The 144,179-nt window shown below is 40.5% G+C and overlaps 4 protein-coding genes across 4 annotated transcripts; 2 read left to right on the forward strand and 2 right to left on the reverse strand.

Moving 5' to 3' along the window:
- Window positions 1-6,044: 6,044 nt before the first annotated feature.
- dctn2 (dynactin 2 (p50)) lies at window positions 6,045-21,960 on the reverse strand. The gene is made up of 14 exons (XM_073468733.1): window positions 21,766-21,960; window positions 21,380-21,448; window positions 17,600-17,696; window positions 17,101-17,162; window positions 16,756-16,854; window positions 14,325-14,485; window positions 13,581-13,734; window positions 13,299-13,364; window positions 12,965-13,003; window positions 12,649-12,726; window positions 11,765-11,836; window positions 9,740-9,842; window positions 8,573-8,664; window positions 6,045-6,889 (listed from the first exon to the last, which is right to left on the reverse strand). Exons 1-14 carry the CDS (start codon window positions 21,799-21,801, stop codon window positions 6,803-6,805), a joined length of 1,215 nt encoding a protein of 404 aa, XP_073324834.1. The 5' UTR covers window positions 21,802-21,960; the 3' UTR covers window positions 6,045-6,802.
- A 2,304-nt stretch (window positions 21,961-24,264) lies between these two features.
- kif5ab (kinesin family member 5A, b) lies at window positions 24,265-90,387 on the forward strand. The gene is made up of 25 exons (XM_073468639.1): window positions 24,265-24,393; window positions 44,904-44,991; window positions 48,467-48,540; window positions 48,879-48,983; window positions 49,328-49,376; window positions 51,287-51,342; window positions 51,872-51,959; window positions 52,167-52,291; window positions 53,831-53,935; window positions 55,905-56,053; window positions 57,451-57,599; window positions 62,119-62,327; window positions 64,402-64,470; window positions 65,623-65,829; window positions 70,712-70,858; window positions 73,102-73,290; window positions 73,834-73,951; window positions 75,906-75,970; window positions 77,620-77,729; window positions 80,064-80,165; window positions 80,709-80,769; window positions 80,891-80,962; window positions 82,278-82,382; window positions 85,907-86,123; window positions 90,068-90,387. Exons 1-25 carry the CDS (start codon window positions 24,265-24,267, stop codon window positions 90,385-90,387), a joined length of 3,108 nt encoding a protein of 1,035 aa, XP_073324740.1.
- A 14,575-nt stretch (window positions 90,388-104,962) lies between these two features.
- Window positions 104,963-122,577, forward strand: soat2 (sterol O-acyltransferase 2). Its single transcript, XM_073468804.1, has 16 exons — window positions 104,963-105,086; window positions 108,108-108,227; window positions 108,696-108,754; window positions 109,035-109,171; window positions 109,289-109,342; window positions 110,035-110,142; window positions 110,940-111,222; window positions 113,473-113,548; window positions 114,759-114,843; window positions 115,141-115,186; window positions 115,499-115,628; window positions 116,069-116,166; window positions 118,193-118,291; window positions 118,492-118,627; window positions 119,106-119,251; window positions 122,223-122,577. Exons 2-16 carry the CDS (start codon window positions 108,149-108,151, stop codon window positions 122,268-122,270), a joined length of 1,584 nt encoding a protein of 527 aa, XP_073324905.1. The 5' UTR covers window positions 104,963-105,086; window positions 108,108-108,148; the 3' UTR covers window positions 122,271-122,577.
- A 4,094-nt stretch (window positions 122,578-126,671) lies between these two features.
- Window positions 126,672-143,402, reverse strand: igsf8 (immunoglobulin superfamily, member 8). Its single transcript, XM_073468747.1, has 8 exons — window positions 143,297-143,402; window positions 142,933-143,095; window positions 137,203-137,583; window positions 135,379-135,840; window positions 133,216-133,394; window positions 132,604-132,856; window positions 131,146-131,598; window positions 126,672-129,314 (listed from the first exon to the last, which is right to left on the reverse strand). The coding sequence occupies exons 2-8, from the start codon at window positions 142,985-142,987 to the stop codon at window positions 129,187-129,189; spliced, it is 1,911 nt and encodes a 636-aa protein (XP_073324848.1). The 5' UTR covers window positions 142,988-143,095; window positions 143,297-143,402; the 3' UTR covers window positions 126,672-129,186.
- Between the last annotated feature and the right edge of the window lie 777 nt (window positions 143,403-144,179).

The following is a 144,179-nucleotide window of genomic DNA, read 5'->3' on the forward strand; positions in this document are numbered from 1 at the left end:
TGATGCAATAGGCTACAGACACGCTATAAATATGGTGTTTATGACATATATATAGATATTAAAAAATGTAGGTCCCCATTGAGATGATTTTCCCGCACTAATAGGCAAACTTTAGTCTATTATTCATAGTCTTTAATAGCTATTTTGTCAAAATGTTTTCATCATTTTGAAGGTGTTTGAATGTGACGCCACCTAATCTATATAGCCAGTACCATTGTGTTTTTGTTTATAAGAAATATTTAAGATCATCACTGATGAAATGCTACCATAGAAGAAGTCACACCTATAGACTCACTGTAGTTCCTTCAGTGTCACATTTACACATATTAATATGATATTAGCCTGTTGTCAGGTTCACACGAGCCATAAAGTGAAAATAAACTTACATTGAGGACCATACACACAATAAAACAGTAAAATTAGATTAAAAACACAGGTTCAACAAGGTCACTATCTCAGACACACAATGAGCCATAAGGTACACGTTACAGTGCTACACGATGAGCTTTAATAAGGTAAACAACAGCGACAAAAACAACAACAACAAAAGTGACAATGAAGTAAAAGCATGTTTCATCATGTTGCGGGCTCCTCACCCCGCTCCTGACACTTTCTGCCCTAATCCCAAACTCAGCACACACAAACTGTTTTCCATGCACGGCGCAACGTGCACGGGCTCAACATGCACAGCCCCATAGCAACAGCGCCAAGCAGCGAATAGAAAGCTCAAATACTGTCTCTAGGACCCGGGTTAAAGCGCTGCAGGAAGCACCGTGAACACGTCACGACTTGAGTGGCTGTTGCTGAGTAGTTCAGCATACTTTCTCTACACCCCTCCCTCCCCTCCCCCTCCCCTCCATCCATCCCTCCCCTCTCCACCCGTGCCGTCTGTTTATTTTGTCAGTCCCGTCGTCTGTGTTGTATTCATTATAAAACACTGTTTACAACCCCAGATCTGGGTTGCTTTTTTTTTTTTTTTTTTGTCAGTGTTTCAAAATAGTCTGGCCATGATGGTGCCTGTTTTCTCATTTGTTTGTCCTTTCAGCTGATAAAAAAAAAGTAAATAAAATAAATGATGTTATTGATAAGATATATATTTATCCTCTATACTCTTATTGTCTTGTTTTCTTTTGTTATTTTGTATGACATTGAGTGTAAACAAGCACTCAAACTGATGATGGTCTGTTCATGTGGATCGGCTTTTACATAAGATTTAGTCAATACTGATGGTTGTGTTTAGAGATATCGGTTGCTATGGTGTCGCTGTAATGTTTTACCTGCTGTAGCGCAATCTAAATAAATATCTATTTGTCTGCCGTGTCATAAATAACTGGATATAATTCTTTTTTATTGATATTTTTTAGCATAATTCCTACACTGCTGTCACATCATGTATTTTTAAACAAACACAAACTCAATTTATGCTCACATAACTTTACCAGAGTGTAAAACATGACAAACAAGTAAAACCAACCCACATTTAAAATGATTATGACTGAGAAAATGTGACTTTAATTCTAAAAAATGTGAGTGTGGACAGGAATTTATTTCTCTCATTGGCTTGATCTTTGTCGTGCTGCCACATTGCTTCAGAACAAAATGCTGTTGTGTGAAATGTATCCAACATTCAACAATGGTGGGGGGGGGGAAAACGACGATGATGTTGTTGTTAATGTTTTGAGTTATCTTCTCCCCAAAAATCAGATTTTGTTTTCTTTTGTTTTACAGGCAGAAAGAGTCTGGGGAATTTCCAGCCACCACACTGCCTTTTTTCTGTCCTGTGCCCTTGGTCAAAGCTCCACACCCAGTTCCCCCTGTCTCTCTCACACACACACACACACACACACACACACACACACACACACACACACACACACACACACACACACACACACACACACACACACACACACACACACACCAGCTGTCGGAATCCTTCCCTTCTCTGAACTGAGACCAACTGATACAGCTGTTAACATGTACTGGTGATAAATCCTTTTCTCTCTCTCTCTCCCTCTCTTGGCATGTCCTTTCTCTTTGTTTGTTTGTTTTAACTCTTTTTCTGTCTCCCGGACAACCAGCAGAAAGACCTCCTCACCTTATTAGAAATTCGGTCCAAATGATGACAACTGGGAGAAATATTCCCAAAAAATCTCTTGTTTTGTGTGTGAAATTAATGTAATTTTTAAACTGTGGCGGTGACTCACGGGTGAGATTCTCACAAGATATTTTGGCAACAGTTATCACCAACAGTGCTTTTTCTTTCACCTTTAGGTCCCCGTTGATGCTACATTCATCTCTTTTGCCGATCGCCGTCTCAGCTGAGGAATCTCGCAATTCTCTATTGTCTGATGACGCCCATTGATAAACTCATTTGCATTTTATTTCCTCAGAAGGTCCCCCATCTATCATCTCCTTTTACAGAATTCACACGCAGAAGAACAATATCTTAAATACCATAAAGTTAGAAATCATTTAAGAGTCATCCACTCAATAACCTCTCTCCCCGTCCAGATTTAACGGCTAAATGTCACATCCACTTGTTGAGATTTCTGTGTTTGGAGCTTTAGGACGACTTTACAGTCAATCTTGTTACTTAGTAAGTCAGTTAAAACCCTGTTTACCTCTGAGCCTCACCTCTCTGTACTCCGTCTCCATCTTCTTCTCTTTTTTTGTTCCCCCATTCGCTACAAGCCTCACTCTGCCCCACAACAGTATCCATCCTATTTTACTCTGCTTATCTCCACCCGCTTCGTCTGTCCTTCTCTCTGCTTCACTACAGGCTCCTCACCTGTCTAGACCCATTGAGGAAAATTTGATAAACTGATGCAGAGGCCCTTGTGTGATTAGCTTTCTCTTCTCTGCAGCATTTTTTTTTTGCTTTTCTTTCTCTGATTCTACTTTTAGCTGCCTCCATTTTATTTTATTTATTTCATTTCATTTGTTACAAAAAAGGGGAAAAAAATTGTTAGCTCTATATTAAAGGCAAAAACACTGACATTTCCACAACCTTTAAATTGCTCAAATAGTCAAACTCGGTGCCTTTAGTTATTTTCTTGATTTTGTTTACATTGTCTCAAAAATCTCAGTATTAGTGCAATAAAGACAGCTGCGATTTCTCCATTTTACTTGGCACCAACATATGTGTCAAAGATGAGACATAAAAGTCAAAGGCATATAAACAAGCACAAGCAAGAGACTGTGAGGCATTAAACTTTAAAAAGCCTGTCTGAACAGGTGGGTATACTGGCAGCAAGACACACACTCCAGGCTCTCACTCCATCCTTTTTTCTTCCTCTCCTCTTAGTTTCCCCTCATATCAGCACCAGAAACTGAGATTTTGGAGCAATTGGTGCTCCCTACGGCCTCCTCCGCGTTCAGCTGCTCTGTGCTGCTGAGGACTTCAATATTTACTTTGGCCAGTGGAGTGCAGGTTGGTGTGGGCTCCATATATAAATAAGTAGCTGCAATTTCACTGTAGAGTTAAGAATGATTGAAGCTAAAGTGTCATTCATGTTACTAAAAGCTTTGTTTGGATACGTACCCTTCTGCTTCTGAGTGGAGGGGGTTCAGTATTATCATTCACTCACTGTCCTCCTGTCCTCGATCATAGTCAGGGCCGCATAGAGGGCTTCAGTCTGAAACAAAATGTTGTTAATAACAACATTTTGGGCTGACCTCTTGGTAATCTTCAGTTTGTAATTGAGCATAAATGCGTCTTAACAGAAGGGCCTTCATGGGCTGCCCCAATCTAGCACACCCAAAATAGAAGGACAAATGCGGTATAACATGATATACTGTACATGGTATGTCTCTGTGCTCATCTGGGGCATTCCCTTCTAAGTTGGAGCTCTGGATCTAATTCCCTGCAAGTCACACTTGATATGTCCTGACCAAGCAGGCCAGTGGTGAAGTCCACCCACATTTAGGGGAAACACAAAGCTGCTCAGCACTTTGTGTAATCTTTTACAGATAAGTTACAAATAAAAGCAGATATAGGCAATAAGAGGCAGCTATAAAACTCTGCTAAAGTAAAGGAGAAATCCACAGTAATCATATATTATGTCTAATTCAGAGCCAAATTAACCAGAAGCACACATGTCCGAAAAAAGGTTTTTATCCAGCTGAAGAGGACTGTAAAGGAAAATGCTATCATGAAACTGACCTCTGGACTACAGCGGGCTGTGTCCGGATGACTCATCAGAAACACCTGATCCTTAACCTACTCTGTGCTAACCTGTCTGGCTTTGTCACTAATACCATCACCTGACATCTAACATGAGCCAGCTTTTCGTTTTAATGCTCATTATAAACCGACTAATGCCAAATGGATTTGAGGCTGACCTCACACAGAAATTCAGTAGGTGCCTTGTGTTAATTTACTTAGTGAATGGTGGAAGTATTGGACTAGTTTTACTCTGCTGTATGTCTTCATTTGCTGTTATGTATCACTCTGGTTGTGTTTGCAATGAGAAAAGAACATTTGCTGTGTAATATGTAAGGACAATGGTCTTATTGAGTATCAATAGCTAATAGTGTAGAGTTATGAGAGGAATGAGGAGAGAGAGATGGGGAATGATGGGTAATAAAGGTCCTTAGCCGGACATAAACCAGGGAGGTGTCCTCATTTAAGCTGTTGACCACCAGGCAACCTCAAGTATTCAAATAATTCCTGAATGTAATTTTTACATAGCAGGCGGTGTCTGAATTTAGCTCCTCCCAACCATTTAAAATCCAGTTGGTCAAGAATGTCAAGATACTCTTTCAAGGAAATGTTACTAACGATTGTTAGTACGTGAAGTGAGAAAGTGCTTTTAAAAGTTTTTGCACCCTCATCTTGGCTGTGATGGAATGTAACTTAATTAAAATCTTTAAGTACTTGTACTTTACTTGTGTATTTCTATTTTCTGCTACTTTACACTTCCACTCAACTACATGTTGGAGGCAAATATTGTACTTTTTACTTGATTACATTTATTTGATGTCTTTATTCAATATGCAGATTGTGTGCTGCATCAGAGCTAAAGTAGCACATCTTTAAATTTATTCTATCGGCAATCAGATTAAAAAAAAAACTCACTCCGATGATCTGAAAAATAACGGATATCTGTACTGTACAAGTACCATTTGTATGGGTGACTTCCACTTAGAGTATTACTTTCACAGAGGAATATTTCAACACGATATCTTAACTTTTAATCAGGTATTAGTTTTGGGTTCTTTTTTACAACACTGCATTATGGTGTGAGCTGCAGAGACACCTTAAACTTGATTATTTGATAAGTATGGAAAAGTATAAGAATTGGATTAAGGACTATTTGATCACCGAATGCATGTGTCCTGGTAAATCCATTGCTTTGATGCAATTGTTGCTTGTTTGGAGTCTGTCGCTTGTTTCTTTTATGTGAAATATTAAGTTGTTTAAGTTTGTTGTTTGTTCTTTTATGTGTAACTTTTTATGCTGCTGATTTTAAATCTAAATGAGAACATTCCTGGTAAAATAAAATTATTTCAAAAATGTATTTATTAGAAATATCTGAAAGTATGGCAAAATAACTTCTAATTGGCACTATCTCTTAAAGCTGAACGCCAGTTTGACCTTTTTTTTTATTAGATGCTGTGCTCCCACCTAGTGTTCATAAATGGGCATAACAGTTCCTTACAAGACTTAAAACACAGGATTTTGCTGCTTATTAGGGATTAAGATTTTAAAATGCGTTTCATAAGCAACATGTAACTCTCTGTAAAACATAATTTTACATGACAAAGGTTTGTGGTTATGTTTGCACATACCAACAGTTGATGACTCATCACCTTCCATGTAATCTTTCATCATCCCTACATTCATCTGACGTCTCCAAACTGTTTAGGTATCTGCCCAGACATGTCCGCATAACCGACAAACAAACGTGCCATTTAGGAATGTGGTAAGATGGTAAAATTAATAGTTTCTTGATTTTTGTTATGAAGTGGGCATCTCTGTCAACTATTAAGTAATCATTATAAAAGGGATCTTCATCTCATGAAACAAAAAAGAGCCAAGCTCATCGCACTTTGTTTATTGATCAGTTTCCATGACCACAGATGAACAATACAGTTGACTTGTAGGCAATGACAAAGCAGATTAAAAGTTTGTCTGTGGTGTCCGGTCTCAGTCATAATAATATAGTTACAAGCGACTGAGCGTGAAGAAACAATAAGGTACACAGGCATATTTACAAGCTTTCCTTCTGTGACTTGGCCCTGGCACTCGCACACACGTGCGCTCCTGCTACAACACTAGAAGACAATAGATCTTGATTTTGATTTTTATACAGTCGACAACAGTTTTTAATGTGTCATCCAACAACCCGACATAGCTGTGATCCATTTAATTTTACCAGAATATACAGTACAAATCCAGTATTAGTGTGAGGTTCCAAAAGGAATGGAGGAATTTCTTATATTTCATACTAATAATTATAAAAACAATCCAGTCTAAAACTCAATAAGCTTAACAGGGGACTGCGATCAGGGGCATGTAGAGTTGACAAATGTGTTTTAAGTGGATATCAATTTGATGAAAGAGAAAGGAAGAGGAAAGGAGGGTGAACAAGAACATTTGGTCTCCTTTTTTTTTTTTTTTTGTAATTCCATCATTTCCAACTTTCTAAACATTCCACTTAGTGAAAAAAAGGCAGAGGCAAAGTAGAGAGCAAGAGAAGGATGGCCAGACAGGACAGAGTGCTCTCTGTGCTCTCTAGCCAACTCTTTTGTGTCCATGTTCTACACTCTCCTGGACCGGTTCAAACTCTGCCACCGTTTATTTGGAGAGCTTCTTAATCCTCTGATCTAGCGCTGCAAAGTTCTCTTCTACAGCCACCAGGTTTTCCTTCATTGTCTGTTGGACCTGGGGGCAAGAGGGGGAGAAAAAAAGCTCAATTAGGTTACAAGAGAGACATATTGAAGAGGCAGAGGAGAGAGAAGTGGCGGGAAAGAAGCTGTGGTGGAGAGAATGAGTTGAGGGGAGGCAGGAAAATATGCAGATATAGAGAATATGTAGAGAGGGAAAGAGGATATGGAGTCAGCAAACTGGTTTAGAAAAGTTGGCTGGACAAAACAAGATATATGAGCTCTGGGAATTAAAATAAAGAAAAAACAGGGTTAGGGTTAGTTTAAAAACATCATTTTAGGAAGTGGTTTCATTCTTTTAACATTCCATGCAATAAATGATTGGTAAAAAATAATTATTAGGTTGATTAGTTAAAGAAAAAGTACATACTAATAAGCTTGTGACAACATCGGTGTTACCTGGTACACCAGGCTTTTTAGAAGAAAAGACGCTCACTATCTGCCAAGCGCTGTGTTAATTTGTTTATTTAAAACAGCAACTGTGTGCAAATAAGTATTACACCACTTACAGCACAATGCTTATTTCCATCTGTTTTCCCTGGGCGGGTATGCTAATGCAAACAAAACATTTCTTCTGCTGCAGCTTTACATTAAAAGCATTTAAGTGGCGAAACACAAGTTGACTTTTATCTTGAAGTCAGTTAACTCTCCTTACTACCGTCACGTTATTAGTGAAATGTGACTCCTGCTACTCCGTGCTGGAGCTGTGTGTAGCAGATGAGTTTGTGACTGTAGCGTCCTACGTCTGACTCAAGACATTTAATCGGTGTATGCCTGAACACCGGGTAACACCAACTACTGTAGCAATCCTAAGCCCATTACATTATATTTACATAAATCTGTCATGGATGTGTGAGGTTAAGTTCACAGGGAATTAAACCATACAAAGAAATACTGAAAATGCTATTAAAAGCTGGCACTATTGAGCAATGTTGATCCAGGAGGTGACAGAAAAACTGTGCTTGCAACAAAAGAAATGACATTTTCTGTGAAACCATTTGAACATCAGATTCAGTGATCTTCTAAAGCCTCACGATACCACTGCAGAATACAGTGTAAGTCTATGAAGAAATGAGACCAGAACTTTTATGATTTCATATTAGCAGTTTCAACAAACACTAAAAAGAAACTTTTCTTATCAAGGTACTGCTTTTTCCATGTAGCTATAAGCCTTGACCTGTGAAAGCAGAGGTTGAGTATTGACTGAGCCCAAAGGAGGCTTTAGACAGCCTCAGTCCTTCTGATGGGCCGCTGCACTTTGTTACATTATTACTTTTTGCCTTACAGAACACACTTCAAATTGTGTTAGGACACCAATAATTTATTCCCTACACAAAGAGGTTATTGCCACGTGGTTGGGTTTGTGAAGTTTCTTTTCTTTTTTTCTAAGCTAATCCAACATTTTCAATCTTGCTGTTAAAAAACATCTGGAGTGAAGAAGCTACAGCAGGTGTTCACTGGGTTTCTAAATTTTTAAAATAATGCCTTTCAGTCTCTGACTATAGAAAAGATTTATTTCCTGTAATAAGATTGGTTCATTCATTCACCACACATGCATATCCACTGGCCTCATCCCAATGGTCCTATGATTGCAGTAGATCGCACACGACGTGGACATTTAAGTGGCCAAATTTGTTCCACACTCCAGGAGTGTTAAAAAGATTTATCTTGAACTTCCTACCTGTGTTAGCAGGGTGTTATTGTCCTTCAGAGAGTTGTTGATCATCTGCTGAGTGGTGTCCAGGTGGGTCAGCAGCTGGCCAAACTGCATGGCTACAAGTTGATGGGGTTGGATGAAGTGAAACCCAGAGGCAAGAGCATAGAGAGAATAGTATTAGTTCTCAAATTTGCAGTTAAAAACTTGCTTTAAAAAATGTAATGTTGTCTTTGCTCTCAGCCAAAGTGAGGGGATAAGAGATAAATAATCTGAAACGGATGTATGACTGCTTGACAGATTAAACTTTTTTCTTTCACTTTGCCTTCATCTGTACAGAAAGATCAGTGGAGAAAAATTAAGTGAATGCAGCTAAACCCCATTGAACACTTTAGCTGCAGACTGTGACAGATTGGTGCGAACACAGTCAGGATGATAAATGACCTCTTTCAGCTCTCAGGAATGAATTATCAATACAATCTATTAATGCCAAGGTTCTGCTTTCATGTGCTAAATAATAAAAAGATGATAATGTGCATCTCTTTCTCCCTGAGGGGGTGTTTAACAGTATTGCCAGATTTAGTCTAATTCTATTACCATTCTCAGGCTCCCTTTCAGTGATTTTTTGCCCTTTGTTATAATAGAATGGCATGGTTTTGGCTAAATCTATTATCCGTTTGAATCCAATTTTCGCTTAGTTTTCATCTTTTGTCTCACACGCGTTCCCATTGCAAATGCAAATCTTTCAGACCAAGTATTACTTCCCAGCACAGACGCTGCCTGACACATGATCCGGGGTTCACACCCTATTATGTTCTGTGGCTACATCCTACATATTTTGAATCTTTAATGCCACTCCCCACCCCCCGCTAACCTACATACATCCTCTCCTTGAACTCTCATGGGTGTCATTTCAAGGTTCTTCTCCCACATAAAAGAACATAAATTATACAAGTTTTCATTGTTATCATCACTACTGGGGTGAAATGTGCCCCTAGAGCAATATTATTACAATATTTGAACCAATTACTCAACACCAGAACATTCATGTATTGTTATGGGGCAAAGTGATATCATAGTAAACTCCTCTCACTCAACAGCTCATATTGTCTTGTGGTTTAGAGATTTATGTGAGGAAACATAACAAGTCTCAGGCTGCAGCACTGTAAAACAGTTTCCATTCCTGTGTGTTACCTTGCTCGTGCAACTCCTTGACAGCGACAAGCCTCTGCACCACCTGAGGTATAGAAGTGGACATGGCATCCCACTTCTGCACCACGTCATAAAGCTGCGACACCTGACAGGTGAGCACATACAGGCACATTTAATACCAACATTAAGCCTTCCAGATAAAAAAAACAAAACATGTTAATTTTGTCCAAGGTCACAGTTTTGTCCTTTGTTGCCTGATGCAATAGTTATTATTGTATTGTAAAAATTACTAATGCATACTGATAAACAAATTCAGACAACCCTGTCTATGGTTAATACTGTTACTGTGACAATCTGGCTGTGCAGTCTACATTTGAACAATGTGGGGACTTTCTTGTTTCTGTGTACATACCTGCACTTATTGTTACAATACACAGGATCACCTCAATTTAAACTTCATAATACTGTGCTATTAAATGTAGGGTTATACCAGTTCTGAGGTATAATGTGGAATATAAAATGATCATTTTGATTGATCATACTGTGTTTATTTGCTTATGCACGGTATGGAACTCTACTTTATTAGTGTTTCTGAAAAATATACATATTTGAACTTTTTTGTGAAATTACAGTAAGCATTTGTTGAACCAAAAGATAAACCTTCCCTTTTCATTCCTCTAAGGGTCATTAACTGACAATAACAATTATTGTGATATACCATGTAACATGAAACAGTGATATCTTCTGAGGTTATCGTACTGTAAAAATCTCATACTGTTGCAACCCTTATCGAATGCTACAAATATTGCCTGCATTGCTTGATATTTGCACTTTTCATTTTCAGCTGTTTATCTTTATCTCTAAAGATATAGGCTTGGTTATTGTGAGTGTAATAACAATGAAGTTAGGTACTTCAAGAACAGTGATGCAGTCACACACCTTATTTAGTAAGTCACAAGCACAGTACATCATAGACTCCTAAAGAGTCAGACAGCAATGTACACCCCCGTCTCATACCCACTGGAAAAGAGACATCTTTTATTTTCTTAGAGTGGAAAACAAAAATATCAGACGTCTGTTGAGTGGCACCTTCAGTTAATTTGGGGAAATATGGGGTCAATTTTTCCAATTTGTCAGGAAAATACACTTCCACTCATTCCTGATTGAAGCAACTTCTGCAGTTTGGAATAGTGTCTATATTATTTTGTTGTGGTGTGGGTGATATGCTGCTGTCCTGACTATTAGAATCTATTATGGATAGTTTATTATTGACAGTAACAATGGTTTGTTTTGTTTTAATTGTTTGACTATAGTTCTGTTACTTTATTTTTCTCAGTCTTTGTATGCTGTTTGGCAATATGTGAATTATTACACTAATGTGTTTCTATGAAGTGAATCTCATCCTTTTTACATTGTAAGTGCTCTGATAACATAATTGTTTGTTCTTGCAAAATCCAATAAACAAAGTTTAAAAAAAGCAATGTACAATAACCTTATTTATCCAAAGTAAACCACATTGTCTGACTTTATCCTTCACCTTAATGATATAATTAACATGTCCTGCCCCCTTCTGGGCTTTTAAGAGTACAGCACTTTAGAGCAATTGATGTCTGAAGCACACAAGTACTTTGTATGTAGATCATGCAGATCTCACAGATAAATCTAACATGAAAAACCTGAAAAAAGTTTGATTCATTACTAACTCAAAATTCCCAGAATACCAAAAGCTGTTTGTTAAGGACAGCACTAAATTAAAAATTTAACTTATGATGCTGCTGCTCTCCACTGTTTAGTCCAGCTGTCAGAGCCGTCAAGTATTAGTGAACATCTTCTAAATTGATATCTTGTCACCCAGACTGAACTATCAAGATTATCTTCTGTGACGCTACATGATTATTGGACATATTAAACAACTTCCTGTCTCTTAGGATCAAAGGAAATCTTCCATCTTTAAGTCTTTTGTAACGGAGGATTCACAGGTGGACTTTTAAGATGCCATTCTGTATGAGAGCATCTGAGCTGGTTACTCGATTAGTGTGCACTGATGAATGTACAGGGATTACAAACCTTGTTTTGTGTATCAGCGTCTTCAATCGCCGCCTTGTGTTTAGCAATCTCATTCATCTTCCCGAGGACACTCTGAATGGGAGGGGTAAAAAGTTAATTATTTATCTTAGTGTGAAAGGTATTCAGAGGACATTCAGATACATAACAGGAAAAAAGACAAGCATGGATTAGGTTAATATCAATACTGCGGTATATTGACAGTTTCTTGCAGCAGGCTACTACAAGTAAGCAAAATGTATGGAAAACTGGCAGATTTTAAAAGTTAAGAAGATACAACACAAGTGTTAATCAGCACTTTGCCACAAAGCAACTGAACTATTCCTTTCACTGAGTTTCAATAACCATCCAGTGCTAGGGGATGTTTCAAAAAGACTGAGAAAGCTACAGTAAATACCATTATATACCAGAGTCAGAGGAAGGGCTGACATCTTGTGTTTTGTGTTGTTTCTTTTTAGTTTAGTATATTTAATAAGGGACAGTCAAGGAAAAAGGAGTCAAAAAGGCTTCCGAAAATACGACAAAGCAAAAGAGAAAAAAAAAACGAAGATGGAAAATAAAAAGTTTTTATATGTTTACATTTGTTATATACAAAAGACAATGTGAGAAGTTTAGTAATCTTTTTGATTTGCTCTGATCTTTGTAACGAACACATATAGATAATATATTGAGCTTGTCATTGAACTCCCCGTAACACAGCAAACGCACATTTCAGCATTCTTTTTTAAAAACTACGGTTTCTCTGGGAAACATGCTGTACAAATAAATGTAATGATAATACATAGAATAATCAGTTGTAATCAAATCACAACTGATTGTTTTATTTATACCAAAAGCCTACATTTCCCCACTAACACCATTCTGTATGCTGAACATGGATGAGTTACCTGCAGTCTAGCCTCCACTTGGTCCAGAGTAGCAGAGTCCAGTGCGCTGACCCTCGCCTGCAGGAGCTCTATGGTGTCCTGAAACAAACAAGCAAAAAAACACACACACACGCGCAAGTTATATATAAGTTTGCAGACAGAACTTTGTGTCCTTGCTCTTACCACTGGCACAGTAGCAATAAACAAACTTGGAGGAACTGATGTCATCTTTGAAGTATGACCCAGTTCTCTGGCTGCACATCAGATACACAGTGTTATGAATACAGACACAAACTCCATACAGTGTGTTCCCACAAGAAAGTAGCTGACTTCTTACCATCAAACTGACTCCTTGTACGCCAGCACTAAGAGGTCCCTGCAACATCAACACAAAGAGGGAGAAGTACATTTTAACAAGAAGCAATGAAGCCTCCCCCATAATTTACATAAATCAAGTGGAAGATTTTATTTCAATTTCACTTTGTGGATGGTTACACAGCAACAGGAGCATGAAAATTCTGCTGGTGTGAGAGTGAAAGAGATAAACAGAATTAGTGTGAATGAAAGAGAAAGGCTTGAGAGAGGATGTGTGTGTGTGTGTGTGTGTGTGTGTGTGTGTATATGTGTGTGTGCGTGCGTGCGTGCATGCGTGCATGTTTGTTGGTGTGTACCTGCTTGTCTGATCCTGAGCCAACAGCGATCTCCAGCTCAGCAAGACGCTTCTCCAATTCTGCCATCTACAGGGACAGAACAAGGCAACACATGGCTGGCAGTGACAACAGCATCCCACAAGACACACATAAAACGCCCACGCACACACCTTCTTGCCTTTTGTCCTGTTTATTGCCATCAAATATTCTGACATTTATCTCATGAGAATGAAAACAAAAACACGTCTAGCTGATCATACCGCTAAAACACGCGTTCACATCCGAGACATTCTTCCACTTTACCTTGGCAGACTCATTGAATTTTTCCTGCTCTGGTCTGCTGTGCAGCTCGTAGAGTACGACTCCATCTGGGCCCTTAGCTGAAGCCGTCGGCTTGCTGTCTCCTGTAGCGCTGCCACGGCTGCCCTTGGCCGCTTCCAGCTGGGTGAGCAGACGTCTGCGGGAAAGGAAGGAAAGGGAGACACAAAAGGATTATATGCTCAATATTGTTATCTGCCCCCATGTGCTGCTGTGCCCTCTTTCTCTCTTGGTACCAATCTTTTCAGGCTTTGTTGTAAACTGTAAAGTTCAAGGTGAGCTTGGATCTTTTTAGAACAGTTTTCATTACTTTTTATTCCCATTCTCTCACTTGTGTCACCATCTTTCTCTATCTTCCTCATGTTTGGGTCTGACATGTTGCAGCAGTATGTTTTCATTCTCTCTGCGCCTTCTCTCACCTTCTCCAGTTTTATTTCCCTTCCTCTATCATCTGTCCATCCGTTCTCCCTAGGTAGTTCACTGAGATCAGCAGGATTTATGTGAGCAATTGATACCAGCTGTACTGCCTTGCCCTTATTACTCGCTCCCTCCTTATGTCTGGGTTTTAGTCAGAGGCTCAGGAAAATGAATTCCCCTGCCCTTGCCTCCGACCATCTATTGCGGACTACCTCCATTTCCTCAATCTACTTTTTCCATCACTCTATCAGGGGCTGATAGTTTTAGGCTTCAGGTTTCAGTTTCCAGATGCTTGTCATCTTCTCAGCTCACCTGGCCAGCGCTCCATCTGGGTCAGCCAGGTTGATGTGTGCCTGTGGTCCCAGCAGTGAGTCGAGATGGGCAGAAACCAGCTGCTGTTTGAGCTGGGCTGCCTGCTGGGCAAGCACCACCGGGGTCAGGCGCTCCTCTGCATTGCTTTCCTTTGTGGCAGTCTACAAACAGAGGAAACACCGGGATCATTGAGTAACTGAGTTCTATGCAGAAGTAAACAGCAATGCGGTGGTTGAGGAAATCGAGGACTAGAAGTCTGTTTTCTGAGAACATGCGTCCCATGACAAATCAATGGAAATTAAGGAAAATGTTCTGAATCCATAAACATGCACACTTAAACTAGACATGTAAATTGTATTTGTTCTAACATTGTGTTTCAGATAGAAGAGAATTAAGCGGTGTAATTAAACCTGGGATTGGATTAGACGTTGCAGCTAACCACGGGGATCTACTTAAGGGTAACAAAATTAAATAACAAAATAAAACTAATTTGAAAATGATTTGGTAAGTTTATGCAGAAAGCTTTAGGAGGCTTGAGCTGCTGTCTCTGATATGCTTTCTTAAACTGGAGTGTTTTTTTGGCGTTTATTTTTCCCAATTCTCTGCAACAGAGGTGGTAAGGGGAAAATTATTTTGACTAATAGTGGGGCTGGGCAATTAATACAATTTATGATTTTGGCTTCGAACGTTCGAGACAGCAAGGTTATTGAGATAAAACGATCTCTGATGCTCCTGTTTTGTGCCATGTTATATATCAAGCGCGTCCCTTTCTTTTACAGTAATGCACTTTCGTTCCTTCCTAAAAGCCCAGAGTCATTCTCAGCCAGGCTGTGACACGTTTAGTTCAGCTCACTGCAGTCGAGTGAGCAGTCGTTTGTGAAAACCACATCAGGACAGCCGTCACTTTTGATGCACATCTCTCCTTGCTGTTACAGTACTAGCTTGGAGCATCCAAAGAGGATGAGAGAGCGCATTTCAGTAATCCTTTCTCACATTTCGTACACCAAATCAAAATGATATTATAATACACATCATATATTAAATAGGTCTCAATATTTATATTATAAGTGCAAGATGTATATATAAATCCAAAGTCAAAAAGTTATTGTGTTATATTGACTGATATGGTTTTATCGGGGCAGATACCAATACTGATTATTAGTAATCAAGGACACAGATAACTGATGTGTGTAACCATTGTATGTTTACGACAAATTTTAGAATAACCAGGGATTGACTGTAATAATTTATGACAAGTACAGTATATTTACTTAAGTACAATTGAGGTACTCAGTATTGTCTATTGAGTATTTACATTATCTGCTACTTTACACTTTCACTAGTTACTTTGCAGATTCAGATTATTTAGTGTTGACAGGCAATTTCTTATGAATTGGAACCAGTCAGATAGTGCTGTGGGCGGGACACTGAGTGAGATCACAGAGTGGTGAATACAGACAGAGACAGAACAATGCATCAGAGCCGAAGCAGCATATTTTTTAATTAATCTATTGCATCAGCAATCTCACACAAAAGACACGGCTACCAATAAGTCGGAAAAATGCTGAATATCCACCCTGATAATCGGCCAGGCTGATAATCAGCCCATCCCTAATCCTGATCTCAATATTGACCAAAATAATGGTGGTTATGATTTTTTTCCATAAGCCAGCAGTCATGACCCATAGCCAAAACAACAACTTTGGACACACAGTTAGATTTCTGGTGTTCTCCCTGGTCTATCTCAGTGGATAACAATATGTTCTCACTGAAGCATGCAGCATTTGACTTTTTCATTCACTGCTTTCAGCCTGATGAATAGACACACATTACCATGAGAAAGTCAATTGCTCCACAGAGTAGCAACTTGTTCCATAAAGTCAGGCTGAATATTCTGCCATTATGACCTGCATGAGCTGAAACCCATGGATACTGTCACAAAAACTGCCAATTCACATGTTCAATTAGAATTCGGGTTTGGACTCTTAGGGGAGCATGCCCTGCTCTTTTTCTATCCAAGGTAGTGACACCCAAGTTTTAATTAGTTTCTGGGCTGCGGGGTCTACATAAGTCTTGAAAAGCAATTACCTACACTGGTTTTAATCAAAACTCATTTTCAGGGTGAATTGAAGCTAAGCTTTGGATTGGATATTCAGGTCTGTAGTGCAACAACAAGAACTAGACATAAACATACCACCACCCAAGATGTTCTAGCTACAAGGTTGCACTCCGCTGAATGAATACATGATGATGTGGTCGAGGGACAGAGTGAAGGAGAGTCTGGCTCTGTGAAAGGCAACTGAATTTGTGTGCAGACAGGAAGATAAAGGCGGGATAATCACAGAGTACCATCCCTTGCCAAGTCCTTTGGGCAAGGGGAGAAGTGTGCTTGGGTGCATGTGTGTATGTGTGTGTGTTGCTATTAGCTCACCTGGATGGCATCCACCTCCTGAGTGAGTTCCTGGATCTCATTCACCAGGCGCTGGTACTTCTGCTGGGGCGTCTCCTTCACTCCGCAGCCCTCTCCGAGCTGAACAAAGATGAGAGAGAGTGGAGAAATTGTATGAATAGAACACAAGACCAAAATGAGTCTAATCCAGAGAGAATGGCCTCGAGTCCAACAATCACACAAACACATCATCGCAGCCTCTCAACTCACTATCGGAAAATAGCGAGTGAAATAAAAATGTAAACATGGCAGTTACCCTCAGCTTGGAACATCTTGTAAGAGAATGAAAAGTTAAAACTGAATTTCTGCTGAACAGAAAGTACTCACAATTTCAAATTCTCCAGACTCATAGCCCACTCTTCTGCTTTTACTGATTCTGTCTGAGAAGTCTGAAAAAGAGACAAATGGGTTGTAAGACAAATAATCAAAAGGATCTGTTTAATTACATCTGTAAAAAAGCAGCACCTGTTAACTTTGTCTGCCAGTCTTGCATTTTGCAAAGAACATTTCGAAAATGTCCTTTAATGTTGTATGTTTTGATAACTACGTAGAGTAAATATTGTATTCTATAAAAGCTATTGTAAATATTACAGTAATGTTGTTTTATATACTGAGTATTGACAGTAATTTGTAGTACAAGACTAATTGAAGTACCACTCAGTTGCCAGTTTATTAGGTACACCTAGCCTAAACTAATGCAGTTTGATACAACAATGCCGCAATAAATCTAATATTAATGTTTTTTGCAGCACAACATAGTAGTTATTACTAGTAAATAAGTTAGGGTAAAAAAAAAAAGTAATGTTATCATCCACTACCAACTGACCAAGTCCTTTGGTGGTGACGTGCTTGTCTTTGAACTTGTCATAGGCTGCGTTAGGGTTGACCACAATCCTCTCCACGCTGTCACTGCAGAGCTCCTCCTGTCATTAAAACACCATGAAACAAAGTCAGATTAACATAAAATCATAAAAGGCATGTAAGACTAAACAGATAGCCAAGACTTCAAAATGAGCCTTGGCTTACTGAGCCAGTTAGCCAAAGGTCTCAAAGCCCAAGGTAGACTTGAAATATGTTGACAGGTTGGTTAGATCCAAGAGGAAATTCTACGCTTGATCATTGCCACAAATTTGATTTAAAATGATTATGAATTATGTGATTAAATCAACAAATGTAATACTGCTCACCAAGGTCAGTTACCCTCAGAAATTAAAAGCCATTGTAGCCATTAATCATGGAAAATTCACAAGAGCTTCAGAGCCATTATTTTGGCCAGATTATTTCAATATGATTTAGAGTACCGGCAGGCAAGAGACAAATGTGCAAAATTAAATATATCACAGCCATAGTTTTACCATGGCCTGATTCTAGACTCGTAAGACCATCTTTCAAAAATATGTCATCCATGTGTTATAAGTCTACTATGGTAAAAATGAATGTTGCATGAATCTAAAAAGGCAGAACCGAAGCTCAAAGACACTAACACTTTCTTCTCTAAATGACGTTTTTTTGATTAGTGATTCTAATCACAAAAAAACGTTTAATCAAAACTTCCTAGTGATTGATTATGATGAGCTAGAAGCTATGGGTAGGATTAAAACACCACTGACACATACAGATAGATGGCATGAGTCCAGGGCTCACACAGAGACTCAGATTAAAACACAGATCGAGAACACACAGAACACAAGACGGTTACACAAATGCAGGGAGGAGGAGTGAGGAGGAGGAGGAGGAGGAGGAGTGAGGAGGATGGTTAGTCAGGCTCTTACCAGCTCCTTGGGTTTCCAAAGAGAGTTAGAGAAAGTAACGGAAGAGCAGAGGGAGAGAAAAAAGTAGGGGGAGAGAGAGAGAGAGAGAGAGAGAGAGAGAGAGAGAGAGACAACACAGATTAATGTGGTTATCACATGCCATGCACACAGCAGGAACAGTTGGTCAGGGGAAAGATAAGAAAGAAAGCAGTGTTCTGAGAGTTGCTGCTAAAACCCTGGAGACACACTGTTCACACTGTCTCCAGTTCTTTCTCTCTTCCCCGACTCAGGGTGGTAAGATGGTCCATTAACACCAACAAGTTACTTTCTCCTTTGATACCGTACTGTAAATTATAATGCAGTGCGACTATATGCTCCCATGGACAGCATTATAGGTCTCACAACATTAATGCTATGGATGGGGGGGATTAGTGGTTTAAAGGCAATCCGTGAGTAAGAATGAAGGGTACACGGTGGTTTAAGAAGTCAAGAAACTTAAAAGGCTGGGAAACCCTAAAATGCATTCCGTTACAGAAATTGAAATCTATTATACAATTTAGATTTTTAACATGCAGTTCATCTAAAATTAATCTGCTAGACTAAACCAAAGTAGTTAATCAAGTTCATCCAAGTCAAGGTCCATATACACTGTGTGATTTGGTGCTGTGCCAGACACACTAATGATATCTTTGGTCATCAATTCAAGATGGTCTCAGATCACCCTGCGAGTCACATCCACTGATGGCTGATTAAGAGAACTGATGACCTGCTAATGTCCGTGTCAAAGGTCTGACAGTGTCGGAAATTCAGGACCAAATTGTCACTGTGACTTCAACAACAACTGACATCTAAAAACAAAACTAAATGTGACATGAAACCAGGGATACGCTGAGCCATGTGGTTTTTTTTATGTCCAGGGATTGCTGTGGCGCTAAAAACACCCACATTTTTAATGTCAGAAGATGTCATCTAAATCTGGATCAGTCATGTCTGGCCAATGTGTGATCCACTTATAAAAGGTCAGTTATGGTGCAGATACCAATTTGATGCACCCCAACATGTACTGACATAGCACACACTGTCCAACACAACATTGTAAGCACAATTTCTGAATGCAGTCGGTATTTGGAGGCAAAACAAAAAGAATATTTTAGAAATCTGGCAAAGAAGAAAATGTTTGAACATTGACGTGCCAGCGCCAAAACCAAAGCTTGTTATTTATTTGGCTCCATTTTCAAAACACAACAGCGGTGCAGATGGATTGCGGGAGTAGATGACGTGTTTCTGCTTGCCTTTATTTGCCCTATTTACATCATCAATGCTATGATTCAGCAGTGATTCACTGAAAAGCCTGACGTGTCCCAAAACTGACAACATACAGTCAGCAAAGATTCTGTACACATCAGGCAAAGAGTGACAATGCAATGAACCTGCAGGATGTTATCACACAGTGTATAGGAGCCTAAACAGTCCAGTTAGCCAGAATAGTGATGTTAGGCAAGAAGAACATGATGACAGGTTAAAAAGGGAAATATCTTAAACAAGTAAACAAACACTTTCCCCTATATGCGCTTCACACTCACACAGACAAACACACGAGCCTTCACTGCTTAGTCAAAAGCATGACCCAGTGAAAGAGCAAATTAAAATGCTTCTGAAGAGCCATCAATCATTATTCCCTTAAAATAGTTTAAATGAGCAACACAAATAGGAGGAAAAGAATCAATTCCTTGCACTTCAAAACAATCAAAAATTGATGAATTACAGAGCACAACAAGGGTCACTCCGTCGATCCATTTTTCATTTCATCAGCCCAATCAATAGAGATAGGAAAAGTGGATATGAGATTTAAAAAACGTGCATAAAAAAAGCATGGCATTAAGCTCACTGAGAGTAAAACGGAGCCAGTCTTACTTGTACAAACTATGGTCCCAGGAGGGGTTGGGAAGAGTCAAAACAAGGGCAAGGGTTTGGGAAGAACGAATGTGGAAACATGGAAGGGAAAACGCCAATTAGAATTCACTCAGCTGGTCATGTTTAAAAGCAGTGTCAGACCAGCATCCCTCAATTGTTCACCAAGTGCTTACCAATATCACAGTTAAAAAAAACACTCTACTCTAGCAATACAACCACCATCTCTAAATGACTGCTTAACATTGCCCTTAGGTAACAGTGAGATAAGAGTCACAAGACCTTCATCACGACAGATTATAAACATCCACAGCACATCTTGTTCCTTGACATTTTAATAAAAAAAATGGTGCTTGGGTGACATTTGGGAGACAGTTCTTCATTTATTTTACTTCTACACTTCTCTACAGGAATATGTAGGCAGATATATTAGTATGCATAGTTTATAGAAGATGAGTTAAGCAGTAACCTAAAAGGGCATCTTGGCCTTTTGAATAATATATATTGACAAAATATACATAATCTTTGGAGACATATGCTTTTAAGTTAATAGGTGGTTATAAACAAATCTTGCAACTTTAGGTGGATAACAGGGGAGATCACAATTTACCTTGCAGAGTTAGTAAGGACAGCACAAATACAGTGACCGATTAATATAAACTTCATAAATAACAGCTCATTAAGTTCATCAAATCACATTCTCGATGATGACATTGGTGCATTGATACAGTACTGCTGAGCTGCAATCAGTGCCTTGCCATGTGAGTAATAATATTAAGCCAAGTAATCGTGGCAGGGATAATGCATACGGATTACAATGAAGAAATCACTACCGTTATCTCAAGTGCACACACTTGTTAGGTAGCTACGTTAGCTACATATGCAGCGACCGAGCTAGCAGTCTGCAAACGGACAAATCCAGTGGCTTCAAAACGTCCACTTACCGACTCAAACTGAGCCTGGTCATCTTCTGGGAGGTCACCGGTCTCGTACACGTCCGGCTCGTTAAAGGCCTGTTGAAACAATAAGGAAAACAATATAGCACAGGATCAGTTATCCAGTTTATTGTCATTAGCCTGGCCAACGCCCCGGCCCATTCAACATAAACGTAACACTTGCTCTCTGGTGGTTTGCATCACGGGACACAACATTAGCTGAAAAACTTAATCAAGAAACTACAATTAACAACGCTAGCTGTTTAGTAACTGCAAACAATACGCAGACAACACAGTAAACAGCAGAGACGTTAGCTAACCTAGCTGTCACAGCCTGGAGCTAACATTGCCATATAGCAATCTAGCTAATCTGTCTGCTAGCGTTAGCCACTTACAATTCCTGGCAAGTTTGCGTATTTAGGATCAGCCATTGTCTGCGGGAAGCAAAGAGTAGACCAACAAATCGCGATAGAATAAAATAGCAGTTCTTAAAACGTGTAAATGATCGATGAACCGAATCAAACTGTAACAAAAGCTAACGATAGATGAGCCAGCAGTCTCTCAGCCGGCGGACGTTTCCAGGCTGATGTGGTCACTAGCTTGATTTGACAGCGTGTACGTTGGGTTTGTTGCGAGCGAGGGCGGGTGGGCGGTGATGTGCTCGCTACATCAACGGGAAAACGCGAAACGGCCTGCCAATACCGACGAAACAAACACACCCGAGAAAGTGGAGCGTCGTTACGCATGCGCACCATTTGACCAATACGATCTAACGGCCCGATTTATGTTGTTTAGTATCTTTTAATGTGATTTTCACAGCAAACACACTGTTTCATTTTGCACTCGTGATGCATTTCACACCTCGTATGCTTCAACAGTAACATTTCCTGTCGTTACTTTCCAAAAGTATGTGGCTGAAGTGTAGCAGACGCGTCACACGGTGGCGCTAAAGGTACAGGAAAATAACCCCATCAATGGGCCGAAGGTGGTCGACTGAGGTGATGATTCACTCTGTTGGAAAAAATGATCACCGGCAAGTAAAGTGTTGTTTTTATTCCAGTAAATGCTGAAATGAGTGCAACTGTGTGTTCCTTCACTCGCTTAAAACTCATCAGTGTTTAGCTAGAGTTGCCGAAAAGTCTAATAATTACATAACATGAGATAATGTGCTAGTAATGCACGTTTGTTTGCATCACATACTAGATATATAACATACTACACGTGATCTATTAAGACATTTAAAACAGATACAATGAAAGCCTCATTAACTGGTAACCTGGTGGCAGTTTTTTATACAATTTTGGGAAACATGTCACAGAGAAGCTGTCATGATGAAATGAAGCTGTGTATTGAGACATCAGCTGCACTTCTTTACATTGTCATCGTGATTATTTTTTTTACATAACTACTAGCTGATAACTGCTTCTGCTAGGTAATCACATGATTTGATAAAGCATCGTCAAATTTGTACCTTTAGGCTACTTAAACGGTGGTCAAAAGAAAAATATAAGAGCGGTGGCAATAAAAGCTTGTATACAGAACAAGACACACCAGCGCACTATGGCTCAACACAAACATTGTCGTCTGTTTCTTGGGGTAAAGCCTGTCACATTAATTGCTTGCCTTTGATTATTTCACAATCCTCGTTAAAATGTGAATGCATTCATTTTAAATGAAAGCCTATTCTAAGTACCATGCTATAGCTTTATCCATTCTTACTGTAGTGCTTTAGAGAAACATCTGGCAGATGTGTTATTAAAGGGGCACTTCAGTGATTTTACACATGAAACTCTTTATTCACATGAGGAGTAATTAGCCCTTGAAAACAGTTGTATAATGTAGGCCTGTTCTGCAGCTCTTGTGCTTTCTAAAGTCTGAAAAAGACTCACTTCATGAATTATGAACTGGGGTTGTTGGTGTTTACAAGTAAGTAAGGGTCTAGGGACACTTTAGTAGCATTTTGGGACATGTAGCTAGAAACCCTGAAAGTACAAGTCAGGGATGGATATCTTAGCTGCGTCAGTTTCTAGCATTCTGCCTCCAAACCTGTCCTTTAACCTGTGATGAAAGTGCAGTGCTGGAGTGCCCCTTTAAATCTCAAGGCCAAAAAAAAAAAAAAAAAAATGATGGAGCCTCTGGTTCCCACATGACTACCCATCTTGTCATGCAAAACAGCATTGCCATGACGACCACTGCCAGTCTGGTGCAGACCATAAAAAAAAAAAAAAAAAAAAGAATGAGATGCTCTCCTCAAAAAACCCCTGGCCACAGCAAACATCCCACCAGATGCTCTAAGCAGGCTACCTGTAGCTACCTGTGTGCAAGTTGAAACTTTTCCGTGTGGTTGTGGTCGCGGGGATAAGAAGCAGAGTTGGAGCTCTCCTCCCTGCTCCTCGGCCCCTGTGCTCAGCGGTGCTGATGAGAGGATACACACGCCCCGCCCCCAGTGAGAGAGCACGGCTGACAGTGATGCAAGGCATGCCTGTGAGGAGGCAGCAGCCCATCCAGACACTACCGAGCGGACCAGTTTGGACTATATACTCTCCACCTTCTTCTTCTTCTTCTTCTTCTCCAGCGCTTCAAGTTTGCTCTGAGGGCTTCCTGAAACAAGAAAACGCTCTCAAACGGCTTCTTTTTCTTTCTTTTTGTTTGACATTTCTTGAATGAATGTGGCTGTGTAGTCTCTCCCCAAAAACTCGTAGTTGCCCATTCTCCCAAATGCTTCGCGTGCCAGTCTCGCTTTGCATGTGGACATAGAAGCGGCTGCGTGCAGGTGGCCTACGGGAAAAAAGGTTACACAGGGAATTTTTTATTTTTATTTTTTCCATTAGCTAAAGAAAAACCCCTTTTTCTATCTTTTTGGACGCGCGTCCACTTACTATTTATCCCCCACAATGGCTGATGGTAATGCGGAATGCAATATCAAGGTGTTGTGTCGATTTCGTCCACTGAACAAGTCCGAAATTAGCCGAGGAGATAAGTTCATCCCTGTATTTCAAAGAGAGGACACTGTCATCTTCGGGGTAAGTTATTCCTAACGAGCCCTCTCTCTCTCTCTCTCTCTCTCTCTCTTTTTTTTGTCAACCTTTTCCATGCAGTCCATGAGCACTGACGATAGGGGTTACACTTTTCATCTGGCACACACATCAGATACTGGCCAGACCAGACTGAGGGCTTAAAGGCTTGTGATAGGGATCAAACTGAGTGTAGCCTCTATCAATACTCTGATCAGCATGCTGCACCATCCAGGTGTGTGTGTGTGTGTGTAGAGCTACGAGGCTTCCTGATACCTGTCATTTTGTGGCTGGAGAAAAAAGGGGCTAGATCTAACTGATGAATGATTTGCCACACATGTCATGTTTTGGGATGATTTGCCAGAATCGTCCCTTTCATTTTGAAATTCAGCCCGGAGATGAGTGAGCCCTACAATCCTGAGAACTTGGATCTCGACCCCACCTTTGTGATCCCACGCCGTGCCTCATCATTTCCTGCCTCTATGGTATCGATCTGCTGGATTTCGGTGTGTTTCCTGACTCCGAAAATTATGCAGGATTGATTGATTGCTGAAGATGTTTGTTGTGTAGTCCAGTCAGCCTTTAATGCACCGCTGATTTATCTGGTGCTGCAAATCTACTGAGAGTCATGATGATGGTGCTCTGTGGGCTTGTTTCTGTCCGGTGAATGGATTTTTGGCTGATTATCAGCTGATGATTACTGTCACTGTTGTGCAGCAGCGATGAAAATGAACCAAGCTGTAAAATGTTGATCAATCTGATGGCTGTGGTCAACATGCCGTGGACGATTAGAGTGCTCTAAATGCAAATTGTCCTTGTTGGGGCAAGGCTAACACACACACACATGCACAAGTACATACACAAGCACATACACAAGCAGGTGCTGCAAAATGCACATGTGCTGTACAGTATACATCCATGCATTTCACTCCTAAGACACAGTTCTCTCCAGCAGTAACAAAAGGAGAGAGGGAGTGAGAGAGATCCACACCCATTTGGCCTGAGGCTTGACTTGAAGTGATGATCAAGACAGCAGAAAATCCCTATCGGCTTACTGTCGTCACACACATGCACAAACACACACTCACAATCATTAAAATGCAAGACAGCATTGTTGGGGCAGATACCCCTGCGTGGCTGTCTTGTATACCCTGGTTGTACCAGCGGGATGTCTTCCCCAAGCAGAGCGAACGCTCATTATCACATTATTTTGATGCTATTTGTGAATGGCAGGTTTGGCATTACAACAGCTTGTAATCATTCAATCCTGCGTCAGCCTCGACTGCTGTATTTAAATGTGTTCTGGGTGTGTTTGAAGGCGGCAGAAGAATGAAACATTGATTCAGATGTTCACTCTTGTAGATGATGAGGTTATCTTAAACAGCTGTATCTCAGTATGAAAGTCAGATCTTCTTGAATTACTGTCTTGAAAGATTTATTTGATGTGAGTGTGTCTGTTCCATCAGGCTTGTGTTAGCCAGAAGGAATGCATGCTTCATATTAGTCTCCAGATGATGACAGTTAGAAACAGCGTGTGAAGAAATAAAGTAAAATCATCTAACCTATGAAAAGCCGACATACACTCTACACTGCTGTCTTTCCCTACCTACACTCCTGTATCGCAGCAGGAGCCTTCAAAGCTGATAATGCCTGGAAGCAGAAGCAGCCCTCTACTCATATTCCCATTCATTTCATGTACTGACCGCCCCTCTCTTTGCCTCCGTTCAGATGGCTGTAATCACAGAAGTGTGTGTACAGTATTCATCTTTGTGAACGTAATTACTTTGGAGGCTTGCAGGAGGGTTTTCAAGGTGTGCAAATGTATTCAGAGTGTGTCTTTTACCGTCTTTTACCGTCTGTAGCGTTTCTCTCGTAGCTCAGGAAAACTCTCAGACGAAGTTATAAGAAAAAAAACAAAACAAAAAAAAAACAAGTCTCCTGAGAGTTTAAATGCTGCGCGCGTCAGATTGGATCAGGATTTAAAATATCAGGCCGACAGACAGGCAGGCACACTGCAGGGACCCCGTAGCGACAACTAAGCGCTCACATTCTGACGGTAGATAAAAAACAATCCGAGTCTGGGCAGCACTGATGGCCCCACATTTGTCTGATCTTTCCAGAACTTGTTAACTGACAGAGGCAATGATTTGAGTTGTTGAGTGATGGTTCGGCTGCAACCGGGTGGCAGACAGGATGGGACTTGGAGAGATTAAAGATCTTGGAAGATGGTGTGCTGGTGTGCCAGCACCTGAATTGATGAAGGAACATCTCTGGGGCCTCAAAACATTGGGAATCTCTGACTGTCTGTTAAGATGTTGAGTGTTTTCATACCGGAGCAAAAAGACGTAGACTCCTGATCAAATTTCAAGTGAATCTTTAATGAGTCGGACTTGGATTTGCATCTGAATATGACACATCCACCTAAACAACAAGCAATGCATCTTTTCAAGCCTCCCCCTAAATATTCATGAGTTTCTACTGTTAGAGCTGCAACATGGCAAAAAGAATGAACAAAATACAAAATATTATTTATACATTATATTATTCTAACAGGGATTACTTAAAGCAAGACTATGTAGCTTTTTCTCAAGTCTGTTGAGTTGGTTACAAAGACATTTTCATTATTTGTTTGTGACAGGCTAAACACAGTGTAAGAGCAGCACAATTAGAGCAAACTGAAGTATTAGTTACACAATATCTGTCTAAAGATTTCTAATGTAAGCCTCCATAAGATACTAATCAGAGCAGCCAAAGGGTTGTAGCTGAAAAATCCTGGAGTTTTAAAATCGACTAACGATGCATTTAATGGCTTGCAAATTGTGCTTTTAATTTGTAAGAGAAAAGTTGTATTCTTCAAAAGTTATTTAATGCGTCTTAAAAGCAGCAATAATTGATTTCTGCGGTTACAACACTGATATTCTATCACCTCGTAAAATTGTTGCTACATCCAGCAGACATGGAGGAACATTCACGTCCGTTGGGAGTTGTGCTTCTGGCGACCTGATGAATGTATGTAAGTCCAATAAACTTTTGGTGCCCAACAACTCCCGAGGGAAATATGTGGCTCTTCAGCTCCTAAATGCTTCGCTATGTTCACCAGCTAGTCGCCTACAGTGAGTTTATGAGAGTTTTTTTTTTCTTTTTAGAATATTTTATTTTTCCTTTCTAAAACAGGCAACATACAACCAGAAAATGGCGGTACAAAATCAACAAGGCAACAGACAATAAGCAAATCAAGTGAATAAACAAAACATTGAGAGACTTGGTGCAACATCTCATCTCAAGGATCATATAGTCAAGCACATCCACATATGTGAAGGTTTTCCATATAATCCAAAAAAGCTTGCTATATCTTGTGAGATGTTTTACTCTTGTTCCTCAATCAATAAATGATATTCTCTTGGGGTATGCAGCTATGCCAGCAAACTTTTTGTGAGCCTTATAGTGTGGCTACTCTTCTCTACTCAGTACACAAATCTCCAGATCCAATGGAAAGACAACTCTGTGAATGTTGGACAGGATGTCACATACCCTCTGCCATTACATTTAAGTGCAGTGATCTATATCTGGAGTTTAAAGTAGAGGCAACACCATCTTTGCACAAGTCACCCCACAGTTCCCTATCCAGATTTATTCCCAGGTTTGGAGCTTTCCTTATCGAGTATTATTAATCTTGACATAAGAGCTTAATACACTCTAGAGATAGTTTTAAACCGTGGTTGGTCAGCATGGCACAAGTGCTCCACAGGTGTCACAGTATGTAAATCCCACCGGTCTTTGAGATCGACGCTAATGAAGTCAGGTAATTGCAGGTAGCTGAAGGAATCTCTCTTTATCAAGTCGTATTTCTGTTTAAACTGTTCAGCAGACACAAAGACTCCCTCCTCAGAGCAGTGCTCTGAGTGACTAATACCTTTCTCAGACCATAATCTGAAGCTAATATTCTGAGAGATCTTTGGTAGCAGTCTATTTCTCCATAAAGGAGTCCTTCTTCTTAGAACAGCTCATTATGAGAGCCTTTTGACTGAAAACAGCTGCTCTCTGTGGCCAAGATATAGGTTGATAAGAGTGGTGAGATTGAATCAAAACAGTGAAGTTGCATATTGAGCCGAGAGATGCTAAAATGCTCCAAGAAACTGTGCAAAACTGCAGAGTCCAGTGATAGTTATCAATGGTTCTGTCTACGATTAACCCATTTATACAGTCCTTACACGGTCCTTCGATCCATCGCTAATACAAAAATGTGATTAGTGCAGCTTTAAACTTAAGGTGATTACTCAGCCACGGACCTGAGTACTAAGACGTGTTTGTCTAGACTCAACTCAGACGTCACCTTGAGCACTCGGGAACTGATGGTGACTTCACTACCATCACGGACAGTGTCCACTGCTGCATCCACTTGACATCAGTAGTGAGTCAGTGCGATGGAAGAAGTGTGGAGCAGCGGTGCAAAACTCATCAGCAGCACAGACACAAGAGTCCATCATTCGGCCCTGAAATGTTGGATCATAAAAGAAGTGGGTTACATTTTTAACAGGTGAGTTAGACTGTCATGTTTCCCAACAGAAGCACTCTCAGACGTTGCAACACAATTTTTCCCATGAGTAATTTTAATGACAACAGCAATATGTCACATCCCACATTAGTATTCCTTTTTCATTTCACGAGCGTGGCCACCTGTGGAGTGTCTGTGCAACAGTAATAGCCATACTCAGTCCGTACTGCCCCAGGGCTTGGTCTTTGTGTTCGCCCCACAGTGGAGTGACACAGCTGTCTCCAGTATTTCACTGTCTGCAGTAATGCAGCATCACAAGGGCCAGATTGTCCCTCCTAATCTTCTGGCAGGCGAGAACGATTGCCACGATGAATCAAGCCTTGGATTCAGTTCTATGAATAAATAAACGATCATGGCCGTCTCTGAGGCAGCAAGATATGGAATTTTCCTTTTTTTCTTGCTCGCAGGCGGTGACATATAGATATTACATGCCACTGCCATACGTTCTCTGTGTAGGCTAGGCTTATTAAAAATGGACTGAATGCATATATGCATCATACCAGTGACAGTTTATGATGATTAGGTATGAGTTAGGAGTCTAAAAAGAAATAACTGCAGTTTCAGACCTGTGCTATTCACTTCATAATCGTTTGTTGTCTTATCCACTTAAGCTGCAAGAGCTTTAGGAGCCTCACGAGTACTGAAGAGGATAAGAAGCATCTCTTTTATCCCCTTTGTCCGAAGTGAAATAACTGTATGATTGACTTGGCTGCTGTTGTTGCAAATCCTTGTGATTATTTCTGGCTGGACACTGAGTTTAAGGGGGAATGGTAGTTTGACATATCTTGTTAACACATATTTTTCGACACCTCTCCATTTTGCATGGGCTCTATTTAACAATTGTTTGAAATGTACATGTATTAATCACTTTTGTGTCGGCCACATGTGAGCAGATCTTAATGTAATGTAAAAAATTCAACCTTGTCCTTGTTTGTCTCTCTCGGTTGCTGACACAAGCCTGTGGTCAATTTGTTTAAAGGGGCACTGGGGAAGAAATTCAAACTCGGAATTTTAATATTAAATATATTAAATATTTCTGAGGTAATAATACAAACTCAGAAATATTTAATTTTTTTCCTTAACTGATTAAACAAGCTGTTCTGAGAGGAAAACAAGGTCCCCAGAACACTGTTTGAAGCTAGAAAGGTGGCAGGGTCCGCCACATATAAACAAAGTGAAACAGTATGAAATTGTGTTGTCCTTTAAGGTCAGTTTATTTATTCAGTCATGAAAACAAAGAGAGTTTCTTTATTTAGCTAGGGTTAGGGTTAGACATAAAAAAATATCAGTCAAAAAAGATCTTTATCTGCTAATTAAAATGTCTTCGCCAAAACTACATAGTGCTCCTTTAAATTGTTTAATGCTGCTGGACTGTGGATTTCAGGTCAGGTTTTCTGCGACAGTCCAGAGGATGTGACTTTACTTTATGCATGTTTTCGAGTGCCTCGTCAACGTTAGCTAACGTCTAACATGAATCAACGACGGGCTTCCAGCACAACACAAACGCTTCCACAGAGCCATTTTAAATGATGAAAATCTCCAAATTGGATTTTACCTCTGCGGCGTCTTCAACTACAGGTCTTACTCGTTATCATGAGCCACCACTTCCAAGATTAGAGGTACAATTTTAATGAGCTTGCATCAGAGGGAAAGACCAGACTGACTCAGTTTTGAACCAAAATACAAAAACAACAAGAAAGGTCTTCATGTTTGTTACCCGAACTGTCAGCCATTATCCTGTCAGACTCAACCTCGGGCTGTTAATGTGTGTTCGTTCGTGTGTGTTTACACGCTGAGAGGTTGTGTTGACTATAGTTTAAAACATCCTTTATATCAAGTCCCTTACTTCCTCACTGACCTCCCTGTCACTGCCACATGAAGCTGTTTGATTTTTGGGGTTGGGCTGGCCTTGATAGATGGCAGGAGGTGAACTTATTTGCGGTGAAATGGATCCATCCACCTGAGTCCAAATGAAATGTGCGCATTAAAGAACTATTGATTCTCTATTTTCTGCACACCATTTATAATCCTATGGATTACCTTTCCTTGGCTGCGCTTCTCTTGTGCGCTTACAGGTCTACTATAGAAACTCAAGGGTGTTAGATGTTGCTGCGAAATACACCTTGTTTACATCTTTTGGAAGAATAGAGGATTATAATAATCTTATCAGAAGGTTCAGAGTATACTGCAGTAAAGCTCACAATTTTCATTTGGGCTTTGCACTTTCCACAAGAAGGAACTTATTTTTTCTCCTGAAAGCATTTTCTGGGATTCATGAAAATGAATTAGGATCATATGCTGTGCTACTGTTGCAGAAAATAGGCATGTAATGCTGTTAAATATTAACCAATTATTCATCAGTGGCCACTTAGTTTCTAGGATATCTGGTTTCTGATGGAGCTGCGTGCTCGCCTGAGAGCTGATTTTCTTTTTTCTCATCTCGCTTTCTTGATTAGGTAGAAAATAGGAGGAGAAAACAGCTGCCGTTGAAACAAACTGTTGACAGTGCATGTCGGGCGCTGGGTAAAGCCGTCTACCTGTCTCATACCTTTTGTTATTTATAGTTCCACTGGAGCTGTTTCTCCTCAAGGATATTACTTTGCCATGGCTTTAACTGTCTACAAACCAAACAGAATCTGAGATGGAGGTCCAAAGGGCTCGCCTCATGCTTGCGCCGGTGCACGCTTTAGTGCTCTAATTCTATCACTGCTCTGCACACACCCTATCCAATTAGGCAGCGTAATGGGATTGCTGCGTAGGGTCAAGATCTGCTCTCATTTTTTCCTGTTGGACGCCACCATCACAGCAGCTACCACATGGGATAAGGACCTCATCTCCCCTCCTCTCTCTCTCTCTCTCTCTCTCTTTCTCAATGCTCGCTTCACACTATTTTTTTTTCTCCGTCTAGCTGTATTTCATGGTGTAATGATCTTGCTGCTCATTTCCCCATGACTCAGCAGCAGTTTTGGGAAGATGTGAGAGAGTAAGCTCAGCTAAGGCTGTTGTCTCATTAAGTTAGGTATAGAGGCTGCTCACAGGTTTTAATGGCGTCAAGGGAAAAGCTGCTGTCGATCAGGAGCCTAAATGCAAGGGGATCAAGTGACTGTATTGAGGTTTACTTCAAATGAAAAACAGGCTGAGATTAATTTTGCTGTATTTCAAGAGCAAAATCAATATTCTTATCGACACTACTGTACCCTTATGAATTTAATCTATCTACCCACAACCCATACCTATAAGGGCTGCCAGCTCTCCCTCCCATCTTCTCCCTTGTATTAACATTAAACTGACACCAATTTAGTCAGCAGTCACACTCAGCAGCATATTAGCTGCCAGCTCCTTCCGCCGTCTTTATTTTTACTCAGCGTGCACTCATGCCAGGGTTAGATAAGCTTGTGCCAGTTCGTCAACACTTTTCCTGCCCATTTCTGTCCCTTTATGACAGAAGTGGGCTGTGACGACCGGGCTCTCAGCTCCGGGGAGCGTTAATGGAGCATCCTCTGCTCATTAGCCACGGCCCTGCCCCGGATGCCGCCTGGTCCCTTCATTTGCCCTCGGCGTCTGTGGGCAGTACATCGTATCCGACTGCACATGTTCGCACACGTGTGTGCACACGCCAAGACCCCAAGCAGTCGGTGCTATATTAGCATGGTAATAGGCCAGCGAGGAGGAGATCCCAAGGAGACCAAAGCAGCATCTCTGCCCTCTGGATGCGCAGGACTTCTGTTTCCTTTAATTAATCACAGTTCGGTTTATTGATGTGTCACTTGAGAACATTGACGTCCTTCTCTAGGTCACTTCTTCCTTTCTCAGGGGAGACTTGCTTTCAAGCACACTTTCCTTTACGGTTTTGTTCTAGGTTAATCAAATTTTGCATTGTATTCAGAAAGAGTTGAAAAATGTTGGCAAACATGAATTTCAGGCTTATTTTAATCTTCACATGGCCCCAGACTGTTCCCTGCCAAGGCTTTCAGAAACACTTCTCCAGGCTACAGCACCATGAAACTGTTTCTTTGTGGCTCCCAGTGGGAATGTCGATTATCACAACACAACATTTTTTTTTTGCCCTCTCACTTCACCTCATCTATCTCCCTGTGTTTCTAATTAATTACATTTTAAGCAAACTCTTAAAACCATTCTCGTCTTTATTTTTTTCTGCGGGCCTTTTATTATCTGAATTCTTCCCTGCATGGCTCCGTCATTAGTTGCGGCTGAATTACAAAAGAGAATCCCTATAACCGTGTTGTTGATTTTTACAGCAAATTTAAATCATTGCTCACTACTAGTTCCTGGATTGCTTCATTTTCCACCCAGCTATTCTCTTTGCTTCACTGGGTTTTATAATTGCTGCCAGCGTACACAAGTTGATAGAAATGTGAGCCTATGTTTTCCACATTTCTACATCTTCTTCTGTGTCATTTATTATTCATTCCCTGGCACATGTGGTCATTAATAGGGCTCATACGGATGGTCTGACGCAGCTCGTTAGCGTAGCTGGTGGATTACTGCATGTGTCTTCCTCTGGCACTTGTGCTTTTGAGGATCAGTCACAGTGTCGAGGCTCTGGATTGAGATTTAATTGAAACTGTGGACCAGGACCACACAGAACCTGTATTTCAATTTGGCACAGAGTGAGAGATGTCTGCAGTTGTTGCATTATAAGTTGCCTGCATTATCATTTCATTGGAGCATTACGTCTCGCCAAATTTAGCCAATGCAGTTGGCTCACAGGGTTACGTGCAAATTGAATTACTGGTGGAGAGGGATTGATTGCTCGGTTAAGAGCTTTCTTTCTTAACATGGCTCCACTCTCAAGAAGAGAGCTCCTTTAGTGCAATTTTTTGTGGTTATATCCCCTCACGGATGATACAATAGGCCCCTCTTTTTAATATGAAAAACATTCACATAGAATTATACAGTGATAAATTGATGCACAGTCTATTTCCACAGCGTAAGTAAGTGTTGATTGGTTTGTTTTACACTTTCAGAGCTGCATTAGCACTTAGCAAGGAAGCTTTTAAAGGTAAGCTTGCTGCCTGAAAACCAAGATTTCCTGAGTATTAAATGCTAAATGAGTTTGGCTTTCCTCCCTGTCGTGCTGAAGCAGCACAGGCAGAGACAAAGCCGCTGTCAGGAGCAAGCTTTTATCTCATGTGAATTAATTTTGACTGGATTTAGTTATACGCAGATCAAGCTGTGCGCAGGTGGCTGTTGGCTGAAATGGAGGTGATGACTTCAAGTCCTTAAGGCCATATTTCTTTTGACATCAAATATTCCCTGTGAGAGGGAGGACAGCTAATAGCTGGGCTCTCAGAGCGTATCAGGTTGTAATCGAAACTCATTGCTCAGGCCGAGGTCACTGATCCCAATTTATGTGAGACAACTCATTTCACTCTGAAGGTTTATTTTTGTGGGATTTCTTGAAATTTACAAGGTAAATAACTGGAAGGCATGTGAAGGCTGGTGGCACAATCATACATGACATTTCAAGCAAACACTGGAACAGTGTCATTTAGATAATGAGGCATCTCTGTCATCGCTTTCCTCAGTCTCCTTCTCTTTCAACCTCTTTTGTTCTCTCAGTCTCTGCAGGATCTTTACTGCCAGTCTATTTGAACTAGGTATCTTTGTCTGTGTACTTTGCTGATAGAGGTTCTTTTGGGCTCTCCTGGCTGTACATGTGGACTTGAGCTCTTTTCCACACAATAAAGAAAGGGCTGTATCATTTAAATGTTTAGATTCTTGTTCCGATGTGATCCCTGAGCTTCATTGCTGATACCAAAATAATCCTTCATGCATGCTGTGTACTACCAACTCTGTATAGATGTTTTGTAATGTAATGCTTACTTGTACAGTAAAAATCTTATAAGTTGCATGTTTTTTCTAATAAAAAAATGTGGATCTGTGTAGACTCTTGTACTTGCAGATACCGATCATTTAGGCTGTATTGGAGGCATTTCCGATTCTGATATCAGTGTCAAACCAACCCTAAACAGTCCTGAAATCTTTTATGTATTTTAAACTTAAGCGGGTGTACAAGAAGTTTGCCCAAAATATACAATCGAAAATTGTCAAAATTGAGTTGGCAAAAGAAGTACGGTGGCCCTGAAGTGCAAATCACAACAACTCAATGTTTTCCTATTTGCCATTGTGTTTTGCTATTTGCTGTTGCCCAGGTAGCAAAATTGCTACGCCCAGATCTGGCCTGCATCATGTATGTTCATCCATCCCACATACCGCGTGGCATGATGGCATCTGGCCATGCTACGGCCTGTTTGTGGCTCAGATCTGGCAAACAGGAGCAGACCGCCCAAGTACCATCATTCCAAGCAGTATGTGGGCCGGATGAGGATGTCTGGTACAATTTTGCTATCTGGGCGCGTTTTACTATACGCTGTTGTGTTTTCACTTCAGGGCCACCGTATTGCAGTCTTGTCACATGATCTTCATCAGCAGTTTGCTCAGTTGTCATGAAATTGTAAAAGTTTAAAGGTCCAATTTGTAAGAAAGTTGATTTTTGAGTCTCATTCCCAACTCCCTAAATACTGACACTTTGGGTTTCCCAACTGTTAAATACTGACACTTTGGGATTGTAGGTCAGGTCACCTGACATCCCAAAGAGTCAGTATTTGACAAGCTGGGAATCCTTACTAATTGGACCTTTAAATAACCTCTTTTTTTTTGTACTTTACCAGCTTTTGACACTTCATTAGAATACTTAAATGTAGCAACAGCCGAAAACAGGTGGAAACAGCTAGCCTCCTGCCTCAGTCCAGAGGTGTCAGAATCTGCTTCACCTCTAAAGCTCACTAATTTGCAGTTTCTATCTTGCTGGTTGTCTGGCAACCTCATGACAACAAGACTCAAGGAAGTCACTGCATAACAACCTGCTACAGACATCACGTATTAATCAGTCATCATAAGAGGGCAAGCTGTTGTGCTGTGTTCATAGCCTTTGTTGCTAAACTAAGCTAACCAGCTGCTGTAGATTTAACACAGAGGCATGAGACTGACATCTTATCTTCTCATTTCATCTAACTCGAGACAAGAAAGCAATTAAGTGTGTTTCCCAAAATGCTGGTCCATTCACGGCTATATTCACCATTTTCATACACTGTGGATTTTAAAAGTTGACGTTACTTTAAAAGAGTCAGAGACTACTGTACTTGGTAATTTTGGGGTAATAGGTTTCCCTGATTTCTTTTAAATAAAGTCAATCAGTCAGATTTTACAGTGTAATAATAATGTGCCAAATACAATGTGACAAAGTGAAAGTACTGACTTAGTGATGAACCAGCGGAGAATTATCACCTCAATCTTCAGATTCACAGAGTTTCATAGAGAAAGTGAGTTGAACTTTATAGTTTTGATTCACTCTCTCCGCTCTGTTAGTGTTGTTTTCAACACTGTTTTCAGGGGAAAAAACCTCTAAAAACCCACTTTACAATACCTGCTCATTATCAAACAGCAGACAGACACAGTTAGACACTAGCTGGTGGAGCATAAGCAGCTGAAGAGACAGATAACAGAGCTGAAAAGGAGTGAATATTGGATTTACTGTACATTCGCCAGGTGGCCACAAACATGGCTCTGAATGAATTATAATGGATGGATTAAAATGGATTTAATTCAGGACCTCATCCTTAATAAGTAAACAAGATTATGAACATGACCAGACATTTACTGTCAGCTCTCAGTACAGTTTCTGACTTTGCTACAGACACATATTTTTATCAAAGGCTTTATATCCAGCCCTAAAAGACAGTTGGGTCGTGCAATACTCGGAGTGGATGTGTCATCTTCCAGACACACTGGAAATTCAATCAAAGAAGCTTTGCCAGAATGTGTGTTGCTGTGTTTTCTCTCTCTGTGTCTGCCCGTCCTGTAATTGTCTGGGCTATCATCTCAGTTTATCTGTTTCTCACGATCAGTTTCTCTATCTCCTCAGCTGGATGCCAATGTGGTCCCTTTTTCTCGCTCCACTAATGTCCACTGGGAGGTTGATGTTGTTTCTGTTTTCTCGTGGAAACTCAATGAACAAAGCTCAATCTCCCTTTTCCCGTTTCTCTGCCTCCTGCTTCCCTCACTCATAGTGATAAATTATGCAGAGTATTCCACTTTGATGGAGGACTAATTGCTCCACTTCAGTGCGTGGATCTTCAATAAATAGCTCGACGCAGGAAAATAATGTAATGTTTGGTGGTAAACTTTGCTCCTCTAAGCACGATCTTTAGTAAAACAGCCCAAAAATGTGCTGTGATACGTACAAGATAGCTCCAAGACAACTCAGAAATACAACCAGCACCCCATTCCAGCATTCAGTCTTCACTACTGTATATCTGAGGCACTGCGAGCTGCTTTGCCCTGAAGGCATTGTGCCAGTCGACTCTGCTCAGACTTGGGTGCATTATGAAATACAGTAATGTTCGGTAATAATGCACGACTGGAGCTTTTGCAGTTTTGATGGGTTTTCTGTTGTCGAAGATTCGCTAATGATGCTGTTATCTGGGACTTGAAGCCTGATTAGCTTGACGGATGGAGCAGGCATTGGCAGTCTGAACTGCTCTCTTCTGTCAGTCTCACTGTGTCTGTGCTTGCGTTTGTGTGTGCGAGGAGAGAGAGGAGAGTTGATGAGTTTGTGGGGAGAGACTGACAAAGACAGACACACACAGAGTCTGATAAGGGGAAAATAGGACTCCCTTCTCCTTTTCCTTCTCTGCCCCTAGTCGAGCTTACACACCAACACCAAACCACTGCAAAGGAGCCACGGAGCACAAAATGAGCAGCTGCCTGCCTGTCAGCCCACCAATGTGTAGGAGGAGGAGAAGCACATGCCTAATCTTCTTATCATCTCATCCAGCTCTGCCTTTAAAATGTGTAGCTATATATCTGCTGGTTAGTGGGAGGGATGTTTTGGGGTGATACTGGATGGAGAGGAAGGATGTGACATGAATTAAACCCCCCTGAATGGGAGCTAAATGTGTGTGAGTGTGTTCTTGTGTTGGAGAGTATTGTTCCCTCACAGCAAGTATTGGCAGTCACTGGATATTCAATATATGCAGAGGGAGTTTTCTCTTGTGGATATGATTACGGTGCCTCCACAGAAAAAAATTAAGGAGCTGGTCAATGTTTTCCTGGCAAATGACCTTTTGTGGCCGTGTGAGTAATACCTGTCTGTGGATGTAGCATTAGGTAATTATAGTGAAAAACCTCTGAAGGAAAAGGTTGGGGTAGATGGTGTGTGACGTAGAGTGCTGTTTGCATCTTGTCTCCCATTAATTGGCCATGTTCCGTTTTTTTTGTGTGTTTTTTTTGCTTTAAACATGAACATGATCTCTCCTTAACATTTTCTTTCTCACTGATTCTCACCAAAACATATCAAGAATGTTCATGATGCCTAACATATGAGCAACACTGATTGCGTGTCAATCGTGCACAAGATGCTCATCAAAACAGCGCTCTGTAACGCTACTAGTGGTCAAAAACTTCACAGCTTATGCCTTTAACTAAGTGGTTTTCGTTGCCTGAACCCAGTGTTACCAACTGAGCGTCTTTATCACTAGATTAGCGACTTTTCCGACGCTATTAGTGACTTTATTTCTCTAAAGCGATCAGTGTCAACTTAAGCAACTTATTCAAACCATCAGGGAAAAAGTGAGAAATATATCATACTGAAATTTATTCCTTTGAATGTTGCTCAGAGTTAGCAGAGAGAGAGAGAGAGAGAGCAGTCTACAGCTCCTCTGCTGCACAGCGCTGGGGTTTCATCCTCTCCTCTTGTGCCGTGTGCAGGCTGTGAGCAGGTGTGGCGTGTGGGGCAGGCAGGACGCCGCAGGAGAGGGAACTCAGTTGTAGTCACTTTCCATGGATACGTTGATGCTCTCGCTCTGAAACTTTCTCTGTATTAGAGCTTGTAACATTAAATATGTTAAAGCTGAATTTTAGCTTATTTCTGACTAGATCTAGATCTTCTCCCTCCCTCTGTAGTGAATTTGTGATTGATTATCTGGCTAAAGATTTCTGTATTTAGCCTGTCTTTTGTATGGCTTAAAGTAATCTCTCCGTCACTGCAACCGTCACGAGCTGTATGCAAATGAGTCAGCAATGATGTCACCAAATGAGCAAAGTAAGTGATCTGGTGACTTTAGCGCCTTCTGGACAACGGAAGAGAGTTGGCAACACTGCCTGAATCTGAACAGACCTTTACAGTCTAGTTGGTGTAACATATTAATAACTTTTTTAGCCATGCTAGCAACATGGATGTCAATGTCTGTACCAAGACTGAAATATCTCAGCAAGGCTATTCGATTGATCTAGATGACATTTTTGAAATTTGATCCTAAAGAGAAGTATCCTCCTGACTTTGGTGATAGCCTGACTTTTGTCATATACTGCCACTATGAGGCTGACATTTGATTTTGACTGAAATGTCTACAACTATTTGATGGATTACCAGGAAATGTGGTTCACACATTCATACCCTCCTCAGGATGAACTGTCGTAACTCTGGTGATACCATAACTCTTCTAATACTTTGATTTACGCGCAAAACTTTTTTAATGACATTCCCATTATCCTCGGCTGTAGTTGTGTTAAGAGCTAATTAGCTAATGTTAGCATGCATAAACGCTAAACTACGACATGTTAAAGTGATATTTCTTTTGATGTGGGGTTGTATGCGGTAGTTATTCGAAGTCAGTGTATTTCCTGCAGTAGGTGACTGTCAGCTCTTCCCCTGTGTGGAGAAGCAGCGCGTAGCACCGACAGGGAGGCAGATGTTTGTGTACCATATATTTTGAACATTTTCGGTGCTTTACATTATCAGACAGCCACGTAATACAGTGCAGGGCAGGCACAGCTGCACCTGTGCGTAGGAATATTGACGTTGAGGGAATGTAGTCTCAAAGGAAAGGGCTGTCTGACGGCAATGTAAATCACCAAAAATGTTCAAAATATTGCATACACTGAAAGAGATATATATTTTTTAGGTGTGCCTTCTTTTAGGTGGGTAAAACACATCTTGCTGTCAGTCCTTTTTAGCAATACAATGCTGTGCTTCCCTGTTGGTGCTACGTGCTGCTTCTCCACACAGGGGAGAGCTGGTGGTGATCTACTGCAGGTAATACACTGACTAGGGATAAGAACCTCATATAACCCCACATCAAAAGACCCCAACTATCACTTTAACACTTAGCTCCAAGCCACACGATCGCTACTATGGAAGATTTTAAATGCATAAATGAAAACACATCAAACACAGAATGGAAGTGAAATACAACACACATAGCAATGTGTGTTTGCTAATAGAAATTAGCCACCTGGTAGCTGCTAATTGGCGAAGCCGTCAACGTTTACCAAGGACTCAGCCAAGAAGATTCCTTTTCAGCATGTTTGTGTTTCTTGGTTTCTCTGTTGATTGGTGGCTCGTTATTGTTTGCACACAGACAGAAGGACAAGATTTGAATGTGTCCGTATGCTGCGTGCACGTGTTCTGTGAGACTGTTGCCAAGCCCTCTGGTTGGAGAGGGGCCTCACTAGTCCCATGAGCCTTAAACCCTGTGTACCAGAAGACCTCCATATATATTCAACAGCTTCTGCTGCAACCTTTGATCCCCTTCCTTTTTCCCCTCCTGGCTCGTGTTAACTCATTTTCTTGCCTTCAGTTGATTGTCTCTGTTGTTGTGTTCTCCACCTCCCCCCATTTTCATGTCTGATCTTGAATGTCTCTCAGTCTCGCGTTTCATCGCTGGTTAAGCTGATTATACTATATGTCTTTATTATCTACTTTCATGTCGTGTCTTGGTTCTGTTCAGATCAGACTTGTTGTCGGCTATTCTTTGCCCACTGCCAATGACTCTCACAGTTTCTGTTTATTATTGCAGTTTTTAAATCTCTCTCTCTCTCTCTCTCTGTCTCTCGCTCTGTCTCTCTCTGCCTGAAACCCACCTCCTCTTTGCCTCCTGGCAGTCGGCAGCAGATTGCAGGCTGGACGGGCCATGTGGGTGTTTGACATCACACACAAAGCTGAGGGCCATGAACAATGTCTGCGCGTACTGTACAGGCATAATTAGATATATTATCTGCACACGCACACGCTCGCATATGCACTCATGCACTTTGCTTTCCATTACAGCGTTCTACATCAGCATGCATGTACATAATTGAACAGACATCCGTTAAATTATACAAACAGCCAAACAGGTAGCTGTTTCTCTACCTAGCCGGGCCGAGAGGCTGGGAGATGGACATGCAGATAGACAGCTTACAGAATGTCTAGCAAATGTATGTTATTATCATATTTATGCAGCGCAGGAGCAGATTAGTGCTTCAGCGGTGGAGCCAGCAGAACAAATGATTGGCAAAGGGTTGTTTTTCATCCAGCTTATATAACCGACTCATTTTATTCACCCCAACGAAGACCACATCATGATTCCCCCCTCCCTCTGCATGTGTGTAGCATTAAAAATGGCTCATTGGGAACAGAGTCAGCCCTAATCAGTTGTGATGGGAAGCTTGTTTGTACCTGCAGATGTGATTACAGCACTTGAATACAAAAGCTGTTCATCTTATTAGAAAATGGAGGAGAAATACGTTTGGATTCTGCCAAACTGTCCTCACAAATTCTTTTATGCAGAGCTAGGTCTGTGAAGTGGGAGGTCATTGTGAAAATGTTTCCACTCAGTGCCTTACTCTGCAGTAGCGCTGCCTGATTTTTCAGCCACAGCTCTTGGGAGTGGCACAAATTGAATTTTTTTTCTCCTTTAGTGGCATTTCTTTATAAAATAGGAACAGAACAGAAGCACTGAATGGCAAGAGAAAGAAAACTAGATTCTCCTGACAGACTGAAATAAATCTCGTCTAATCTCAGCATGTCAACTCAAGATACTGGTCAAAATATTTACATAAAAAACATGGAAAAAGATCACAAGGTTGAACTGAAATACTTGTTTACGTGATGCATTTTTTACTGTCCGTCAATCGTATCAACTGATTGAACAGTACCAGGCTGCATGTTAAACCAATGCAACACAGAAAGGGATTATGAGCTGCTTTGTAGGCCAACATTATTTATATGTCATTTTCCTCTTAAAGGCTAAGTTCACCCAAAATGAAAACTCAACCCCATGCCGATGGAAAGTCAGGTGAAGTTTTGTAGTCGACAACACATCCCTTGAGCTTCACAGGAAAACAGCATCGCAGCACTCTCCGAAACAACTGAAGTAGATGGGTACTTGTTTTCAAACGTGAAAAAACAACTGAAACAATAAACAAAAAAGCTCCAAAGAGCTTGTCCTGTGTAATTCAACTCTCTGGAAGACCCCATATTTAAGAGATGTTATTTAGACTCTTTTCTTTAGGTCTAAAGTGGGTGCACAAGCTTGTATGCACGTTGAGGGTGTAATTAACATCTTCTCAAATCATTTTGGGATCTCTGGGCTTTTGGAGACGGATTTTGCTGGACGGCTGTAATGAATTTGACGGCTTTGTCTTCCCTGTTGTTACTGATCCGTAAAATATTGGCGCTTTATAGAATTTTCCATCTTCCATCATCATGACCAATAATTCATTGATCATAGACAAATTCAAATCTTTACTGTGACACATTTGTACTGCCTATGGTGGAAGGTCCTGTGAACAAATTGACTGGTAAATGCAAATTGTTGAAATTGAATGTGACTTGAAATCCACCAAGACAAATGTGCTCGTGAACAGAAAGGGGACATGATGAATTGGGGATTAAACCAAAAGAGAAGTCATCCTTGAAAGCCCGGAACAGAACTTATTATTCAAGCCAGTGACAAATTAGTGTGCATTGGGATTTTGTGTCTGGCTTGTTGTTGAATGTGTCATTTAAAAGGCTGAGAGGCAGCAGGGCCCATATGTAATACTTGGAGGTGCAGGGGATTATTGGTGTTTTTTTTCTTTTTATCCCAGACTGCTAGGGCAGAAATAATCGCCGTTTAGCGTATCCTGCTGAGTTGTATGGCTTTTATGTAAAGGGCATGTGCTGACTAAAATGTCATATTCTTTATAGCAGATTATGTAACTGTAAAAAGCACTAGCGTGGCAATTGATGAGAGTATTAAGACCAATCTAAAATAAAAACATGCAAGATGGTGCAGCTTGTGTGGCAGCAGGCTGGAGCAGCTCTCACTTTCGTCCTCTTTTTTCCTAAACCATTTAAATGGCTTTCTTTTTTTGTTATTCGAAGTTGATTTTTTACCTTAATAATAATAGCAATATAAATGTGGTTCCCCCACAGGAAAATTATCTTCCTCTTTCCTCTTACAGGGGCATGAATAGGACAAGACTCATAGAGCTTGTATGGATTTAATGCCTGGTTTATGTAACATCGCACTCCCACTCTCGATACAACCCTCAGGACAATAAGGACAGAAAGTAGAACTGTTGGTTTGTGGCCTTTATAAATCGTGTCCATTAAACAGAACATCCAGTTTATATAAGAAACCATTATTGTCAGTCGTGGGATGTAATAACTTTTCTACAGGCTTGAAAGAGACGGAAGCTGAGTCACCTTTCTCTGGTTGATTATGGATCGAGAGCCAAGATAAGTCTCCTCCCTCTGCACCTTTAATTACTCTAACTTGAACATAAATATTGTCATTTGAGCAACGCACATTCTGACGATAAAGAAATAAATCATAGTGTCCAGGTGATAATGTGGTTTGAGATGCATTATTCCCTGAGAAGTTTATGAAGAAATGTTGGATCTGCACCAAAAGTTAATGGGGTCTGTTCTGGGCTGAGACCCGTCCCTCCTTCCAAGTTCTGTGGAAATCCTTTCAACTGACTGATCATTGCAGCTCTACTCCTCTGCGTTTCTGCTTCTCCATTACCTAGCCTCATTCTATACACATATGTATGTATATTTGTCCCTACGTCCATCCACCCACACCCACATTAATTCACACACTGTACATAAATTTAGGCTCATTAGCAGTCAGGCATATTTTATTAAGGAGACTAGACTGCTCTCACTCACTATCCTCATCACCACTCCACTTAGCTGATGTGTGACTGTTGAACTGAGTGGTTGACTGAATAACTGGGTGAACTGACTTTTCAGCTGAATGACACTAGCTTGGTAATTAATTGGCTGAGTGGCAATCCAAGTCGATGTGCCGAATCGGCATATCTCTGGTTGGCTTCGTGACTTATTAAACGGCTGATCGCTAGCAGGTTGGCTGACCTGTGTTGTTTCCCGCTAACTGCGAGGCTGGTTAACTGACATGCAACCTACAAAACAGACTCTCCCTTCTTTCCCCCCTTCACTCGTCTGTGTTTTCCTCTCATACTTTGTCTTTTCCACATGCAATCACTTGTTTCGGGTCGTCTGCTTTCTTCTGTCCTCGCTGGATTTCCACTCCTCCACTCTATTTCTCCTCTCCACTCCATCACTTCACTCCACAAGCTCTTGAGCGCTGCCTCTAATGGCCTCACCTCTGACGTGATCTCTCTCTTTGTCTCTCTTGGGGGTCGCACAGACTTAAGCCTGAGGCTTCATGCTGCACTGCACTTACTCAAAACACCCACTGGCTGTCAATAGTGCAGAATACACACAAATAAAATTAGACGCAAAGTTGCACTCAGGATGTCTACCTCTCAAAGGAGACAGATGGGGCTCTAAATGTGATATACTGCGCTGCTGCTCAGGCCTAATAAACACACACACACACAGATGGACATAGTGTCCATAAAGCATGTTCAGTGAGCGTAAAGGAAAATATTGATGTGGTGACAATATGGCTTTACATAATGTTTTAGTGATGAACATGATGCATGAAGTGTCCCTCTCTTTCACACATGCACCCTCCTGCTCTGCCTCACAAACTTCCCAGGCTGGATTTTACAGCAAGTCACAGGGGAGGATGAGGTGTTGACAATAATCTAAAGCACTCTTTAAACTGTGTGTAGCTGACTGTGTTTGTGTCGGCCTTCACAGGGGAAGTCGTACGTGTTCGACCAGGTGTTCCCCACCAACACCACCCAGGAGCAGGTGTACAACGCCTGCGCCAAGCAGATCGTCAAAGGTGAGTCATGTGCACGTCCTACATATGTTTTTGGCCTCTTCATGGCTTTACTGTTTAGGACAGTTGATGAATGCCAGGAAATAGCATAATAGAGAGAGGTTATGAAATGCAGCAAAGGCCCACAGTTTAGACTGGAACCCTGGACAGCTGTAGTGAGGACACAGCCATGGCACACTGGGCGTACGCTCTACCAACTGAGCAACTGGGGCACTGTGCGATTTGTCTTTTTCATCCAAAAGTGCATGAGTGACACAAAAGGAAGAAAGCCAATACAGCTTGAATTACAGAGTCTGTGGGTTTCCCCTAACAGCTTTGTCAGTTTACACTCTATTCACTGACTGCACGCATTAGCATTGAGTAAACCATTTTCCGTGATACGATGCAGCCACAAAGCATATAGCTACGAGAATCGAAATGCTCTGATTAACACGTCGAAACTGGCGTATCCAGACGGCCCTAGATCAAACAAACCTAATACCCTCGGGACTCAGAGCTTCTTTGCTTCCCCCCTCCCTCCGTCTGCTTCTCCCTACATCTGTCCACCTCTTTCTCCCTCTGTTAGGGTCTCTCTTTTTTGCCACCTTCAAAGCGACTGTGAAACTCCATTGAACTAGTTTTAGACGGAGCATGAAAAACAGATTGATTTGGTGAGAAAGATTACTCAGAGCGTGTGAGATTACCTTGGCTGAGGAAAGATGGAAATAAAAAAAAAGGCCAGATTAATCGCAGAGCAGGGATGGAAAAATTCAAGGTTATGGCTTTAGCAAAATTTAGAAATGAGATGAAAAGGGAGATTTGAAATGCGTCAGGGGAAAAAGGGTAACAGAGAGGGCGAGCATGGCCGGAGAAACGTTTGGAGACGCATGTCTGTGTTTACTCTTTCTCTCTTTTTCCAGCTGTCTGATTCTCTCTGTTTTGCTGCCTCTTTCTTTGCCCTTTTAAATGTCCTCCTTTCACACTCATGCTGTCTCTCCTCTGTCTCTTCTCTTTTGTGTTTTTCCTCTGTGGTGGTTTTTGTTGTCCTGGATCTCCAGCTGTCTTTATTTCAACGATGGATTCTGTATTCTTTGCTCTCCAATGTGACACACTCTGTTTGGATCTCACTACACCTGGCATTAACATGCATCTCCACATGCCTCGCGGGCAGAGTTTTTTCTTCTTTTTTTTAAAATCTCCAATTACATTTAAACAGCAATAAAACACATAGGTGCTATGATCCATGATTATTTGTCCTACCTGTCCTCTCAAAAATGGTGCAGAACATTTTGTCTATTCCACGCGCCTTTTCATGCCGGGATGGTGCAGAATCGTGACTTTCCATTTTTGTTCGAGTTCAAAAACAAGGCACAAGAGCAGCACACTAGGCCCACTGTACCACAGGTAAACAATGGTTTTGCTGGAGACACATCTCGGTGTGATCAGCTGCCCAGTTAAACTTCTCCTGCCACTCTGGTTTGAAATATCTTTGGTTCTTTGGCTGTTGTTCTATCTTCCATTTCTTGAGGAGCAGGAGATTGACGCTTTTCTGTGGTCCTGCCTCAGCTGCGGTACTTGCTGCAGCACCACTTATATTTTTATTTATCTTTTATTTACTGGCCCAGGGATATCTGCTTCACCTTCGACATTTTGGACTCATAATCTTGTTTTAACTGCTGTCAAAACCAAACAACAGAACGACTGTTGCAGCAGTATGTGGCTTGTAAATGTCCTGCCCCGCTTAGGGCCTGTTTCTATATTTTTTGGCTTTTTCAGGCAGAAATCACTTGTAGTGCGCTGGGGAGCACTTGGATGAAGCGCTTGTGCAGTGAGAGAAAAAAATGCTTCACTCAGTAAATATCTCAAGGTCTTAAAAGCGGATGCAAAACCAAACTATTTAAGTTTCTTCAGCAGGTCCTTGCTATATGTGTATGGTGATATCAAATACAATGCCAGTAAGAGTGTTGTCTTAAACTGTAGGACTAAAGAGGGCAAATGTCAAAAATTCCCTGACTTCAAATTGTCTGATAATAATATTAAGGTCGCTAATAAGGTTAAATATCTTGGACATTTTATTACAGAACAAATGACAGAGGGTTTTTTTTATCATGCCAGCTAAAGTGAACCCTGGTGAACCCCTCGCTTCCCTGCTCTATTTGCAAATAAACATGGAGACACAGACACTTTTTTTTTTTACAAGAAAGAACAATACCTAATGTCGTTTATTTAATGCCAAATTCACAAGAAGGCAGGAATGATTAAGAATTTGTCATAGCCAATTCACAAAAAAAAATGATTTAGCTTCTCCTTATTCAACAATTCTGTAAATTGCATGATTTTGTAAGGGAGTCTGGGGACTCTCACCACAGGCGACACAAATGTAGCCTATATTGTTAACTGTTTACTATAAAATTGAATAAAATTGAGATTACTTCTTGCATAACTGTAGCATAAATGGTGAAATGAGTTGAAAAAGCGCGTTCAAACAGCTGCTAAACATACTCACTGTAGACAAGGAGTAGCAGACAGGTCGATGCAGCGATGCACCGATCAGTAAGTCCTTTCTTTAGAGGAACGAAAGAACTTAATGTATTGGTCAAATTTACAAAAATGCACAAATGATTAAGACTTTGCTGTACAGTAGCTGTTCAACAAAGTTCATCAAGCTTCGCCTCATTAAACAACTCTCAAAATTGCACAATTTTTTTAAGGGGAGTCTGGGAACATTTTGGCTACCACTTCAATTCACACCAGCACTTAGAGCTGTCCAAATGGGATTGAGTCACCCAGGATGGATGTTGACATGAGGTGTAAACGGCCTCTTTGACAAGCATGAAGACACAGAGGAAGACTTGTTGCTGAGCTGAGAGCTGAAAGGGTGAAAGGCAACACAGGAGAGGGGAGCGAGGGGAGTGAGGCAGGAGGTACTGTATGTTTTCAGCTGAGAGACTTTGTGATTAGTCTGTGGTCAGTTGACCTGTGGCAGCCGGCCTTTCAGGATGATGTGTTTTTCTTCCCCCATGTTTGACTTTTACCACAGGCGTTTATTCGACTGTGTCAGCAATATGACATTCAAGCCATGTGCTGTTTTTATAACCTGGACGTTGTTTTCACTGCAGCTCCTACTGGAGGAATGAAGAGCATAATATATCTATACTTGCTTGGTACTTCACCAAGTGCCTCCTCGTGACTTTAACACTACAGGTAGATGTTGTTTATTGTGTGCAGTCACAGAGGTCGTTCAGCACCTAACCAAGCTTGAATACCATGTGATTCTAAGTGCACACAGGCTCTCTGAGGCGCAGTTTGAACTGTCAGTGGAGCAAAGGTCAAAAATATTTGTCTTTGTCTGCTGTTTTGTTATTTTGTTTACCTACATGTCTGGCAGGAATCTGTTATGCTGTCAGACTTTCAATTTTTCTGCCGTTCTTTATTTCCACATTGTCTCCTTCTTTGCTTTTTTTCTTTCTTTAACACTCTGTTTTTTTTTCCATTATAGATGTACTTGGTGGATACAATGGGACTATCTTTGCCTATGGTCAGACCTCCTCTGGAAAAACACACACCATGGAGGTACAGTACAGCTAAATAATTCAAAAGACTTCTTGCTGTGGCACTCACACATGAACACACACACTTCTTTTTTTATAGAGTATCTCCTCCTGTGCTCGCCCTGACAGTACATCTCCCTCCATCACTGTCATCGCTCACTATCTCGCCTTACCAGCCTTCTGTGGCCACTAACCTCCTTTACAACTCTCTCTGGGAAACAACCTTGTTCCTTTTCAAGTCAAAAGCCTCGCAGCTCTTCTTTCTTTTACTATCCTCTCTGCTTAATTCATCCCAGGGTCAGCATTTATCCCAGTCTGTCTTCATTCTCATGCTCTTATCTCGTCTCTTTCTTCTTGTAGGGGAATCTGCACGATCCCGAGGGAATGGGAATCATCCCCCGGATCTCCGAGGACATTTTCGAACATATATTCGCCATGGATGAGAACCTAGAATTCCACATAAAGGTTGGTGGGAATTTCCTTCCTCAATACACACTCTGATACATTCAGTGGGAATTCAGCTCGGGTGCACTGATGTAATCCTCACGTGGATGGACTGAGTGGAGTCAGCCAAGCATCAATAAATCATGATATACAAACCATGATAATCCTGCAGTATTTGTTGTGCTTTTTTTTGCTTGTACACAGTCTTCTAATAGAGGATAATACCTTGCTAGGCCCAGAGGAGGACAGATTACTGCAGCACCGTTGTGTATATTTGAACAATGAGCATCCCTTGCATCCTCTCTCTTCCTTTATGCTGTGTTTTCCAAAGATCAGCTGCCTCATCTTTGTTTCTTTTGCTGCAGGTCTCCTACTTTGAGATCTACATGGATAAAATCCGGGACCTGCTGGATGGTGTGTTGATGAACTGAACACAAGGCTTGCAAACAGTGAAAACACAACTCACATTTGTGAATACGGCACAGGTTTCTAGCGGCACACAGTTAGAAATTCAAACCCTTATAGCTACACCTAGGTGCAAAGGATTAACTGTATGTTTGCCCGTTTTACATATCTGCTCTCCCAGGGTCTTATGTTCCAAGGTTAGCGTTTAGGCCCTGACTCATCATATCGTCAGCCATTGTTGGGGCTGTCGCTGTCATCCTGTCTGTCTCACCGACTCTTCGTCACACTTTGCCCAAAAAACAGAGTCTGTCCCTGGGGAGAGCCAGGCAGCTCCCGCTGTTTACTGGCGGTGATTGTGTGATGTAATTTATTTTTAAAACTTTAACCCACAAAGTCTTTGTCGCCTTCCACTATTGTGTCATTGTGGTTACTGTCTTTGGCAACTTATATAGAAAACATATCTTTGTCGCTTTCTACCATGCACGGTAGGTCGGGATCTCAACCACAACACTTTATAACATCATCCATATGATTTGCTGAGATATTTACAGGCAGAAACCGGTCGGAAACACGCTAAAAAAAACCCACATATTTTGGCTGATTGAGCATGTAGAATCAGCGGTGACTTGTCGATGACAGAAATCTCTCTGATTTAATGAGAGTGGTTTCAAAAAATGCCATGTAATCATAACAACGATTTGTATATCCCCAGAGAGGTATTTCCTTTTACACAGGCAGAACGTACAAGATTGTTGACTGTGGTCACAATCTTTGCGGTGTGTTTAAGTACAGCTTTTAGGGTTATGGCCTTTAGAGTTATGACCCGAACACAATAGGATGAATAGAGTAGTGTTGCAGTAGTTTATGGGTTTCTTTTGCCCTGTTTTTCACCTCTCAGTCAAGTCCAATCTGCCTTATTAAAGGAGGGTGTTACTGTATGCAGCCTGAGAGGAAGACTGCAAACATAACTCAGGGCTGGAAAAAGTAACGCTTGTTTGCATGTTTTTGGGGTAAGAAATTAAGTCTAAAGATTTTATATAGACACCTTCGAAGCAAAACATATGCTCTTGGTTGTCATGGCAATAATTGAGTTATGAGTACAGTTTTTATTGATGTAGATGAAAAAAACATCCAGGATGCCTTCCTTCATGCTTTTCTGCTTCAGGCAATAAAGCTTTCTGGTTTTGCGCATTAAACAGACAGATGCACCACAACACTGCAGTTCATAGTCTGATCACTGAGATATATAAACTGTGTAAAATCATAGAGAAGCACGGACAAGGAGAGGTAGGCAGCATCCTTGTGATTGCATCTTTAACTGAGCCAGAGACAGTGGTAAAAGCACCCATCTGTATGCAGGGGAGTTCACAGCCGCTGAGGAACACTTAAGCCATGAACAAAAAAAGAGTCGACAACAAGCGAGATGAATCGAGGCAGCTCAGAGAACATCGCCCTGTGGAGGTATTTCCACAGAGAAAAAGTGACTGGAGGGTGCTACAACACACAAACGCAGACACACGCAAGCACACAGTCTTCAAGGAAAAAACAGCCTCCACAATCATGTGAAATTTAATTATCATTGACGAGATTTCAAATGTGAAATGACTAATGCAGGCACTGAGGCCAATTTGTGGCTTTGCCAGAAATTAGTACTTTGTTCGTTGACAAAGCATCTGGTTAACCTCTCTGTGACTTTGGGGAAAAAAATAGTTCAGCTCCATTAAAAACATTCACAGCCAGAGCATCACGTAGTCTGCAGGTCTGACTCACATACATGACATGGTCAGGTCTGATTATAGTTGTGCCAAGAGTAAGAAAACACATTCACGTGCAGCTGCTCATTTGAACACTCACGTCTGAACAGATGATGCTCTGGGTAAGACCATGACCTCTCTCCCTTTTCTCCCCTCACATCCCAGTGACAAAAACCAACCTGTCAGTGCACGAAGACAAATACAGAGTCCCTTATGTGAAGGTGAGTCATCAGCAGTTTGACGTGATTGAGTTTGATTTCTCTGCCTTTATTACGTAGATAGAGTTATGGGTCTGTGTTAAAGGCATAATATGTCAAATTTGGACACTTTTCTTATAAACAGTATTTTGTTGAGTTGTGTAGGCCTAATTACATTGTCCTCAATGTTTCTTAAATCGTTCAATCGAGCCTTAAAGAGACAAGAGCTAAAACAGAAGGTGAATACAGTGCTGCAGTGCTGGGCAGTACAAGAAAACTGAAGCCTTTTTGAGCATTAAAGCATGTAAACCTATTCTAGAAGTAACCCAAAATAAAATGATGAACCTAAAAATGAGCATAATATGTCTCCATTAAGCAAATCTGAAATTTGTGTCATCTTTGTGTGAATTAAAATGTCTTTGCGCAGAAGGGTTGTCCATATGGAAGTTTCATTTGCATAAACAGTATGTTTGTTAGTGAATGGTTGTATAGATGTTTGTTTGTTTTCTTCACTGCACAAATGAATGTTTGCACGTGTCTGTCTTTGACTAAGGGCTGCACGGAGCGATTTGTCACAAGCCCCGAGGAAGTGATGGATGTGATAGATGAAGGGAAGGCCAACCGTCACGTTGCTGTCACCAGTGAGTCACACTGTTGATCCTCATGATGTTCCGACACTCACACTGTCAGACACTTGTCAGAACACTATGTCAGATTTTTTTCACAGTTCGAGTATAACAATGTTAAGGTGCCAAGGTGAGAAATGCACATCTGGAACATCTGGTTTTAAGGACTCCATCTACGAGAGATAATGAGGTTTCATCTCTCCTCTCCACATTGTTCTTTAGACATGAATGAGCACAGTTCCCGCAGCCACAGCATCTTCCTGATAAGCATCAAACAGGAAAACGTGGAGACAGAGCAGAAACTGAGTGGGAAGCTGTACCTGGTCGACCTCGCTGGTAGTGAGAAGGTAGGATGAATGGAGTGTTTTCCACTTAAAACAAAAGAATGCATAAACTCTGGGACCTCTTCTCAATTTGACATCAATGAAACAGATAAACAACGTATAATAGCGCTGAATTTCACCCTCAAAGCATTTTAAAACTCTTACTTTACAGCTCTGCGCTGCATTTTTATAAATTCTATATTATTATAAAGAATCTGCCTTAGAGACTGAGGACTGATTCTTATTTCGAGGGGCTCGGTTTAGTCTGTTGTTGATGCAATATCACGATTAGTGTTTGCTCATTTGGAGAAATCCAATTGTTTCCACTGACAGGGACAAAATACTGTTTTCCAAGAAATAATAAAGTCTCAAAAACTCTTTGAAAGGGGTCTCAGCCAAGACGGGTAAAACTGAGGCGAGCAACAGACAACTTACTGTTCCCTTGTTTCAAAGCCTTTCAGGTGAAATCTGAGTCAGCTCATCTCATCACACCCTCCATGAGACAATTTGTCTCCAGGACATAGGTCATACTCTGGAGAGCAGACAGAAAATACATTAGAGACAGAGCTGAACAGGACCCATGGCCCCCGGGTGAAATATATTGTTGATAGTATTGATGCAAAATATAGAATAGTATGTGCTTAGAGTAGTAGATGGCCATAAAGTCTGGATAGATGCTGACGGCCGTGGTTTGTAGCTATTAAGTGCTGATACTGCAAGTTGTTTTGGTCGTCTCCAGGGGTGAAGAAGGGAATGGTTCTGCTCCAACAACTCCTTCAACGTTGGTATGAAATACTACTGAACGGGAAGCTGGTGCGCGCTCCACAGAAAGCTTTGATAGGAGAACTAACTCTCCTCTGTAATTAAGCTCTGCATTATCTCGCCGTAAATAATTGTGTCCCGTGACGATTATTATGACACAATGTGGAGTGCCTTTCAAGTAAAATGTGCTGCATAAACTGTCTCAAAAGCTGGTTGACACGCAGTGTTTCTCATCATGTTTTACATACTTTAATTGCTTCATTTTACAGGCCGGGAATTTTCTTGGAAGTTTTCTGAAAAAAAGATTTAATTTTTGGTCATTAAAGGAAAAACAAAGACAAATTTCTGAGAGTTATTTGAGTTAACTTGGTTGTGTTGCGTTAAAAGGCAGTTGTTGATTTCCAGAGAATATTCCTTCCGCTCCATTTAACCCAAATAATGTTCATTCATTATTTGTTTATTAACTAATTAAAAGGTGTGTTCACCAGATATGATGAATTGTGTGCTTGCCTGTATACGGGCTTCACATTTTTGCATGTTTAGCTGATCCGCTGTGGACTGATTAAAATACTTTCTTTGTTAAGTTAGTAATTAATTACAATTGATTAATTGTAAGTGTACTAATTGGATACTGCCTGCATTTTCCGTATAATTAGTACCAAATTACACAGCAATTCCCAGGAACCTTCTTTTGAATTTCCAGTTACAAAAGACGAAGCATAACAGCAAAATAAACACTTTTAATGCTGATGATGTACTGTACGTACTGATTCCTCCGATGTGTGTGTGTATCTGTGTCAGGTCAGTAAGACAGGTGCAGAGGGAGCAGTGCTGGATGAGGCCAAGAACATCAACAAGTCTCTGTCGGCCCTGGGGAACGTCATCTCAGCGTTGGCCGAGGGAACGGTAGGTGGAAGAAAAATTATCTACTGTCTTTCTTATCGCTCAGGCCTCTTGCGTATCCTAACTGCGTAATGCTTTTCCTCTTGTTTGTTTTAAACTGGCACCACACACTTGCTGCCAAAGCAATATGCTTTGCAAGATTGAGTCGAAGCTGCAGTGAATTAATTGAGCGTATTAGATTAGAACTGCTTAAATGTCTTCAACGTCTTGGGTTTGTTTTGTGCCAAATGACATCAACAATCACTCGAAGCCAAATCACAGAGTACAATGATTCAGTCCAGTCTCTCTATAAACCTAACTCTACCTTAAAGCATCGGGTGAATGGTGTCTCAGCCACTCCCTCCGCCCCCCATCACATGTTTCTGCACTATGTAACTTTAGTGAGAGGGTAGGATCACAGCGTTACATACATGATTAGTTTTGTTTGTAGTTAGCGCCTACATTACATCTAACAAATTGTTACAGAGCTGAGATTTGTGTATACAACAGTGGTGGTGCAATCAGAAAGCTGACAGGGGCGCCAAATCGCACAAAATGCCACTTTCTACATAATTATTCTTTGAATATATTTTAACTATGCTTTACGATGAGGAAATAATACTGCTCTTTGCTGTCAATAAGCTATCATCAGTTAGCTTACCTTGGCATAAAAGACAGGTCACAGCTAGCCCGACTCCATCCACTGGTACCCCTTCTCTCCGGGAAGGTATTGTTACCTGCTCAGAAATAGTCTTGCACATGATCCCCAGGAAAACATTTTATTAACCATTTTCTGTTTATATTTCTGTTTTGTAGGATTTTTGTATGAAAGTGTTTGGGAGCTATACAGGTGCTGGTAGGCCGATTTTGTTATCTAGCCTGGACACAGACAGGCTATCTGTTTCCCATGGTTGCCAGTCCTTGTGCTAAGCTAAGCTAACAGGCTGCTGATGGTAGTTTAAAGTTCTGACATTGTAGAAAGTGAGATTTTCATGTCTTCTTTAAATACAAAGCAGGTCTAAGTGCTGTATAAATACTGTGAAAGTATAAAAAAAAACGCTCAATCCACAAAGAAATGCACACAGCCTGTATTCAGAAACTGCCTCCAAACAAGCCGTCAGGACTTCTGTAAGGTTGTGATGTCACAACTTTACAGCCACCATGCATGGCTGTGGTTGTAAAAACACGAGCAGTGGTGATGCGGAAATGCAGCGGTCGGTATCTGCTCAAGCCTGTGAGAGCTGACCAATCAGAGCAGACAGGCAGAGCGCTCAGACAGCGGGTGAATAGAGGTGCTGCAGCAGTATGAGAAAAATATTGTGTATATTTTCCCAAATGTTGAACAATTTAACTGAACTTAACCTATTCTTTTCCTTCCTAACCACACACTAGATGATAGTAGATATTTTAGAAAGCAGGAATTTTAAAATCGTTAGCACTAGAGATAAAAACAAAATGTCGCTGACTGTAATCCTGGTTTTACTGCAGTGACATGCTGGCTAGTTTTCTGTCCCCTCACCCACAATGCCCAATGCTGCTACAGCTGGTTACTAATTTCCATATAAGCAACAAGTAAATTCGCTCACTCTACAGTCCTTCCAAGCTTTATCATCGCAATTTAAACACTCACCATCTTTTATTATCATCTTTTTAACTCTCAGGGAACTCCTAATAAAACGGTAAGCCTCACTGGCTGTAAATGCCTCACAAATCTTTCATAAATCTACCAGCATTCATTCTTTATTCACTCAGCAAGGGCAGAGGAAGACATTCCAGTGGTTAAAAGGGTAATACTGTGAATGATGCAGCAAACAGAGAAACCTCTTCTGTCTTTGTTCTGTGCTGATGCTCACAGCACCCCATTTTTCATTTTTAAAAAGAAAGGCATGCGCTTGCTTGGTGGTTCAGCAATTCAGAATGTCTTCCACAATCTTTTAATCCTCTTCCATCTGTCTTTTTTTATGTCTTTGTCTTTTTCTTCATCTTCTTGCAGAAATCCCATGTGCCGTACCGTGACAGCAAAATGACTCGCATCTTACAGGACTCTCTGGGCGGGAACTGTCGCACCACCATGTTCATCTGTTGCTCTCCCTCCAGCTACAATGATGCAGAGACCAAATCTACCTTGATGTTTGGCCAACGGTAACTTGCACCAATGCTAAGTAGGCCTGGGCTGCAACACAACACACATCTCTGTCTCGCATAGCTGCTGCTGTCGGGATGTTTTTCTGCTGAAATCCTCTAAACTTAGATATGCTTTTCACATATTACTGCCTCTTACTTTAATTTTAACGACCCCTCACCGTGCTTAGGCGGCAGGGTCTTGTGTTGCAATTTGATTTCTGATCATGATGGGATTCCTTAAAAAGCATCTTCTCTAATCTTTGATTTCTTTTGGTTTGCTTGGCAGCTTTCCACTCCTATTGCTTTCTGTCAACTCAAGGGAATCCGCAGATGGAAATTAGCTCCCCCAAAAAGCCTCCGTATGCATCTCAAGCCTTTTTTCCCCCACCAATGTGTTCCTCAAATAGAGACTGACATGAGAGATGGCTGAAATAAATAATGTATGACCAAGCAAAGGGAGTGACAGAATCCACAGCAGACACTTGTATGTTACTGAGCAGAAAATTTGGTCTCTTATCTCCCTCTGTCAGGCACTTTAGCTGCTGAACACCACTGTTAACCTCTCTTTTAAAATCAATATAACACCAAAAATACAATGACAGGATATTTAACTAATATTATTTGGATACTTGAGTGTTATCAACATGTCAAGTGATTAAATGGGTTCAGATATAGGAGTTTGAGGGGGAGCTGCAGCATTTTCAGCAGAGATATAGATTCTATGGTTGGTTGGTTTGGGTACATAGTGCATGGATACAGCATATAAATTAGCCATTACGCTCAACATTAACTTTGTTGCCACCTGATGTTCAGTTATCAGCACTATCCAAATATGGTGCTATCTAAATTCTGATGTGATGACACAACCTGAGACAGCTCTGTTTGTATTGGTGATATCAGGGAATAAATGAGTAAGTACACAGTGTTTCTCACTGGAGTGTGAAATTAAGTGATAGCCGCTGATGTGAAATTCACAGCCGGAGCTGAGCACTGCTGTAGCATCATGAATGTTTCAACTCGGCGACGACGCCTATTTGCGTCATAATTGAGCAATAATTTATAGCCGCATACAGTACTCCGTCTTCTTATGAACTGTGTGACTGCTATTTTCTGATGTGAAAATCTTTAAAGAAGGCTAAAGCGCTTTCACATTTTCATTCTCGCCTCCATATACCTCTTTCTCGCTACATGCACCATCAAACACAGTTGGCAGAAACCCAATTTGCATACCAATTAATGAGATGCAAGCCCATTTTCATTGAGCAGCCAGGGCTGAAATACCCTTGTTGACAGTTCCTCTAGTCTCTGCTGTTCTCTCACACTTTCTGTATCGTTTCCTCTCACCCTATCACTGTCTCCCTCCCTTCCTCTCTTTCCTGCTCTTTCTCTGCGTCTCCCTGCATCCCTCCAATTAGAGCCAAGACCATTAGAAATACTGTAACAGTGAACCTGGAGCTCACAGCAGAGCAGTGGAAGAAGAAGTACGAGAAGGAAAAGGAGAAGAACAGGTCAATGAAGGAGACGGTACAAAGACTGGAAGCTGAGCTGAACCGCTGGAGGAATGGTAATACTCACAAAAACACAGAATATCTTCTTCCAGGGAAGAACTGTGAAAATCATCCCTCAGGCATTTTGATAATATCATACATTTCTGTATTTAACATCAGAATAATAAAAGGTTTGTATTTTTAGTTTGCCCACTACTTTGGTTCAGACTGAAAAATCACAGCTACCATGACATTTTGTACAGACTGACTTCGGTGATCCTCTGGCTTTTAATCTAACGTGACCATTCGGATGACATTTAAGATTTTGAGTGAGTTGTCTTGACACCTATTGGGTGGGTTGCCATGAAATTTGGTGCACCCTCAGGATATAGTGTAATACCTGAATTCATCTAGCAAGGCCAGGTGAGGTTTTCAATGCAGTGCTGCAGGAATGAGCCCTGAAACCTGGAAATTAGTTTAAGAGCTTTTCATATATATGTCAATAAATCTTGAAGCTTGTCTTAGAAAAGGTGGACTAAGTGGCTAAATTAGACTAAAGAGGCTGTCAGGGACATTAAACGTCATCACGGTGAGCACAGAAATTCATCTACTAGACCCATGAATGTATTATAGAACTGGATATGAGGGCGCTGCCAAGCCTTGTTTCCAATTTTGCCCGGTGGCCACTCGCGGTATTGCGATGAAATAAGAAACTGGACCAGGAAGTAAACATATTTTGGCATATGCACCTAAGTGAGCAAGTTTTTTTTCTACCTAACCAAACAGCGATAGAAAATCAAAAGAAATAGAAAATAATAAGTCATGCGATCGTGGTGTAGTTTGTTTGTAGCCTAACATTAGCTTTTTACTTCTGGTGGTTGCATTTATGCTTAAAAAATCATAAAAATTGTGTTCTATGAAGATTATCTTGTTGATGAAACGTGTTAACTTTTGTTTGCAACAGAGATTATTTTCTGCAGTGATCCAAAATCCAATTGAAAAACCCCATAGGCTTTTTGTCTGAGATGCCTGGTTTATGCTAATTTCCAGGTTGGCCTTCAAAAATCAATCATCCCTGAAGCACTCTGTCTGACTAATATTTTGGTTTATGATCAAGATATCTGCAAAACAAATAATTTAGCAAATTATTCCAATTTTACCAGCTAAGCATCAGCCTGTTGGTTAAACATGTTAGCATGCTGAGCTCAAAACACAGCAGTGTCTAAGGACAGCCTCACAGAGCTGCTAACAAGGCTGCAGGCTCTGTCTTGTAAAATGACTGTAATAAATGACACTAATGAATGATATTTCATCCAGATAATGATCGTACACCAGGACCATTTTTCAAATTAAGTCATTTTTTCTTCCCACTCTGCAGCAAAAAATAAGAAGCATGGTGTTTTCAGGCAGTAGCTTGAGCTGCAGAGTGCTGAGAGTCAAGTCCAGAGAACACAGCCTTGACATGGTACCCTATAGAAAAATCCTTCTCCCTGTACCAGTCTCTTTTCATGCATGGAGGAGTACCTACTTAGAGGAATGAAAATTTAACATCCTGCTAGCCTGCAGACATTATTTTTCAGTCCACGTAAGTGCAGATTTAACCTCGTTTGATTTTATCTGAATACATGCCAGTGGTGAAGTGAGAGGAATGTAGCCAAACAGACTGGCTGGACTTGGGCCCAAAACACTTAAAAATCTCTTTTTGGCTGTTTTTATTCAGACTTTTACACTTTGTGTAATTTGATTCCCCTCCCCTCTTGCTGAAGGAGAGAACTCCTGGAGGCTTTATGTTTTATGAATCCTTATGTTTTAGTAATCCTCGCAGCGACGAGGGCTAATGCACATCTACAAAAAAGTCATAACTTACACTCTCCCGTGCTCACCTGTGTCAGTACACGCGAAGACACGAGCACAGACACACACATCCTCTCCTGCTGGACTGTAGGTCAAATCAAATGTCAGGGCTCTCAATGGTCATGATCGGCTGACATTCAAGCCATGTAATGAGTCCTGTCCGCTGTTTTTCTTGAAGATCATTCCCTCAGTGCTTGACCTGAATTTCAAAAACGCTCCAACGTGTCTTTATTGAACACCTATCAGTGAAAATGACTTCTTTTATTGCTTCATCCTCTTCTGCTACTCTCATTCCCCTTCACACACAAACAAACACACACACTCACACACAATCTCTCCCTCCACTCTCTTCCTCTGTGTCTCTCTCACAATTTAGTGCTTTTAATTTCCTAATGGATCATTTTGACAACATAGTTGCCCCCATTCCCCCTCTCACTGCTCCCTATATTGTTGCCAACCTCAGGCCAGGAACTCCCTGGGACGAATGCTGTTGACCTCCATCTTGTAACACATTAACCGACTCTTTAGTCAAGGATGGCCCAAAGACAGGACCAGCTGTCCCCTACAGTAAATTTCACCCCGTCTCTTCAGGAGGTGGATCTCCGATACCATGCCTTCACTTGTTTTCAGGTTTTTGTCTCGTTTAACCAGGGAGCTGTTCACCTTCAGCTGGATAAGAAGACTTAATCAGTGAAAGGTGTCAGTTAGGTGTATTGTCTCAACTATTGATTACTTTGACCTTGTTTTAAATGGACAGAGCACTCAATTGATCCCAATTGATCCCTTCCTCTCCTGCTACATTATGTCAATCAAATCAATCACAAGAAACAGTAGAAGAAGGCTACCCAAACGGTGCAGTTGTAATACAAAGAGGGAACGTAGGGGGAGCTCTCGGATGTGGAAAAGTGAGATAATTTAATGTAACAAATATTTGCACCAATACACGCATTAATGCCACGAAGAACACAGAATCGGACCGGCAGTTGTTTCAAGCTCAGCCCTCTTCCTCAGGCAGCATCAAGAGGTTTATGCTGACACAATGGACATTATATTTATATTTATATATGTCATAATATCTGTAAATACAGCACAATAGAGTATCAAATTATGTGCCTATACAACTACTTTGTGAAAGGAAATGTAACACTGACTGCATTATGTTTCCTGTTAATATCTGTCAAACATAGAACAGAACAGAAAAGTCTCTAAAATGTTGATACTTAAAGTTCCATTTCATTTTCATCTTTTTCTTACAATACAATATCCATTGTCGTGACTATGGCACTATTCATCATTTTTATGGCTGTATTCAGACACTTACAGCACTTTGTTAAAGTTAGGGAAAGATTGTGGTCTGGTTTAATACAGAAAAAGTTTACAGTGACTTTAAAGAAAAGACGTTTATTAATATTTAACGGATAGTACAGTCTGTCCTTCACCTTGAGCAGAGACATGACTATATGATGACATAATATATCCTCACAAAAGGACAAAAAAGACAGCTGGATCTCTTCGGTGGTTCATATAATTAAATTGACAATCCCAGTTCATCCCAAAAATATTCAAAATAATAATCCATATTACAGTGATAAAGAATATTTAAATCTTTGTATAGTTCAACTCTTCACTCGAGCATATTTTTTCCAGTTTTATATTGTGTTGTGCTTCTTTGTAAAGGTTTGCAGAAGTTATTTTTCCCAAAAGAAATGTAATGTTTTTAAAATTCAATTTGGTTCTTGTTTGAGCTTTTAATACAAATAGTTTACCTAACTGAATAATTGTATTTAATATCTGAGGACAGTTTTCATCCAGAATCCCCAAAATAATATTTAACGGTGTAAATTTTAAATTAAAGTTTAATGGCTTTAGCCAATGTTGGATGTATCGGTCCACTGACTTGCATGACAATAGAAAAAAAAAAAAATGATGCAGCTGCTCTTCCTCTCTCTCATTACAAAATCTACATGATGGTGATTGTTCAATGTAAAACATGTAAAGTTGTTTTTCAGTAGCAGTGATTTTGTAGAATATCTTTCATTGGAAGATTTTTGAATAGGGCTCAATTGATCTTTTATAGATCGTTCTAATAGTTTGTTAGACAGAACCCCAATCTCTGTTTGTATCCCATTACGCAAAATATTCACTAATGTATAAATGTTCTTCTAGGGAACAGGGTTGGTGTGTTAATCCTTGCGAATAATGTTGTTTATGTCATAAATATGTCACAAATAATTATGTGAGAGGACCATACTCTTTGCTGGTAGTGTAAACATCCTGCTTTTATTGTAAATACAGATTTGTGCCTTGAAGTGTTTATCTAAAGCTTTTGTCTGTAAATTGACTGATGCTGCCTGAGGAAGAGCATCAGACCAGTGTTCTTTGTGGCATTAAGCTCCTGTACTCGTCTTGTGCACAATTAGCATAGTGAATTTTCACACTTTTCTGCATTCAGCTGCATTTGTCTTTGTTAAATAATGGAGGAGTTTGAGCCTAAGCTAGGCACAAGACAACTGACATGTTAATGTTATAAAGGTCTGGTCATTTATACTGCTGCTGAGTCCATAGCGTCAGGAAACTTATTTATAGCACAGAAATATCTCAAACCTGAGATTTAAATGCAAGGAAAGGATATATGCTGAAGATTAACCCTCTGATCCATTTTTTGCACATTAATCCACAGGAGAGGATTTGCAAGAGATAAGCCCAACTCTAAAAATATTAAATCTTTTCCCCCATCTTTAGGTGAGGATATTGTGTTAGAGCGCCTGACTCCAGAATCAGAGGACGTCGTCCCCCTGCAGCCTCACGAGTCCGAGGAGCCGATTCTCGACATCTGCAGCCCCTGCAGCCCTTGCTCACTCGCCTCCTCCATTGTGGTTCACATCTCTGAGGAGGAGCGGCAGAAATATGAGGAGGAGATCCGCAAGCTCTACAAGCAGCTGGACGATAAGGTGATGAACGGAAGGACCATTTGTGTGCATGAATTAAGAGCCGTGTTCACGTGGTGGCTGAGATTTTTGTAATAATATGCACACGTTGATACAATGAGCATATCATACATGTATAATTCATGCTAATAAATTCAAGATCACACAGATACTAGTGAGTAATCTAGCAACTATTAGGAGTAAATGTCACTGGGGAAATAGTAATGTACTACATCGAAAAGCATTAAAGCTGTAATTTATCTAACACGTCATGTATGTACACTGTGCTCCACAATGCTGTAATGTGGAATATTCTTGCTTTTATCAACAAATATTCCATAAAATATGCAGAGCCAGTTGTGCATTAATGCAGTGGCACAGTTGTATTTCCTCTACAATGCATGAGGAAACATAAAATGTATAATTCTTTTGACGTTTTCACACATGCAGGCATATCCAGAAACCATACAGGGAAATCCATATTTGGATTTATGCCTCTGCGCCGGCGACAGCCTTGGCTGGAGGCATTATGTTTTCGGGTTGTCCGTCTGTACGTCCCATACTTGTGAATGCGATCACAAGAACGGATTGAGGGAATTTCTTGACACAAATGTCCACGTCTACTCAACTTGGACACAAACTGATAGGAATTTGGTTCACACAAATGTCTACTTGCATAAAATGATGAAGTGATGACATTTTATATCCAAAAGGTCAAAGGTCAACTTCACTGTTCTGAAAAACTCTTTTCTGATTATTCAGTGCTATAACTCAGGAACAGAAGGGGAGATTGTGATCACATTTCACATTTGGTTGAATACTGAATTAGTGACACTTATCTCGGTTGCCCGCTTGAGACTGTGGTGACTGTAGAGATCTTCTATGCTGCCGGGTTGAAAATGTGTTTGAGGCATTCAGGTTTAAGAACTTGTAGCTTCTTTATGTTCAAGCAGAATGGACATTATTTGCCAAGCATCTTACTAATGGTCCAACGTAAGCTCGATGGTTTTGCATATATTGGACTCTCTGTGATTGTTACACTGAGAGCAGAAAAAGACGGACCCAAATGCAAGAGACGGCAGGCAGGCAGATAATTTGCAGAAGGTGTAGTCAAAATAAACCACAGGATAACTGAACAGCAGGATCAGGAGCTCAACAACAGATGACATGACAAAGACTGGACTTAAATACAAACTAAACTAAGAAGGGGATGAGGTGCAGGTGGAGTGTGGCAGAGAAACACAGGCGAGGATAATGTGTAGGGGATAAAGGAGAGCTGATAGGCTGGGAAGAACAGTAGGAGCAGGGCTGGGCTAACGAGGATGATGCAGTGCAGGTCTACAGGGAAAGCAGACAGGGGAGAAGCACAGGAGGGAACCTGCACACTGGAAACAAGGCAGAGACACCAGGAAAGCATTTCGGAGATATATGAAATCAGCAAACTTGTTTATTTCTGTTTTCATTTGAACTGTAACTTTTAAAGATATACAGCAAAGCAAGCAAACAGCAGTATTTCTAACTTACTGCCGTTTCTGGATGACTCAAGCTGTCACTTCCTTTAAGTCTGTGGCCCAACGGGTAAATTCGTTCTCTAAACTAAAGTTAGTGAATGTATTGTTATTTTTGAGATATGAAAGCATCAAATACGCATTTTAGATTAATGAAATGCATGCACTTGGAAATTACATTAATAAAAAAGACACTTAAATTGTAGGTAAGGTAGTGCGCGATGCAGGGGTTTTCAGTCTATAACAGACGTGACGCAGGATGCTCCGTTTTTACATGTGAGGTGTATTTATAAACAGGATAAACCATATTTTCTCCCACAACCCTGATTTCGAAAAAAGGTTTTGGTTTATCATATCCAAGTAGTTTATTTTATCATATCCATATTAATATACTGTGATTTTGTTTGTGGTTGTACTGTATTGAATAGTATTGAAGCTCCTGCACATCTCTCAAGTGCAAGCTAGAAAATTATCGCTGTGATTGACGATGGAACCTAAAGTAAACAAGTTGTCTGTACTTTACCAGTTTGTGTAATACATAACTGCGTCAATGAACTGTTTCTATTCCATGTGTCTGTTTGTCGCTGAAGGATGATGAGATCAACCACCAGAGCCAGATGGTTGAGAAGCTGAAGGAGCAGATGCTCGACCAGGAGGAGGTAAAAGACCTCGGGTTTACATCCTTTCATCAGTTTGGTTAAACGGCCCACAGTAGGCAGCAGCAGCACCTGTAAATGAGGAAATCAGAGACACACACTTTGAATAGAGCTCAGCCGTGAGAGGTTTATTATCCTGCCCTTGAGATGAACGAGAAGAAGAAGAAAAAAAAACCTCTTCACGTGCCAGTGAGCTTGTGGAAAACAAAGCATCATTGATCACGAGTGTATTTGTGTGTTAACAGCGGTTTAAATAGAAAAGGTTTCAGTGACTGCTCAGACTCAAATGTTTGGAGGGAAAGATCAATACAAAGATTGATGAGGGACTGAAACATGTACACTATCATCGTAACATAGCTGATAAACAAACAAATGCTCTGTAATGATCTGGTATGGGATTGAATATGCTGTGAATGAGCATGACTCCACCATCTTTGTGAATTTAGAGACCGTTTATCTGGAAGAAAATGGTTTACAGCCCTTATCTCACACAAACTACAGTAAACAGTCCTGTCTGCCTCTACAGTATATGTTACTAGTGGGAACGAACAGCAATTAAAAGACTCCATTAAAAGGTAATTTAGACGAGTATTTACAGCATGTATTCATAACAGCAGCTAAACCAGTGGGCTAAACAGCCTGAACCGAGCTTTGGCATGTAGGGCACCGCTAAAGTAAAAGACTCCACATTTGCAAATTAGTTAATTCATATCCCCAAATGGGCCTGCTGTGGGTTGAGCTGACATGATGCTAACTACCCAGCCTTAGCTTGTGTACAGTGATACTGTTTTACATCGATTTGACCAAACAGAATATGTATGCCAAAGTGCAAACATGCAGGAACCCTGCGTAGAGCAACATCTATATTTAATGGCATCCATTCAGTCAGATGACCCACGGTGGGATGCTGCAGTGCCATTGCAGCAGGATAATGTCGGCTCTCACAGTGTGAAGTGATAAGACAAATGTTTAAAATGTGTTTTATCTGCTAAATTACTCCTGTATCTTTCACTAGCAAGACAAACCACACAATTATGTTTTATTAAAATAACATCACAGCAGCTTCGCTTTGTGAATAACAAAGAGGCTGCTGCTTGTTGTACACAACACTCCTATACAGTTGACATTCAGCTGTTAAAACTCTGTGTCCCTCAGCTTCTGGCATCATCCAGGGGTGACAGCGAGAAGGTGCAGTCTGAGCTTGGCAGGCTGCAGACGGAGAATGAATCCGCTAAAGCCGAGGTGAAAGAAGTCCTCCAGGCCCTGGAGGAGCTGGCAGTCAACTACGACCAGAAGAGCCTGGAGGTGGAGGAGAAGAGCGTGCAAAACAAGCTGCTGGCTGAAGAGCTTGCAAAGAAAATGGTAGGTTTGGCTTCCTGGAGGCTCAGTTTTATGCCATAAAGGTGAATATACAGCACATTGCATCAACAAATGGGCGAACAGGGAAAAAGAGAAAGAGTGAAGAAGATAACAAAGAGGCAGATGAGATGATGTGTAAATGATTGTCCTAGGATTAGCAACAACTGAAAAGACATGGACATATACTGTGCTGTGGTAAAGAACATTATAGGAGCATTTCGGTAGGTATGAAATGATCTTTCCATCTTTCCATTTAAGTCCCTGTCTTTCAAGAATATGCTGAACTACTTGTTCAAAATGCAATTAGAGAGATAATGAGTAGAATTAGAGAGCTGCGGGGGAAAAAGAGATTAGAGAGAAAGTTCTGATAAAATGTCATGAACAGATCCATGTCAGAAAAAGTATTAGGAATGTATTTATAAGAAGAGTGAGAAGTGAGAAGGCAATAAAAACAAACCCTATTTGTTTTTTTCATTCTAGATGGTTATCAATAAAACATCACACAAGTATTATTCAAATTACAGCCAGCTCTGGCATTTCTTTAGCTCGACCTTTGAATTCACTCGCTGCTGGTTGTTTTGCACTATGACCACAAATAAACACTAATACATATTAAAAACTGCGGCTACCAGGAGGACAAGTCTGACTTCTCTTGATTAAGGTCAGCCTTCAAAGTGATTTCATGAATTCACTTCAGATGGTGCTCACGGCAGAGCTTGTTTGAGGTTGTTGTTGAGGACAGCCATCAGTATTTGCAAAGTTTATCTGCAAAGCCTGGGAAATCTGACTATTAATGTTGTTCTGCTTTTATTAATAGGTTTCTTTTCAGTGACTGTGTACCTCCTGTAATCAGTATAGACGTATTCATGTTAGTTTTTGAGGAGGCTTTGAAAAGTCTCAAAAGCTCAAATTTCAAATGGTGCTGGTTTCAAAATGTTTTACTGAGTCACGACAACCTAAATGCCCTAAAAACAAATTTTTTCTCAGTCAATTTCTTACTTGTAGAAAGAAATGTTGGAATCCTACATGAACATAGACACACAGAGGCAGACGGGTCCAAAATCCAAAATGCAAGCAACAAACGGCAAGCAAACAAAAGCTGGCAACAAAAAGGCAAACCATAAGCCATGGGGAGCAAATTAGAAACGCAGGGAACAGACACAGGAACGCAGGATGAAAACAGACGAACTGACAATGAGCGAGGGAAAAAGACAGACTTAAATACACAAGGGCTAATGAACAAATGAAACACAGGTGTAAACAGAAAGAACAAAGTCAGGAAGTGGAGAGCAACGCACGACACATGAGGATATAATCTACTGAATAAAACAGGAAATGACGAAACAAAATACCCATGACACATAGTATTTTATGAAGTTTTGGTTATTTCACTTAGAGATTTCTGTATTTACTGTTATTTTCTTTGGTCTGAAATGGGCAGAGCTCAGCTGGAAAAAGTCATGTCATGCCCTACCATGCACCAATCAGATGTTAGCTACATATTAATGAGAATCTGGTGACATTTGGATTGTCTTTCATTCACTGTCAATCTAGTCCTGTGTAGGCAGATCTATGTCCACACTTCGTTTTAGCTTTGGAGAAAGGTCTGACAGAACCCATTCTCATTCTGGTACAGGGGAAAACAAACGCTCTGGCTTTTTTGTGCACATGTTTTGGTGTAACATTTACATATGGTGGGGCGAGCCCTCGCATTGAAACGGCTAAATCCCCACAAAAGAACCAAGCAGGCCTTGATTGATTGTACAACTGAAATCTTTGACAAAAACATCCCATTTTTTGGCGTGTTGCTCGGTGGTTGTTGTTCTTGTTGTTTCCCACTGAGCAAAAACAATATACAAAAGACGTCAAATCAACGCTTTTGACGATGCTGAAAAGACGTCCAGCGGAGAGCGTCTCTTCAATGTTCACTTTTGATGTCTCAGTGATATTTTTTACAGGGTTCAAAATTTGAGCTGAAGCTGAAAAGAAACTAAAAACTTTACTTTGGACCCTGTAAGGATGTCACTTGGACATCAATAGCGAACGTTGACAGGATGTCTAAAAAAGACAACTGGCTCTCGACTGGACGTCTTTTCAACGCTGGCAAAGACGTTGAATTGACATCTTTTGGATATGTTCTTGCTCAGTGGTGACTCTGAATGCTTTGAAAGTAAAGGGGGATGCTGACTGCAATAATTCTCCAATGGCGGGCTTATACCCAAAACCTACTTCCTGAGAGTCAGACTACTTTCAATCAAGCCGCATCAACACAGTCTGCGTGAAGCAGATTGACTGCACTTTTGAGTAGCTGTTAATTAATTAAAACTCTTAATAAATGATCTAAAGATGTATTCTAAATTTGGATTGTTGCTTAATTAGTCTTGAATATTTAATGTTATTGAAAAATAGGCAGACATTTTCAGGGGCTTTGAAATGTGGGATGAGATTGTCAGTGAACAGTACAGCTCTTCTTACAATTCAATTCAAACTTTATTTCAGATTTACAGTAGTAATGAAATAAAACATACAAGATAAAACCACAGCAATTCATCACTCAATTCAAGAAACAGTTCATATGTGGAGCAGCTCTTCCCAGGGTTGGTTAAAGCCTCAGTGGTGCTGTTCATCATCCAAGCGATACATAAAATTATACATTACATGTCTTAAAAGAGCCTTTTTTAAAGCCATTTTAAAAGGATTGTATGTGACTGAATCTTTGTGCACAGGAAAGTCCTTTTGAAAAAGCCAAATAGAGATAAAAGTACAAAAAAGGCCTTTGGCAGATCTGGTCAGTCTTTAATTTAAAGTTACTGTGAGTGGCTATTTGGACCGAGTGAACCATTATTCACCTTCTTAAAACATCTTCAATATTTCATGCACCGTTTTACAATCTGCCACGGTGTCCTCCCCTCCCTCTCTATCTTTCTCACAAGCTGCTGCAGAAATTGATGAAAGGTTTTGACAATGTAACTACTCACTGCACAGTTTAGTCCCCTCAAGTCAGCTGAAACCTCAATCATCTCACTTAGCTCGCCTTCTCTGTGGCTTCTTCAGTTGGACGTGCCCCGACCTCTCACCCGACACGTTATCTTCTCAGGGACGCCGCCTGGCAGTCTGACAGGATGTGAACCTGAATACAATAAACCATACAGGGATGTAAAAAACATCCCATTATTCCAGCTTCTCAGGGTCTTTTTCAGCTTCACCCCTCTGACTCATTGTTACCAATTCTCCACTTGCTGCTTCCCAGCTGTTATGCTAATGTTCAGCGCTGGGATTTTTGAATTTTTCCATATCTACAGTAAAAACGGGGCAGCATTGACCTAGAAAAATGGTGCAATGGAGTACATTCATCACTGTCTTCACCCCACCGTCTCCTCAGCTGTCTTCATCTCTGCTTTCAGTGGAAACCCCTGTCTTCTTCAGCAGGAGGCCAGGCCATCGCTCACTGTCACTGTCACATTCAGCTGCTCCTTTAAACACCCTCTTTTATCCGCCCATCCACTTAAACCGTTTTTTTTATCTTTATGATTAACTCCATTCATCATTCATATTCATCCATCAATTCTCTTCGATATCTCTTCATAAATCTTTCTTCAACCAAATAAAAAAAAACTTTAACCTCCATTCTCTTCTCCTCTTACTTATTCATAAATGAATCGATATCAGTTAATTATTTACAACCGTTTTCTGCTAAGTTAATGTTTTGACGTGGGAAATGACCTGGAAAATGATCACATAGCTGGAAGGTAATGAAGGAGATGAAGATGGAGAGGTTGATAAAGGAGTAAATGCTGCTGTATTTAAAGAAGGTGGTTAATGGTGCTTTCAATTGACTGATGATCCAGCGGGGGCAGTAACTAAAACACGGCATTAAAAAGAGCTCCATTACATTATTTGTGTGACAATAGGCGATCGACTTCGATGCACGTTTAGTGTGTGTAACACCATGATGGGAAAAGACTCATGCTGGAAAAGATTATTTAATATTAATACTTTAGTTGGTGCTCATGGTCACACTGAAGTAAAACAAGAACAAGGCTGTAGCTACAATCGAGGACACCGACATAATTTCTTGATAACTTTTCTTTCTTTTACCTGTTTCCTTACAAAAAAAATAAAATAATAATGTATAAAAAACAAACAAACAGAGGTTTAGCATGTCTCCCTTGAATTTTATCCTTGCATTTGGTAATGAGAAGGTAAAGAAATGAACTTTGTTTTTATGGCTGGCGAAAGTCTTCTCGGGGGGTTTCACTGGGGTAATTTGTTCTCTAAAATCCTGACTAAGGCCCTGACCAACATCAAAGTTTTCAAGGTCTCTCATTCATGTGTTGCTCTTGTTAATCATGTGGAAGAATTGAGGCACAGTTTTGTAAGATCAAAGAATTTTCTTCCGAGGTAGACAGACTGCTCCATCCGACTTTCTCTGTATTTCGTCAGACCTGTAGAGTATCGATCGAAGCCAAATTGTTTAATTGTGTTCCAGCCATCACGGCTACGCTGCCTTCTGTACAAAACAGAGAAGGATAAAGGGAGGTCCATCATTCACTTTCCCAGATGCTTTCATCCAGCGCCAATGCCATCAACCCCTATCTCTGCAGTTTATTGATTTGTAATTTAGCGGCCATTATGTTTTGCTGTTTGGATTTCTTGGATGAGAATGAGGTCACGTGTTGAAATACATCTCGCAGCTGTGTGTGCTCTCAGGTCAAAGGACTCTAAATTCCTCCCTCTTTCAATCCTCTGTTGTACAATTGTCTCTCCCGTGATTACTCCCCTGTTCTTTCCCCTCTCCTGGGATTTCTCTCGCCCTCATCTTTTGTTCCTCATCATTCGTCTTCGTCTGTGTTCACTCCCTTGTCTCCCTCCTCTCCTCCTGCAGGCTCACCTCATGGCTTTGGAGGCAGAGCTGTCCCGTATCCAGGAAGTGAGCAGCCACCAAAGGAAACGCATCGCAGAGATTCTCAACGGGCTGATGAAGGACCTGAGTGAGTTCAGCACCATCGTCGGAAACAGAGACATCAGGCTGGTGAGTCGGGCAGAAAGTTCAATTTGGATATTGTGTCTTTGACCAAAAAACTTGATGTCTGTGATGAAATGTGAGACATTTTTCATATTTCTCAATGTTTCAAACTTCTCTACCTAAATATTTGAATCCCCATATTCCCCTTCAATCCAAATCAGAACTATTTTGGCACAATTTATGCAATTTACATTAAAAAAATCAAATCATCCCATCAAATTTACTTATGACTGAGTTTCCACGTTGCAGATGCTTTAAATAATATTAGGTAACTGCTGACATCACTACAAAATCCATTATTAAAGGCAGACTGTGCAGGATGTGTCAGTTGCTGTTTCTAACACCATTTAAAGCTGGCGCCTCTTCCCCTCTGGGGGGTGAAAGTAACAAAAATCAAATTATACAAATGGAGGGGATAAAAATGTATGTGAAATGAAAAACAGAGGGGTAAAAATGCATTTGAAATGAAAAATTGATTTAAAAATTATCAAGTAATTTAATTTAAAGCCGATGTGATTTAAAAGCCGTGAGTCATGTTCTATCATTTACTGTGTTTGCTACGTTCATCGTTCATCATTCGCAACACAAAAAATGTAATTTGCCATTTAAGGTAATTGTCCTCAAGGGAGAAAGTAGCAAAACATAACTGACAAACATGGACGTGATGAAAATGCAGGTTTCGTGTGAATTCGACCAAAGTGCAGGCTTCATCCTGAGACCAGTCTGCCTCTCTGCTCCGAGTGTATATTTGTCCTTTGCACTTAACTGTCAAACAGACACGCCGCTCTTTATCGCAGACTGAGAGCGCAGGAGACAGATATAGACAGCGACGTATCCTGTTCGCTACATTTTGTTCTAGGCTGACACTCAGAAACATGCCGAACACAGCAAAATACTAAGAAAATAATAAAGGATATAGGCAGAGACGAACCTGTTGGGACCTGTCGGGTTTATACAAAAAATTTGAAATGATTTTCAGGTTCAGGCGGAGTTCAGTCACATCGATTCACCACAGTAGTTACTGCCTGGATGTAACTTCAGTTCTGTATGAGTACGTGCATAACCACAGATATAAAATACATGTATAGAGTTTTTTATTATAAATCTAGAACAAGGCCTTTTCACAGTCATCAAGGCTGTAAATGTCTGCAATCAGGGTAAACTGACAAGCTGTAACCATGGTAACAACTAGGTTACAGGATAACACACACTCATTGCTTCAGCTTACATTAACTGTGTCAGGCTCGAGTCGGGTTCGGACATAAAAACAGAACACTTGTTGTTGAGTTCGGGGTCAGGCTCGATTACCACTCCCTCAAACAGAAAAATGTTGCCCTAGTCACACTCTACTGCAGATACAGACACTGCCACACACTTCTAGTGGGTCGTAAGTGATGTTTGAGAGGTATGACTCTATATATTGTTTGTCTTTTCTTAGGAAAATCCTGCATAGTATAACCTCTGTGAGGCTAATCTTTTGTGTATTTATTGTCACAATAACCTACGCTCAACACTGTGATTGTTTGTGTTGTGATCGAGTGTGTGAAAACTAATTAGAAAGCCAGCAGGGAAGTCACTGAAAGTAATGGATAAAGGATTTACGTGCAAAAAAGCCATCCGGTTTAAAATCCATTCAAAGGAACACATGACAGGTGGTGTTGCTGAGTGTCGAGCTCATCTGATGGAGCTGTGGGTGTGGGTGCACCAAGGAAGCGTCACTAAAGCTTCATCACACTGTGAAATATTAAAACCAAAGACAGAGTGGAACATTTAAAATGTCTTCTGCATCATTTTATACGAGTTTCTGTCTAATTCAGCTTGACATATTTGGCATCTGTGGAAATTTAGGCATCATGATGAGCATATAAAACTGATTTCCCAGCATACATTATATAATATACTGAGAATATGCGTTTGCCTTGACTACCAAGCTTTATGTATAGCATCTGAGGATAGGTTATAGGAACATCTGCTGATATATCTTGCCTGTAATATTTAGCTTAATTTTGATATCCAGACATATAGTTCATCCTCCTCAGTTCATTTCAGGGCATCTGAGTCACCGCGTCCGCTAAGTGATGCTGTTAACTTAATAGATGTGCATACAAAATGGCAGAAATATTTTCCAGGATGGCTCCCTCCCTCTTTACCTTCCCAACGGTCTTTAAATCATCCCCGCTCAATCTTAACCAGACGTCTCTGCTGCTCTCCTGACTATCTCTCCTCCCCTCTGCCTCATTTATCTCCAGCCCATGGAGATCACTGGTGTGATCGAGGAGGAGTTCACAGTGGCTCGCCTCTACATCAGTAAAATAAAGTCAGAGGTGAAGTCCATGGTGAAGCGCTGCCGCCACCTGGAAAGCCTCCAGACGGAGTGTCACCGCAAGATGGAGGAGACGGGCAGAGAGCTGTCTTCATGTCACCTCCTTGTTTCACAGGTATGGAGGAAACATCTGGAAACATCTGGTGTAGGAAACATTTCTGTCAATCTGCTAATCCAGTGGGAAATTTTGAGTATTTTGATGTGGAAAAGTCAGGACAACAGTAACTGAAACCTCCTTGTCCCAAAGTACTATCACAACAAACAACAAGTGAGTGACGTTTCGAGCAGACGCCTCCTCATCAGCGTAATTAACATCACACATACTTGTGCAGCTTTTGTCTGATGTTAATTTACTCTGATGAAGCAGTGTGCTTGAAACGTCAATCAGCTGTTTGTGGCAGTAACACATTTTTTGCATCAGAAGCTTTTAGTGTGTCCTTATGAAATTATGAAAGCACTGTGTGCTTTGTGTTGTGAGTTTTTCTGTCTTTGGTATTTTAATTAAATTCCCTCAAGAGCATAAACATTCAATACAGCCTTTATCAAATCCACTCCACAGTCAGTGCAAAGCACATTTTATTCTTGCTGTTGTCTTTGGTAGAGGTCTTTGCTCATCAATATACTTTCTGCATCTGAGACGCTGTGTTCTGACTTTCAGCATGAGGCAAAGATCCGCTCTCTAACGGACTACATGCAGAATGTGGAGCTGAAGAAGAGACAACTGGAGGACAGCTACGACTCTCTGAGCGAGGAGCTGGCCAAACTCCAAGCTCAAGGTAGACTAATGTACATTTATATCATGATCATCACAATTCAAGTAAGACAGTAGCTTTCTCAAAATAGACTCCAGTTAAACACAAAGAAGAAATAACCTGTTAACAAATAAGGCTAAAAGTCTACAGCCAGTGTAGTGGTTCTGTTGCTGAATGCAGTCCTTTAACGACCTTGTTGATCACTTTGTTAGCAGGCATTCACTAGTTGTGTCTGTTGCTATGCACAAAAATACTCATACTTAATCTAAGCTTTGACCCAGGCTGTTTAAGCAGGGGGAATTTACTATTTATTTAATTTTACGGCCGTTACAGGTCAGACATTATGTGAAATGTAAAAGTCCGGCTCCTTGGCACTTTCTTTTCAAATCTGGCCCTTCTAAAAAAAGTAGTTGAATAAGTCTGCACTAGACGACCGTAGTAACTGATATAATCTCAGCGTGCTGCTGAAAAATACTTTCTGGAAAAAATACTTTCTGGAAATACACCGTCAGGTTGACCAAGCAGCACATTTGTAACAGTACATGAATCAAGTTTTTGGGGTGAAATCTACTGATCTAACACAACCCGAGGTTCAAGGATCAATAATGCATAAACACGGTCAGGGCAGTACATATAAAATGTACAGGTTCTGTATTTGTAATAAAAGTCTTTGCCCCAGGCTCAGGTTGAGATATTTTACCTACGTGATCGAAATGACAAACCAGGAGCAAAGAGTTTAACATTTATGCAATCTCCAAGGTGAAGGAGGGGAAAACATCAATATGGTCAGACGAGCAAAACAACAGATTTATGGTTGATAAATCTGGCATAACACAAGGCTCCAGGAGCAAATCCAATCAACATGTTCAAACAGTCAACAAAAACAGATCTTTGCTCGATAAATACAAAAATCCTGCAGGTTTCAAGCAGAAAATTAGTCCAACTGAAGCACTTTTTTCAGATGGCATTCGGCAGGAGTGACTGAAAAAATAAATAATGATGTTCCGAGTGCTGTGTGACATTTTTACTCAGCGAGCAGTTAAGGACAATAGTTAGATTGATCTGCACCGTAAATCTTGCTTAATTGCAGACTTGAGATGTCAAAGTCAAATATAAGGTTAATGTTCTCACAGTCAAACAAAATCATGACTAGAATAAGTAAAATATATAAAAGAAAAACAGCCTGTCACTGAATTTCACCTCCACCAAACTCAAATTGAGAGGAACAGCCTCCTCGCTTCAAACTATTTTATTGGCTTCAGTGAAAGTTTCAGTCTGTGCCAGAAGCCTTTCTATCCTGTCAAGAAAAAGAAAAACAACAGTAAACACCGATGAACAGCTTGGGCTCCTAAATATTTCACAGCAGCAGCACAAATAGATTAATGGTACTTTTTAAATTTGTGCGAGGTCCAGCTAACTGCAGATACTCCCAGGACACTGACACGATTCACAAATCAGGCCAAAGGCAATGCAAGTCATTCTTCCTGAGGAGTCCCACTGAACTGCATTAAATAAACGGTGGATTTAAAGGTAGGTAAATCAATTGTGGCCATGCTCCACACCCGAGCCAGGCGGTCCTCGAGTCATCACAGAAGTGGATAAATACAAAGTGCTGCGGGTCATGTCGATCACACAGTCTTGTTTGAGGGAGAGAGCTCCGTAATGTCATCATCAGACACGAGGAACAGCAGTGTGTTAAAAACAGATCAGACCAGCTTGACACAATAGCTGCCACTTTCAATAATAGACATTATTACACCCAAGGCACGACTTATATCACGCTGACCTCACTGTCAACATCAAGCGGCGGTGCTGCTGTGCTGTCAAAGTCAGGTCACTGTCACCTCGTTCTACATCAGTGCGTTTTTACTCTTTTGTCTGCCTGATTTTCTTTTTCCGCTCTTCTTTTTCTCTTTCTGTCTTGGATACTGTCACTGTTACTCACTTTCTGTCTTTTCAACAAAATTGTGTGTTTCAGAGAGCATGTCAAAGGTGACCGGAGGGGAGAATCACACATCCGTCCAGGATTCCTGTGATATTAAGGTAAAAATGGCTACAGTGAGAGCAGCTTAGTGTAAGGACCTTTTATCACATGACCTCAGCACTTAGCTGACCTCAGGTTTGTGTGTGTGTGTGTGATATACTTGTAGGTGTGTTAGACTGCAACGAGTGTGCATGCATGAGTCAATATATTGTGTTTGTGCTTGTACAGTACTTTTGATCATGAATGCAAGTCTTTTTGCATGTAAACCAGCGCTGCACCAAACATATTTTTATTTTATTATGATTTTTCGATTTAAGGAATAGATATTTTTGGAAATACCCTCATTCACGTTCTTCTTGAGAGTAAATAAATGTCAGACACCCTCATGTCTGTATGATTTATATGAAGCTGGAGTTAGCAGCAACTTAGCTTAGGTTAGCATAAAGACCTGAAACTGCTAGCCTGACTCTGTCCAAAGGTAACAACAATATAATCTGAAAATAACAGTCTGCTGTTTTACATGGAGTAAATCTGCATGAGGTCAAAATAGTAGAAGTACTTTTGCTTAGTTTCTGCATTGTGTGGCTCACAGAACGTGAACACTAGACTTTCGGTTAAGCCCTCCTCTAACTTGATGGGAATAAAACAGGGGATTAACTTCCTGGAGTTTCCACTAGTTTCCTAGCAACTGGTGCCAGCTCAGAAACTGTTTGACATATAACGACCCTTAAAACGGAATTATACCTTTTTTATGCAATGATCTTTGTATGGATTAAGCAAGCAAGATATGAAGTGTTAATTAGTGAGCTTCAGAGGTGCTGGAAGGCAGTTTTTGACTCTTTCCCTCAGTTTCTAGTCTTTATGCCAAAGTAAACTAATTGGCAGCTGGCTCCTTCTACATATTAGCTCTTGGCAAGAAAGCAAATAAGTATATCTCACAAAACTTTTTTTTTGATCTCTTCAAATAGCTTATGTCAAATACAGATACAAAGATATTCAATTTACATTTAATAAGAAGCAGCAAATCCTCATATTTGAGATTCTGAAAACAGCATTTGGCTTTTTTCTTAGATTAATTACTTTCAAGAAGTTGTTTCAGCACTAACTGCACTCATTTGCTATTAGGCATCTGTTACCTCCAAGTTCCCATCACATACAGTGCACACAGCATACTAAAGACGGCAGCTACATTATAGTTTGCACAGAGATCTGGCAAAAACAAGCATACTGGAATGCTGCCAGGCCTCAGGTCAGCTAGGTTGCGGTTATTAGATGAAACACAACTTTATTCAGGAAAGAATACAGATAAAGCACAAAATGATCAGAAATATTAAAGGTGTTTGAAGTATGTTTTGGAGGTCTGGAGGTCGGGGGGCCCTGAGGATGTTACACTCTTTGCCCAGCTGCAAGTATTTGTTTTTATCTGCCTGTATTTGTTCACATGTTCATAAGTGTATTTTTGCATCTCAGTGAGCGCCACACTCAGCCATGTCTCACTTTGTACTCTTTCAGTCTGCTGTGTCTACTGCATGAGCTCAATGCCCATGAGGCCCTGTATGTCCACATGTGCACTGATGTGTGTAATTGTACTCTCCCTTGTTATTTAGTCATTTTGTTTTCCCTTTGTTGCCCCCTCTTGGTACCTTCTCTCGCCCCTCTCTCATTATACATGTATGTCTGTCACCCCCTCTTGTTGCCCGTACCTCAGAGGGCTCTGGAGCAGCAGATGGAGTCACACCGTGAGGCGCACAGCAAACAGCTTGGCCGCCTGCGAGACGAGATCAATGAGAAGCAGAAGATCATCGACGACTTGACTGAGTCAGTGCTTCATTGCGATTCTTCCCCTTGTCTGACACACTAAGTCAGGGTTTCTTGATTAGGAGTCTACTCTTAACTGATGTAGAAGTACAAACAGAAGGTTACAGGTGTATTTTAAAGCAATGCACCAAAGTATAAAAAAAATGTCATGGAAAAGCTGTCCGTGTGCTCAAATCTGAAATGTAATTCTCCCCTTAGAGGCAGTGTGGAAATGCTAAAATTGGGGATACATGGTCTCAGTCGTTGAGTTCTCTAAAAAGCTTAAGCCCCGCTCTCGCTGGAAGAGGGTCTGAAATCGGTATGTGTGGGTGGCTGACATAGTGAGGGAACTGCAGCGTAGGAGAATTTCAGAGTCAAGATGCTGCTAAACCACAGCATGAGGAGCCACTGGGCTAGTTTGGGCTCCTATAAAAGAAGCGCTCCTCTGGGGGCCTCGTTTTGAAGATTTTCTGTGCCAGGCATGACCATCTTGAAGCAGAGAGCAGCTCGAGGGACTAAAGTACATTTCCCAGCTGGTCTGGGAGTGTCTGGTAACACCCAGGGAGCAGCTGCAGAGAATTATGAATGAAAAGACATTTGGGGCTGCTCTGCTTGTCCTGCTGGCGTAGCCTGATTTGGATAAGGAGCTTTAAAAATGGATGGATGGATGTCAGTGAGGTAGAAAACATCTGAAACAGGAGCACAGTGGCCCTCAAGATTGTTGAAGCGGAGAAGGAAAAGTGGGTGCATGTAATAAGTGTTCTGCCAAGAATCAAGGACATCAAAATCTCTAAAATGGTTCAAATTTAAGGAGCGGGAGCAGAATGTGTGTGAAAAGTGTGCAGCTTTTTGCCAGATTCTGGTTGTATGTGCACCTTAATGGGACACTTTCATGCTTCAGTTTCACCTTGAGCCACTCAACTCCCCCTGTCATCAGCCAAAATACCTGTCTTACTAGTACGGCTCTAAAATAAATCTTTACTCTGCATGAAGAAATGGTGCCTCTTCATCATTTTTGCTGCTGCCGCTTTAAAAATCTGTGCACGCCACTGACTGAGCCGGAGCTTTACACCGCATAGTCAGGGGGAAAAAAATGTATTCTGCTCATGTGACAGTGAGGTGATTCTTGTGCTATTCCAAGGAAAAACAAACCCTGTCAATACAAGCAATTAATCCTGTTAAATGGCATTTTTCTAACCCTGCTGTCCTGTAACATCTCTTGTTCAATCAGGAGAGACAAGTGAATGCAGTGAAGATAATATTTATCCCGCCAGATGATATGTGATAATTGAGTCTTATTAGAAAGTCCCCGGTGCTTAGACTCGTATGCGTCTGCCCAGCAAGGAAAATCAACCTATGGACTCCAGACAGTCATGGTGGCTGATGATTCATCCAAGACTGACAGGCTGATGAAATGATGAATCTGGTGAATCTGAGGCGGAGATGGGGAGGTAGAGGGTGTGTGCAAAACAGCAGCATGAATGATCTTAAGGCACAGAGAGAATCATATTTTTTTTTAAAAAGTCAGCAGAAAGATGATGGCTAACAATGCAGGTGAATTGCTGTGCTATTGGATGTGACAAGCTGATGTGAGTATTAACGACGCAGGCACAGAGGCAGGCACGAAAACATAATAAAAAGTGAGCTTTAATGATTAAGTCCAAAATCCAAAAAGCAAACAACAAAAGGCAGACAAGGGAAGGTCAGGGAAAAAACTAGAGAGAAATACAAAACTGAAGACAAACCAGAAGTCACGGAGAACAAAGCAGGAACACAAAGGACACATGAGGACCGGGGGAACAGGCACAGACAGAGACGCAGACAAACCAACAAAGAGTAAGGGGAAAACACAAGGATATAATCTACTAAATAAAACAGGAAACAAATAACCACAAACCCAAACCTTAACACTTGTTTTGTCTACATGTCAAAAAAAAAATGTGGGAACTGCTTATCTCGATTTTCCAGAGTCCAAAGTCTCCAAATTGCTTTCTTCAGTCCAAAACCCCAAAACTCCTCTTTTACTTTCATAAATGAAAAGGAAAAGCAGCAAATCCTCACATTTAAGAAGCTGGAACGAGCTGTTTGAGACTTTAGCTTGAAAAATGACTGAACCGTTTAACTGATTTTCAAAATTGTCTGCAATTAACTTTCTTTCGATCGACTAATTGATTAATTGACTCTAACGTGCTCTGAGCAATAGAAGTTGAATCAATATTAAGGTCATGAGAGTTTATAAAGTCATATTCAAGCTGGCCAGATTATATTCATTGTATTACATCCATATTTAATTCTTTGACTTCAAAAAACAAGTGTTTATTTCAGTTAGAATATTTTGAACCTATTTTGTTTCAGTTGTAACCAGAAGCAGCAGCTTGAGTTGGAGCAACTCCACTGTGACTATGAGTGTCTCAGGAGCCAAGAGCATCACAAGAGCCGGCAGCTGGAGGAACTGACGTGAGTCTCTGTTTTACTGTCCTGGCCGGCTTTCAAACACTTCACCATATGGAGGCCTGAAGGCGAGCTGCCTCTTTTGATTCACGTCTTCCATTCCTCTCTGTCATTTGTCTTACTTTTGTCTATTTATTTTCCTCTCGCTCTACAGCTCTGACTGTCATCTTATTTACAGTATGTGTGTCTCTCTCTCTGTGGAGTATACACTCATACATGTTGAGGCTAAAATTACCTCAGTGTTAACCCTTTAAACCCCCTCTGTCTCTCCCGGTCTCTTTCTATGTAAATCTTTTTCAATTTGCATGATGGAGTTTTGGGATAAGGTAGCAGCTGTCTGCTAATAGGCTCTTTTTTGGACTGACCTTTGCAGCGAATTGCATCAGATTGGCAGATGGGTAACAGCCCACGAGTGGGACAGTCTGCCCATGCTGCGTTTGTTCTTTTTCATGAATTATTCTTGCATGGATGTGTTATTTATCAGGGGCAAAGAGAATATTCAGTTTAGATTTTATGTCTGCCTGCCTGACTTTATTGATCTATCTGTAGATTTCTCCATGAACGACACGAGCAGTCAAAACAAGACCTCAAAGGGCTGGAGGAGACTGTTGTAAGTCATCATTTTTTTTCGTGATTGAATTGTCTCCCTCAGAGGCCACTGATCCACTAAATACTCTGTAACTGCTGTAACTGCACGGTTTTCTCTCTCCGTCTCTCCTCTCATACCGAAGGCTCGTGAGCTGCATACCCTGCACAACCTCCGCAGGCTTTTTGTTCAAGACCTCACGACTCGAGTTAGAAAAGTAAGATGGACACAAAAGGCACTTTCTTAGCCAGGTTGTATGGAAACAGTGTTTGTGATGGCAGTGTCTTTTAAAATGACAGTTTTGGGTTATGCTTTGTATTCTTGGTTTATCATTGATTAGTTAGGTAATAGGTAATAAGACCCTTATGAGATGTTTATTAACAATGTTATGTGTTAACAAGACTGCAAATGTTGATAATAGCATCATAAACAAGGTTCAAGGTAATTTATTAGTTTATATACAAATGTACATATAAAACTTGTGCATCTTTTGAATCTGCGTTGAGGAGAATGAAAACAGCAGCGAACAAGATGGTGATGATAATATGGTCAACAACTTCACATCCAAAGTGCGACATCTGGGAAACTGTCCATGCACTTTGACTGTGAGCACCAAGCATCAATGTTATAAACACAGAGTCCGCCTCTCCTCGTCCCGCTGTAGTCCTGCGCTCTGTGGCCTCGAACAGCTGCAACAGCTTGATCCGAGATGTTGTGGTCTCTGACAACAGTCTCTGATTTCCCGTTGCTTTGCCAGCCTGAGTCTCAAACATGCTTATAGTTAGACCATAAGGCATGTATAAGCACGTATAATTAAACTTATCCTAAACCTAAAAATAAAAATTCAGTCATTATGTACTCACCCCCATGCTGATGGAAAGTCCATAGTCATAGTCCATAGTTTTATAGTCTCAAAACATTTCTGGAGCTTCACAGCAAAACAGCTACTGAAGTAGCTGGGGACTTGTTTTAAAACATAAAAAAACAACAAAAAAAAAAACAATAAAATGGCTCCATACAGCTTATCTGGTATAATTCAAATCTTTGGAAGCTCCAAGATCCCAAATTGATTTGAAAAGACATACTTACACCCTTTAAACACTGTCGAGGTGCTGCACCCACTTCAGACGGGGTGCACAGTAACGTTTTTAGATTGGCAGCTAAAGTGAAAAATTTGGCTTTAAAAGGGGTATAAATAACGTCTCTTTAAATCTTCTGGAGACTTGGATTACGCTGGAAGAGCTGTATGGAACCATTTCATATTTTATTTTCAGTCGTGTTTTTACGTTTCACGTGTGAAGCTCCTGGACTCCTGGACTCCTTTGGCATGGGTGAGCTTAACCGTTAAGCAGTCTATAAACTATAATCAAGCCCTTATAAATGTCTTACAATCTAACAATAAACATGTTTATGATGTTATTATTAACACTGTATATACTGTATGTAGTCCTAATAACTAATGCTGACTACAAGGACCTTAATATAATGCATTACCAAGTTTTCTAAAAGGTGTCTTCTGTTTCTGTCGACAGCATGCAGGGATGGAGCCTGATGATAGCGGGGGATATATCACCCAGAAGCAGAAGATTTCCTTTCTTGAAAACAACCTGGAGCAGCTTACAAAGGTTCACAAACAGGTAACAATAAGCAGCAGCTGACATAAACAATAAATTATAGAGAGGGAGACAGCATTTCTTTAAAAATTAAGATAAATAATCTGATTTTCTTTGGGTCCTGAAACCTGATTCTCACTGTGTCGTGGCACAGCACGACACAGTGCTGCACCACGAATGAGAGGAGGACAAAGAGAGCAAGCCAAATTAAAATACAGAGCAGCGTGCGCCGTTTGTCACCGCTCTCCTATGGGCAAAAGTAATGCTCGCACCATCAATCATCTCACTAGAGCAACTTCACACGAAATTCTCCTTGAAAACGGAGCAGCGTGAGGTGTTAAACCCCTCTGCCGCCAGGGAAAGGAAGACGCACATAAAACACATTCGATAAACACAAATGAATCCATCATACATGTACGCACAAACACGCTGAGTCTTCCCCCTCTCTCCACTTGACAAACAAGCTCTCAGAAGCGACCTTGTACTCAAAACGACTGGACATAAAACACACACACTCTTCACATCTTTCTTTAATACTCCTAAATGGGCTGAAGCAGTGGACTAAGTGTTGATGTGCTGAATGTTCTGCAGACTGGCACAAATACTCCGGCTGGCAGATTGGTGAGAGCTGCACTGCAGCAGTTTGTCAGGCAGAAAAACCAATCCTAAAGTGGCTGCTGCTGGGATTCTCCATCCCATCCACCACCTGCTGATACTGTGGGAATGGAAGATGAAAGTCATGGTCATAAATCAGCAAACTCCCAGTGGAAAGTGATAAGGCTCCCAAAGATGGGCAGTGGACAGTGCACCGGGACTATGTATGAGTTCCTTAGTCCCTGTATGGATGTCGTAATCGCTTCCTGCCTATCCATCCATCTGCACACGCACGCACACACACACACACAGCTGTCGTGAGTTCTCTTATAACATCACTTACCTCCTTTGGGAAACCCATCGTCTATTTATTGTTTTTCTTTCAGAATTACTCTGCACCAAACAATAAACTAGAGCTGCCAAGCCTCCGATTGTTCTATTGTTATTCCCACAATCCTTTGCCTGCTTTGCTCTGTTAGATAACTTCACCCTGTTTGCTAAACCCTCAGGTCTACTCAGTATCTCTGCAGGGTGTGGATTAGTTTGCATGATCACGTAGCAGCAGAGTCTCAGTGTTTAAGCTGCTCAGTCATTGGATTTTCACATTTACCTTTCCCACTTAGATGAGACATGCTGTGTGCAGCAATTTTCTTTCATCTCTGGGTTGAGTTGGCATGTGTCTGCCTGTGTCCGGGTTCCCTCCGGATGCTCTGGCTTAGTCTCAGGGTCCAACTACATGCAGGTTTGGTTAAATGGCGACTCAAATTGTGTGAATGTGGGCAGAAAGGGTTGACTGTCTCTGTGCTCAGCCTGTGATGAACTGGCGACCTGTCTGTACATCCTGCATCCTGAACACTGTCAGCTAGGATTGGCTCCAGCCCCCTTTGACCCTCAACAGGATAAGCGGTTAAAGATACCAGATGGATGAAAATCTCTACATTGATTTTGCCTCATGAGTATATCCATCAACAAACAAGACTATTATCTAGAAGCAGCTATTGTCGTGATTTACATCATGTGCCATGGGGTTGACGTTTGTCCTAACTGATGTAACTGCACTTAAGCTGCTTTTTAGTCCTTTGCAGAGATCAGACTATTATGTGATCAGTAATAAAACTCAAGCCTTGTAGGAGGTGTTTTGTTGGGTAAAGCTGCTGTAAGTGATATATTTTTATTAATATTAGTGTTAAATAACTCCATATTCCAACAGTAATCGCTGTTACAGTGTTTGGTCAATAACCCGTGTCTCTCCTCCCCCTGCTCATGCAGCAAAAGAGAAAATAAATTTTCTGCCCACCTCTATACAATCAGGACAGTGAGTCCCATAAAGAGGCGGTCCTGTCTGCTCGTGAACGCACAGAGAGCAGGACCCTCCTGTTTGCAGCTTTGTCTGGTGATTACTGCTCTGTGTTCATGTGGTGAAGTAGGGAGGAGGGAGAGGGTTGCCAAGTGCAGAACGGACAGGAAGTCAGCCAAAACAACACTTACAGCAGCTTTTAAATGTCAATAAAGTAACATGTATTAAAAGAAGGGAATCACTTCATTAGTTCAGGTCTTTTTTTGTCTTGGATTAAATGCACCATTCAATTAGTTTTTATGAGGAGAAGATGCAGCACTGAAATTGATAAAAGTGGTTTGTTGGTTTGTTGGTTTGTTATGCTGCGTCTTCACTGACTGGATGGTCCCATAGAGAAACTCAGGAAAACGCTGCTCTTTAATGGAAGCGGGAAAGTTAACCGGACCCGCATTTACCAAACCAATCAGTTAGTCTTCATTCTTAAGGTGTTTCTCTTGCAAAACCTATAAAAAATATTCTCTAAAAACACTTCTGATACAACATAAATTTCACCTTTGTGTAGGTTGTCGTTGTTGTCCCTTGTGGCAATTGGGGGACAAAATTAGGGGACAAAACTCCCTCTACAACTGTGATCCTCACCAACTGTCAAGTACCAGTGTATGTTTTCCACTCTCCGGCGTAAGGGGGCAGTCATGAGCCTATTTTGGCGTCACACTAGAAAACCTTTCAGTTCAATGTTCAGATTTGTGATTACTGACAATTTCCAGCTGAATCTTTTGATTTTAAAAGAGAAAAGACTTCAAGAATGAAGACTAACTTCTAACAAATGCAACTCCAGTACAAGTTTAGAGTCTATGAACAGTTAATCAATAACAGTTACCTTTGTTTGCTTTAGCTCGATAGCTAAAAGCGGAAAACCCACCCAAACCTTGCGAAATGCTGCAGCAACTGTTAGAAGACTTTAGCTTTACATTGTACAGATGTAAGTGGAGGACACAGTATTTGGATGATGAGCATTACTGTGCAGGCACTCACTGGTGTACACTAGTTGTATGAACTACTCTCTGTAGCTTTTTCAGGAGAGTAAATCTTTGAGTATTTAAGGTAGTCAGGCATGTTTCCTGGACACAAAAGGCAGTATAGGTCGTCTTTTCCCATCAGATCACACTTGACTCTTCTCCGTTCCACCTCACTGCACCTATTTGGCTCTAACTGACAGACATGTTCCAGTTCAAACCAACAGGGTTAGTGGCCACTTTCCTACTCCCACTGTTTACTGTACTCAGTATTGTTGTACTTTTCTTGGCAAAAAAAGAAAACACAACGGCAAATAAAACACAACACAGCAGCAAACAACATACCAAGGTCTTAAAAATGGTACCTGTAGCAATATAAAAGGATTTAAGTTACTCATAAATTGTACTGTGATAAGGTTTACCCTGACAGAAATATAATATATATATTATATATGAATGTAACGTTTCTTTAAATACTGCTTCTCATCAATATCCCTTGTATATAAGAGGTTATATCACAAGGTCACTGAATTGTCAGTTAATCCTTGGGTATACTGTGTGTGTGTGTGTGTGTGTGTGTGTGTGTGTGTGTGTGTGTGTGTGTGTGTGTGTGTGTGTGTGTGTGTGTGTGTGTGTGACAGCTGGTACGTGACAATGCAGATCTTCGCTGCGAGCTTCCAAAGCTGGAGAAACGGCTTCGATCTACAGCTGAGCGAGTTAAGGCGCTGGAGGGTGCACTGAAGGAGGCAAAGGAGGGTGCCATGAAGGACCGCCACCGCTACCAGCAGGAAGTGGAGCGCATCAAAGATGTGATGAGGGCTCGCAATCCGTTCCGCCGGCCCCATGCTGCACAGATAGGTAACACATGCACCTCGCTCACACATTCAGCTGTTTCAAAACAAGTGAAGAGCCACCAGCAGCGATCTACAAGCTGCATTACATGGCTGCATGTGTCATTTGAATAAGAGCTGCGTAATCGGATAAAGTGATGAAAACAAAGCAGTGTCCTGTAATCTGTAGGTAGGCAGAGATCCATTGCATCCAACCATTAACATTTGATCTGTGGGTATTAACATGCAATATCCCAGTGCTTTTATTACATTCATGATCAGGACATCGATGCTTTCTCATAATTCAGTGCTTAATCAAATCACATACACAACTGTTGTCTACAAGCCCCTCCCGTCTGATTTTACATAATGGGTTTTTTTAAGTACTTCTCAAAACAGTCCATGCAGTCACTTCAGTAATTTAATGTGCAGCACAACACCTGCAAAAACACCCAACTCATTTTTCCAAATTAGGTAAATTCATGAACCAGTGAATCTCAATTTATCTTCCTCATTTCCTAAACAGAGGCAGTACATGTCTCAGAAAATGTGCTCATATGAGTCCAAAGAAATTCTGTTTATTTTTATTTTTTTGTAAATTTAATTATCACATTTGTCTGTAGTAATGTCTATTTTCCTCTACAGCCAAGTAAAAGATATCCATCAAAATGGGGGTCATTGACCCCAATTTTAAACAAAGTGTATTTCTCCAGAATATAAACAATATAGTAGCAGTAACGTTAAAGGGAAAAGCTTGAATAAAGACAACTGTCTCAACATACTGTTAAGATTCATGTAAAGGCTCTTAGGAATTAACTGATTGTGAAATTCCAGGCTGATACCAAGACTGATGTTTAAAATAACAATCTGTTCCTGATAGCCGATGTCAATACCGATGAAGAAGAATCTTCATTAGAGAAAAACTTCAGACCATCTTGCAATGGGATTATCCCAGTCCATCAAAGTGACTACATTATTACATAAGATCACAGCAATCTCCGAACTTGGCCTTTTTTTTTTTGTCTCAATACTAACTGCACTAAAGTGGACAGGAATGATTTGAACTGGGGTACAATGATCTGCAGCTTTTAAGGGTGCAAATGCCTCTTTTCCTATTTCCTACCTCCTTAGTTACGGCACCTTTCCTTCGACAGCACCCATCTTAGAACTCAGCCTTCATTTTCTATTGCCTAGTTTCGTGACCTCATCTTGCATTCATCAGAAATCTGTGGTCTCAGGACCACATTTTGCCATGATAACACACACAGACACACAAACTGAAAACATCACCAGCCGACGCTGTCACAGCTGCTAATAACTGGTTTCAAAGTCATTCAGCTCTGTACAATTTTGATCATATTTTTTTTTTAAATAACTGCTTCAATAGCCTCTTTTGCCTGCTATACAACTACCTACTTAATTATAAGAATTTTTCAGTACAAAGCCTCGTACAAGCATATGGCAGGGATGATACGAGCCAACAGCCCATAAATGTGACAGCACAAAAATGATATCGCATATCAGATGGAGCACAACGAGGCGAATATACAGCCAATATATTGGTGCATAGGAACTTTGGTAGAAATCAAACCATGTAAAATGTAAATCCTCTCCATCATTTCACAGTTTAGGCTGCACATGTTAACACTCTTGTCTATCTGGCCACACCATTTCATCTGCTTTTTAGCCAACGTTTGTCCTTGCATTTCACCATGAGAAAAATGGTGCAGCCATCTCTTTCTCTTACGTCTCTGCAGTGTGATTTCCTCACAGGAAACATCCATGGTTGAATTTGTTTCCCTCATGCTTCATCATCTGTCATCTCCTTCCCTCCTGTTACCAGAACAGCACATATCCCTACACCTCCTCCTCATGCATGACCGAGCTGTGAGACAGGTTTTTTCAGCCTTAATCTTATTCCTTATTCAAGAGCTAAAAATACCAAAGACTCTGTTTCATCACTGTGGAAAACGTAGACATGTTTGAGGGCAACATATGTTTGATACCATCAACTGTGGCTATATTTACAAGCAGACCAAAATGCTTAACATTATGAAACATATACATTGAATAAATAGCCAACATATATATACTCGTGATGATTGGCATAAATATTTCTCATGTACGGATTTACATAATGAGCTCACTCTTCTGAGGGAAATACAATTTATTAGAAAAGCAGTGTAATCCATTTTCATCACCAAGACTCACTTCATCACTGTGTCAAAAGGAGATAATTGCACTTAGACATTCAAATTCTGTGTGAAAGAAATGGAAGACGCATATGCTGCTGTGAGAAAATGAGCTATTGATTCAGAAGTGCCTCTAGAATAATGATTTTCATTTGAGGATCAAATCAAAGCACCAGAGAATAACTGGGATATTGTGGTGTATATTAAAGTCCAACAGATATCACATTCAGTCGTCTCTTTTTGTAATTAAAATAACATGTTCGTAATTGTATTGTTAATAGCTTTTATCATTTAAAGTAAGAAAAAATGTCTTTGGGGAAGTAACGGAAATGTTCCTTGTCGTCTCAGCCGTCTGGAGAGGTGTGCCTGAGTCTGTGTTTTGATTGACAGCAGCTGACAGGCTGCCAGAGTACCAGTGTTATGCTGCAGGGAACGAGACACAAAGTAAACAAACATACATTGTAGCCTGCGTGTTATAGTCAGACAGTGTGTTGCGAGTCACGAGCATATTAATCATAGTTTCTCAAAGTGCAGCTCTGTGGGCCAGTGGCAGCCCTCAGGAACATTTTCTCGACATGAAATGCCTGCGTTAGTATTAACTTTCAGTCTTCAGTATACAAGCATCCCTACAAACATCTGTCTACCGGTTGCATGGCAACTAGTGGCACCGTAGTAGTGTTGTTGGAATTACGTTCTGTCATGAGTGCTAGTGCTGTTAGCTAAACTTAGTGTTTTCTGTGTACAACTTGGCAGCCTAATGTGGAAATGAAATGGAAAAGCCACCATGAAACAAACAATGTATTGTTAAAGAGGCTCTCTCGAACTTCTGTGTTGTGCTGGAGGCCGGTCGTTATTTTATTTTAGCAGACTCCATTTCTTAACTAACGATAGATACTGTTGCACTGACACAAGCTACACGAAAACGGGCATTAAGGCACACATGCTTTGGACTGTCCCGAGTCCTTCGCGTCTTATTTTTCACGTCATGTTATAATCCGCTCACATATGGCCAACAAAAAGGAGATAAACGCGTGTAAATCGCTACAAATTGTGACATAGAGCCTTTTTAAGGAGAAAAGGAGCTTTCAAGAAAAACGGATAAACTCTTAAAGGAATTTAATGTAAAACAATCAATCGAAAATCCTACGTCAAGTTCAGTATCCTGAGCAGCCCATAATCATATGCTGGCTTCCTAAATTGTCATTTTGTCATCAGGACTTATAAAGCCCCTGATCCAAAAGGGTGTTCTCAGCGCACTTTTCGCTGAGTCTTTGTTTGGTTGGTCAACAAGCTATAGTGCAGGACAAGATGTGTGTTTATGTTAGTAAGTTAATCCACATTTCGACTGCAGGAACTTTCCCCAGGGATGAGGAACCTTCGGAGGAACTCTGTGTGTTTCCACCACAGGGACTAAGTTCTCAAATAAAGCTGGGGTTTGTAAGACTGGAGAAACCAGCAGGAGCAAGCTCAAAGTATCCAACCGAAAAATCCCAGCCCCTCCCTTCAGGCCTCCCTTCAGAGGCACTGCTCTGAAACACATGAATGCGCACTGCCTGACTGCACTGATACCAACTATAAAAATATGGTTTCTGATTTTTCCTTCAGGAGAACAGAGGACAAGTCATTTACAGAGCAGATGTGTGTGTTATAGTCGAGTTAAATTGTATTATTTTGTACTAAAGTCAGTTTAGCACTATCCATTGGGCGCAAAATATATTTTTGTCTTTTCTGGATGAATAGATCAATCAATAGATCAATTCTGTTTCTGTCTCACTTTCAGCCAAGCCTATCCGTCCCGGCCACTACCCGATGTGCTCTCCCACCAACCCCTTCTTCATCCGAGGCTTCAGCGATCACCCCGTTGCCTTCTGCAAAGCTGGTTTCCACAACAGCAACAACCGGGAAGCAGCTGCTCCTGCTGCTCCTGCTGCTCCCGCTGCTCCCGCTGCTCCTGCTGCTCCTGCTGCTCCTGCTGCTCCTGCAACACCAGAGAGTGAGCCCCGGCTACCCGAGACCAACTCCAACCAGAACAGCCCCACCAAACACCACGACTCCCAAAGCAACGACTCACACGACAACGACACTCCGGACAACATGTGAGTAAACCCAGTTACATCATCGAGCGATTGACTGCAGGTGATTCTGGTGACCACAGCTATGAACATATTGTAAAAGTTTGGAGTACTCTTAACTCAAGGTCCACTTACTTACTTTTCTGATGCTTTCAACCGCTTCTCGAATTCCTGACCTCGGAGATAGTAGTATGACAAACTAATCTTAACTCAAGGTCCACTTACCAGCTTTTTCCGGTGCTTTTACCCACAGCAAACTTTCTTAACTTTAAAGTAGTAGTATGACCATTTTAGCTTAACTCAAGGTCATCTTGCTAGCCTTTATTCTTGTGCTTTCAACCATATCTCCCATTCTTGATCTTCGAGATTGCAGAGTGACAGACTAATCTTAACTCAAGATCCCCTTACTAGCCTTTTTTTGGTGCTTTCGCCTGCATCTCATTGTCTTGATTTTAAAACAGTAGCATGGCAACATAATCTTAACTCAATGTCCACTCACTAGCTTTTTCGGGTGTTTTCAACCATATTTCCCATTCTTTATCTTCGAGATAGTAGTATGATGAACACATTTTAACCTTACCTCCACTTACTAGCTTTTTCTGGTGCTTTATTCCAAATCTCATTTTCTTAACCTTAAAGTAGTAGTATAAGAATATAATCTTAACTCAACGTCCAGTGCTTTCATCTACATCTCAAATTATTTACCTAAAAAATCACGACTGAAGGTCCACCCACCAGCCTTTTCTGGTGCTTTTTACCCACATCTCAAATTCTTGACTTTTGGAAATAATAGTTTGACAAAAATAATCATGACTTAAGGTCCAGTTGCTCTCAGGTTTCAATTGATTGCAGGTGTCATGATGAGGACCTGCTCATGAACACTGTAAAATGCAGTTCACTGTCGTTAAAACAGTTACTAAGTGGATTTCCAAGGTCAGTAAGGAAGTTTCATGTGCAGAGCAATTTTAGTCTTTTACTCCAACTGTATCTGTAAATAATCTACGTTCTGAATTGTAGTGCACTGATTTTTAAAAGCTTACACAGCCAAGCATTTTAATGTTCAGTCTGCCTGTAGTAGTGTACAACACAAGCATTGTCTTTTAGCATTGATTTATTATTTTGTGGCTGTGTGGGCCTTTGGGTACACTTATGCTTTCCATTTGGTTTACTGCTGTTTTATTTTGTTTTGTTTAACTCTATGTCAGCTTAAAGATCAAGATTTTAAAACACAAATCCCACAGTTACATTTACATAAACGTCTCTCTCTGCTGTTTGCAGGCTTCCAGCTGAACCGCCGAGCCAAGCAGCCATGAACACTGCAGAGATGCTTGATTCAGAAAATGGTGAGCCCTGTTCAGATGCAGCCTGTTAAAATAATGAGAAATATTATGATCGAGATCAGCGGGGGTAAATTCACTTCTCATTATCACCGTTTTTTAGTGGTTGCCATTATGTTATCATGGCAGCCATTATGTTTGAATGTTGTTTTATATACTCTTACAGAGAAGTGGCTGTTAAACCAGTTTGGAGTGATTGCCCCACTGCTATGATAACAATTGTGCCTGCTGTTTCTTTTTGTTTTTTTCTTCTTGTAATGGGTTCGTAGTCAGCAGTCCTAACTGTAATACTGAGGCACTGATGAGCAGGGAGGAAGGTTTCAGCATAGGTCAACAGTCTTTGGATAAAGTGTCCATATATTTCTGAGACACAGCCTATCATTTTAAACATCACTGTGGGAATTCTCTTAGTTATTACTGGATAGTGCTGCTAGTCAAGTCTTTGTGCATCTCCATGTTTGTGTGTGAGAGTGTGTGTCTGCTCCCATCAGCAGCAGAGCCTGGAGGAGATAGATTAGGCTTGCAGTCTCATTACTCAGCCAGACAGATAGCCAACCGGACAGGCTGAGTGCACACCTCAGCCTGTGACCCAGTGATGACAGTTGTAGAGTTGTGTAACAACACCACACCTCTTCGATTCTCCACAAGTATCAATAAAAGTCAGAAATGGTGGTAGAGGCAATATATATCAATCTGCTGTGACGGCACCTGCCTTTTATTAAATATCACTGATGGTGTGCAGTGAACCTTTACAGAATTCAATTCGGCTGGTTTCCCATGATGCTGATGCAGAGGGATTTCAACCCTGCAAAAATTCAGGGAAAAACACTGATAGTCGCCTTTTTTGGCAATGAAAATACTCGAAACACTCAATACTGACAGCAGTTCAAATGGGATTTGTAAATACTTGATGTGTTCATTTGCAGAAACAGTTACATCAGTTTTGATTGATTTTCCCAAATAATGATGCTGTTTTTTTATTGTACACTCAAAGGAATATCAGTCAAACTGATGTTAAGTTTATTTTTTTTACTAAGATATCTATTTTCTTTTTTTTTTTACTTTTCCTATAACTTGTTTTTTCTATCAGTATTGTCAAGGATTATCAATCAAACTGGTGTTTGATGAGTTAGACTAGTTAGAAAGTCAGAAACAGTGCTAGAGGCAACATATCAATCTGCTTTGATGCCACCTGCCTTTTATTAAATATCACTGATGCGGTGTAGTGAATCTTTAAAGGCTGGTTTTAGTTTCAGACAAGCAGGGAGAAACACTGATACAGTATTTGTCTCTTTTTTGGTATAAAAATGGTTAAAATACTCAGTACTGACAGCAGTTTAGGTGGGATTTGTAAATATTTGAAGAGTTCATTTACAAAAACACCTGCCTCTGTTTTGATTTATTTGCCTTAATAATTTTTTTTTACTGTACGCTCCAGGGAATATCAAATCAAACTGATGCTGAATTTGTTTTTATTATCTTGATTTTTTTTAAAAAAATCAAGATAATAAATAAAACTGGTGTTACCTTATTCATTTTAAAGGAGACTTATTATGCTTTTTAATTTTTTCCCCACAGGAGCTCCTCTCTCCCACACTAAACACTGTTCCTGAAACGCCTCATCAGTAGTCCCGCCTTTAATTCAGTGACTTTGTGACATCACACTGTGTCACCATATCACACATTTACATAATTAATGCCTTGCAGCTAGTTTGGCACATGAAAATCAGTCAGGCGTGTGTGAGCTGACCAATCAGAGCAGACTGGGTATTTTGGAGGGGGGGCCTTAAAGAGACAGGAGCTAAAAGAGAGTGTTTCAGACAGAGGTTGCAGGGCTGCAGCACTGGACAGTATGAGGAAACTGGTGTGTTTTTTGAGCGTTAAAGCATTTAAACGTATTGTAGTAGTAACTCAAAATAAAATTATGAACCAGACAAAGAGCATAATAGGTCTCCTTTAAGAATGGATTCAATACATTTCTGACAATGAAATTAGTTTGCAACTTTGTTTTATTTCATTCCATTTAATTTTGTTTACAATGTTTTATTTAGTACATTCCCCCAAAACCTGGCATTTTGGAATGAAAGTACTTGTACACTAATGTATTCTGAAGTCAAACTTGGAGGAAAATTTCCTTCTGGTGCGTCACTACTACTTTTCACCCGGGGATATAATTCTACTCAGTGTCATGAATTTCAATAAGAGCTTATGGCGAAGTGTGAAACTGAAAGCCAAGAAGTGCTGTGAAGCTCGCATGTACCCCATATGTTTGACAATTTCCATAGTTTCAGTCTGTTAAGGTGAAGCCTTGACAGTTCCTGTTACGATAAGATTTTTTATTAACTGTCACAGCTGTTTCTTTGAAAAGAGATTAAATTGAACAACCTAATAATCCAGTCAAGCATGAGGTCACTGATTGTAGCCAACTCATCAAGCTGAAGTAAATGTCTTCCATGAATCACAAAGAATAAACGCTCAAAGTCAAATGCTGGAGAAACAGCTGAAACTTTTTGATGTGCCTGTGTATATGTTGTGTCGTATAAAAAAGTGAATATTTTGTGAGATAAATCCTTGTTAGAGTAGTTTAGGAAAAGCATAGTCCTATAATACTTGTAGTAATACTGGAGCTGCTAGGAATATGAGGACTTTGACATCAGCACTCGCCATTGAAATATCTGGAAAATGAGTTAGTAATGAGCACTTAATGTGGCTCCATAGAATGTAATTTTGAACCAGGAACTACAAAAAGAGCCATCCTTAAAGTCGCTTTCGTCCACGTAAGGGCTGTTCTGCAGCACTAATGGTCTACCTGTAAGAACAATTGCCCTTGTTCTTTATGATAGGAAGCTTTCTGAGTGGGAGGACTTTTAAAGCTTCTTATCTGTATTATTCACTGTACTGGTTGTACTGTAATAGCGATAGAAGTAAAACCTGTCTGCATCAGAAAATGGCTGTTCAAACAGTTTGTTCAAACAGTGTAAAATGACCCATGTTTACATTTTCCTGACAAGCAACCTCCTGCATGCGTTCAAATAAAAACCTCTCCAGAATAACAGCATTTGTTTAAACAGCGTGAAATTACCTATGTATGTGTTGTAGAATATTTTTCTCTACCACTGTGAACGCTCTTCAGGAGGAGGTGGTGGATGGTAACAAAGGGTACAAAGTTGTTTTCTTTTTAACCATAATCACCATCTTTGTCTAAGCCTACTCTACCATAGTTTAACCCTGATCCAATGACCATGAACTCGATCTTTCCCTCACCTTAACCAAGTAGATTTAGCTGCAGATAAAATGCGCATATGGGTCATTTTAAAATGCACAAACAAACACCCTGTTCAGTCATTTATGTATAAGGACCTGTTGTCTAAGAACCGACACATCATCCAGCTGCTTGTTCCAAAGCCATCTATCTCTAATGGCTTTGTGCTGTTTCAGTTAAACCCATATATGTCTGTGACAAACCCACTTCTCCCCTAATTTACACATCACCAGCCCTCTCTGTGCACTGTGCACCTGCCTGCCTCCTCATGCACCTCTTTCTGTCCACAGGAAACACCACAGATATCAATGACAACAGGTAAGAGCGGTGCACTGTCTTTGCTTACTGCACAACACCTTCTGCTGTTTGCTGTCTTAGCAGAAACCTTTAACAACAGCTGTCGAAGTGTCTGAAATATTTACTTTTAATAGCTGTCATGTTCAGAATTAATGGTAGAGTTCGAAGTAATTAACTTAATGCCTCTAGGATGTTTGATGATAGTCAGTTATGGACTAACGGCATGTTAAAGTATGGCACTGCCGCATGCACTGATCCCTGCTGTGTTTTAAGAACAATTACTCTAACGTCACTGATTTGCTTTCCTTCACTGCTGCGTCTCTCTGCTCCATCGCTGCCCCCTTGTTGCTGTTACTGCCACTGCTGCTCCTGCTCCTGCTCCTGCTGCTGTTGCTGGTGATGAATCTGGTGACGGTGCTGCGGCCGCCTTTAACGCTGGTGTGTTTGGTAGCATGTGTCTGAATGTGAATTCTGTGTCCAGAACTGACGTCTGTGACAATCAGGACCCAGCCAAACTCTACAGCCTGCAGCCGGAGGCTTCAGCCAGCTAATAGTCCTGAGCAGGTAAGAGCACAGAGAAACAGAGCAGCTCTGCAGCCAATTTATTTCACAACATGGTCTCATAAATCATGGATGAAAAATAAGTCATTAAACGTGCAAATCTCACAAGTAACCAAGCAACCAAATGCTTACAAACATAACAACAACAGGTTTGACACACAGGGAAAAATTCACCTGATCTGTTCTATAAGTAATGTACATTACAGAGAGCATAAAGAATAGACTCTCCAGAAGTGACATGAGCAGCTAGCAGCAATCAATTGCTTATTTTCACTCGTTATGCATTCATTAATAATAAAATGTAGTGGGAATCTGAACACTTTTGATTAAATTTAACATTGAGCCTTTGAGCAAAGTCTCACTTCATTAAACTGTGATTTTTAAAATTGCATTGGATGTTTTTGAAAATGCACTTGAATACTACAGAAGTACTCGTTTATTCTCTTAAAAGTATTTTTAGGAGGAGTGGTAACATTGAGTGTCAGTGATTATATACAAATGATACACCATGTTAAAGGTCTATTTTTTATAAGGGGGCTATTCCTTATCTGAATCGAGGATCTTCCCTTGAGGCAAGTAGTGATTTGTGATTCTGGGCCACATGAATAAAATTAGCTTCATACATGAATTTACATTATTTACATTCATGTGAATGTTAAGAACCTTTAACCACAGCATCATTTCACAAAAGTACAATTTACAATCTCGGCTTACACAAAGATCGCAAATGAAGGCAGTGTCATGTCTCACATGTGATTGTGGTTTGCAAATTGCAGAGACATTTGCAAGTCCTACAGGGCTCTCGCATCGGGCGCATGCATGACATTTGTTTTGATTACTGAAACATGTCAAGATTAACAGGAAAGAAAATAGAATAGCTTGCATGTTGAAGCAGGGCCTTGGGCATTACATAAAATGGCCCAGCTAATCATTAAACATTACCAAATGAAATGCAAAAGGAACATTGAAGCAGGATTTATCGATGGAATAATAGAGACATTTATTTCATATCTATACCTTGTGTTTTGAGTATAGTCCATTTTGCAGCAATAAATTTATCCATTATGTATTATTAGAGTAGATACTGGGTCGGGAGCAGATGCTGTCTTTTGAAGCATCACTATGACTTTAAAGATCACAAGGTCTCAGCTTTTGGGTGTTGTGTCGAGTTAACAGCAGAAATCCTGCCAGCTGCCAGCATGAAGGGCCTTTTCTTTTCTTTTTTTTTTTCGGGCATCCCGTACTAAAAATACCGACACTCACTCTGTGAAACACTTTGCACAAAAACAGCCAACAAACAGCATCTGTCTCAGATCATCAGGGTAAAAGATTAAACATTATAAAAACATTGCTCTGGGAAAGACCCAGGAGAAAAGGTGGATTAAATAATCACCGGCTGTGTTTCTTTTTAATTTCATCCCACTGCTTTTGCCGTCACAGGGTTTGTTTGGTTGCCTTTTTCATGTTTTCAAAATAATAATGTCCAACAGGGACACAGAACTGGTGCAGAAACTTAATTTAAACTTCTTCAGGTAAAACTAGTACTATGTGTTAATCTATAAAACAGTAAACCTGCAGACTGAGGACTATAACTCTAACTTTTCAAGCTCTATAAGCTGGCATGAAGTTTTCCGCAGGGTAAATATAAGTTTTGCACGGTGCTGGTGAATTTTACACCCTATGAAGTCTAAACCTGTCCCCAGAGTGCTCCATGCATTTTCCAAACACAAGTAAGTCTCAGTGAAGACACCAGAAATAAAATGACTCGCGACATGTTCCTTCTGGCAACGTTAGCGTGACTCACTGGCTGATGTACCTTCTTGCCTGCCATCATTCGCTCCCTCTGTGTTTCTCTCAAATGAATCTGACTGTCGATCTTACTTTCTGTTTCTCTCTCTCTCTCTCTCTCCAGGCAGACGTTTTTTCTGAGGCCTCCTCTGTAAAATCTGCATGCAGCTGATCTCTGTCCTCCCAGCCTATCTTTCCTCTCCCATCCTAACCTGCTGTAAACGGACTTCTATCTCTCCTGTGTCCCCCTTTTCCCCCCCTGCTTGTTCCTCTTCAATCCCTTCTCCTTCCTGTGCAATGATGTGGGGTGTATGTGGGTATCAGTAGGATCCATGGCAAGCACTGCATCTCAAATTCCTGGTCCGGCAGCTTACACCCATTTTGCTGCACACACTCCCCCATGATCTGGAAAAAAAAACAAAGGGACCACAAATAAAGGCGGGGAAGAGAAGGTGCAGTGCTGTAGGTAACCACTAGGGTGTGCTGTTTGTCTCGGTGAGGGAATCACAGTGGACATAAAACCAGTACATTCAATCTTTAACATTATTGTTATTATTAAACATGTGTATGGATCTGAAAAAGTGAAACAACATGAAAACATGTGAACCTCAAGCCCACTTTACTAATATTTATACATCTGACTGTGCATGTCGATTTTTGAATGTTGGAGTTCAGCTTTTCTCTGAAAATAAACAAAAGAGGAAGGGAGCTAGGGAGGCAACATGATCAGGAAATGTCTCAGTCTGAACAGCGGTGCAGGAGAAGCACTGTAAGTCAATGTAAATGGGAAATTCAGTCTTAAAAATTTGCTGTGTTTACGGGATTTATTCACAGTTTTTGTTATTGATATCAAGTCTCATGAAAAGACTAAAACCAACAACATGTGCCTCTGTCTCAGTATGAGGCTGGAACTGGCCTGAAAAGACTCAGTAATTTCTTAAAACAACTGAACACTGTAATCTTTGGCAAACTTTTCTAAAACCGGAGGAAATAGTGCATTTATTGGGACTATTTTCAGCCATGGATAAATACACTTTTTTCTGCTCTGGTTAGTTTTTAGGATGGTGTATTCGTGGTGATGAGGAATAATGTCAACTAATGCAGCAGTATGACTCAGTGATGTGTTTCTGGACACAATGGAGGTTGCTGGCACAAAGGAAAAAGCTGCTTGCAATCAGGGTTAATTTGGGCCTTGTCATGTAATTAAAAAGCTATGCTGAGAGTCACTACCCCGTTTTGTTGTAATCAGCAGGCACACTGCTTCTGCGTCCTCTGCCGTCTGTCTGACACACTCACCCACACACGCAGGGGAAAGGGACTATGTGATGCATTCAAGCACACCTCGTAAACTCAGTAATCCATACATGAATGGCCACAAAGGTTTTTCTACTATCATTTGTTGAATACATGCACCTACATCTGTCATTACTTTTTCTTGTTCTTTCACTACTGTCTGTAAAATCATAAAAATATCCCATTTATCCCATTGGCAGATTTTATTATCTTTTTTCATATTCTTGGACAAGAAGTTTCCACATAATTAATTAATTAATATTTGTTTATAGGATCAGTTCAGTGTTGGTTTTTGTCTTTTCATGGAAATTGTTTACAATAAGAAAAATATAGCTAGTCATCAGACTTCTCCTTTTTTGAAACAGTTTCAATTCAAACTGAAAGCAACATTCAGACTAATTATAACAGGATTTTTTAGAAACTGTGCCAGTAGTCATAGTAACAATATAGTCTATGATGGTTTCATTCATGTAGGCTGCTGTTGCCACGTACAGTAGGTAGACCAACACACACCTAACTAAACTACACATACGCACACCTGCTGTAGTTGAACCTGGCAGAGCCTTAATTTAGACACATTTGACCTTTTTTACTATAATCAAAGAAAGATAAATTAAGTTTATATATGCAGTACAGAATCCAAATCCTCAAGACGCAACAGTTTTGTATTTTGGTACCCTTGGAGGATATATTTCAGATATTAGTTTAAGAATAATAATACACCATATAACCCTTATATTCCACCTCTAGTAAGTTTTAGATCACACTTTTCATAAAAAAAATCTTTAAATCTTCAGATGGCTCTGACTGTGGCAATGTCTCACAGAGCCGGAAGAACCATTGTGCTAAAAGAGGAAGTTGGTCAGAGGACTGTTCAAAATAAAACACTCAAATATTCAGTGGTTAACATCGGTCGCCACATGTCTGACTTTTGCAACGCTGCACTGGTTTTAACTGGTCTGATGAGCAATTTCGTCTGAACCATGAATTCAAGTCTAAAACACATGAGTCCCGATTGCTTTAAAAAAAAACCTATCTCGTAGTAGAGAGACTTTTAAGCTGTAAATCTTCCCTCCAAAAGCTGCCTGTCAGGGATCGTCTGTGAGATATTCAGTCATTGTCATGTCAACCAAAAGCATGGCAGTGAAAAAAAAGAATTGTGTAGCAACTATTTTTATACTGCTAGTTCTACTTTAATATATATATATATATATTATTATAATTTGCTTTATTTTAAATGTTATTTGTCTGCTATTTATTCTTAATTTACAGCAGTTGTTGAATGTGAATCGTTTTAATTTATATTGATCATGTTGACAGTGTTTCTTACACTGCAGAATGCTTTGGATTTCCTTTGTCACTGAATGAAAATGCATGCAGGTGTGCAGCTGCTGTTGCAACATGAATTTGTTCAGGAGATGACAAATCTTACAGCTCTGTATGAACCACCTCAGATTGAAACCAAAGCCCTTATTGTAGTGAGTCACTTAAAGAGGATCTTGCTCTACGTAAGTCTATATAAGCTCTGGTTGAGACATAAACCAGGGGTTACTGTAGGTTATCAGCAGCTGATACAGCCATGTCTTATCCCTCTGACAAACACTCAGATATAGTGACTCATCGGCCAATGAGGTGTTTAACTTTTAAACCCAAAGTACAGATATATTACATGTACTGTATTACTTGGGTACACTCTGAGCAGATAAGTTGATTGACTGTCTACATCCAGTGATGGACTGTCGCTCCTCGCCACCCGTCAGGCTCTCGCTGTCGACCTCCTGATCAGACAGTCAGGACGTGAGAGTCAAGGGTGTCAGTGGATGAACTGAATGTGTGTGTGTGTGTGTGTGTGTGTGTGTGTGTGTGTGTGTGTGTGTGTGTGTGTGTGTGTGTGTGTGTGTGTGTGTTTTATGAGAGGACAGGAGCTGCGTCTTCTTAGCAGCTCCTCACTCTTTGACTTTCTGCGATCAGTTCAACAAAACAGAGCAGTAACACTTCAGATTACAGCTTGCTGATTACATTGTACATTCATATGGGGTACCAATAAAATACTTTACTTTACTTGGGCATTTGTGTTTAAATTACACAATAAGTACTTTTTTAATGAACCGGTACACTTCCAGGGTACAAACAACGGACCAACAGGATCAGCATATTAAGTGTGTAGCTATGTAGAATAAGGAGTTAACTCCATCTGGCACTTTTACTCATAAATACTTAAAAGAAGACTTCACAGTGTACTAGTAATGTCAATGATGAATAAAAATGAACCATAATTAATAATAATAAATACTCCGATACCATAACTTGTTCAGTGCACTATTTGCACTTGTGCCACATAGACCATATTCACACGTCGGCCAAGTGCAAGTCATAAAAACCTAAGGAATCTGACAAATCATTCATTCACTGATCAATATTTATCATGTCACCACTTCTCAATTGATCAGCATCTGAAAAGACACGTTTGCTTCTGTTAGACATCAGCTAACGTTAGCATTCAACTACTTCCGAGCTAACACTACTGTTTGATAGTATGACAGCAGACAGAAGATGCATTTATTTAAGCCTGGGAGCGAAATGTGCTGGATGTATCCAAACGGTAATGCTAACCAGGAAGTGGTTGAATGCTAACGTTAGCAAATGGGTTCTTAAATATGTTGTTTACTTTGAAATATGACCCGATGTCCCTCCATATCTTCACTATCCATCATTTTTTCAGTTGCTGATCAATCGGGAAGTGGTGAAATGATAACAATTTGTCAGATTCCCTTCAGTACATTTATACGACTCCCAACCTGGAACACAGCCGTATTAATATTATCAGTCAAGCTCCCCACCCCGAGCACCACGTCAGAGAAAAATGGCCAGTATGTGAATGTGGTATATTGTCCCTCTTAAACAAAGTTGTTTATCACAAATTGTCTCCCCCCACCCAGTAGTATTTTATTGATACACCATATATACTAATTATTATGTTATTAGCTGAGCTGTAATCTAAAGCCTTACCAACAGACCCTCCCTTTTTATCATATTGAGGGTTATTAGATATACATGAAGCACTTTATCACATTATTTTCTTAAAAACATTCCCTCTCTCTTCCTCTTCACAAGTCTTTACAGTAAATACTGCATTCAGTTTGACTTCCTCTAAAGGGTGAAAAAGGGCCATTGAACTTTACATTATCACTGAAGTTGAGTGTGTTTAGACGACCTATAGAAACCATGAGTTGAATGTGAATGGCCTTCGTTATCAATCCGCTGTTAATCAGGAAACCACAAAGAAAACAACGATTCTCCTGACGTGCACTATGGTTGTATACCGTTGGATGATTGAGCGTAGAATTTATTTTCTGTCTTTTTGTTCTGTTTGTCTGACATTAAGTGTTACAAATCTGAAAATATCCTGGCAAGGTAAATAATATGTGATACTGTAGCCTAAATATGCAGAAATAAAACTATGACACGAATGGAAAGGTGGAATGAAAAAAAAAAACAGAGGCAAAATGTCTGTGTTTGTTTGTACTTTTGTGCGTTGGCTGGTTTGTTTATAGCGTGTGATTTAGTGCATGCAGTACTCTCTTCTGTAGCTGCTGAGAAACAGTACTGTTATCTCATGAAACTCCTTCCAATAAAGATGATCCTGTGTACAAATCAGTGTTACGCTGTCTGGTTATTACTCCACAACTTTGACTATTTGGTTTTTTGGGGTTTTTTTTTAATATAAATCGAAATACTTAGAAAGGGTCTGTATTTTCACAATTTTGTTATTTTTCCCATGAATATATCTTCCTGAAGGGGCAATATGAAAGAATTTTACTGTAAAATCTTTAAAAATTAACTTAAATTATCAACAGAATGTGAAGAAATAACAGTTTTAACATTTTGTCAAAGATGTATTGTGTAGCAGAGACATCTGCTGAAGTTAGCATGCTGAACGGATAGCCCCAGCAGTCCAAAGTTCCTGTGCTAAGAGTGTTAACACCAGCATGCTCACAGTCTGAGAGGTCACAGTCAGTCAGCCAACTTTCTTAGACTCCAAACTGTGTCATTACAGCATCACGTGATTCAAAGGTGAAAGAAGCGACTGTAAAACAGTGGATAATTTTTTTTTTATTAGCGTCACAACCCCTGGGAAATGACTCGTTTGACTATCAGAATATGAAGCTTTTTTGGCTTCAAGTGCACTGAGCAGCTTTCAGAGGAATAAACGGGGCTCTGCCTCCTGAGCTGTATCCAGATTTATATTATTACAGCCATGGTCAGCTAATAGGACCGCTAGCTGCATGGCTAATTGAACTAACCAGCTAAAGGCAGCTATAGTTAGCAGCAGTTAGCTGTTACTTTGGTGATATGCTGCTCCCTATTTGTTTAAAGTATGAATTCAACAGGTGATCAGTTCTTACATATTGCATCTTTAAAGCATCATTGTGTAGAAATTGGCATTCTGTGCAATTTGGTGCCTTCCACAGTGCACAACACTGTCGTAAATACAAATCCCAGGTCTGTAACTATCTGTCAGACTTAATGTAGGTGCTAACTACAAACAAAACTCATTACATCATAACAATGTTACATTTTGAAAGCCTGTATCTTGAGGTTAACATGTATGTAATGCTGTGATCCTCTCACTGAAGTTACACAGTGCAGGAACAAATGATAGGGGGGGAGTGGCTGAGACAGAGACACCATTCACCCTATTACATAACACTGAACCATCAACATGAGAGAGAGTCCATAGAATATATTACTAACGCTGAGCGGTTCTAGCTCGTTTATAAAATGAAATATAAGCTTCTTTCTCCTGCAGTCCAGTTTATTGTCAACAAATCCAGATGTTGGCAGAGCCAGGAGAGACAAACATGTAACACTGGGGTCAAAGTCATGACCAAAGTCAAGACCAAAAAAATCTAAGGCAACGAGGTGAAAACCCAACTTTGCCACAGTGACTTTCACTCAAAACAAATCGATAAGTAGGGCAAACCAGGACTCAGAGTCAGCCTCCTAACATAAACATCCAAAGGTGGATTGTCAATGTAAAACTAGGTGCTATATGTTGTGTAGCGAGGAGCTTTTGATTCTGGCGCTGGCTGCTCATTAGTTAACCAGCCGTTCACATGAACACCACTGTTAAAAAAATGCTTTGAAACGAATGTCCCCTTCAGCACTGTTTGAAATGAAATTATTGAAATGTTTGCTTTAAGGTTGTTCCAAAATCCTGTCCAAGTTACACACTTTTGAAAACTAGGACACAAAAGTAATTGTACTGTCTCGTCATTTGTTTATTACCGAATGACGCAAAGGTAAATGACCTTTGTCATCATTCTGATCATCGAGTCTAATTACATCTTGATTGATTGGTCTTTGTCGTAGCTGTGGCTTTCTGAGATGTATGCAGTATATACTGCTGTAAAGAAAAAGGTGGTATCATATACTGTTTTCTCATGAGTCTGAAATTATACAGCTTTTGAGACACATTTCCTCAAAGCGGAAAGTTTCCTAATACATTTATTTAAAACTTAAAAGATCCCCTCTGGCAATGTTTTAAACACACAGTATAGAAACACACTGATTTAAACAATAATTCTCCCTCGTTGGAAAATCCAGACTCTCTGAATATTCAAATGTCTGGACACAAGATGTCTCGAATTATGTTACAAAGTCACCTTGTTTGTACACGTCAAACTAGTCACACTTTGTACGAGCATCATTCTGCACGTAGTGAACGTCAAAAATATCCAACTGAAGAAAGTCATTGACCTAAAGCAAAACGCGCTTTATTTTTAGGTGATAAGTCAAAGCAGCTATTTTTATTTTATTTTTCCCCCTCAGTCTTGACTGGCACATTTTCAGCTGTGCCAAGAAGAAAGTGCATAAAAATCAATAGTTAAACACATGATATAAATATGAATAGAGGAGACCTAAGGACAAACTCCACCACTCCTCCATCCACAAGAGGACGTGAAGGGGGAGGTTGGGCAGCTGAGGACCTGTCCTGCCCCAGGCCAGGAGCCAAAAGGGACAAAGTGCAAAATAGCAGCTGAGGGAAGGCGAGGACAGAGATTACAAGAGCTGTGACACACACTCGCTTAAAAACCACTTCAGCAGCTCGCTCTCAGCAGGACTCATCGATTGAAACAGTGCATCTCGCCCGTGTGGACTGCTGACCAAGCCCAAGGCTGGAAGACTGTGAGTATTAATCTGACAATGTTCATCATGGATGTCACATCTGCCTGACACAACTGTATCTGACATCTGTCACTTATGTGATTTTTTTTTTTAATTTCTAGTTTTTGTACACGTTTCTGTTTAAAAAATAACAAATGGATGGACAGATGGATGTAAATTATTAGTAAAATTCCTCAGTTTGTTCTTTAAATGAAGAGGAAGGAAGAATTAAAATGAAAGTGTGGCACCAGTCAGTCAGTATTGTTAAGAAAAGGATCATGACCTGGTTTTTTAGTTTTTCTGAAGAGAAGTTGTGATTTAATCAAGTGCTGCTCGTCAACAATATACAGTACAATAATGCAAAATAATTATTTTTTGGATCCTTTAAAATATAACTCCCCCAATTTTCAAAATTAAAGTGTGTTTACAGGTGTTGGGGAGTACTATTGCATTTGCATAAAAAGGTAGTGTAAAACTTTTTGTGACTCCAGAGGAAGCTGCATGTTATTTTTTGCATTGTGGGTAATGTAGGCACCAGTTTTCTAAAAGGAAGAAGAATGCATGGGGGAAAAAGGCGACATTTTCGGTTCTGCTATATCGATTTTGATCATTTGTTTTTAAAATGTCCATACTGAGTCCAAGAGTGTGATACGCCTGGACTGCTTTTCAGAGCCTACATTACCCACAATGCAGCATAGCTACTGAATGACCTCACTGGAGGCAATTTATCAGGTAACACGCAGCTTCCTCTGGAGCCAAGACTTTTTCAAAACTTTTTTTTCACATGTGCAGTATTACTCCCGAAGACCCGTGAACATACTTTAATGTGGAAAATTGGTGAAGTTACCCTTTAACTGCCGAAAGAAGTGGAAATGGAAGAACGGAAGTTGGAAAACAACACATCTTTATTCTGTTGATAGGGGTTTTTTTTGGTGGAGTAATCAATTGTCGTCCTTGAAATTATTTAATTATTTCATTCATTCCTGTTGCAGACTACGTAAATCAAACCTTAAACAATAAACTATTTAATACTGTTGCCTCTATAGGACCTACATAAGCAAACGAGACCATCAGTGAGAAGATTGGCATTGTTAATGCCTGTCACCGGGTCAGATTCCAACTTATCTGGGTTGGATCAGTCATAAAATTAAAGCTGTTTTTTATGGCGTAGTGCTGGGGATGAATAGACGAGGCTCCCAGCTTGAGGAAAGAAGCTGCTCTGTAGTACTGGAAGAGTACGGCTTTGTTTCACGATCGTCATCCTTCGTCCAGGAGTCTAATGATTAATTTGTTTGTTATATAGGTAAATGGGAGGAAAGCTACAGGCTGTGACCAAGCATGATCCCTCACCCTCATCTTACCCCAAAGAATAAGGGTTTACCTGCTCAAAAACATGTTTTTCTTCCACTCTTTCTTTACCATCTCATCATCCTCAGCCAAAAAAATGTAGTATCAGTATATCTATGCAAAGCTAATCAGCTATATTGACATTTCTCCTGAGACATGATCAAACAGCATGGATTAGAAAATGAGGTCACTCCTTTGAAGTCTCATTTAACACAAATTCTCAGTCAGTCTTCTGTGTATCTTATCTATAGTGTGTGTTAACTTCCACTGGGGACAGTCACAACGGCTCTATCATTTGTTTACATTGTTTGGGTTGAGCTACAATGGCTGATAGTAACCCTCTTGTTATGATAAAGCGCTGAAGGTAACCTCCGTTCAAAACCCCTGACCTATATGTTTCTGCATTCAGACAAGGAGTTTGTGCACTTTATCAGTTTGGGATTCACACGAGTGAGCTCACCACCCTGGGACTGAAGCTCATCAGGAATATTAATGCTCTTCTGCATGAGGCAACCTGCCAGCAATGGGCCTGTGACCTCATTTAATCTCTCAATTTATAGTTCAAGTCCACATTGTTAAACTTCTGCAACTTTTGCTTTCACTGCACTGCTCTCTATGGGTTGGAAGTTTTGATCTATGTCCGGTGATGTCACAGCACTCAAAGACCCCAAATTATACTGACGTTCAGGTTCATACTTTGTTTTTGGTGTTTTAAGTGCCTTAATGAAGTTACTTGATCGATCGATTAGTTGACCAACAGAAAATTAATCGGGTCATTTTTTATGTCAAACCGCCAAATTGTTTGCTGCTTTTTTTCCTTATTTGACAATAGATTGAATATCTTTGGGTTTTGGGCTGGGATGCATTTTTTTTTATATTTTATTGACCAAACTAAATAGACAAAATTAAAGGTCATATATTATACTTTATACTTTTTCATGCTCATACTTTTATTTCAGGTGTCTGCTAGAAAATGTTTATATGCTTTAATATTCAAAAAACACATCACTTTTCTCATAATGTCCATTGCTGCAGCATCTCTATTCACCCTCCGTCTGAACGCTCCGTTTTGGTGCCTGTCTCTTTAAGGCCCCCCTCCCGAAAAGCCCAGTCTGCTCTGATTGGTCAGCTCTCACAGGCCTGGGCAGGCACCACCCACCGTGTTTCTGCATCAGCTTGGCAGATGTTCTTGTAACCCTGGCTGTTCTAGGGACACAGCTGACGGTGGTGACTTTATAGTTGTGTCATCATAACGTTACAGAAGTCAGTGTCTGGAAATGGGCTTTTTGCATTTCTCTGTGGATTGAGCATTTCAATTCTTTCACAGTATTTATAAAGCACCTAGACCTGCTTAAATTAAATAAAAAACAAAACATCAAAATCTCACTATGTGGGACAAGTGGCCAAAAATACCCGATGTGGTGTCACGAATTGGGGATTTTCATCCAGGATTTACTTTGGATTATGATCGGGAAGAGAGCCATGTTGTGAATAAGCCCACCTGTAGGGCTTTTATGCTCTTTCATCCGTATCAGACCAACAAACAACAGGCAAGATTGGGCCAGTGCAAACCAGGCAGCATTAATCAGTCACATATCACAATGCAGGACTCGTATTAGATTTATATTTCCACCATTTATCCTCAGGGGACACAGGAGTGTTTATGAGACTAACCTACAACTTTGATATGCACAGGACTGTCCGCGTGAGTCTCAGCAGATAGTCCAGTGGTAACCATGACGACTGCAGAGCCGCCAAACGGACTGCATCACCGAAACGTCAAAGCCCCTCAGTCAGATGAGAACGCCAGTCATGGTATGGTCAATAATATATTCACCCACTCATACATTTATATTAAACATCTTTTCATTTTTGTTTGGGTTATATTGTGTTGCTTTTTTGGGAATGACTGCATATTTTGTTGTTTTTTTTATTTGTGTACAGACAGAAATAATTCTCTATATATATGCAGTATTTATTTGGAAAAGGTGATAGCAATATAAAGAAATACTGTATAATTCCACTGTAATGATGAATAACATACTTTTCAGTAGATCTGGGGATTCATACAATTCTTATGAGGCAAAAGATAAAAATAGTTTTGCTTTTTATAAGTTGCCTTATGTAGGATTATTGCAGAAATATGTGTGTGGGGACTCGCATTTATCTCTTATCTCGTTACCTTTCCTTCTTAATTTTGTCCTCATTATTAATTCAGGTGTGATATTACCCTATTTTGTAGTGGCTGATAATCTTTTGTAATTTATGTTCTTCTCTCTCCAGCCTGGGGCCGTAATATTGCACAGGAAGAGGATCTAAGACAGTGGCACAACCACGCACAGGTAACCCGTAACAACCACCCGCCAACTTAATTTCAGCCCCTCAATCGTGCTGTTCTTCCTCTTTCATATGTTTTTTAAAAGAGTAGAAACTGAAGCTAAATAAAGTTATCCATCTATCTATCTAAAGCTCTGCATGGAAAACAGGATACAGCCTGAAGCAATATTTTAAAACTGTGCAAAAAAAAAAAATGCATCTTGTTCTGTATTTAGAGTGTGTGGTTAATTCATAGAGTAGGCTAAACACTGAGAATGCTTAAACAAACATTTTCTCCTCCTTTAGAGGGTGAAGGTGAGAGTCATGGAGCAGATCCAGGATCAGCTCAGTAATTTACTGGACCTAGCTCTGACTGAGTCCGTGCAGCCTTTTACCCAAATCCCGTCAGTTAATGGAAAGACGACAAAGAAACCCCCGTCCAGGTGAGGAGGTGGAGGAGGCAGCTTTTACTAGCACGCATTATTCCTTAATGATCTCGGAGACATATTTATTATCGTACTGACTGCAGTAAAACATGTCTTTGTCTTTGCTTGTTTTAGTTCTCAGAGGATGGACGATGGCAAAGTTTTTGTGGCCCGGCCATCACTGCTGGAGTAAGTATGAAAGACTATTTATAATTTAGAGAATGTAAATTGTGTTTTTTTCGCTCTCTTATTTTCTTCTCACAAACTATGAAGTCATCGCCCTCAGCACAGCCAAGGCTGCAAAAACACCAACAGAGCTGATGCAGAAACATGCTGGCCGGTGCCTGCTCAGGCCTCTGAGCACTGACCAATCAGAGCAATCTGGGCTTTTCAGGAGGGGGGGCCTTAAAGAGACTGAAACTGAAACAGAAAAAATAAAAAGTATGGACCTTAAAATTAGCATAATATGGGACCTTTAATTTAGTCGCATAAGTTTTGTTAATAATATCAGGGTGAAATTATTATGAGGAATACACAGGTGAGGGTAATGAGTGGAAAAACACTAGTAACTAGTAAACACTGGAAACAGGGCTGGGCTGTTGAAGGAGATGCAGTGCAGGTGTGGAGGCAAAATCAGGCTGGTGAGGAGCACAATAGAACAGGAGGGAAACAGAGCAAAAGACACCACAGCAACACAGAAAACCAAGAAAACACATAAAACATGAATAAAATACAGCTGAAATGACAGCACCATGACACCCACAGGCATGTTTGTGCTTATTATAGATGAATAAACCCATAAATAAACATGTATACATCACAGCTATTTTGATAACAGTATTATGACAGATTCTGTCTCTGCGTTTCTTCCTCTTCATCAGTGAACTGTTTGAGATCAACCACATCAGGACCATCTACCACATGTTCATCGCCGTACTCCTCATCTTCTGTATGAGCACGCTGGCTGTTGACTTCATCGACCAGGGCAGGTCAGTGTGATGTGTTTTTAGGCATGCGTGTTTAGGACTCTGACACGTCTGATGATTCTGAACTTCCCCCAAAGCCTTTAAAAAAACATATTACTCACTTCTTATCTTCTTTTTGTCCTCATTGTGTCTCTCCCTCCTTCTCTCGATCCCAGCCACTCTACTCGTCTGGCAGCAGAAAGATAGTGCAATCAATCCCTCTGAGTATTTCTGCTGTTGCTCTGGGCAGCTCAGTAATGATTTGGTTTCTGTTTGCAGACACAGGGTTGTGAGTTTCATTCTTAAGTTTCTCCCTGGAAGAAAGTCCCAGCAGGCAACTTTTGTCCATCTGCAAATTATTCAATACATCGACGCTCAATTAGCACCGATTTTATGATTAACTTGATGTCATACAAAACAACAATGTCTGATTTGCAAGTGGCTCTGTTGAATTAAACAAATCCTTTGACGTTTCTGCGGGTGGGTATTTTAAATCCATTATTATTATCGCCAGAGGGGTCTTTTCAGATGGGAGAAGGTAATGGAAAAATATTCAATGCACTTAACGATGCCTGACGTGTATTAAAGCCAGTCATGCTTTAACATCATTTAAAGGGTTATTCACAACCCAGCTTGAAGCTAAAGCAGACCGCAGTGGCAAATGGAGTGCATCACCAAAATGTCCTAATTTCAACTTAGTTTTGAAGTTTTACAATCATTTTTCCTGAACTAAAATTAGCCTTTAAATCTCTTCTTATTAATAATATCCCCATTGTCTGTACTTAATGATTATAATTTGTCATTTTCTAATGCAATCTCAGGTTGGTCTTGGAGTTCGACCTGCTGTTCTATGCCTTTGGGAAGCTAGGGACGGTCACCTGGGCCTGGGTTATAATGTTCACCTACACCCTCCTCGTCCCCTACTACGCCCTGGTTTTTTGGGGATCTATGTACCACAGCTTCTCCTCTAAGTTGGGGCTGTCAGTCGGCGTGGGTTTGGCCCTGTGTGCAGTGCAGACCTACGTACTGGGACAGTTCCCGGTTCACGTGGTTGTACACTACCAGCTGCCACCAGCCTCACGGTTCATTGTGATACTGGAGCAGGTGAGTGTTTAAGGAAAGGCAAGTTTATTTATGTTTGTTTGTATGTTTATTTTATGTGGCACCATTCAGACACAAGGCAATTCAAAGTGCTTCACAGGGGCATGTAAATATATATAAAAAAGGCAATAAGAGAACATTAAAAATGTATTTTCAAAGACGGTATAAAGAAAACCAAATACAAGAGAGTAAATGGTTAATAATTAAAAAGCAAAAGCATTTAGAAGTCAACAAAAACAAAAGCGAAAAAAATAAATGGTTACAGATTAAAAAAGAAGTTATGTATCTGATTTAGTGAATTTGGTGAATATCAAGTATCTTGTGACTCGTGCTCCAGCAAATGAATGATGACTTTCTCACAAAGTTGCACACTCTTTGCAGTCATATTCATGGAGAACAGGGTGCAAAGTTTGGACTGCCTCAGGCCTTACTGATCAAAAATGCCATCCATGTTAGAGGCTCGCCGAAACATGGTTGATATTATCCACTATGTTCTTGCTCATCACAGAAGTAAATCACTGGGAGATATGTTGACTGATTCGTGACAAGAAAAGTCTGCGGGGGTGTGATTTCACATGGACATGGACAAGAGGCATGATTATTCACTGACACAACATTAGAGCACAGTGAACCTAGATAAGAAGGAAATCAATAAACATAACAAACAAACTATTTACAAGACTCTTAGCAAATAATCAGAATTTGCTTTACTGGCCAAGCACACTTTCATCTATAAGGAAATTGGCTTCTTTTTTGTTATTCAGTATAGGTGTAAATGTAAAGTTTGTGACACTCATGGATACAAACGCCTTCATTTATTCAGCAACAATACATCAAATAGGCTGACTACAGAGACTAACTTTAGTTTCTCCTGAGAACCTACTGCTTTTATGATAGAAAGATATATTTCTACAGTATATACTTAATGTAGATAAGCCTTCTGCCTCTACATTCATGATGCATATTCCCCTTCCTGCAACATACAGTATGTGACACCGCTTCAATCACTGCAGTGTGCTTAAGTCGTCAGCCATCGCTCAACTGAGAGCTATGCTGCTGCAGTTCATATAGCATTTCAAAAAGCCTCACCTCCACCTGCTGGGAGAGCTAATCCCTCTTTAGCACATAATGGTATGGAAGCAGCTGTCTGCAGACTTGATGATTATAGCTCAGCAAAATGGCAGTACCAGAGAGGAGGTTTTGGTGTTGGAGATCAAGAGAGTAAAAATGAGAACAGAAAGATTATGAAGGCCACCTAGTCCACTTGTATGAATGTGATTAGATGTTATTAGTCAGCTTGTAGTCAAACGATATTGCATTAATAAGTCGATGACACCAAACGGCTGGTGTGAGCGATTCATTTGCGAGTTCACATTATGTTTTTTGATAATACTTCCTGCAGTATGATTGTTTTATTGCAATGAGAACATCAAGATCCAACAGAATAAACCCAATTAAACTCTTAGGAACGACCTCTGCTAGTAACACCCTGTTCTGTAGCTATCATGATATTCATTGATAATCTACATCATTACTGCTGCCCTTCATCAGCAGGAATGCTGCAATCAGAAAAGCCTGACAGGCCAGAGAAGGAGATGGGAGACTTCCAGCTGGAAGGGCACCAAAAGAGACAGTAGATCTCAGTGTAGCCAACGTTTGAACATCATGCACGCGTACTGTAATACGTCCTCATCCTCTTTATTACAGCAGCCCCGGTCTCCCAAAACCGTCTTAGCGCTGAGATCATTTTAGCTCCATTCGATGGTGAGATAATCCCAGTGCTTAGATGCTTTTGGAAAACTGTGTCCTCATCTGACCTGCATTGGTCCAATCAGTGTATTTGTAATTCTGATGCTGCCCATATACTGTGCCATATTGATTTTTGATGCATAATCAAATCTGTTTCATTTACTTAATTGCCCTTAAAAGATTAAGTGGTTCCCTGCTGTATGAAGTGCAGTTTATGACAGACTAAAAGGACAAACCACTTCTCCAGCTGTGTTTCTGTCTGCCCTGTCGTGCTGCACAGTTCCCTTTTGTTGTTCCTCCTGATTAAGTGTACAAACATCTAAATAATACATCTTTACGTCAATATGCACACAAACAGAAACGTGAGCTTGAGGCTACAAAGGTGTCTCATCTTCAGACATCTTGTCAATTCATGCAATAAAGAAGACGAGCTGAAGTAGAAGCTGTTATTATTGACACACGCTGTGCTTCACTTCACACAATATCTGTATCAATTTTCCTCAGATTCGATTCCTGATGAAGAGCTACTCATTCATAAGAGAAACTGCTCCTGTTGTTATGAAGAATCCACCAAAGGAAGGTACTGTACTGTACTGTATTGTATTGATGTCAGGTGTATTTACTCCTCAGGCAGAGTAATTACTCACAGTGACACTCCCAGACGCAATGACTAAAACAGAACTCAGCAGGATCCCCACCTAATGACTCATGCTGAAGCTAAAACTAACAAGGAAAACACCCACATACAATAAATAAGTTCAAGTATGTGAATCCCCGTGAGATCTTATTGCAACAGTCTGTTTGTGGTGAAGAATGGGACTCCTTTGACTGTTAACTCGTTGAGATAAACGTGAATATTTACTCACTGCAGCGAAGAACTTCCAGGAGACAAACTTGTAGAATAATGGAGCAAAAAATGACAGAAAATGGCTTTAAAGAAATGTGAATGTGATTCTGAGCGAGACTGACAATAAGTTCCTCGATTAACACAGATGATGATTTTGCAATTTCCACAAGAAAAGCTCTGTTTTACCATTTTCAGATATCATTCGTGACTGAAGTACAGCTAATAATTCAGCAAAAGAGATTAGAGGGCTAAGTGCAGACGACTGGACATAATGGCTTAACGATTTTGCGATAAACTTACTGTGCCATTTCATTTTAAAGACAGCCATTTGTTTGCAGGTCCCTACATTAAGTTTTAGAAATGGAAGTGTAAATGGCCGGTAATGTGCCACATAATGAAACAAGAAAAATGAAATGAGAAGCTAATGTCTGAACCACAGATCTTTTTTTTTTTTGCATATTCTGGTGTTTAAATGACTAATAGATACAAAACGTTTTGGAAGCGGTCCAGACACCGTCTGCAATGTAATCCTAGTTAGCAACCAGCTAACACTTTATTCTGTTGAGTTTGAATGAAGTTTGTTTAGCGCTGTTAAAAGGACTGATTCTCTAAATGGAGTCTGGTGGATTTGGCGAGAGCATCACAGCAGCTGTTTCTGGTTTTTACTCTTCAACTTCTTTAGGGATCCTTCAGACTTGTAGCATAACAGTCTCAACCTTTAAGCATCATTACTTTGACAGTTGAAGTTGCCCTCAAGGACCAGTTCCAAAACTTTTGCCTATTAGTTATTTATGCACCAAAATATTTAAACCCAAACCTTTTGCAAAAGTCATTCAAGGCAACGTTTGACTGCTAAAAGCTATTTTACTGCCAGATTTTATGGCTCAAAACTGCACCCCTTCACTCTGATGGTCTTATTTATCAAATTGTCTTTGCTTTTCAGGAGAAAGTCCCAGATTTCCAACATTTTCCAGCTATCTGTACTTCCTCTTCTGTCCAACGCTCATCTACAGGGAATCATATCCTCGGTAAGACATGTTGTCCCTTTGACCTGCTGCTTATGCGTTGTTATCTTATTCTAATGTGGGTGCAACTACATGAAGAAGACGTCCGATTAACTTTGTGCCACAGACCAACAGTATCCTAGAATTTGAGGCAAAGTAAAAGCATTTTGCATTCATTGCAGCTCCAAACCCCTTAGAATCTATCTCAACAAATAAAAAACATACATTTATCGAGCGGAAATATTCAAGGCATCCTTAAATGGATGTCGTAGTGTCTCAATAACAAATGTTGGGTCAACATATCCTGTCTGTTCTTTGCAGGAATTCCCACATCAGATGGAAGTATGTTGGTGTCACACTCGGCATGGTAAGATGAAACTCTTTATATGGTCTGTTGAGAGTATGTATTCATTTTCACATAGATCACCTTTTAGTCAGATTACATAATAGAAGGCCTACGTGGGGTCACTGACTTAGAAAGCATCTGACCTGAAAGTTTCTCACAGCACTTATGTGATAAGGTGAAGCAATCATAAACTACAGGTGCTTGATAGCTTTAATCTGTGACATCTTGGCTCACACTGCTATCTTTTGCATTCGAGTGCTGATCATCAAGAATACCCCTCTTTTTTCTCAGGATCTCATTGTACCTACTTACATTTTATTGCTCCATTTGCAGATCTTGGGATGCCTGTTTTACGGCTACTTCATCCTGGTGCGCCTTTGTGTGCCCCTCCACACACAAGAGACCAACCTGCCGTTTAGTAAACGAACAATGGTTCTGGCTGTGTTCAACTCAATATTACCAGGTAGTGTATGCTCTACTCTCTACCGACATTTTTGAGGCAACCTAAGGAGGAAGTCATGTGCAAAACAAACATATAAATTAAAGGTCATTCGTGACTCCATCTGTAACATCACTTCTGTTTATAACCTCTATTATCTCTCGTCTGTATGAGTCAGCACAAGTTAATGTATCACTTAATATGGTAATAGAGGGAATGAGTCTCTAGTGTTTTTGTGTCTGTGATAAGATTAAAGATGCTGTTATGAAATCAGATGCAGGTATCAAAGACCAAGCGGTGTGTTTATTGCTCTCTTTAAGTGAATGGCTTTTTGACTAAGTGCTGATATGGGAGCATCAGTGTCAAGTTACAATTCTTATGAGAAAGCTGGGAGCGATGCCCAGAATTAAAGTGTTCTTCATAACTCCCTCCTCTCTTTCTCTTTCTCTGTCTGTCTGTCTCAGGTATAATGCTCCTTCTGTTGTGTTTCTTTGCCTTCCTCCACTGCTGGCTCAACCTCTTCGGGGAGCTGCTGCGTTTCGCTGACAGGATGTTTTACAAGGTGTGTGGTTTGACTGATTCTTTGTCGCATCGCCTCTCCTGTGAACGCAGCATTTTCAGATACGCTTGCTTTTCCAAACGGGAAAACGTTTGATAAATGACAAGTGAAATTACAGCTGGGTGGCCTGATGGTCCCAAAACAGTTTAACTTTTCCATCTAGTATATTCTGTTGATGCTGTTAGCTCTTGAACAAGAGGAAAAAAACATGACTTAGGCTTTTGGCTGTGTAAACCAACATTTTTTTATTTTTTTATTTTCACTTTTTGCAACACTCATAAATCAACATCACTATAACTGTTCCAGTGTTGGCCAAAAGGGTAATATGCCTTGACTGCATGTTTAATACGCCTGTAAAATTACAATTAGGATAGCTATAAAGGGATGACTGTGTGCACATTTCTTTAGATGGTGCATTAAAATGAATCGTTTGACATAGTGCAGTGATTTCATTATCATCTTCATCTTTTTGTGCCTTTAATCTGGAACCAGAGCCTGAAGTTAGCTAGCCTAGAAACATGCAAAGCAAGATACACACTAGCCTGAATCTCTCATGGGCGTTTAATGAGAACTGGATACAGCGTTTGACTTCCCGGTTATAAAATCACCTGGATCTTCCGCATTGTGGGATCCATAGAGCATGCATACTTGAGACTTCTGCAGCCTGGATGACAAACTTCTGGTTTAGCCCCTGGCTAACTTGAATGGGGATAAAATGATTTTATAAGGGGGCTCTTCTAAGTGGTTTTGGATGAAAGGGATCAAATTCTGATAGTGAAGAGAGTGAATAGAGTCAGTTAAAGGTTGTGATGCTAAAAAAAAAAGGTATCCACTGCAATGTAAGCTCATGGGAAAATGTTTTTTTGTGCCCCAGTGCATCACGTGATGTTGGAATTGCACGGTTAAGCCACTGTGTAAAATTGGCTTCAAAGCCTGGCACTCTTCCGGGAGGCTTGCAATCTCTGGAAAGAACAAATTCTGCCTACCAACGCTTTCAAAGCAGCCAAAAAAAACATTGCAGCATATCTGTACAAACGCCATGATGTAAAAAGTGACAATGACACTTTTCCTTGTAGAATAAAAGCCAGGTACAGATTTTGAGGCAAAGCATCTTTGCTGCAGTGCTAGGTGGCTAGGTGAAGGGTATAAAAAAAAAATGAAAAAAAAAGTTTTTCTTCCTTTACGCTAGGCTAAGCTCATCACTTCCTGGCTCAAGCTCCATACCTCTTGCATGCGAGAGTGGTATCAATCTTTTCATATTAATCTCATAAAGATAGCAAATAAGCATGTTTTCAGAAAATGTTGAGCTACTGAGTCAGTCTGGTTTGCGACAAAGTTAGAAACAGTTCCATGAAATCTGCTCTCGGTGATTGTGTTTTATTAATCTAATTATGTGCGCCTGATAACAGGGATGCATGATTAAACAATCTACCAGTATGACAGGCCGATAGACACTTTAATCACATATGCATGCAACACGAACGGTTGAGTAAGTCGTTATCTTATTTTGAATGTGTACATTCACTGAATGTGAAGCATTTTATGAGACTTGATGTTCTTTGGATGGACAAAACTACATGCAGTTATTTGTGTTGGCATCTGCAATCAGCCAATATCAGTCAGAAAATATTGGCATGTCGGGTTTGGGCATAAATCCAATATTGTGCAACACTACCTGATAGTACGTGATACCACGCAGCTGTTTGAAAGACATCTGGGCTGTGACAAATAACTAGGCCACACTGAAAAAGGCATAAGCTGAAACTATAGTGCTTGTTTTTCTTCTGCATTACAGCAGATGGGAAGTCCAACCAGTTTACCTCTATAGTAGTTGAAGCACTAAATGTCATCAGCGAAACTCTAGTTGAGATTTGAGGTCATACTTGATTCACTTTCAGGGAACAAGATCATACAGGTTTGGCTCTCACCAGTATCACTTGAAAATGCCCCAAAACTGAAGTGATCCTTCTCTGCGCTGTTTTTATTTTGATTCACACGCCCATTTTACTGCTCTGTGTTGATTTCCCAGGACTGGTGGAACTCTACATCTTTCGCCAACTATTACCGGACCTGGAACGTGGTGGTTCATGACTGGCTCTATTACTACGGATACAGAGACTTCCTCTGGGTGAGCAGAGTGTCAAGACAGCATACTTAAATTACAATAAAATAAGACAATAATGTGATGTCCCATTGGGTTTTTCCCTGAAGTCTGTATAGTAGTTTAACCCTCGTCCTGTAATTCTAGTGACACAAATTCCCCAGTGAACCAGCCTGACCCCTGAACTCTGATCCAAACCCTCTCTGTTCTTGCTCTGATCCCTGCAGCTGTCGCAAAGGAAATTCCGAACAGCTGCCATGCTCTCCGTGTTCATCGTCTCTGCTGTCGTCCACGAGTACGCCCTGGCCATGGGCTTTGGCTTCTTCTATCCCGTCATGTTCGTTCTCTTTGCCATCTTCGGAGGTGAGGGTCACACTCATTATTCAGGGAACAGTTTTTACAGTGATATAAACAGAAATGATGGCTGCTGAAGAGCATTTAAGAAGCAGCTCATTATCGTTGCTGAGGTTAAAAAACACCGTCTCTGAATTGTCTGTTTATAGCTTGTTAAAAATATGCAAATGTCATCTTCTGCAGTCTGGACTGTGCCTTCAGGCTTTCAAAGTTAAAATCTGTAATTATTCACTCTAACAAGCATTTAGTAGCCATTTTTAGATGACAGCTCTCATTACAGTGAGTGAAAGTACACCTGTGAATTATGTCCTTTTCCTCAGTCAGTGGTCATCCGACAAAATGTTTTATTCTCTACTTTTCACGCTCTTGCTGTTTGTCCCTGTCCTGACCAGCGGCCTCACATTTCTGCAATAACACAAATAAACTGTTCCTGATTCTTTACACAAACAAGTCACTGACAGAATTCCCTCATGTCATCCTCTCTAAGTGGTGTTCAACTTTACCATGAACGACAAGCGACGGAGCCCTGTGTTTAACGTCATCATGTGGGCGGGCCTCTTCCTCGGTCAGGGTGTCCAGGTGTGTCTGTACTGCCAGGAGTGGTACGCCCAGATACGCTGCCCTCGGACAGGGGTACGTAAAAGGAACAATACAATGATCCACATATGTATTAAAGGAGTAGTTCACCCAAAAATGAAAAATTCAATCATCATCATCCCACCGCCATGCCGATGGAAAGTCTGGTCAAAATGTCTCTGGAGCTTCACAACAAAACAGCGTTGCAGCATTCCGCTAAACAACTGAGGTAGATGGGGACTTGTTTAAAAAAAACAACAAAAAAAACCAAAACAACATAAAATGGCTACCATCCAGCGTAATCCAAGTCTCCAGAAGCTTCAAGACGCAATCAAGCACCCACTTCAGACGGGATGCGCTCTAACGCTTTTAACTTAGCTGCTACAGTGATGCTTTCATCTTTAGACTAGGATTATGTTGCACAAACTGTATGGAGCCATTTTATGTTTTTTTAGTTGTTTTTCTTGCGTTTGTAAACAAGTCCCCATCTACTTCAGCTGTTTAGGAGAATGCTGCAGCGCTGTTTTGCTGTGTGATGTTTTGTGAACCAAAAAACTTCACCCGTCTTTCGATCGGTATGGGGGTGAGTAGATAATGACTAAATTAAAATTTTTGGGTGAGCTGTTCCTTTAAGGCATACAAAAAATGCTCTACTGAATTTCTGACATGGATTTTGCAGGAAAACAAAAAAGTAGAAATCCTTCAAATGGCATCTATTACTTCTCCCTCATGAAATATGTATTTTCATTCCACAAGTTTAACTGTCGGACAGAAGACGTCTCCTACTTCACACACTTGTGTCCGCTGAATATTGGAGCAGGAGTGGCTCCCAAACTATTTGTGATGTCATAAATCATGCTCGGAGGCCCGCCTCTTAAAATGAGTACAGAGGGAATTTACACTTTCAGCAATGAATGTGAAAACAGACTTCTGGTGTCAAACTCTGCACATGCATCATTCTCCACAGTGAAGCTTAAACATTAACTGGAGGGGAACTTTACTTTTTGTCATATCATACCTGCACATTCTGCTTCGCCTACTGTGTTTTCTTACCGACAAGACAGAGATCGATATATTTTATAGCCACAAAAATGTGGGTCAACAAACATGCTCTCTGTTTATTAAACCTTAGTTTTCTTCTTTACGTCTGTGACAGAAGCAGAGATTTGTCTGAAGTAAAATCAATAAAACCTGACAGAGAATAAGATTTATGGCCCTTTTTTCAGGGTCACAAAAAAGATATGAAGACATATATTACTCTACTGCAAGATTCTTCTGAGAGATTTATTGTTGTTTTTGAAGGCTTGGACAGCTTTTCTACTGGGCTGTGTTTAGGCTCAGTGAGAAGCTGCCTGACTGAAAAACATAAAGGATCTATATCCTTTAAACAGACAGAGATACAGATGCATAAACAGGTAGCATGTGACTGCATGTGTGAGGATATTAAGAGAAACAGCAGTTTGTTTGTAGTGTACGGGACCACGATGACCTCATTCAAAAGTACTTTGACCACAGTTTCTGGCATAGTTGGAAAATAGAAAATTGGCCGCTAGGTCAAAGAACTTGAAACACAAATAACATTCTGGCTAAAATACAAGAACAATAACACATGGATGTATAATACATAAGTATATTACATGACCAGTGGTAGAATAAGTATTCAGATCCTTTACTTAAGAAAAAGTACTAATACCAGTGTTAAAAATACTCCACTAGTAAAGTAAAAAGTACAAAACTTTCTTAAGTTAAAGTGTGAAAGTATTATCAGCAAACTGTTAATGTAAATATTAAATGACACAGTTTATACTGTGTACTATGGGTCGGCCGACCATCAGCCTGGACGATTGTTGGATCTGATTTTGAGCATTTGTCTGATCATTGAAAGCATTTTTTGTTTTTTATCTGATTGCCAATAAAATAAATTAATTTAGAAATGCATCACTTTGGCTCTGATGCAGTATGTAAGCTGCAAAGTAACTAGTTACTCATGTTATCATCTAAATGTAGTGAATAATACTACAATATTTGCCTAATAAGCAGGAAATAGAATAACTCAAGTAAAGTACATGTACCTCAAAATTTTACTTGTGTACTTAGTTACATTCCATCACTGGGTGTAAATATGTCTCTCTATGTGTTGTTTTTGGATGAATATTACTGCTGCATTAATGTGTATGTTACATTTTATTGCTGTAGATGATTAAGGTTGAGCTCATTTTAAATATCAAGTGTCATCATGTTTGTAGTTTGCTTTTCTGTGAGGATTTATTTGTATAGCATTTATCAAAACCATAACCATTTAAACCATAAAAACACAACAGTACTTTGAATTTTTACTCAAGCACAGTACTTGAGTAGATGTATTTAGTTACATTCCACCACTGAACATGTCTGGTACTTGAGTACTTTGTTGTAAGACGTCACGCAGACGCCAGTCACCAGATGAATCTGACTTAACTCCTTTCACTGTTTCATCATCCTGGCTTTGTCGTCTGTTCTTATCTCCAGTCATTCATGAGCATCTGTCGACACACAGACCTCACGCAAACACGTAGAAACACACATGAAGTACATAAACTTAGAGATAACACACCTAATTTACACACATAGGAGGAAGCCCAAGTGTTGAGGAACAGACATTTGTAAAAAATCCGACACGTATTTAACCCTTAAAAAGCCCCCGTCCAATCCCGAGCGTTTGATGTAGTCACAGATGTGAAGGATTTATGTGACAGATGGTCCCAGATGAACCTAACATACTTATTCTACAATAAACTACTGCATCTCTGTTTAACCCCCGGCTAAGGCTTCCTCCAAAGCCAGTGACGTCATACACACACAGTGGCTTAACACAGATAACTGCTGTCTAAAAATAGATTCATAAAATGAGATTATAATGTGATAATGAGTGGATGTTAAATCATATGAATAAAATGTTTAAAAGGATTACAGATAACGTTACTAGAAGGAGGAAGAGGACGAGCGCTGTATGAATATTCAAACAAACTCTACTGCTGCTTCTCAACAGGATGGTTTCCTGGAGTTGGTGACGCCCCGATCGTGGTCCTGCAGTTGAAGCGGAGGAGGGATGACTTGAAATGTATATATAGAAGGTTTTATGCTTGTACTGTTTCTTTCTTATGGTCAAAATGTGACTGTGTCTTTATGTTGTTATTCAAGTGCAATGATGTGGCCGAGCTGCGACATCTGAATTATTTAAAGTTTTATTTGTGCTGATAGTATTAAATACTGTTTAATAATTCAGGCTGTGTAAAATGTTCTTTGTAAAATGTTGTAATGGACCGATTCTTCACCAAGTGATGATAGAATATCCTACTGTAAGTAAACTGTAGCACATTAAAGCAAATTCCTGCAAACTGCAACACATCTCACAAGATTTCAGAACGAGACTTCTCCTTGAACTAGACTTGTGTTTATGGTTACAAAAAGGATCTTTTATTATTTAACTAAATCTCTGTGTGGTAATTGTTTCCGTAATGTTTTCAGACACTTAATATAATAACAACCTCTTACCGGTGAGTAGCAAAAACAAGCACTTTTAATGGACGTAACTTTGATGGTCAGAGTTGCCCCAAATAATTACATTGCAGCCGTATCGTGGCTGCCAGCTGAGGAACTGATTACAGAAAGGTTGTTACGTATGAATCATTTTCACAAACAAACATGTAAATATTGGGCCCAGGTTTAAAAGAAATAGCGGGATTTCCCTTTAATCAACAAGTAGCTTGTTTATGGACAAAGTTTTTTCGATAACATGTTTTGGTGTTTGTGTTAAACAAACAGGATACAACATGATGATCAATGAGCTGGCGGGCAGATTCTCGACCTTTGGATGGAGCCAGGCTAACTATTTCTTTTGTCTTTACGCTAAGCTAGGCTAATTGCCTCCCTGCATATATACAAAATAATCTAGAGTGAGAACATATGTACTGTATAGGGTTGTGCATGTACTCAGATGAAACACGTATCTAGTACAAATATGTGCTTTTCAGGGGTATCAGTATCATCCGAGTAAAATGTGAGAATATCCGTACCCCTTGTTGGGTAGCTGACTGAAGTTTGTAAAATAATATTTTGTAAATAGTTTTTTACTTTTACTTTTGGCTTACATCAACAACTTCTGGTCAGTCCCTCCTGTGGATAGATATTTTAGTTGATTGAAGAGGTACAGATACAGATAAAGATATGTTTGCTCATTACTTTTACTTCGTTTCATTTTACGAGTATAGTATAAGACATTTCATTACCACCCTGAATGTAACTCTTTGATTTATTAAAAGTTTTTATAAATGCTGTAATAAGCTCTTAAAAACTCTGAACGGCTTTAGACCCTGTAAATAAAAAGTGCTGCATTTTCATCTCAGCTATATTTATAGTAAAGCTGAGTGTTTTTATTCTCGTCTTGCAGCCTTGCGGCTTTGATTTTTAGTTATCTGTATGTTTTACGGATGACAGGTCAAACCTGGTTTGCAGTCAGTGCGTGCTGCATGTTTAATCTCGCCTTGGTTGACATTCAGCCGACAGCGATTGGTCGGGAGAGCAGGTACGCTAACCAACCAACGACAGGCAGCACAGCGTCTTATCAGTCTGCCACAAAGCCTCTGTTTGTATGCCTGCCACGTCCCTCTGAAGTCATACAGGAGGAAGAGGATTAACATTGGTACAGTGTTTGCATTAGTGATGTAATGCTCTGTAAACTGATACAGTGTAATACCATAGGAGCTCAGAGAGGAACAGCAGTTTCAGAGGCAGTGTGAACGGTAGAACTGAATTTAACTCTTTACTTTTGACACGTTTATTAAAATTGTATGCTGGATAATAAAATCATCTGTTTCTTGTATTTTCTGTTTTTTGACACCCTTTTTTTTTTTTTTTATCTCTGGCTTTCTTCTGAATTATACATGAAAGGGGCTGTCACATGTTGTATTTCTTTGATGGATGCAGTTGTCCACATCAGCCATTAATAAGCCAACTTATTCTTCCGCTCCACAATGCTGAAACAATTTGAAATGACATCTTTGCTGGAGGAATACAAAAGGGAGACAGGCAGAAATGAAAATACATCACTTAATGACCCCTCATAAAAGCAGAATTTGGCCTTTGAAAGCAGCAAAGTCAACAACAACATAAATCACCATATAGTTGTTTCCTTTTTATACATCCAGCAGAATATTGAAATTTGTTTGAAGTTGTGTCTCCAGCCATCTGATGAATGTAAATCCAATAGTCAATTTTATGTCTGGTCTGGTCTCCAACAAATTCTGAGAAATGTCTCCCTATATAGCTGCCAAGGCTCCATTGTGTTTACCAGCTAATCGCCAACTTCATCTGTCTGATGTTTGGTGCTCAGCAGGTAGCACACAGTGGTTTTGTTTAGTGAAAACAGCAGCCTTCTGCGATTAGAACATTTACTGTGTAAAATAGTGGACAGAGCCACCAAGACGTCAGCCATAGGTTTATGCTACTGCTTTTGCGTTTCCTTGCAACACATTTTTGTTACCTCACCATACTTTGCGTTCCCTCACAATAGTTTTTTGCGTGACCTCCTATTACTTTTGTGATCCCTCACAATGTTTTGGGTTCCCTTGCAATATGTTCTGCGTTTCCTCAAAATAATACCCTGCAATACTTTTTTTTTGTACCAGGCTGTAAACATGTTTATTTCTGCCGTGAAGTTCGGCATTTTAATATGGGCTCTTATGGGGATTAACTCACTTTTTGAGCCAACTGCAGTTTGAGCTGTAGATTCCCGCTTTGGCTAGAAACAAGGTTGATGGGAGGTGTGAGAATGAAACAAAACAGCAAAGTTGAGTGCCACAAATTCAAAACCACAAGCTGATGGGTGCGAACACATTTTGTATAGGTGAGAGCTTCGAAAAATCCCATTTGTAACTAACGGACCTGTGATCTATAAATCTCAAATCAGCTTAATTTGGCTGCACCTGCCTTGTCATTTCCCCTCATACGATGCCAGCACAAATGAGGGTTTAGTCAGGAATAGTCACGGACCAGGAGTGATAGAGGACAATAGGCCAGGCAACATGTATTATTTAGTAGACTTAATAGTGGGTTAACAAACAAAGCCAAACATGCAGCTTGGGAGTGTGTCACTGTTGCACATTGTTGATAAAGCTCATGTAAAGTTCACCACAGGCTTGGATGCGTAATGTGTCCCTGACTGCAAACCCCCAACATAACCAGCAAGAAAATCCCTTAAAGCAACATTAAGTAACTTTTCTTTACCTTAAAATATCAGCTTCAAATTCATTTTGATGGTTCAGTGTCTTGTAACAGGGTGGATGGTGTCTCTGTCTTCAACACATAAAATTCTTATGATGTAATGAGTTGTGTTTGTAGTTAGCACCTACATTACATCTGACAAAGTGTTACAGGCCTGGGATTTTTATTGACGACAGTGGTGATGCACTCAGAAAACTGTGGGGGGCGCCAAATCGCACAAAATGTCAATTTCGACATAATGTTGCTTTAAGTCAAGTAGACTTTGCATAGAGATAAGCTCATTTCTCTGTATTAGTAAGGCTTTATAAATCACAACTTATACGTTGTTTTCTACTTTCTAAATTGATCATAAACCCATTATATAAATGAAGCCCCGGCCCTCTTTCTAAACAAATTGCCCACGTTTTCCCCACGTGTATCACTCATGCACACGGTTTAACGACACCCACTTCTTTTGCATGCCGCCTGCAATTAAGCTTTGCATGTATTTTATTGGTGTACTGACATATGGGTAGATTTCTGCTGCAGTATGAAATGGAACTGAATCATCCAGCAACAAGACAGGGAGATATTTTCAGTCGTGTGTTAATTGAGTCTGCACCTCTAAATGCCATGACAAATGGAACAATTACACAATAAATGAGAAAAATCAAAGCTGTCTTATGAGATAATGAGCATATATTGCACCCAGTTTAAATGGATCAAGATTTATGATCAACCATTAGGCTTTAACAGCTTCGTCTTTCTCACAAAGAAATGAAAATGCCGTTTTTGTTTTTTTTATCCCGGATGAGATTTTTCTTTTTTATGTGTTATTTAATCAGGACTTTCTCAACAAGGCATGACTCATAAAAAATGTACTTATTTTTATTGTGTGTCTTCTTCCATAACAAAATAAGACAAATGTATCACCGTGTACCTCTAAAACTGCAACATAAAGTGCTGAGAGTCAACTTCAGATGAAATACTAACCTCTGCTTGGCTGGCACCGACACGGAAACTGCAGCAACCACAAGAAATGTTTTGGTTTTTTCATTCTATATAGATGGAAAATATGCTCAACTAGCAGACAGATTGGATTATTTCCCTCCACGCAGAATGTCCTGCAGTACCTCAGCTGTCTCCAGCAGCCTCCGATATGAACAGTTCCAGGTTCTCTGCTGAAAACAGACTTTTGTCATCGCAGTAGAAAATAAGGGAGTAAATAAAACCAAAGTGACATTATAAATCCAGAGTGGTTTATTGGTTTATCAACTGGCAGGTCTGCCAAAGCACCATAAGAAACAAACTGAGCAATAACCCGCCTTTATATATTTCAATGGCAGCAAGATGCATTCAGGAACAGTGGTATTAAAGCATGAGTAAACAATCCAAACAAAACAAAACACCTTCATGAAAGGGTTTAATACATCTTCAAACAAAAGCACAGCTTCATACTTTGCACGCGATGTGCTACACCTTTCGACAGCTGGCTGTAGATCTCAGGGAACAGAGAAATGAATCGAATGGGAGCCACAGTGACGCTGTAACACGCTGAGAGAGAGGGGGGAAGGGCAGCTATAAACAGGGATTAGAGATGAACACGCAGATACTACTTCCATCAGAAATACCAGCCAGCATTATGCTGCTGCTGCTGCTGTGTGAGCACGTGCATCTGTCCGTGTGTGTGTGTGTGTAATCATATGGTGGGTGGCTATGTGGGGGAACAAATCAGCTTTGAGTAGTTGATCTGGAACAAAGTGGCTCAGGAAGCAAGCAGAGCTGTGATTTTATTCCCTAATGTTCGTGAACAACATTTATAATCAGGGTTTAGAGAGCACAGGTTATGGAGGACGGGCAGATTTAGAGGGAGTCTCACATCGAAAACCAACCGGGAGACGGAGAAAGACCGACAGTAAAGACAGACTGAGACTGTAAAGTAAAGCTCACCGCAAACAGATTTAATGACCTGAAATAATCTCTCATGAGAGAGCAGCGGGCTGGATAACAACACATTTAACTCTCCTCCTCCTTTCCTCATGTTTCCAGCTTTCAATGATCACACTCGGGTGACCAAACTTTTCTTAAGTGTTATTTTCAACAGGAAGAGGAGGATGGATTTCACTTATTATAAGTGCACAGACACAGTAAATCTGTCCAACAGATTTCTGTGGGCTAGCAGCAGGGGCTACAGTCATAATAAGTCTTGGCAGCAGAAATGCGTGGCCTGAACCACATGATAACCATGATGACGACGATAGTGAGACTCATCAGGTCATATGACTGCGCTGCTCGGGGAATTTTGACCTCAGGGACAAGTATCTTAAACAGTGTGACAGTTTTTTCGTGTTACTCTGTGTAACAAACGGGTGATTCTTTTTCACAGTAACCTTTTTCTATCTTAGTCACATGACAAGAGCAAAAGAAACCATTCATCGCACAATAAAAAAAGAAAAAAACACTGAAAAAGTACTCTCTTAAGTACAGCAAAGAAAAGACTGTTCAGTTGGAGGAAAATCAAGTAAAAGAAGGAAACCAAAGGACTTTGGTCCCAGTCCCATTTAAGTCCAAGTGCTTCAAAAGAGCAGAACAGACTGCTGCAGAATGTTAAACACAGGTGCTTTGCCAAAAAACTAACATGGCGCTACAGCATAGTCTTACTTACATTAAGAAAAATAAAACAGCTAAACTCCATACAGTATTTACATATTTTAGCTCAGTGCATAATGGATTATCTCTTCCATTTCTCTTTGTCCAATCTATACAAGTCCGTATAGAAAAGTCACCACGGCGTGAAGCGTTGCAGCCGAGGAATGCCTGTGTTTAGAATTGGTACTCAATTGGTCTTGGCATCAGAAAGTCCCCAGCCAGCGCCTTCCTTATTAAGTAACAGACAGACTTTGTTTACATGCAGAGTGGTGCCGGACTGCAGGCGATGGAAAGGCCCTGCTCATATTAAGTTTTCTGGAGGCAGAAGTGCTCCCATCAGCATTCATGTGACCGTCAGTGGCAGTGCTAGAGGCTTAACCATGCAGAGACATTGAGACCTTGTTGATGTTTGCAATAAATGAAAAACATGCAGTTTGAGGAAAGAACGACTGGAACAATATCAACAATTTGTGAAAATACAGATTGTTCTTTGTTTGTGTGAAAATAGAAGTATTACTCAGTGCAGGAAGATCTACATAATCTGAGAAACATTCAGTTACAATAGAAAGATGACTTCTGAGAGGGCAGTTTGCTTGGCTTTTCTTCAGAAACAATACTTTTAAAGTATCTGTGAGGTTCAGACTCAGAACAATCCTGCAGTACCTTCTTTACTTTTGACCTTATCTCAACAAATCTTGCCTGTCATTTTCCAGTTTTTAAACAGAATGATAGCTGGGTCAAGGGGATCATTAAAAATGTGGGTTATGCTAACATGGAAACAGACTCTAAAAAGATTTAGTCTTTGCCCACTTGGCTTCAAAAATCTACGATATTATGCCTACCGGTGTGCGATGCAGCAATCACTAAAATATGTTTGTTTCCAGAGAAGAGCTGGATATAAAAATACAAGAGAATAGAAAACAGAATCGTTTGGCATTGATTGTTAAACAGGTAGGTCAAAACATAGTAAATCATCAAACAGGGTGACAGTCATGTTGTCTTGAAGTTATTTCTTGGCCATTTCATCCACCGTGTTCTGTGCGTCACCTCTTTGTGCCTCCTCATGAACATTCAGATTTCAGACAGGCGGCGATGGCGGACGCCTACTTTTGAGCACGCTGCCTCGCCAGCCGATTCATGAAGCAACAGGTTACTGTAGCGATGATGAAGATGCCCACAAACAAGGCAGAGGAGACTCCGACAACCAAAGGGATGAGGAGGAGGTCAGCAGCTGGGGAGAGAAAAAGTAAAGAGAGAAGGATGTCGTGATGTAAACTGACATAACAGAAAAACACAACATCATAGGCCAAAATTCAAATTTGGCAAGTGTTTACTTTTTAGCCAATAGCAATACAGATATGGACTTTTAAATAGCACTTTTAACATTCAGGCTGCAAACATATTGATGAAAAGCAAATTAATGGACTGCCCTACTGGATAAACTAAAAGCAGTTTGCTCTGGTGTGATTCGGTCATCGAGTGTTGGAAACTGAGTCCATTTACTCTCACCGATGATCCACACCAATGTAGAACAGAAAAAAGGTCAACAGCTAGCTTTGCTACCTTTGCCAACCCACGATGTGTGTCAAATTAATGTGCACTGTCGAAGTGCACGGCAGTAAATATTTTACACAAGAAACATTCGGGACATTTAAACTGGAAATTAATGGAACTAACATCAAAATACAAAAAGATGAAGATCATTTCAAACAAACCACTTCCAGATGTGGCAGATGTGTGTTTTTATTTTATTTATTAATGATACTTTCATATTTATTTCACAATCCATTTCCAATGTCTGAATATTAATCATGAAAAGTGAATTGCTCTTTGAAAGGGTGGACTAATCATACTATTATTTTGTCATTATATCAGTGGCATAAAATGGTCTTAAAATGACAATAGCATAGCTTAGTGTGATTACATCAGGGACAATATTTCTTCCAACAAAAAGTTGTTATTGTGACTGGCAAGTAGAGCTGAAACAATTATTGATTCGCAGAGAATTAATCAGCAGCTTTTTTGATAATCGATTAAATGTTTGAGTCGTTTATAAGCAAAAACATTTTGTGGCGTCAGCTCCTGAAAATGTAATGAATTGTTGAATATCTTCAGGTTTCATCTTTTTTATTCATTTATTTATTTATTTTTTTAATATTCATGGCCTTATTTGATAGGATAACTGAAGAGTGACAGGAAACAGGATGAGAGAGAGAGTTAGGATGACAGTCAGCAAAGGGCCACAAGTCGGATTTGAAACCTGAGCCGCTGTGGAGAGGACACTGCCTCTGTACATGGGGCTCAGACTCTACCAGCTGAGCTACTGGGGCCCCCAGTATCTTCAGGTTTTGGACAACAACACATTTACAAGCCACCTTGGGCTCTGGGAAATCATAACCTTCCACACACCTTCCACTTAGTTTTCACATTACAGATAAAACGATCAAGAAAACGATCTACAGATCAGACGACAACGAAAGTAACTGTTAGCTGCAGCCCTGCTTGAAAGCAATGTCTGAGCTCAAGGGCAAGTTTTCTCAGGGTCCCACAATATTAAATCACTGCTTCATTGGATGGGAACAAGTGGCATAAAGTGAATATCTATACATTTAAGATGTAATTACAGGGGAATCATGCCCTGCAATCTGCTAGGAAAGGTGTAGACACGATCAATTTACTGTTAACCCAGAGAAGTGTCTACACATTTCAAGTAAGTGGTTGTTGAATGACATTAACGCAGGCCACCCTCCAGCCTGTGATTGAAGGTCAACTTTTCGATCCCCCTGTTTGATCCCTTGACCACCAGGATAAATCTAGATTGGGAAGCTGAAAAAGCAGCACTTGCCCCTTAACCCCCAATCGCCCCAGTGGAGCTGCTCAGTGGCCAATAGATCAGACTGCAGGTGAACTGAGCAATTGATATCAATTTTAAATGTGAGAATGTGAAGAAGAGTCGGTCTCTTGGCAAACTACCTCGCACAAAATAGCCAACAAACTGGGCCCATTTGTAAACGGTTACTTTTCATCCACCATCACCATGATTATTAATAAAAACAACATACCTCTGGCATACAGGTACACAGTGACTGCGTTTGACTCCGCTCTGGCCCCTGAGTTGTACCAGCCTCCATGCGGGTCCTGTCCCCATGCCTCAGCATGACACACATACATGCCCTGATCCTCCATCGTTGCTGTGTGGACCCTCAGTCTGTAGGTGACGGCAGACAGGCGGTCGACGCTAACCTCGCTACTGTTGGCGTAGATCACTGCAACACCGTCGTACATGAGGGCAGCTACCAGTCTGGGTGTGTCATCAACAGGGGGGTCTGGTAGAGTGACATCAGAATCTGAGCTCCGTCCCTTCTTGATGACTGGGATTGGCCACCGGAGCCACTGCACCTGTGCCTGGGCGGGGCCTGTGGTTGTAACAGTGGCGTTGCAGATCAGGGTGATAGTGCTGCCTCTTTTTAACAGGGGGCCTCGAGGCAGCTGAGCCACAGCTGAAACTAGCACATCTGTGAAAGTAAATGTTACATGCGAACATGAGTTCATTTAAGCCAAACAAAACATATGTGACAGTCAGTGTAAGAAACAAGATCAAAGGTGTATCTTTATCTGTGGGCAACCTTCTCTTAATAGGGGAAGTTTGACTTTTGATAAACAGGAAGAGAACCAAACCACAGATTTCACTTTTGGCAGTTCACCTTGAGCTGTTGCTCAGAAAGTGCAGACACAAAGTTTTATGAATTTAGCAGAAACTTTAAGAGAGAGTTGTAAAAGCTAGAACTGATATTTGGCCAACAAGCATCAGAGGTCTTGCTGCAGACTCAGCCGCATGGCCAACAGCCCAGACCTCCGGGCCACCAAGGCGCTCCATAAATTTTTAAATTTGAAATCATATTGTAGACCAAACCAATACAGACGCCCCTATGCGGAAAATGCAGTCAACAGTGGAAAGAAAGAAAAGCATCATGAAAAAATACATTAAACCATATAAGTACAAAGGTTTACGATGACCTGCACAGCCAGACTACAGTGCCTGCGTTTATTCTACCGTATACGTATAAATATAATGTCTACTTACTACTTATTTTATTTTACAATGTATAAATAAATTGTGTATATACTGTACATATACCAAGTATTTTGTATCCATCTACATACATCTAGCTTTGGCACAAACTTGTCCTTCAGCATGATTACAGATTTATCTCATCTTCCCACATAACAAAGTTGGTCTGGTCCAGTGACAGACCACACAGTCACATATGCTTACTAGTACAGCAATGAATTACAGTCCCGAGATGGTCTAGATCTGGCAGTCAGAACAGAAGTTTAGACTTACTACTACTTAACTAGTTGTCACACACTGTCAATCACAATATATGCACATTTATTTTTTATTTTTTTCCCATACTAGCCAGCAAGTGCAAGACAATTCTGCTCCCCTGGTTGGGAATCACCTACATACTATATATAAAAGCCTGTGCACCACTTAAGACATGAGTACAGCCTCTCACCTTTGGTCTTGAGGTTGACCGTGACTCCCTCAGACCTCTGGGTGAGCGTTGCAGGAGTAGAGGGGCCAGGGTTTGCTCTTCCAGCATACACACTCACCACACATCGATACACCCCTGAGTCTAAGGGCCGGGCTGAGAACAGCTTCAGAGAGTACTTCCCCTCCGCCACCTTCTCCATAGAGCCCCCACTAGACCGGCTGAGGTCGTCCCCCCAACTCACAGTACCGTCTGGGCTCATCCGGGCCACCTCCACCTTAACACAAAGGGCAGGTGTCAGTAAGTGTTATTTTGTAAACTGAATTTTCTAGAATCTGTGAATACTTTATAATGTAAATTTCATTTATTGGATGTTTGCGTCCAGCATTTGAACGCATGACACCTGAAAATATTTCAAATGTATGTGCACATTTGAGCTGGATGACAATAAAATAATAATATAACTTGATCAGAAAATAAATTAGGCTTAATGGCGCCTATGATGGATTACCCATCTACCTCTGCAGTTAAATCGACTGACAATCAAGCTATCTTTGTTTGCACACATTGAGCTATGAACTAATCACAATAAAAACCATGTTGGTCCAAATAAGTCAGCAGAGTGAGAATAAGTACCTCGACTCCCCCGGTTCCAGCTACATCGCTGCTTGCAGATCCCCTCTTCATCCACTGAACAAGCAGGCCCGAGTTAACCTCAGACGGCAGCCCCAATACCTCACAGGCCAGGATGAGAGGAAAACCGACCTGCAGGGTCACCTCCCCTCTGGGCGAGGATGTGACGCTCAGAGACTCCGCTGGGGAACAGAAGAGGTGGAGGGAGACAGCTTAGTAAATGTAGAAGTAAATCCTCCTTTGTGGAGAGCCTCAAATATGCACTTAGACTGTGACAGTTACAATCTCACAGGAAGCGATCTGTGGGAAAGCTAGAATGGCTTCTCTGGTACATTACATATTTGATGGCCAGGCTAAAATGGAAGAAGAGTTTTTACAATCGCATTTTTAAAGTAATTTTCTATTATTGCTCTGTGAAAGAGGCTTGCTGTGTTGTATTCAGAGATACAACCAAAGCGTAACAGAAGAGAATAGAAGAACAGCACATATGAGTATGTGTTTAATGACGTGAAAAGGTTTCATATCGTTAGTACTAATATAGTATAATTTGAAGACAAAGACAAAGGTCTATTGTTTGAGCGAAGCCTCATTTAACCACAAACTTTTCTGAGCACAGATTTGCTCGATAAAAGACACGTTATTTATGTCAACAAAAGGAGACATGTCAGACCATTGTATTAGAGAGACAATAAGGCCCAGAAAAGACAGAACTACATAGTGCTTGTCAGCGAGTGTCAGAAAAAAAAACAATGCATGCATTGATGAGATACAAAGCCTCAACTTTACTTACAATTTTATTGCTGAAGAGAAGAAAAATTTGACCTAAATAACTTTTAGCCCTACTACTTAGTATGAGTAGTATTAGTATCATTATAGCGCTCATCAGCAACACATTAATAAAACCAATTATATATATGTGTGTGTGTGTGCGTGGTTAGAATAACTCTAATATTTAAAAATAATTGTGTTAACTTTGTATTAACACTTACAGTAGAGGATTCAATCAAAGTATTTTCCTATGAGCAAACATATACAGACTATATATAAGGTTAGCTTTCCTATCCATGGAAGAAGGACTGCTTGATAATGCTGTTCTGACAGTAATGGACACATTGGTCTGACAGAGAAACAGTCATCCTCTTTGAAGGCTACGAGAGGCCAAGGTGGGAGAAAAGATTACTTAATCCTTTAGATCTACACAAGCTCTTTAGAATTTAAAATGAGCCAAGCAGCAAGGCAGCGGGCGGTTATCCAGCTGCAGGGCCAGCCAGCTATCGACCCATCAAATCCAGCTGGATAATCAACAAGAGAGCTGAGCATCAAGATCAGTCAGTCAGGCGGTTTGACAGCGGACAGATAGAAGACAAAGCTGCAATTAGTGACTCGACATAAAATTGATTGGTGACTATTTTGATCAACTCGTGATTTAATTATTTCTCAGGCAAAAATGCAAAATGAAAAAAAAAAAGACCGTTTAAGGTTCTCAAATATGAGAACTTGCTGCTTTCCTTTGTCTATCATTACAGTAAATAGTGTAACACATTAAAACAAGACATTTGATTAAGTCAACTCTACTAGGGCTGCCACTGAATAGGGCTGGGTATCAAACTTCAATATTTTTATGGCACCGGCATTGAATTTCCTCCTGCAAGTGTAAGATGTCTATTCATCCAACCAGAAAGGTAGAAAAAGCAGGTTTTCACCAGGCCATCCAGGCAGCTAATCAGTAACCCCCACACTGACTCTATCCAACAAACAAGCCGATACTTTAAATACAGATGTGTTTCCAGTATTTAATCAGCCCCATATCTATCCATCAGTAAACTGCTCAGTCAGCCAGCCAGCAAGCAAGACATTAAGTTAAGCTCTAAGTAACACAAACATCAAGTCTGAACCCTGGAGAGACTCCAATGCACTCAACAGCACTGCAAGTCCAGGCGACTGACGCCACTGAGGAAGAATAAAAAGTCTTGAACTGACAAGTAGAAACCAAACTCAAGCCTGCTGATTTTGTTATCTCGGGCGCATTATCTAACTGAAGCAGCCAACTTTATTTTTATGATATTGTGTGTAATATGCTTGTTGCAGTGTGACCGTGGCATCCACCACATGCCATCACAGTTTTGGCAGCACAAATTACTGGCACAGCTTCTTGGGTACACCGACCTAGTTGCCGAACAGTCAAGTTGCCAATTTCCATCGTCCTTTGCGCAATCTTCTGCCACGATCGATCGTTGTCCCGAATCCACTGCGAGGCCTCGCAGAAATACGAGCCGGTGTCGTCTGGCTGCACCCCTCTCATCTTCATCACATACACGCCCAGTCCGGCCTCCCCGTTCCTTTTCTCCAGCGTGATCTCTCCGTCATCGTACCGCTTCTTGTAGGAGCGACCGGGGACGACCCCCAGCATATTGTCGATGGAGATAATTTCTCGAACCGGGCTGACCTCCCCTCCTGCTTGGCTCCCCGAACCATCTCCACCGCTGCGCTTTCCAAACATGATGGACAGATGGGTGAGCTGCTCCGATTGGATCCCGGCTGAGCATGTCAGCATTAATTCGGCCCCCTCTGGCACGGGCTGGCCGGTGAGTGAGCGAGTATAGCTGATCTGGAGTGTGTCAGGGATCACTGCAGGAGTACAGAGAGACAGAGACAGTCAATTATATTACATTGAGAGGCTACAGGAGCCAGATGGGAGGAAAAATATGCTACATTTATTTTCTATTGTCTGTGTGCTGTTTCTGTGTTTAGCATACTGAATCATGGAATGAGTCTGCTGAGAGTGACTCCAAGCCATTACCACACTGGACTTTGGGCACTAGCTTTGCCAAAGAAATGGGGATTAATTGGCTATTATGAAGATAAACTCTACAGCTGCAAAACTAACAGCCAGCAACATACAATGAACTCAGTGGCACACAAAGAAGATGATGAATAGAAACCAAATTTGTGACCATATGGGTGGTTTAAACCTGCCAAAATATTTGGGATTTTGGAGGAAAACAGAAAGAAAAAAGCAGAGTACAAACTCCAGACGGTCAGTCTAAATAACAGCTCACATAGATTAATTTATCAATGAAAAATGACGTCCATCTGGCTGATGTAGTGCAGAGTTGCTGATTAAATCTTCTCAGATGGAAACTCCCATGACAGAACTTGAATACATCAGTTTTGTTTTCCTTGAAAGAGACAGGAGCTGAAACAGAGCAATTACTCGTCAACTATTAAATTAATCGCCAACTATTTTGATACTCAATCAATCTGGAACTTTTTAGAGAAAGAAAGTCTTAAGTTTTTTTTATCCCAGCTTCTGGTTTCTTTAACCAACTTTAAATTCCTCTATGAAAGTAAACCAAATATCTGTGGGTTGTGAACAAAACCAGACATTTGAGAACGTGACCTTGGTCTGTCTTTTTTTACCATTTTCTGAAATTTTATAGACAAAACAACTAATTGATTAAACGTGTAAATAACTGACAAATTAAAAGCGCATTTTCTAGCAAACCCCTTTTTTCAAATGTTAAATGAAGTCTGAATGTTCTCAGATGTACAAGAACTTTGCCTAAATTATATACACTTGGGCATGATTTTTATTGAACACAAGTACTATCTGATGAAAGAATAAGTCAACAAGATCGTGAATCTGACCGGACTTTCAATGCCAGCTTCTGATACTTGACATATTTTAATACTCTGAGCTACAGGCATATTTTTATCTTTACCAAAAAAGGACTGAAGTTTCATACCCGGCACTAGTTGTTGAGAAAACAAAACAGGAAAAGAGGAAGAAGCTGGAGGCATGCTGATCTTTCTGTGCTTTTAGATAATTTTATTCAGTCAGACATTTTGGATATATTATAGTCATCAGGGTTACGTTTACTTGTTTATATTTTTATTGTGTTTCTCTTTTCATATTTTTGTGATGGTACTTTGACTGATAATATTTAATGAATCTTATATGAACTTTAAATATTAAAAAAGTTATCTTACCTTTGACAGTCACTGAGCCGCTGTAGTTCCCCTGGTAGGTGGTGTCCGTGCTCGGTGTGTAGCACTCGTACTTCCCCTGGTCTTCGGCTCGGAGCCTCTGGATCACCAGCTTGACCTTGTCCCCTGAGTCCCTCTCCACCCTCACCTCCCCGTTCCTCACCCGGGCCTGGAACGGGGCATATGGGAAACCCTTGTCCCTGGTGGACACCACTCCCATCTGCCTTCCTCCGGCATCATCCCTGTACAGGAACCACTCAAAGTCCTGTGTACGTGGGCCTTCGTACCCTGACACAGCACAGGGCAGGGAGAGGGGGAACCCTGCAACGCGGTAGAGGGGTCCAGGGGGAAGTGTTACGTCGCGACACACAGCGTACTGGAGCACTGTGAGAGAAAAATGGAGAGACAGGAAGAGAACATCAGGGATGAGTGAGCAGGGAAGATTGGAAACAGTAACAGTGTCACTCTCTGTGGGTCACAGTGTTGCCTCACAGCATGTTTGGTACATGGACTCACTGATCAATATTCTGAGCTGATGGCTGGCTAACAGAGAATCAATACATTAAACAGCTTCGTGGGAAAAGCACTAGGGCTGGGCCAGCTTCCACTGACTACAACCACACATTAAATAAATGAAATACAATTTACTCATACTCAATCTCTGATTACTTTGGTTAATATACATCACCAGCTCACTAAAAGGAGTTTCTACTCTTGAGTGTTTCAGTTTCAGTAAGCTTTGAACTAGTTGTCTTGCCTACCTCCAATACTGTGAAAGTGGCAAAAACTACTAGCACTGAAAAGGCACTGTGCTGTGCATAAGTGCTGTTAATAACAGATGTTTTCATTAAAGAGTAAAATGTTAATGATATTCTCAAATAATCCAATAATCTGTTGATTAAAAGCTCCTAAAGCCAAAAGCGACATCTTCAAATTGCTTATTCTGTCCAATCTCAAGTCCAAGACCCCAAAACTATTCTTGATATTCTTTGGCTTTTTTTGTTTGATTAACCAATTGTGAAAATAGTTGCTGATTCTTTTTCTCTCTATCACCAATGGATTAATTAACTAAAAGCTCTAAAAAGCTTTTTTGGCAACATCTCCTCCCCAAAATCTGTCTTCCAGTGGCAGTTAAGATACCCGATACTAGAACTTCTGAACCCTCTCCTTGAAACTGGTCTCCTTGAAACTGGTCAGCTACTATGTTGTTAAATTTAGAAAAAAATGTTGCCGTTATTAAATGTTTTTCAGCGTTCAGCAGCAACGCCCAAATGACACTGAGTGCATTGTTTTGGACTGATATCAAGTTTTTATCTCCAAACTGCAAATCAGACTGAAACTGAGTAAAAAAAATGAAAATAAACTCAAACCCTGTCGCCTCACTGTTTAACAGAAACCTGGCAACACAGCAGACTTTACAGTGTTCTGCTTATGTGCAAAAATATTCAGTGTGATCTCCTGAGGGAATGAGAGCTGCCAGCCCCCACGTTCAAGCGTCATTGTATTTCACTTAGAGTCTGGCTGCGTACCTGACTTCCCCCAGATACTCTCTGAAATAGCTTCAGGCTCAGATCATTCTGGGTTATCTGAATACCAAAACTCTTTCAGACCAAAAGTCTTTCAGCCACAGGCACTGAAACTCCTCATGCCATTACTATTCTCTCATGATAAGGGTGCCTAAAATATTCACATGCGATACCAACTCAGTCAGAGCTAATGCACTACAAGGGTAACATTACAGATGATTTTACAAACATCAGGTCTGCATCCTCAGAGACGTGCTGAAAGCCAGTTGTTACTTTATGTCAGCAGACTCCATTTCTAAACTAATGTTAGCCACTGTTGCTCTCTGTTAGCGGAGCAGAGAGAGGCACTGAGACGGGCCACTCGAGAGCATGCATAAAGTCACATCCTTCGGCCTGTCATGAAATCTGACCCGAGTCCTTCACAAAGAAATCCACAGTCCAGCAGCATTAAACTGGTTAAACAAATCATCCACAGGCTGCGTTCATGTGATGATGCAAATAGGAGGGAGGGGATTGCTGCCTGCAAAATGGACAGGAAGTTAGCTAAATTGACGACAACACTTACAGCAGCTTTAAATTTACAAGTGGTAACAAAAGCTGGGATATAAACTCACTATCTCAAAACGCAAACAAGTTTACAGCTCCGCACCCCACAATTTTTATCAGTCATTAACAATGCTAGCGGAAGCAACTAACAAAAGGGATACAAGTTGTACATTTCCCTCAATTAAAGTTCAGCACGATAGCATCAGCAAACTGTTTATTTTCCCTCCACAAATTAGGGCTGCACGATAGCGGAGATACTGTGATATTTTGGTTTTCTGTCATATAAAAAAAATTCAGAAATGTCCTCTAAAGAACCTGAAGAGCTCTATTTGGGGAAAAAATAATCATTCTACCATGATGGGGTTGTTTTTGTAGGGTTATCTATCAAACAACCAAAGCAGGCCATGTATCGAAGATCCATTAAATCAGACTAAATTATGCAATATTCGACAGACGTCCTCATAAATGAGTCATGGGAAATGAGAACCGCAAGTTGTAGCCTGACGTGGTTGAGCTAATTTACCTTACTTGACACTGCATATCCTGTCATGTGACTATTGCACATTGCAATGTTGATATATTGTGCAGCCCTGACATAAATCATATTCAATCAGCTTCGTTTCACTCCATATTCTTCCCCTGATAATCCAAGCCCACCTGCAGTGTCTTAATGCCCCCCCAGGAAGGCCCGCCCCCCAAGTTTGAGAACCCCTTGGATTAACCCGACATAACAATCAACAAACAAACACCCGCCCACAAACTGACACTGAACAAAGGATCAGCACCAACAGACAAGACACGCCTTTTTACCGTCACCTTAAACTGATAAGTACCTGAACAACTAGAAATACAAGATGGGTGCGTTCTGGCACTCCCCGCCTGTGTGTCTGTGATTGTGTGTATGTGTGTGTGTCAGACCTAAAAACAACTGGAGCTTTCTCACAGGCAGAGGCACGGCCGCGTAACAACACGGCCATAGATAATGACATGGGAGACTAGTGGGAGGCTTAAGCGGATCAAGTCCTAATTAACATTGGGCTCGGACTGATAGGGCTGGGGGACACCACAGTTTGTGACAATGCTCGATACTGTCTGGATTAAAATCTGTGTGCAACAAGACGGGAGCCTCATTTTACTTATCAAGGGCCCACAAAGAGACACATGTCGGACCACAGACTGGTTCTGTCTGTGTGGTTATTAGATATTCAATTATTAATATTGTGAGCGGGAAGATAAAAACAGTGTCATTCTGATATCTGATATCATCTCTGTCTGTCTTGATTTATGGGTCAAACTATGTTTCTGATGTTTAAAATGTGAGGTTCAGGGCTAAATACAGAAGAAGTTCCACTTAACAGAAATATTAAACCAGTTTTACATTAAAGCTTTATTCCCTTCATCTATTTCTGCCAGTGTGGGATGTTTGTCTTAGATTTTTCTCAAAAATAAAGTCTTCTTTAAAGAGGAAGTCCACAAATTTTACACATTAAAGTGTGTTTACACCAGGTTTTGAAATACATCTGCGATATGTCTGCTTCTGCTGTATTTATCTAATCATTTGTTTTCAAAGTGTCATTATGAGACTGAGTGTTATAGGAGTACAACGCGAGACCAGTGGACTTTATTGGCTTTATTCAAAACCTGGTGTCTACATTACCCACAATGCAACGTAGCTACCAAGTCACATCACTGGAGGAAATTGTTCAGATTACATGCCGCTTCATCTGGACCGGCAAAAAGGCTTTAAACTACTTTTTTCACATATGCACTGCTACACTTTAAACTCTTAAGAACCTTGGATTTATTTGGTTATCTCAGCATTATTTTCCCTCCGCAAAGATCATCTTCAAACGTAAAAGTTCTTCCTCAGGAGTCAAAAGTACAGCTGACCTTTTCAGCATCTTTGTTACTTAAGATTCAATACTTAATTTCCATTTCAATCGCAGCTGATAGGAGGATTTTATGCTTTGGTGTGGTAACATGAAACAAGAAACCTTTAGGATATAACACGACCACACTGACCAGAGAACATTTTCACATTGGTTGCAGGAACGGACTGTTGCTAGCTTGTTAGCATGCTAACTTCAATCTCCACAACACAATACATAGACATCTTTGATGTCAACACTGTTAAGTGCACTTCACTTTTTGCATGTTTTTAACTAAAGTTCATACATATTGCACCTTTAAAAAACAGTTACAACGTGCTTATGTTGAAACTAAATAAACTAAATAACTAAATAAATGAACCATTCATTGATATAAAAGTTTAAACTTGGTGTTAAAACTAAATGTTATAGTGCATAATCGAACCTGCTTAATTTCAGGCACAGAGCTGAGGTGATAAAACAAGTAGTGAGCACATAAAATGACCAAACAATAAAACAACAAAGGCATTCAAATAAAGTAATGAGTAAATCTGCAGTTTCTCTCAGCGCCACAGAACAACTATTGTGTAACTACCATTACATACTTCAGCCTGGGACTTCCTGGATGCCACCAGGAACTAATTTTACAAGCCAGACACCCATTTCCCTCACACTGTTTTTGTTTGATAGTTGACGCTCTTATCTGTCCTAAAATAACTTATGATTTGGAATGTAGGTAATAAAATGTGTTGCAGACGACAGGAATGTGAGAAATAGTGGTAAGTGTCCCATCCCATAAGATTAGGACAGGGAAAATGGCAGGTCAAATCACATTTTAGAATCACCTTATCGGGACAGGAATTGTAAGAAACAGGGGGTTTCAGGGCCGATGCTGATTATTAGAAATCAAGGAGACTGAAAACTGATATTTGGGATCAATAATCATTTGCAGTAATAACAAAGAGAGTATTTCCATTTTCTGCTACGTTATACTTCCTCTCCACTACATTTATTTGATACATGTAGTTACTTTGCAGATTCAGATTATTCAGTGTTTATAATTGTGACGCGTTACCAATCAGATAATGTTGTGGGCGGGACATTGTGTGAGAAAGCTACATCAGAGCCAAAGTAGCACATTTTCAAATTAGTTTTGTTTTCGACCTTTATTGACAGGACAGCTCAGAGAGGTGGCAGGAAATGGGATGAGACAGAGGGGGGGACGACGCACAGCCAAGGGCCACGGGTCGGACTGGAACCCTGGGGGACATAGCCTCTGTACATGGGACGTGAGCTGTACCAACTGAGCTATCAGGCGCCCCAATTAGTTCACTTTATCGGCAATCTGACCGAAAAATCACAGATACCGGTAATCGGAAAATGCTGAATATCGGCCCCAGGGCTGATAATCTGTCTAGCCCTAGTAAGAAATGCTGTTATCTGAAAAGTTACAAGTAACTAAAGCTCTCAGACTGATGTAGTGGAGTAAAAAGTAAAAGGTTTTGGCTGCAAGAGAAGAAAAAAGCTGCATAAAATGGAAATACTCAAGTAAGGCACAAGCAGGCTACCTTCAGTAATACACAAATCTAGAACTAGGGAGTCCTGCAGAAATAACCGGCCAAATCATGACAACAAAGCTCCAAATGATGCTTAATTGAATGGTCTGATCGGTCAGCATGTAGAAACAATCATGCAAATGCATCTCTATCCATGTGACAGATGGCGGGGCGGCGGCGGTTTTTATTCGTTGTGTGCGGGGCGAACAGGTACAACCAGGCTGGACTGCTACTCACCCCAGTGTAGAAACACGAATAATGCTGTTTTCATCGAAGCCATCATGGTCCTCATCTTCCCCCCCGACGTCCAGATGGATTATAGTGACTCAGATTTCTCTCTCCGTGTTGCTCTGCTCGTTTATCGCCGATCATAGTTCATCCCGCCGCGGAGACCGAGAGTCTGCAAAGGAAAACCACAACCACACACACACGATCGGATTATTCGTGAGGTTGAAAGAAGAAATGATGATGACAATGATGATGTGCAACAATGTAGCCGCACGCTGATCACACAGACAGGACAGTGAGCGCCATCAGCTCTCAGGCGACGCGGAGGAATATTAGCAGAGGTATTAATGTGCGGGGCTGCAGATTTAATCACCTTTTTCACGCACCGTCGCATCTCCGTCAACACATCGACGGCTGCATAATATCCCGGTTTGGTTTTAGATTATACCGCCTCGACAGACATGCCGTCTAGTCCAGCCGTGGAGAGGTTGGCATCACAGGGGGTAGGGGTGTGTGTGTGTGTGTGTGCGTGGTAACAAAAAAGGGGAGGAGCATGCGTGCAAAAAAAAAAAAGGCTCCGAGAGAAGGAGTCAGCTGGTGCCATTGGTCAAGACAGCGACGGTGACATTTTGAACCAATGATAATAGAGTGTTGAAAAGAGGTTGAAGCGTCGACTTCAGGCCGCCAGGGGGCGCCAGAGCAAAACAAACACAGGCCCCCTGCATAAGGCCTTGTCAGGTGGGTTAATGATTTATAATTACAGTAGTGTATTATTGACAGTGGTGGAGGAAGTTCTCAGGGAAATGACTGAGAGAGAAGTAGTAATACAACAATGTGAAAATAATATAGAATAAACTTTTTGATTACAGGGCCGTAATCAGGATCAATCAATCAGGAGGTCATGCCGCCCACCCCTCTGCATTTTGACAGGACCAATAATCGATTAGGAAGTTATATCATTTACAAATAGATGTAAATTGGACTCCGACAGAAGAAGAAGAAGATAAGTAACAAATATGGCCAATTATGGCTTAAATTTATTAAACTTATTTCTGTGCTAAAAATAACTTATTGGCATGGTTAACACTTTATAATAACCATTCAAACCGTAAATGGTAAATTTATAGCTTGTTAGATTAAGTTAAGTAATTTCACTGTTAAGAGACAATGAAATGGTTCATAAAACTTTAATTAAGCCACCAAAGGGTTAAAGGTTAATGGTTGAAATCACCGGTTGCAACTCTCTAGTGGCCATC

This window comes from Pagrus major, chromosome 6 (genome assembly GCF_040436345.1).
Source record: "Pagrus major chromosome 6, Pma_NU_1.0".
In the NCBI taxonomy this organism is placed as follows: Eukaryota; Metazoa; Chordata; class Actinopteri; order Spariformes; family Sparidae; genus Pagrus; species Pagrus major.

Excerpts from the sequence above, each read along its gene's own strand:
- dctn2 (XM_073468733.1), bottom strand. The coding sequence starts at position 21,801 with ATGGCTGATCCTAAATACGCAAACTTGCCAGGAATT. Across the intron at positions 21,449-21,765 it reads ACGCAAACTTGCCAGGAATT|GCCTTTAACGAGCCGGACGT; the intron begins GTAAGTGGCTAA and ends TTGTTTCAACAG. Across the intron at positions 13,365-13,580 it reads AATTCAATGAGTCTGCCAAG|ATGGCAGAATTGGAGAAGCG; the intron begins GTAAAGTGGAAG and ends CTGTCCCTGTAG.
- kif5ab (XM_073468639.1), top strand. The coding sequence starts at position 24,265 with ATGGCTGATGGTAATGCGGAATGCAATATCAAGGTGTTGTGTCGATTT. Across the intron at positions 70,859-73,101 it reads GAAACAGAGACATCAGGCTG|CCCATGGAGATCACTGGTGT; the intron begins GTGAGTCGGGCA and ends ATTTATCTCCAG. Across the intron at positions 82,383-85,906 it reads TTACAAAGGTTCACAAACAG|CTGGTACGTGACAATGCAGA; the intron begins GTAACAATAAGC and ends TGTGTGTGACAG.
- soat2 (XM_073468804.1), top strand. The coding sequence starts at position 108,149 with ATGACGACTGCAGAGCCGCCAAACGGACTGCATCACCGAAACGTCAAA. Across the intron at positions 118,628-119,105 it reads TCTCTTTGCCATCTTCGGAG|TGGTGTTCAACTTTACCATG; the intron begins GTGAGGGTCACA and ends ATCCTCTCTAAG. Across the intron at positions 119,252-122,222 it reads TACGCTGCCCTCGGACAGGG|GATGGTTTCCTGGAGTTGGT; the intron begins GTACGTAAAAGG and ends GCTTCTCAACAG.
- igsf8 (XM_073468747.1), bottom strand. The coding sequence starts at position 142,987 with ATGAGGACCATGATGGCTTCGATGAAAACAGCATTATTCGTGTTTCTA. Across the intron at positions 133,395-135,378 it reads CTTGACTGTTCGGCAACTAG|CGGAGTCTCTGAGCGTCACA; the intron begins GTCGGTGTACCC and ends TCTGTTCCCCAG. Across the intron at positions 131,599-132,603 it reads GGTCAACCTCAAGACCAAAG|ATGTGCTAGTTTCAGCTGTG; the intron begins GTGAGAGGCTGT and ends TTACTTTCACAG.